At 37.8% G+C, this 144,179-nt stretch overlaps 3 protein-coding genes across 3 annotated transcripts; 2 read left to right on the plus strand and 1 right to left on the minus strand.

The window, feature by feature from the left end:
* Positions 1 to 8,136: 8,136 nt before the first annotated feature.
* Positions 8,137 to 9,796, plus strand: NEUROD1 (neuronal differentiation 1; the record flags this gene model as incomplete). The annotated part of the gene is made up of 2 exons (XM_082763023.1): positions 8,137 to 8,313; positions 8,704 to 9,796. The coding sequence occupies exon 2, from the start codon at positions 8,717 to 8,719 to the stop codon at positions 9,794 to 9,796; it is 1,080 nt and encodes a 359-aa protein (XP_082619149.1). The 5' UTR covers positions 8,137 to 8,313; positions 8,704 to 8,716.
* A 9,146-nt stretch (positions 9,797 to 18,942) lies between these two features.
* CERKL (CERK like autophagy regulator) lies at positions 18,943 to 72,865 on the plus strand (the record flags this gene model as incomplete). Its single annotated transcript, XM_082763223.1, has 13 exons — positions 18,943 to 19,351; positions 42,930 to 43,172; positions 48,942 to 49,073; positions 54,819 to 54,882; positions 58,625 to 58,767; positions 63,840 to 63,914; positions 65,502 to 65,679; positions 65,905 to 65,973; positions 66,362 to 66,390; positions 66,475 to 66,583; positions 69,720 to 69,816; positions 71,079 to 71,254; positions 72,012 to 72,865. 13 exons carry the CDS (start codon positions 18,943 to 18,945, stop codon positions 72,091 to 72,093), a joined length of 1,806 nt encoding a protein of 601 aa, XP_082619349.1. The 3' UTR covers positions 72,094 to 72,865.
* Positions 72,866 to 73,872: 1,007 nt separating this feature from the next.
* Positions 73,873 to 111,677, minus strand: ITGA4 (integrin subunit alpha 4). The gene is made up of 28 exons (XM_082763621.1): positions 110,747 to 111,677; positions 110,541 to 110,662; positions 103,546 to 103,652; positions 103,322 to 103,451; positions 102,024 to 102,091; positions 101,218 to 101,347; positions 98,402 to 98,487; positions 98,024 to 98,083; positions 97,795 to 97,932; positions 97,193 to 97,304; positions 94,926 to 95,020; positions 94,469 to 94,559; positions 93,103 to 93,148; positions 92,583 to 92,737; positions 90,769 to 90,923; positions 87,990 to 88,139; positions 86,739 to 86,815; positions 83,855 to 84,005; positions 83,154 to 83,252; positions 82,643 to 82,722; positions 82,255 to 82,341; positions 81,036 to 81,126; positions 80,230 to 80,337; positions 79,358 to 79,477; positions 77,856 to 77,975; positions 77,256 to 77,354; positions 76,939 to 77,058; positions 73,873 to 76,156 (listed from the first exon to the last, which is right to left on the minus strand). Exons 1-28 carry the CDS (start codon positions 110,935 to 110,937, stop codon positions 76,064 to 76,066), a joined length of 3,081 nt encoding a protein of 1,026 aa, XP_082619747.1. The 5' UTR covers positions 110,938 to 111,677; the 3' UTR covers positions 73,873 to 76,063.
* Between the last annotated feature and the right edge of the window lie 32,502 nt (positions 111,678 to 144,179).

The following is a 144,179-nucleotide window of genomic DNA, read 5'->3' on the forward strand; positions in this document are numbered from 1 at the left end:
TGAAGCAAAATATTTGATCAAATCTATTTTCTCACTTCATCTCGTATTCTAATGCCTATATCTCATTGAAGACTTTTTTCAGTTCCTTGTAAACAATCTCACATCATGGTCAAGAATACTATTTCCAATTTACACCTTTATGCAAAGAAATGAAGGCTTCTTCTCTTGCATTCAACTAGAAACAAAAAAAAATAAAAATAAAAATAATTGAAAAGACATGATTAAGTGTATTGTGCTATATATGAGATTTACCCAGCAATTCTGGACGTTTAAAACAAAGATATTTTCCTTTCTTTATAGAAAGGACTTGCACAAAATACTAATTTTTGTAAGCAAATAAATAATAATATTAAGACTGCTAGAAACAAGCTTCTGATCATAATCAGTTCAGTCAAAACATAAGACAGTTGAAAGTGATCGTACATTGGTCACGCTGGTTGCACCTTGGAAGGAGGAGTTAGCTGCAGAGATGCATAGAAGTCATGTGCCATCAGGGATGGATCCTGAAGACCAGCTTCTCTGAGTCTGACACCAGCTCCTGCATGTTTCTTTCCAAAAAACACTTAGTCAATCCTTTTACAGAAACTTTTCCAACCTGCTGTGAAAAAAACATCTTGGCAGACATTTTCTTCCCCATGGAACTTGCTAGTTTGGTTTCTGACTCAAACAATGCTGCTACCATATGAGTGAGGGCTACCATCTCTTCAAACTAAGAATGTAGCTCTAAGCAGCCTTGTGCCGTCTGTCCTTCAGGCAGGACTAGCAGGCAGTGACACACGAGGGTGAACTTGGAGTCAGAAGGCAACACACTGCAGATGGATGGCACAGTGCATAGGATGAAGTGGGCTTAAGCCACCCAGAGAGAGACTTCAGCCTCACTGAAGCTGTTTCAGAGATCAAAAGTCTGGGAATGGCAAGAGTTACCTTCTGCCACTGACAGGTTTCTGAAAACAAGGATAAAAAGAGAATAATTCTCATACTGGGCCACATCAAAGGTTCATCTAGCTTGCCAATCACACTTCAGCAGGTCCATCCTGGATACTTTAGCAAGAGAATAAAATGGTTCAGTTCCCCAAAACACAATGACTCGATGTAACATCTCATTGCAGCAGAAAAAGCAAGGGGCTCTTTCACCCCTTTCCCCATCTCTTCTTTTCCTTATTCTGCTCCCAGCTTTGCTTCCTACTCCTCGCCTTGCACCTGAAGGTGTCCATCAGGTCTGCCAAGAGCTGTAACTCCTGCAGTGGTGAGGAGTTCTCTTGGCTCAGTCACACCGGCAACCGATCTATCTCACAAGGTGGAGCAGGTTGCTCTGAGAGCAAAGGGAGAAATGGAAGAGGAGGTGTAAGGAATGCGCTCTCCCTCTCTGAGCAGCAGCAAGCTGTTTCATTTGTCTGACTGCACATGAGAAGGCAGCAAAAACTGAGTGCATATCCATTTCAAAAGCTTGGTGAAATACTGCTTTGCTTCTGACTCTGTAAATTTGTGAGCTCAAAGATGTGCAAACAACCACCCTGGTTTTATTAAGATCCCTTGCATGCCTGCCATTAAGCATGCACCTACATTGTCACAGTCAGGCTGGTTTTCTCAGGACAAAGCCTCTCACCGAAGGATGGGAAAGCAGTGGTGCTGCCGATGGATCTGCAGACCTGCTCTGCAGCTCTGACAGAGATCAGAGCTCCTACATGCACTGGCTCACATTAGTTATTGAATGAGCTGTGCCAAACTTCAACAGGTAATTTGAAATCAAGTAGACCCAATAAACTTTTAACTACTTGTGGATAGATATGGCTATAAATTACCCATGGACTTGATTATATAGCTGACACCAACTGAAATTGCAAAGAGACTCTAATTATATCTACATTTTATACATTTCAAGTATAACTTAGAACATAATGGAAATAGAATATAATATCATAGAAATAAAAAATTACTGAGATAGAAAATCTTGCTATTTGAACTTTGAACCTTTGAACCTTCTAGCAGTTAAAGTAATATATATACAAAAACAAAAACAAACAAACAAAAAAAGATGCTTTTTAATTCTAGAGGGAATAATTTCTCTTACATTCTCAAATGAGATTTCTTGCTCTAAATCAAAATCAACATGGACAACTACAAGCTTTAAATTAACTTCAGAAAGAATACACAGTCATTCTATTTACTGATAGCTTTGCAGAGCGCTGGTCTATGTAAAGATGAGATGGATACAGAAGGACTGCAAATGACAGTCTGAACTAGATCTTTAGAAATACATCGTACTGGTAGGCTCTATATTTCTGCTTCCACTACACTTCCAGTCAATTTGAAAAGATGTTACATCTGTTTCTCCATTGCCCTGCTGCTGGTTTTGAGGTTTTCTGTGTCATCAACAAGATTGTAGCAATCATTGTAGCATGAAGTGCCAGGATAAATTTATGGAAATGCAAAAATCATGGATTTGCTCTCCACTGCCTTGTGCTTTGTACAGGCAAACACAGCTCTGCACGCATTCAGAGGAGTTCTCCACTCCCGCTAGAACAGTAGGTTTAACACCGACTTTCAGCAGTGGCTGTGCTCTACAGAACAGAGGAGAGGAAGGTTATTTATGTGTTCTTGTACAAGTGAGCATAAACAAGTGGATGCTCCAGCAAATTGACAATAGACTACTAACAAAGGGCCAGATGCTCTTATCCTCTTACAAGGGTGAAGAGGGACAAAATGAGTAAATATTTATATTACCATAGTGGCATGTAACTGGAGCTCAGTTGTGGAAGAAAGACAGTGATTTACCAGCATGTTCTTCCTCTCTTGGGAATCCACATAAACCAAGCCAAGGCTCAGCAGCAAGAAGAAAATTCTGACAGAAGGACTAAGGCAGACGAGAGTGCTACAGCTTTCTGGGACATGCTTTTCTCTGGCCTCAGAAGATGACTAGCAAAAAGCAGCCCTTTCCTGGGCAGGAGTGACTTCTATGAAAGATCTACCTGGGCACAGGAGAGAAGTGTGTGTGTGCCTGGTGGCATGTGCTTCAGCCCCTGCACCTCTGAAGTCTGCTCTCTCCTGAAGCCTTGGCTGGAGCGCTGCATTCAGGACCTCTCCCTGTGAGATGACTCCCTCCAGAACATCCTTAGCAATTGCTTCCCTGGCATTCACTCATGCCATAACTCTACTAAAGCCAGCCTTCCTGCAAAGGGCACCTGGCACCCTGTGGTGTGTAGATCATTCCTAGTCGCCCTCTTTTTTTTCCCCAGCTTGCCCACCTTTCTCCCACAATTACTTAAAGTCAATGACCCTCAATTCTTATACAGTGAGCACCCGAACAAGGCTTACAAGTCTCAGGTGCTTGGCCCCTTTTATCTTCCTTACTGCAAGATCAGAGGAAGTTAATTTTCCACAAGAATTTACAATAAAATATTTTGTATTTCAGCTTTCTTTTTGATCTTAGAGGAAACTTGCCTTTGAAAGTCCTTGGAGTGTCACTACAGGCTGTTTATGTGCATGTTGTTCTAGGTCACTGTCCTATGGCTTTAATATTTATATAACTTATTTAAATGAATATTAGGATAGATTTAAATGAATATTAGGATGCCATAATGGAGAACATTGCACGAGAACAGGTTGTATTTGCAGTGGACTGTTAAGACAGTTCAAGAATCTTATCAGGGTGGGAAGTTGGAGAAGAGCAGGTTGTTGAAGGCTGACTACCAGATGACTGCATGGAGTTGCTTCTTCAGTTGCAGCCCCCTGTTCTGTGAAAGAGTTTGCACCATGGACAATAGCAACTATAGCATGGACTTGATGGGCTTGTTTGCAGGCTTTTCTAGGAGCAACAATGCAAGCATCACTATTCCCTCTGCACCCCATAGTACATGCCATGCAGTGCTAGCACTGCTGAGGAGCTGTCATATGTGACAACACACTTTCTTGGGAGTATCCTGCACTATTGTGAAATGCTAGTGGCATTTATGTGGCTAACTTCGGGTTGAATACAGGGATGGCTTAGGAAGGCAACCACTCAAAATGCAGCACTGAATGAAATGGAGAATATCCTCATACACACTTACAGTGCTTAGAAAGTGTTTCATTTGACTGGCTTGGTTCTCCAGATGTCGAGGCTGCACTGTGCTGTGATGGGAAAACAATTGATTCTCCATCATGCCCAGCTCACTGTGGAGCACTTAAAGCCCAAACCCAGGTGTGAACTCACTCTGAGAGGTAAAAACAAAGCCGCATTATGTAATAAGATTTAATGATTATTTGAATCTCTTTTTCCATCCCACTGGATCATTGATTTAACCTTCCTTGTTTTGTTGTTGGGATATAGCTAAAATAAGTATCCATGTTCTGAAATTAATCAGGATCATTTTTAGTGTAACGCAGTAAGAGTGTTTTGACTTTTGCTTTTTCTCTTGAAGAAAGGAACACTAAACAAACTGAGATTTTTTGCTAGGAACTGCAAATTTTTGCAAAATGTTCAGCTCACATGGCCATAGGGAATGAATGTGCAAGCTATTATGTGTATAGCCTGCAGTTCAACCATTATTTTCTCTCAGGGGAAAACAAAAGCAGACCCTTTAAAGCCACCACTAAGGAGATTTCTATTTAGAGAATATGCAATAACTCATATTGAGACAAGATTTTAATCTCAGCAAAGCTTTGGATAATCTGCTGGCACCTGTGCGTGCTGCTCTTCCACCCCATCGCACTGGTTAGACTGGGGGCCAAAGGCCAGATCCTGCAGGCTTGTTTGCAGCAGCAGCCCTGCACACAAGTGGGAGGCTGGCAGGAGCAAGGCAAAGGTTTCTTTAGGATCTGCGCCCAAAATTGTCACCTACAAGGAAATAATACCAGCGTCTGCTTCGTTTGTATTCAGTTGGAAGCTCTTATTCTTCTTTCCAAGGGCTGAGCTGGCAGGGGTATTTGTTGTGCTGACTGGCTTGGGAAAAGGTGTGAAGCACAAACAACCCTGTCCGAGGGGAACAGACAGACAGGCACTATTTGGGGTAATTTGGGAAATAATTTGGAAAAAAATTTTTCAGCTGTAGATCTAAGATACCGGCCACATCAGCCTGTGTGTACTCCGCAAAGTCTCACACTGCCTTCACGATGTGGGCAAGTGGGGACGTTTTCAGTTCCGTGTAGATGCCACGACTGATGCTGTGAAGCCTTCTTTCTGCTGAGGCCTCTGTACCCAACAAAAACACCAGCTAAACAGTGTCCTGCTTATAAAAGGTCAGTCTCTGCAACTCAAAGAAGGAGGAGGAACTAGAAAAAAAAAAATGTTATTCTGCATTATAAATCGGGCAACGCAGGGAATGGTGCTGTAAAAGGAGCTCAAATAGCAGGGCAGAGGAAGGAAAAGAAAAAACTCTATATCTGATGCATCTTAAATAGGTTTCATACCCTTAAAAATGAGCATTATTCATGTGAAAGGGTTAAGAATAACATCAGATTTATCTAATTGTTTGATTCTGTGATTCATGATTCACATTTTAAAGTCTACACCCTGTGAAGAATAGTGCATTATTAAGGAAGGGAAAGAGGCTTGCCAGGGACAGAAGGTAATTTCCCGTAGCAGGTGCATACAGCAGGTGGTACACAGTGTACCTGCGACGAAAAGGTAGATTTAGTCTAAGATTTTATTTAATATGGAAAACTTATTGCATCCTGAGCCACTACTGGGGACGTGCCAAAAATCGTGTCTGTGGCATGATTTATTACGTGAAAATACCACCAAACTAATCAGCGGAGTTACTAATTAATACAAATCTGCATTTTTGCATAAGCAATTAGTGCAAAGAGAGTGCAATGAAAGAGGAAGTTTGACTCATTTAATCTCAGTGTCTATTCAAGCGGAAAGACCCACTAGGGCAAGGCACTAGGATCTACATTCGGATTTTTTTTTCCTTTTGATTAGTTAAAGGAACTAAAAGGTCAAATTATCAATATTTAATTCAAATGGAAATGCATTTGTTCAAGAGGAAAGAAAACACTTTATTTAAACAAGGTGGGACTCTGGGGGTAAATGCCTGGATCAAAAATAATTAAATTTTGCAGTTATAACAGCATCTAAATCCCACCTGATAAGAAACCTTTTTCCTAATAACAGAGGTGGTTTGACACCAATAGCGGAGGCTGTTGATGTTATTTAAACTCGAGCTCAAGCAGTAGCTGGCCTACCAATACGATTTAGACATTTGCTTTAATAGTACGTACTTCTCTGATTTGTTTTTGGTTTTTAATCAATTTGAACGATATTTTAAATCTATTGTGATTTCATAATTGTGTGTGCTTGCCTAAAACAGTCATTTAAAAAGCTGATAATTAAACCTTGGTGGCGACGTCTTTTCCATTAACTAAATAGAAGTTCACATTTATAGAATTAAAACAACGACAGCATTTATCTAACGGAAAAAAAAAAAAAAAAAAAAAAAAAAAAAAAAGGCTCAATAACATTAATAAACTGAGTTCTAAAGAAAAAAAAAAAAAAAAAGGCAGAAACGGCACCTCTATCATTTCCCACCGGTTTCCAGCACCGCCGCGCGTCTCCCCGGGAGCAGCTGGCCCGGTGCGGGCGCACCCAGCTCGGCTCCGCGGCCCCGAGCCGCGCACCCCCCGGACACCCCCGGCTCCGGGGCGCCCTCCCTCGCCCCCCTGCCCTCCCTCACGCCCTGCTCTCCCTTCCCTCCCCTCCCTCCGGTCAGCTCCCGGCCGCAGAGGGGCGAGGGGCAGCCCCCCGGGAGGGCAATGCCGCGCTCGCCCTTTCCCAGCGCGGCTCCGAGGTGCGGTGCGGAGCCGGGGTCAGGCGAGGCGGCACTTTTGGGTTGGTTGGGGTTTGCTTTTAGGATCATTCGGGCAGTGCCTGGCTGGGGAGAGAGAGCGCAGAGCGCGGCCCGCCCGCGCCGCCCAGGCAGTAAATCACTCGCTAAATCACAGCGCGGCTTCCCCTCTCCAATAGCTTTGAGCTATTTGGGGACGCATCCTTTCCCCGCACTCTCGCAGGTGCAATATGAATCAATTATCTTAATTAAGATAATGCCGCAAACCCAGGAGATTTCCTCGGGAGCGGCTCCGACGCTCCGGACAGCCGCAAGGCGTTTCCAGGGCTCTTCTTCCCCCCCTGTCCCCCCCCCGGGCCAGGGCCCGGCCCCGGCTGCGCCCCCGGCGAGGGGGGCAGAGCCCTGGGGGCGGCCGGGGGGGCGCAGCTCGGTTGGGACGCGTGCGGCTCGCGTGTCGCGCCGCGGGGGGGCGGGGGAAGAGCGACAGAAAAGGAGAAAGAAAAAGGGGAAAAGAAAAACGGAAAAGAAAATAAAGGAACAGGGAAAAGACAGGAAAAATAGAAATATGAAAGGGAAAGAAAACAGGAAGACAAAGCAAAAGAAGACAAAAAAGAAGTAAAAAAAAAGAGAAATAATAATAATAAAGACAAATAGAGAAATAAAAAAGAAAACAGAAAAAAAAATGGAAACGGGGAAGGGGAAAATTAAAGGAAGTGAAAGGAAACGAAAAAGAGAAAAGGAAAAACGAAAAAGTGAAAAGGTAAAGTAAAAGAAAAGGAAGGAAAAAGAAAGGGAAAGAGAAAAACGGAAAAATAAAAAGGGTGATAAAGTGAAAGGGGAAAAAGAAAAGGGAAAAAGGGAAAAGGGAAAAAGAAAAAGGGAAAAAGATTCGGGAGCAAAACAAGCAGAAGCCAAATGAGAAGCCAGATGGAGAAGGAGGAGTCTGGGTCCGGGGGAGAAAAGGGACGCTTGGAGCGATGCAATCATGAGGCCGGAGCCGGGGAGGGACGGGAAGGTGGGGAACCGGAGCCCCGGAGCCGGGGACGGCCGAGCCGGGGAGGCAGCGCCGGCTGCCGGGGGAACCCCGGCCGGGGGCGCGGGGGGCGCGGCGGGACGGACGGGGCGGGCGCGGCGGGGAACCCCGGAGCCGTCGCGCATCCCCGCGCCCCGGTGCGCGGTGCCACCACCTCGTCCCCTCCCGTCCCCTCCCGTCCCCTCTGGTCCCCTCCCGCAGCCCCGGGGCCACCCGGGGGGGGGCGGAACAATGGCCCCGGTGGCAGATGGCGGCGCCCGGCGGGGCGGGGCGGGGCGGGGCGAGGCGCGGCGGGGGGCGGGGGCGAGCGGCGCGGCCCCGGCCCCCGGCCCCCCCCGCTCCGCTCCCCGCCCGCCGCCACCGCCGCCGCCGCCGCGCAGCGCCGTCCCCGCTATATAACCGGGGCGGCCGGCGCTGCGCCCCGCGGAAACACGCGCGGCGCCCTCGCACGGAGCGGGCGCCGGCAGCGGCGGGGTTATGCGACCGGCGCCGCGCTGCACCGGCTGAGGAGCGGAGGTAACGGGGGGCAGCGCTCCGCGGCGTCGGGGCGGCCGGCCGGGAGGGGGGCTTTGTCGCCGGACCGGGCGCGCGGGTGCCCCGTCCATCCCGCTGCCGCCCCGCATTGTTCCGCCCAAGGAACGGGGAGCGGGGAGCGGGGCCGGCCCCGCACCTGTTACCGCGGGGGAGCCGGTGGCCGGGCAGGGGGAGCCCCGGCGGGAGGCGGCGGGCGCCGTCGGGGCGGGGAGGGAGGGCAGGTACCCGGCGGTGTCACCCCCTAAAGCGTAATCTGCTTAAACCGCCCGGCGCGTTGTGTAACGGTGCCGGGACACACGTCCCCCGGGTGCCTTTCCCGCTGCTGACACGGCGCTTGTGTCCCCCCCGTCCCCATCCCCGTCCCCCCGGCAGGCAGGCGCTCGCCATGACCAAGTCGTACAGCGAGAGCGGGCTGATGGGCGAGCCCCCGGCGCAGGGCCCCCCGGGCTGGGCGGACGAGTGCCTGAGCTCGCAGGACGAGGAGCACGAGGCCGACAAGAAGGAGGAGGACCTGGAGGCGCTGCCCGCCGAGGCCGAGGAGGACCCGCTGCGCAACGGCGAGGAGGAGGACGAGGAGGATGATCTGGACGAGGAGGAGGAAGAGGAGGACGACGACGACGACGACGAGCAGAAGCCCAAGCGGCGGGGCCCCAAGAAGAAGAAGATGACCAAGGCGCGCATGGAGCGCTTCAAGCTGCGGCGCATGAAGGCCAACGCCCGGGAGCGCAACCGCATGCACGGGCTGAACGCGGCCCTGGACAACCTGCGCAAGGTGGTGCCCTGCTACTCCAAGACGCAGAAGCTCTCCAAGATCGAGACGCTGCGCCTGGCCAAGAACTACATCTGGGCGCTCTCCGAGATCCTGCGCTCCGGCAAGAGCCCGGACCTCGTCTCCTTCGTGCAGACCCTGTGCAAGGGCCTGTCGCAGCCCACCACCAACCTGGTGGCCGGCTGCCTGCAGCTCAACCCGCGGACTTTCCTGCCCGAGCAGAGCCCGGACGTGCCGCCGCACATGCCGGCGGCCGGGGCGCCCTTCGCGGCGCCCCCCTACCCGTACCAGTCGCCGGGGCTGCCCAGCCCGCCCTACGGCACCATGGACAGCTCCCACCTCTTCCACCTCAAGCCGCCGCACGCCTACGGCGCCGCGCTCGAGCCTTTCTTCGAGGGCGGCCTCCCCGACGGCGCCAGCCCCGCCTTCGACGGCCCGCTCAGCCCGCCCCTCAGCATCAACGGCAACTTCTCCTTCAAGCACGAGCCCGCCGCCGACTTCGACAAGAGCTACGCCTTCACCATGCACTACCCCGCCGCCTCCCTGGCCGCCGCGCCCGGCCACGCCGCCGCCGTCTTCTCGGGCGCCGCCGCCCGCTGCGAGCTGCCCCTGGACGGCCTGGGGGCGCCCTACGAGGGCCACCCGCCCCACGAGCGGGTCCTGAGCGCCCCGCTCAACGCCATCTTCCACGACTGACCCCCGCCACCCGCCCGGGCCGCCGAAACCGCAAGCAATAATTAGGATCTATGCAATTTTTAACCTAGCGATGGGCCAATTACGAAGTATATAGGAGATCTCTATTTTTCAACCAACGTTTTCCTACTTGTTACCTTTCCCATGCCGAATTATTTTGTTGTGATTTTGTACAGAATTTTTAATGACTTTTTATAACGTGAATTTCCTATTTTAAACCATGCAGCTTCATCGATTTTTATACATACTGGAAAGGTAGAATTATATCTAATTTATACAAAATAATTTAACTAATTTAAACCAGCAGAAAAGTGCTTAGAGAAGTTATGTTGCCTTAGCACTTCTTTCCTTTCGAATAGTTAAAGAAAAACAAAATAAGCGCAATCCGGGCAATTTCTTTCCCATGAAAGTCTTTTTTTCCTTTTTTTGTTTCTTTTCTTTTTTTTTTTTTTTGTTCCTTTTCCCCTGACAATAAGAACCAGATCCCTAGCTCTTGAGAAGATATAAGAACGAGAGACTTATTTTCTATTAAAACATATCAATTCAACACATGACTTGCACAAACTTGTATATAAATATTATGAGCAAATGCCAACACCCTTTTTAAATCAAAAGCTGCTTGACTATCACGTACAATTTGCACTGTTTCTTTTCAGTCTTTGAACCCCTCTGCATTCCGTGGTGTTTTTTTCTTTTTTTTTTCCTTTTTCCTTTTTTTTTTTTTTTTTTTTTTTTTCTGAAGAGAACTTGAAGATGTTAATGTTTCCGGACGATATAAATGCATGATTTTATACATATTCACACGATCCGTGGTTGTCATATATTCATCTTATAAATTGGAACCTAAAACTAATCAGGTTGTTGAAGTTGGGCTATATACCTATTGTAGTCGATTAGTACGGTAGCTTGAAACAAATTCAAACCATTTAATCCGTAATTAGAACAATAGCTATTGCATGTACAATGCAGTCCAGAATAAGTGCTGTTTGAAATGTAATGCTGGTTCAACTGGAATCAATCTGTACTGTAATTTTGTTTGTAATCCTGTATATTATGGTGTAATGCACACTGGGATTTTAGAGAACATCCGTCCTTTTGCAACAACATAGTATTGAACATTTGGTCGAATGTTGCATTTCTCCTTAAATGTGATTTTTTTTTTTTCTTAGTGTAATTCCTATGGGATTATTGTTTTATTGGGATAGCTCATGAAAGGTGCACCACTTATTATTTGTAGAATAAAATTGGCGTTAAAAACAACCGACCAGCACGGGAGCGGGACGCGCGTTCTTCGCCTCCCCCGCGGGGCCGGGGCCAAACGCTCACGGCTGTGGGGAGGAGGAGGAAGAAGAGGGGGGAGGATTTAGGGGACGGGACTGGGGAGGGGGGCCTTGGGGCAGGGGTCGCTGCCGGTTGCGCGGCCGAAGAGCGCGGAGGGGCGGCCGCGCCGTTCCCCGGCGGGCAGCAGCAGCGGCTGCCAACAGGTCGCCGGCACCGGGACCGACTTGCCCGGAGTGGTGGCCCCGGGTCGGGACGCGGCCGCCGGTTTTCAGCCCGTCGGAAGAAGCCGGGCCGGGCTCGGCGGGCCCTTCGGCCCCCGGCCGCCGCCGCTCGGGGATTCTTGCAGTCGGGCAGGGGCCACTGGAGTGCCACCGTCTTTATTCAAAGGCAGGCACAGATGTTCCTTCTGCAGGGGAGGTTTTAATTTATGAAAATGATATTGGTTATGCATGAATGCGCTCCGCACAACACGCACCACTTCCATCTGATGAGAGGAATACCGCAGAACCAGTGCCAATGTCGGGAACATATTCTGCGAATTTAGTCGCTTAAATGTTTAATGAATATTTGGAAGGCATTTCCAAACCACAAGAAACCTTTTCAAGTACCTTTTTCTTTCTTTCTTTTCATTTTTTTTTTTTCCTTTTCTATACTTAATAACGAAATTCAACTCCGCTAGCCAATGCAATTTACTTAAAGGATCTAGCTAGGCTATCTGAGTGTCTGCTATGGCAATACTTTAGAGGAAATAATATTTTAATGTTATGAGCAACCTAATAAGGAAAATTAATTAGGCATTTTGGTAACTGGAGGCTCCACTTTACAAATCACTTGTGAGTTTTGTTGTTTTGTTATTTCAATTAGTTTAGTTTTTTTTTTTTTTTTTTTTTTTTTTTCCCCCCTTATAAAATACTGGAGATCTTTTTTTTTTTTTTTTTTTTTTTTTTTTCCCCCCCCCCCCCCCCCTCTGGTGCTGCTCCTGCTGCCTCCATGATATTTATTTTTTCTTACTGTTAATATCAGGCTAAATCCTGAAATCTCTGCTCATGACTCCCACAGGAAGGTCTATCAAGGTCTCTTTCAAAGGAAAGAATTACTCACACCGTTCTTCTCTTATGAACATATCTCTAATTAACTAAGGCTATAGTGGGATTATCTAACTTCCTCATGCGGAGGAAACCGAGGGGTTGAGTCATCCCCACAAACATGCTGGGTAATCCAGCGGAGGCCTAGAACGCTATTTTTGCAGGTCTTTGAGACAAGTGGCCTTCCCCTTCTTTCTGCCACGCTTCTTGGACAGCAGAAATTGTTCTGCCCCTGGTGCATGCTCGAGAAGGCAGCACCGGGGCCATCTCTGCAGGAGCAGTGTGCACAACACTCACAGCCCATGGTTTCACCCTTCTAGGTTTTCTGAAGCAACAGGCCAGGACTGGGGGCTGCTGGTCCTCGCTGCCTGTGGCACAGCCAAGGCCCCCGACTACGATGGGTCACATCGACAAGTGTGCCAATTCCTACAATTATTGCAGCATTGTAGCTCATCAAAACCGGGTTCACCCTGACCTGAATGGTGGCTTTTGACATATTAAAAATATAATTCATCCTCCTCTTGGAAAGAAAAGGTTATTAACAGTGCAGTGCTCCTTCACAATGAAGAACCTTATCAGATAGTTTTAGAAATTTCAGAGCTACAGTCCACTTGTACTGTGTGTATATACAGCACGTAGAGGAATAATCTCTCAATTCTCACTCATTCCTATTCAGGAAGAACTCACATAAATCAAAATTTGCTTGGTGAACCGTCAGGAAAAACATGCAGAAATTGGTCTTTGCTTCTATTCACCAAGACAGATTGTATAGTAATTATTTCAGAAATTAACAAATGCTCCACACTCATTCCTTAGCTGAAAATCCCAAACTACAAAGTCTTGAAAAACATCATACATGAATACATATTGAACCAGTGATCTGAAGACCTACAAATAGACTGTTCGTTAAATATGTACATAAATGTTTTTTAAATAATTCATATATGTATTTAACAAACTGTCAGAAGCTATGCAATACAAAATTAAAACTGACAATGCTCTCAAAGCGTTCTCTTAAGTATTTAGGTTGCCTACAGGGTATGTAAAACATAGACTTAGAGCTCCGCCTTTCAGTTTCCTAGACTGTAGCAGTTTGCAGCATAATTACTGCATTTTGTATGAAATAAAATAGAAGAAATTACATTATACATTATTTGCTAACATTTTGGTGACAGAACAACAGAAGATTCATATTAAAACTTCATTATCTTAAAAGAAAGCATTATCGACCTTAGTGGAGAGAAAAAAAAAAAAAGTCCACTGGTGAATAAAATCTTGTATTATATTCCTTTCCATTATCAAATTTTCCTCTTTATTTTATTTTTAATTAAGATTGGTTTCATCTCCTGATGCTCTTGGGAATGATTTACACTTCAGACTCCATCCCTGCACAACCTTTTCATTCCTTCCTGTTCTTTTCTTTGCAGACATCTGTCCTAAACTAACTTGTCCATCTCTACAACTTCAGACCTTCTTTTCCTTATCTGATCTTCATTCTCTCTCCCTGCCCCCCCCCCCCTTCCCCCTCCCCCTAATGATTTCCTTCTCCTTTTCAGGCATACAGAATAATATGTAGTAACAGTAATGCTCTCCTCTACAGACTGTTGCTACCATTTTTTCTTCAGAAAAAATAATCTATGACTTCATTGACTGTGTAAAAAGCTTGATATTCTGCTTAATATCTCTTCATTGAAGACAAGGAAAATCAACACAACAGAGATGAACTAATGCTGATAGTTCAAATATATTCCTTCTAGAGGAGCAATGCAAGAAGAAGAGCTAATATTTGGGAATTAAAAACTGAAGTATAACTGACTACACACTAAGCCTTTATTGCACAAACAGACACTGTAGCCAGAAAAACACCTGACAAGGACAGGCTGCCAATTTCAGAATTCAGATTTCTCCAGAACAAACCTCTACTAATAGCTGAAACATGCCAGCTACCAGAAGCATACAGTCAAATTCTCCAGATCAGGCAATGGATATTTCCTCACAGCCTCCTCTTACCCCTTCTTAATTTCCATTCCCTACCTTCAGTATCATACCATCCATGAATCAAAAACTGGCTTTACATTTTCTCACCTATTCACCTCATTGCATTTTTCTACTCGTTGTCTTGAGGGAGAAGATTTATTTCCCAATAGCTTGTTTTACCTGGTTGCTCTCTTGCAGTAACCACTAACCATACTTCCCTCACTTTCTGTTCCTATCTTTCCTCCCTTCACTACATTCTCCTGAAAGAAATTTCTGAGATATCCACTGGTTCTTAGCACAGCAAGAGATGACTTCCTTCATGCAGTGAGGAATGCTGTTAGTTAAGGATCATCTCCCTGTTCTGCTGCTTCTTGTCTGAGCCCAGAGGATGTTCCCCCCTTGTGGTTTAGCTGCATGTCCTCAAGGCCAGCACCCTAACACACAGTGTCCCCTCTAGGTCCAGACTGTGGAGAGCCAGCTTTGAGAAACCACAAAGGCCTCCCCAACCTGACAAACAGACTTCATATCCTGGCTTGACCTTGGACTTGCCTTGTCACTACGGACTCCCCTGGTGGCTGCCGGACCGGTACTGGCTGTGTTTGCTGCCACCAGACTTGCCCCCACTGACTCTGCTTCCCAGCTTGATGTTGGACCTGCCTCGAAGCAATGGATGTGCCCAGCCATCTGGGCTTTTGGCTGAACCTGGCTACACATGGCTCTGCTCTCAGGGACATGGGGCTCCTGCCCGACCTGCGGTCACCCTCAGCTGCCCTTTCTGCTCCTTAGTACTCCTCTGATTTCAGCTTCTAGGGCACTGAGGGCACTCACTAGCCTTGATCACCCTGACCAGCCCCACCTGCAACCTGCCCAAGAGTTATTTAAGCTCAGCTTGGAAGGTTCTCACCCCTTTGCCTCAGACATGTTGTAGGATGCTGGCCTCCAGTTCAGTCACAGCCCTGACTGGTGCCAAGCCCTGCTGGTGCAGAGCCAGGCATGCAGCCTGATGTCCTGCCCTGGCCTCAGCCCTGCCTCTTCACAGCGAGCCTGCCAGTGATCTGTGCTTCAGCTGGTGCTGGCACCCTTGCCTGGGTGGCCTTGCTCAGGTACTGTGTGTTGGCCCCTGCCCAGAACAGCCCCACTGTGCTCACCCTGGGGTCCCCCTGGCTCCCTGTCCCCCAGGAGCAGCTGGCCCTTGCTGTGCCCTGGCAGTGGTCTTGCTTCCCTTCCCGTGGTGCCCTCCTCCTTTCTGCTCTTTCTACTTTTACTTGAGCCATCTGTTTAAAAAAAATATAAATGTGTTAAGTTTCTAAGGCAGCTCTACTGGCTCTAAAGTGAAATAGAGTAAGGTGGCTTCAAACTAAAGCATTCAACAAAACTGTTTCATGGTATATTGTAAAAATGTATATTTTTCTGTAATTATCACTGGAGAAAAAAAAGCTCTGTCATCATCAGAACTGCTGATGAACTAGATGTCCTTGTGTGCTGTGTAATTAGTCACCCTAAAGCTGAAGGATGTACATGAAATTCAAAAATAGTTACTTTGTCTGGAGAACACTAAATATTTGTAAATACTGGAATGCTTTTGAAGGCTGAAGAGCTGCAAAATTAATTTGAAGGACTCTTATGTCAAATGTATGCAAATGTACTCCTTATTAAGAGGTGCATAGGACTTATTGTGTATCTACATTCTTTTATCTATACTATTTGAATCAAAAGGCACATGAGAGAGCAGACAATAACAAAGCTAGCTGCTTTGAGCAACTTCCAATACCTTCTATATCATCCTTATTCCTTATGTGGAATGTGGTACTTCCAGCTGTCCCTTTCATATTGCCATCAGAAGTACCTGTATGCTCTGCTCCCAAATTCTGTCCATGCTCCAAGATGCAGAACAAACCAAGGCCCTACATGTACATTCAGTGGTGTATACTAGACTGGCATTTGCCTGCCTACTATGCAATTACTGCTACAGGTTTACTGTTTGTCTTGTATCTCTTTTAATCTAAAATGGGAACAGCTCCCAGGATGTTACATGGGATCAGCAATATACACAACCCTCTTAACATGAAAGGATAAGAAAGTTCTACATGTGAAAGTTCTAGTAGTAGTTTTGTAAAAATGGTTCAAATATTGCTGGCCTATTCTGTGGTGTTTTGTTGTTGTTTGTCTTTTTCCAAATTCAATATAACAATTTGAAACCTGTAGTGTTCAAAAAGTAAAATCACAGAATCATCCAGGTTAGAGACTTCCAAGATCACCCAGTCCAACCTCTGACCTAACACTAACAAGTCCTCCACTAAACCATATCACTAAGCTCTACATCTAAATGTCTTTTAAAGACCTCCAGGGATGGTGACACAACCACTTCCCTGGGCAGCCCAGTCCAATGCCTAACAATTTTCAGTAAAGAAGTTCTTCATAATATCCAACCTAAACCTACCCTGGTGAAACTTTAGCCCTTCTCCCCTCAGCCTGTCACTAGGCATGTGGGAGAATAGACCAACTCCCACCTTGCTACAGCCTCCTTTAAGGTATCTACAGAGTGCAATAAGGTCACCCTTGAGCCTTCTCTTCTCCAGGCTGAACAATCCCAGCTCCCTCACCTGCTAATCATAAGACTTGTTCTCCGGACCCCTCACCAGCTTTGTTGCCCTTCTCTGGGCTCGCTTAAGCACCTCAGTGTCCTACTTGTAATGATTGGCTGAACACTATATTTGAGGTGCGGCCTCACCAGAGCTGAATACAGGGGGACTTGCATATAATAGTATTGACTATGTATAGTAGTGTATAGTATATATGACTTGCATATAATAGCATTTTCTCCAGGAAAAATGGTCTGCCTCCTACTTAAGGGACTGTAGGGACTGAGGACTTTGTTAGTAAACCAAGAGTGACCAGACTTGCACAGTGACAAATCATGGGAGGAACATGCAATTCTCTCAACTGTACTTGTTTGTTTTAATTTACTACCTTTTATTAAGTTACTAAGTGAAAATGTTTCCATTGCCATTACTTGGAGTTTTAGAACTTTCAAAAACATTAGTTGAAGGATGTTGCAACTCCCTTATGAGCTGTAATGGTCTTCCTCTGAGTAGTTTTTTTATGGCTGTAAGAAAGTTATTAGCTCATCCTTTCCTGTACCTTATGATAAATCTAGTGACAATATATAATACTTGTAGATGGGATAAGCTAGTAAATGGTCCCAGAAACAAATACAAATGACAGTAGAGGTTATAAAGAGCATACTGCCTCAAAGTAGATGCAACTAAATCCATTTTTAAATTGTGCCTCCATTTTAATGGTTTAGCTTTCTTTTTAAATTACATGAATGAAAATGTATTAGAGACTACTGATGTCCAAAACAAGATGCAATTTTAATTGAATCATCTACAGCTCTGCCAGTAATAAACTGGTAAGGCAAGTGTGGTTTTTTTTTTTTTTTTTTTTTTTTTTTTTCCACTTGCTGCTTTTCCTGCCTTGTAACTCAATCACCTTTAGGTGGAAAAAAATATTATGCAAAACTTTTGTGGTTTGCACATTTTAAATTGTTCATACTTTATCTGATCACTCTGCAGTCAAGATATTTGTATTTCAACAAAGGAAATCTAAGGGATAATGACAAAGTTGTAACAAGACAATTGTTAGCAGCTTTAAGCAATCAGAAGCTTTATGTGATGTGACTCAGACAGGCAGGTTTGTCAGGGCTACTTAATTAAAGCTGAATCAATGGCTTGGTGCAAATTCAAAAGCACTTACAGGTTGTGTATTTAGCAAATGTTCAGAGCATGTTTTAAACTCAAAGTAATAGATGGAAATGAGTATCAAAAACCTGTACCACAATTCTTTAAATGGTCTTCTTGGCTACACAATTAGCACTTGGTACAGGTTTTTATGGAACTATTAACAAAGGCAGCTTTATAGTCATGAAATCCGTTACTGGCTCTGGAGACTTTCAGCTGGTTTGACAGCAGACAGATTTGCCTCTCTCTAACAGTATTTCTCTTCTAGACAGACAACCACTACAAAGAACCTTGGATATCCCAACATAGCTTGAGCTGTTTGTATCACTCATGGTCAACAAAAGGCAGTATTTCTATTTTAATGCTCTACTTCTTGGTTTTATCTTGTCCTATGTATTTGTAATAAGATTACTAAGCTGCTTGTTTAAGTGTATTTTCCCAAGCATTAGTAAGCCAGCATGACATTATACAACTCACAACTAAAAAAAAACCTTGCTGTTTTCCACTGAGTTAAGCCCTGGCAGGCTCAGAAGCACCTTAGAAACTGGGGTTGCTAGAGGAGCTCTAATGTGACTGTCATCAGTGGATCTTAGAGCGGCTGTGAGTAAAGCTGTCACACCTGCAGGCAGTAACATCTATCCTTTACTGAGGGGGTGGGAGTAAAGTAGTGTGTCTCCCTTCCCTGCCTTTAAGTGAGGGGGCCGAGGGATGAGCACTGTCCCACGGGAGGTGCTCCAGGGGTGTGTGTGTGTGTGTCCCTGAGGCTTTCACTGAGGCCGACACAGTTCTGCTGTGGTGCTGACCTGATTTATCGAAGCCCCCACAGGCAGCACCTGGGAGGCACCTGACCTCTCGTAGCGGGAGAGGGCTGTTACACGTTCATGTCACTTTTCTAAAGCCAAATGATAGCAATACCGGTGGTAACACAGAAGCAGAAACACTTCTGAGGGGGCTTACATGAACGCGGGCAGCTGGAGCATCTCTGTGGCCCTCCTGAGGGGAGTGAAAGCAGCTGGGCACGAAGAAGCCGGAGGGGGCCGGCTGCGTTAGGGCGCCCGGCAGCCCAATGTCACTCGCTCCGTACCGGAGCGGGACGCGGCCAGGGGCTGCCTCCGACCCGGGACGGCTCCTGACAGGGCCAGGGCCGAGCCTCGTCCCCTGCCGCCCTCCCCTGGGCGGCCGCGGCCCCGCCCGGAGGCGGAGCGGAGCGGGCGCTGCCCTGGCAGCCGGCGGGACGCGGTGGGACGCGGCCGCCATGCTGGGCGCCGCTGGCCCCTTCGTCCGGCCGCAGCGGCGGGCAGGGACCGAGGAGCGGCGGCGCAGGGTGGCCCCGCTGGCGGCGAGCCCCCCGCCGGCCGAGCGGGGAGAGGAGCCGCTCCTCCGGGGCATCTTCGAGATCGGCAAGAGGAGCTGCGACGTGGTGCTGAGTGCCCGGCGGCTGCGCTGGAGCCCCATCGTGCCCGAGAGCCCCGCAGGTGGGACGGGCAGGGGCTGTCGGGCAGGGGCAGGGGGCGAGCCGAGCCGAGCCCGTTGTCGCAGGGCAGGGCATCGGGGCTTCCCGGCACGGGGTTACCGCGAACCGCCGCCTGTAAGGGGGTTCCGAGCTCCTCTTCCCCGTGGGCTTGTCCTGGTGCTTAATAAAAAGAAAGAAATAAAATAGCTCAGAGCGCAACGAGCGGCTTGCACCCGAAGCACCTAATCCTGCAGAGAGCCTGTGCTGCTTAGCGGGTGGTGCAGAAACGCGAGGTGCACGGGGTGTGCCCGTAGCCCCTCCGCAGCCCGGTGAGAGGACTGGGTGCCATCGGCTCGCCCAGGGGTGCCCGGGGGCTTGGGACGCCTTCCCTGGCCCCGACATGTGACGTGCCCTGAGGGTACAGCGTTGTAGGATGTGGTCAAGTGAAACAAAGTTCGTGCCAAAGCTTAGAAGGAAAGGAACGCTCCCCAAACTTACACAGATAGTCTTTATTTATTTATTTATTTATTTATTTTCTACTGGAAACTCTGAAAACATAGTCACTTTCAAAACTGCGCACGTACTCCTAGCAGTGCCTGTGTACCGCAGTGACCTCCCAGTGAAGGATAAGTTGAAGCTGTGTTTCAGCAATGCAGTTTCCAGACAGCACAGCTGTGTGCTGTTATGGCTCAGTTAGCTTCTCCAGGCCTAAAACTCCAGGTTCAGTTTAGCATTACTTCTGAAGGATCTTAAAACTTTGTACGGGTAAGATGTGGCTCCAGAGCTGTGTGGAAGGCAGTTGTTCCCGTGCTACTGCTGCAGTGGAGTACTCAAATACCCAGAGCTGAGGTTACACTTCATTTCACATAGCATGTAGGGACAGCAGAGCTACTCAAACCAAGCCATGTGGTGCCATGCACAGCTGCTGGCTCTTGGCCTCTGAACAGTGTAACCACATTCATGCTGTGTTGTGCAAAGACACAAATATCTGCTTTTCTGCAGGGCTGTTCAGTTTTTAGTCTGTGCTGATGTTTGTACAGACCTTCCTTTTGTGCAGCCAGTGTGGCAGTTTCAGTAACGCACAACTCTGTAGCCTCTCCTCCTCGCTGTTTGGGACTACCTACAGGTCTCTATGTACATGATCTGAAGTGTAATTTGTGAATTATTTAGTTCCATGTGGAACGCTCTAGTTTGATTGCCATTTTATGTGCTAGCTACTTTAATGTAGCTTGAATTGTCATATATCAGGAACTATAAGTCCATGATTGTTTTTAAATTGTTACCAGTGGTGGATTTTAAGGTACAAACAAGAAAAATGAACTTCAGTAAGCTTCATGCTTACAGGGATGGGAATACATTGTTCTTTTTTTGTTTTTCTATGAAAGGTCAATCCCCCTAAACTGCTACTTTGTGTAAGAACTTTTCAGCCTGAGCTTGCTTACACAGACAAGGGGAGATTTTCCTAGTTCCTGTGAAGTAATAAAGTACTCTGTGTATAAAGTCAAACATATTGCAGATGGCAGAACTAAGCAGCATTGACAAGTTGATGTCAATTATACCAGGATTTGGACTTTTAGTGCACATGCATTAAATAGATGCCAATACCTGAGACTCCTTTCCGTGGGCTGGCACAGCTCTGTGCATGCCTGACTGTAGATGAGCTCAGTTGTAGCTGAGGATTTCATTGTGCTGAGCTTGCTGCCCTTGCAGGGATGGATCCAGTGGAGGGCTTGTCTGTTTTGCCTTCTATCTTGGATGCTGGAGGCCAGGATGGTATTTGTTTGGCAATTGCTGAGGTCAAATAGGGATTTTGGAATTTGGATGTTTTTTCTCTCCCACATTCTTGTATCTCAGAAGCAATTACTAGGGGGTGTCGTGAGTGTGGGAGTCGTGCTGGTGCTGCAGGAGCTGCCTGTGACTGCCTCATTCTGTGTGACCACAGTGCAGTGGTGCGGTGCATGGCCTGAGCTGTGAAGGTACAAGAGATGGCTGACGGCTGCCTGAACAGCATGTATCACTCTCAGTGGTCCATTCCCCTGGGATTTGCTTTAAGCATACTTTCTCCAGACCAAAAGCTTCATAATGTAATTTACCTTAGGCTCAAAAACATGCTTTGCCAGGTGGCCTGAATTTGACACTAAATGTCTCCTGCTTAGTCCTGTATGTACCAATTCTTCCTGTTTTAGGACAAGACCTTTCTTCTATGGCAGTCAAGTCAGAGGAGTGCCAGGTAGTCTCTTTCTCCTCTCTTCCCTCCCACCTCAGCAGTTTGCCAAGAGTACTCCTGTCTTGATGAAGTCCTTGTTGGTTATCTGCAGTTCTGTTTCCCATTATAAGGCAGCTTGTTCTGCCTTGGCTCTTTCAGCTCAGAGATGCAGCTTAATGTTCCCGAGTACATGACATCTGCTTTCCCTGGGTTTGTTCATGTAAACCCTGACATGAGCACAGTTCTGCCCCACCGCACTGTTTCTGTGGAGCTTTTGGCCAATGTGATTACCCAGCAAACTCCCTTCTTTACTCTCCCCTTGCTTTCTGCAGCAGCTGTCTCCTAGAGGGTTTTTGTTACCTCTCTGCTCCAATAAGAATGATCCATTGCAAGTTTCCTGCATCCTCTGTGATAGCAAAGCCTAGGGCAGAAGCAAGGTCTGGGCCAGTGCCTGAGCCTGGGGCCTGAGGGTGAGGATGCAGGGGATGGTCGAGGGGGCAGCGTGGTACAGGGCCTGGCTGCCCCACCACGAGGCTGCTGTTTGTGCCCGGGGGTGCTCAGCTCAGCCCCTTCTCGCAGCAGCCTGCTGCTCTCTGACACCTGCCAGGTCACTTGCTTTTAATGATGCATTGGATGCTGGGATGAAAAGCAGAGCTTGCAGGCAGCCGTTACTGGTTTTTACTCATTTCTTTCCACGTGGTTTTCCTATGCCATAAAAGTCATCACTGAAGTTAAGGAAAGGCAAGACCTCTCTCTGCGTTCGTAATCCAGCTCAAACTGTAGGGCTTCTGAGTCTGGATGCTGCTGCAAAGCAACAGCAGAGAAAGCTATCCAACCTAAGTGATTCTATGAAAAACAGATCCAAATATTAGCTGTGATTTTTAGAAATTTCCAGGAGATAATACACTTGACAGAATGACAGAAAAAATAATTATTTGCATTTAAGAAGAGATGCTCAGAGTGCAGTATTTTTTCACTGTGGCTAAAGTTTAAAAGCTAAGAAAATATAGGGGATTAGCTGTGGTGGATGTGGGTATTATATATATTTTGGAACAGGTCAGCTTTCTTTATTCTGTTCTTCCAATATGACTTTTTTTTTTTTCTTTTTTTTCCTGTTGAATGTGAATGAGAACTTTAATCCTGATACTTCCTTAAAGCCTGCAGCATCTTTTTGAAGACTTTTCAACTGTGAAACTCAGTGGCAATTGCAGTTTTTCAGCAGATTTCTATCAGATAGGAAACTAGAGGTTGGACTAGGTGATCTTTGGAGGTCTCTTCCAACCTAGACAATTCTGTGAAATGGAATGAGAACAGCACTGACTCAGTTTTTCACCAGTATGGGAAGCATGGAGGCCTTTGATAATTATGAAAAACCTTTTTATAAGTGTAGCTTGTTGTGTGTGCAGTGTACTTGACTCAAAGGTATATGAATCCATTCTCTCAGACTGACAACATGTAGGCTGGACTGAGTAGTTGGGTAATAAACCTGTCAGATAAAAACTTTTTTTTTTTTTTTTTTTTTAATATGAGTAATTGAATACAATATTCTAAATTAATTGACTGACAAGGAAGTAATATCTCTGGAGCAATCACGAGGTCAGCGTATTATTGACTATATATTTTTATCATGAGTTAAAGATCAATGTGTAGTTTATATATAGTATAATCTTCTTGATATGCATTTAAAATAAGAATTTATAAATATTTTATGTAAGTGCAGCAATAAGGAAAAAATCACTGATGTATTGAAACAGTGAAAGAGTTAGCAATAAAGGACTTAAAATTAATTCCGAGTGCATAGTGGCCTGCTGCCAAGGCTATTTAGGAACAGATGTGGGTGAAATAGATACCAATAGTCTGTTTGGGATCTCTAAAGTAAGACATCTGTCAGTCTATTGGTCAGACAGGAATAATGGAAATGGGAACTGGCTGTTACAAAACGTGAATTACCAAAGTTGTACGTTGGTCAAACTGAAAGCTTTTGATTCTCTGCCTGATGTGTAGAGAACATAATTTCTCTAAGTTGCTTATGTATTGTCCAAGTAGGAAAAGGCATAAAAATGCAAAGTATAACTGAGAGTGTGATGTGTATTTATCACATGGATATATGGTTTTAAGATATAAATTGAAGTAAAAAATCATACAGTCTTAAACAATCCCAAAGTGTCTAAACATGAAAGAGACTCAAATCTTTTTCAGGGAAGTCCATAAAATGTATATCCCTTAGGAAGAATGTTAATTTTTAACTTTTTGAAAAAAAAACAAACAAACAAACTATTTAAGGAAATTGAGTATATTATCAGTCTCGCAAATACATTTGTTATTCGAGGCTACTTCTAGACATAATGTCTTGATTTTCTGTGTGTCTTTTTTTCCTTTATCAGCCAGTCAGTCTGGGAGAGTCCATGGCTAGCTGTTGGTGGAACAATTTACATTGCTTCATGTTTTCTGCTGTTTTTCCTATACTTCACATGTTTATGCACCTCTCTAAACATGTTAAAAGGGATTAACATACCCTGGACATCTAATAGGGGCTTTTGTATGTATTTTGATTCTCTCTATCCAAAAAGAGCAGATATTGAAATCTTTGTTCCAGAAAATAAGTTTCTTTGCTAGGTCTTGCAAATTGCATTGCTGTGTGTTTGGGTTTACATGCATGTTAAACAGCATGTGTTCATGACTTGCTTCACAGTGTGACGTGAGTTTGAGCTAACAGGATCCCAAAGTCATTCAGCTTTCACATAAGTAATAACTCTTTTTCATGGCATTTAAGTTTTAATAGAAATGTATTTCTGTTGCTGATATTGTGGGTTTTGTTATTGTAGAGCTCCGGTAGCCCATAAAATGGAGAGTTTTCGACTTGCCAAAGGTGGTGGGTTTTCTGTTTATTTTTTCATTCTCCCGTTGCTCTAAGGAATGATTAGGTTTTGCTGTGCTGTTACTGTTGGCAAGGCAAAGCTCAGCTTTCGTCCTTGTTTCCTCCTGCCTGGCAAGCTGAGGTGCCACATGGGTGTGGGGGGGGCTTTAGGGGCAATGTAGGGGGGCACCAGGGAATGGAGGGGAAACCACAGCTGTTGGTCAGCTTGCAGGGTCATGCTGTGGGGTGCAGGGCCTGGAAATACGGGGCAGGAAAAGCGGAAAAGTCAGAGGAAGCATAATAAAGTGGTGAGGTAAAACGAGGTAGGATGCAAATTCATATGCTAAAATATTTTTAAAACAAACAAACAAAAAACCAACTTATCAGTTTCCTGTTCAGAGAATAACTGCTAACTCTTTGTGCTTTCTGTGCAAAGGTGTGCATGAGTTAACTGTTTCCTTTGGAAGAATCTGGGCGTATACATTAAAAAAAAAAAAAAAGTTTATATATTCACCAGTCTTTGATATCCATGCTAATTCTGTTTTGATGTCCGTGGTACAGGGTTAAGTGTCCCTTCTTCATTGGTAACTAAAGTTCTTTTCTAACCATTAAAAACAGTTCACAAATTCCTTTCCTAAGCAAAAGTCTTGTACCTCAGTTTCTCAATTGTCCTGTTCTTCAGCCTTCGAGAAATGCTATTTTATCTGCCTTGTTCACATTCTAGATGCTGTTGCAATCTTTTTTTTGGTCATCATTTTTATCATATCATCCCCATTTATCCCTATTTATCATATCATCCCCGTTACCAGCTTATCTTGACTTTCAGGTGTAGCTTACTCACATGGCAGCAGTTCTTTCTGATCAGACCACTCAAGTCTGTCTGGAGCACTAGCCACCCATTCCCAAATGTTTGGACAATGTGTGGTTTCTTTCATGTTGTCCCTCTCATTTAGGAGCAGTGCTCTTTAAATGTCCAAGAAACTACAGAACAATCAGAACTCTGGAAAACATGCCTTAAACTATATATATATTATTATTATTTTTTTTTAAGTAATGTCTGCAGGAAATAAATACAAAATCTTACAAATAGCTTGTCCATTCAGACCCCAAGGCCACCACTTGCTTTCTTTGCCTGCAGCTGTTTCTCTCCTTGGTGTGTGTGGAGTGAGGTTCTGGAGTACCTGCATGGAACAGCAGTGGGGATTGTGCTCCCTGATCACGCTGGAATTCGGGATATGATGTTCTTTTGCAGTTTCTTATTTTGTATTTTGACAAAAGATGTGCTTAGATTAAGGCCTTTCTGCCTTTCTTTTGCAAATATGAAACAGAAATAAAGCAGGGAAGTCTGTCCTTGTAGGAGTCAAAATAAACAAAACTTAGGAAAACAACTTTTGTTTCATCGTAGATGCCTTGTTAACTACATATATTTATTTAAAAATGTATATTTGTTACATAAAACAAGAACAGCAGGTATCTAATGGCTGTTGTCACTTTTATGCCAAAACAAGCAAACAGGCACTGGAGACAAGGAATCTGTTTTTTTTTTTTTTTTTTTTTTTTTTTTTTCTTTCTTGCTGTTTCATTTAGGTATACACAACTATATTAGTATATTAGGCCCTGTTTTTAGAGGCATATTTCTATTTCAGTATGTGTGGTACTCTAAGAAATATTTGTATCCTTCTTAGACAATTTATGACCCTAAATAGCTGCAAATCTGTGAGCATAAACCTGAAGGATTGGATAGTCTTTGTGTACCTTAACATTTGTGGATCATGGATCTAATGTTTTCCTTTCAAGAAAATCAGTGGTCTTGGTTTTTATGACTTATGTTGTAACAGTATGTGCAGACAAAAAGCCATAATGTGTTGAGTATCTGATACATGTATTACCATATTGCCATAAGGAACTGCTATTATGTTAGACACCAACTGATTTCATGATAGTGTTGGATTTCTCTCACATATGCTTATGTTTTTGTACAGATGATCCTTTAGGAACATCTGCTAGTTTTGTGGTGGTATCTGCTGTTTCCTTTCAAAATTTGACCTTTTTGTCATTTACTACTGGGACTCCTATAGAATTGCATTACACTGGGATCTTTTTCTAAATTGATTCCTGTTTCACAGACGTTAACTCTCTATTTTTTGATTTAATTGGGTTTCATCATACTCTGGCATGCTATAGAGTTAAGTGCAGCTGTGAAGGTGATAAATCAACCTTTTAATATAGAATTTCATTATTATTTAACTGTATGTCAACTTGAAGTAGATTACTAGAACTTCCCCTTTCCCACTTTTTAGGTGGTCTCAAAAATACTTGTGTGTGCAGACAGTGTGCAAGGACAGCATTTCTCAAACTATTTCAATAGGGAAGAAGTTCTGGAAATCCTTTCTCACAGTTTGGGGACCCTTCCCCTGTTCAGTTAAGCACAGTGATAACAGCTTAGGATCACATCTGCAAGTGAAGCTGAATGAGCGAAGCAGCAAATACAGCTGAAGCTCAGCTGTGGTGTGCCGCTGCAACTGGCAGTGTAGTCATGATCCTGTAAAGGCAGCCCAAACGGGTTCTTAGCCTGTTGGAAGCTCATCCTCTTGGGTGAATAGGCATGCTGTATAATGATCTTTCACATGTAGATGGGTCTGGGTAACTGGATTTTATATAGGTTATGATAAAGAGTTGAAGACAATGTTATTTTCTGTTTACATGGGACTCCAGCTTTTATTATCAAACAGTTTTGCTGTGGCCCTCTGCAGGAAAAAAAAAAAAAAAAGAAAAAGAAAAAGAAAAAAAAAGTGTGTTGAACTTGTGTTATTTGGATAAGTGGCTGATTATTTTGCTTCCAATGTATGATGTATGTTTGTATGAGGATAGCATTCACTTTCACATGACACTGTTCATGGTTTTAAAAATTAAATACATGTATGAGACTTAGTATTCTGAAAGATAATTAGTCTTCTTGTATTTCTTTGGCTTTGTGTATTGACATGCATTCTCACCTTGTTACACCTTTTCATTCAGAAGTGTATTAATTCCAAAAGTGATTATGAAGCTAGAAGTAATTTACTTCATATTTTTCAATGACAAATTTACCAGAGGAAAAATAAAGTCAACTCATTTAACATGCAGTTGTCTTTCTTGGTTGAACCTAAAAACCTAATGTATTTTCTTATTATTAAACTATGAAGATTAAAAATGCACTGCTTCTACTGAATGAGAACCTTTTGCTCCTTGTAATATCTCAACATTGCTGTTTTGCTATTTGTGCGTCCTTGTGGAGTGATTAAAAATGAGAGGAAAAAAAAATCCAAAAGTCCAGTGGAGAAACAAGAAATGTCCCCCCAACCTGGAATTTTTATGGTGCTAGAATTGCCAACAGTGCCATTTCTTCTTTGGAGAAGAATCCATGCTGTGTTCTCTGCAACATACAAATCCCCATTTTTTAGTTAGCTTTCAGGAGTTGCTCATGTCTGATATAGAAAAGTAGTCTATAGGTTTATCTTTTGGGAATGAGTTTGGTGCCTGGAGACGAACACATTTGTTTAAACTCTTGAGCTGTATGTGTATCTTTATCATGCTTGTAAGTGGGAGTGTTTTGAAATGTTTATGTAGGGATTGAGGGTGGGCTTCTGAATTGATTCCTTCCCCATGTTTTCCTAGTGTGTGTCTTTTTAGGATTGAAGAATATCCTGTTTGTTTTTTTCATAGGTGGGTATTTGTTTTATGATTTTTTTTTTCCTTGTGATTTGTATTTGTCATCCTAGCTGAATGTTAACAAGTATTTCTGTGTAGTGTGTATGGTAAATTCCAAATATTGAACAGTATATTATGAATGCTAGAGATTAAAGAAAACAAAATCAAAACACAGAACTTATATCTATGTATGATGATGTAGTTCTTAGAAACTTTGGGATTGATACATAAAATATGTAAGTCCTTAAGTGGCAAAAACCAAGAAGAGGCTTCAAGCCATACTAATTTGAAGGTTTTGTAATGTGATTGCAAGCCAGAGCTTGTAGAATATTGTAAACCACAGTGTTTCATTTTATGTAAAATGGGAGCTCAAAATCCAGAGTGTATTAAAAGTTATTCACATGACCCCAAGATAACTTGTAGAGGTATTAAAAATTATTTTCCAGGCCCACCATTTGCTTTCCTTACATTATAAGGAATTGTTAGTTTTCATTAGTAGTAGCACGGGAGCTCTCTCAAGACAAATATGTTTGCTTGAAAAAGAAAATGCATTTAAAAAATTGTAGGTATGAATTTTCATGTGAGCCTTGCATTATAATAGCCTTTCTCTAAGGATTTGATGGAATAAAATTCTATTTATGTTTAAGGTCTGGTGGCAATTCCTCCCACCTCAGCTTCTCATTCAGTTGTAGATGTAAGAACATATAAAATCTGACATAAGCGTATGGTAACTGGGTTTACCCTGCAGTTCTCTCATCTAGCTTGTGGCTGTTTCCTCACTGTGTGTTGCAATTCTAAACAAATGGTCAGTTCATGAACAGAATTCAGTGCTGAACTCTGAATTTCCCAGCTTTTGTCTGTTCAGGCAGGCTATGTAAGATGGTAGTTACTTAGAGGCTTTTTAGTTTGGAGTAGTTGTCGTAGCTGTCGGTTTGTTTGAACTGTGACCATATATCTCTTCTGTCAGCTCATACACTCAAGTGAGTATAGGAAAGTATGCTTTGCAAAGCTCAGAAAATGCAAAGCAACAGATGTTGTGTGCTGCACTATTATACGTATCCTGGAAACAGAGCTTTACACAGTGCAGACAGTCTTGGAAAAACAAAATTTCACATACAAATGATCATGCTAAGGGTAACAGTAATAAATACTGATGACTAAATATAATGCTGTTTTGCAGATACTGAGTTTGAGTAGTTAAATGCTCATCATTACATTAAAAACACTTATTTGACAGATGTTTAAAAATTGTCTTTATATTTTTTCTGTATTGCTTAGTATAGCAGAAGCAGAATAAGTGAAATATTCTCACTTAAAGTAACATATGAAAATGGCTTTAAAATAAAAGTCAATTGTATTTTGACTTAGATGACAACTCATGTGAATAAAGTAGAAGGAAAATGGAAAAAAAAAATTAGATGAGTGGCTTGGATTTTATGTGAAAATAACACGTTTCCTTGGCTGGTCTGTTGAGTGTATTGAATATGGTTCACCAAGAAATTGTTCCTTCCCAGCTCTTCTCGCTGGTGCACTGCTCATCGCAGCCCTGCCAGGGAGGGCAGTGAAAGGATCCAGACCTGAGTAGTTCTGGACTTCTCGAGGGCCTGCTCTGCTGCCTCTACAAGGTGAATGTACCCGGGGAAGAGGTAATTAGCAAGGGATCAAAATTGTCATGGCACTAGTCAATAGTACACAGACAGATAGGTGGCTGTAGCTGGTGGTAACTCATGGACTTCAGACTTTGAACTGATCTGTGGTGCTGTGTAGCAATTTCTGCAGTTAGTATGTTCTGGGGTAAGCCCACAAAACCATCAACATGTTCCGATAATCAGGAAAAGATTTTACATAGATATGTATTTTTAACATGGTACTGATTTTTTTGAAGGAAAAAGAATGCTTATGAATATTTCACAAGAAATGCAATGATTCTTGGTCACTTAACAGCAATGTGTTTATTAAATGAGGCTGTGATTAAACTGGGAAGATGCTCCAGGTCCTTTTCTGTTCATACATCTTTTGTGATGGAGGAATAGTAACAACTAAGGGTGTGGGATTTTTTTTTTTTTTAATGTTTATTTCTTACAGAAGAACAAACAAAACAGCATTTTCTTTGCACTTACATTTGTTGGAGAGTTAATTATTTAAAATATGATGGAAACAAGCAGGTGGTCTTTTTGAAGTTTCATCCTTAGGTTTCATTTTATGGAAACTGCTTGTGGAATGTACCCATAAATTCAGTACTGAGCCAAGAGTATGATTTATACATACACACTTGTTCGTTTTGCTTAAAGCAGATACTGCTTTTTTTTTGCATTTGCAAGTTTAACAATACTAGTTTGTGCGCAGAAGCAGACTAATGAAATGAACTTACAGTAAAAAGAAAGCTGTCTTTAAATACGTTTCTATTTGTTTTATGTTTCTGGTGTTTGTTTTCTTTCTCTAATGCATGGAGTGAAGGCTGCCTGAAAAGTTCATAGTACCTTTGGTATTAACAGTGTGGTTGGAAAAGGGTATGGAAGGGAAAAAGCTGTCATGGGACAAACACAGAGAAGCAGAAACATTGAGTTTGTATGTTTGTGGACTGTTAAAATAGAAATGGAAAAGCATTTAGATATTGTTGGTCCTGTCCTACAGCACAACTTCAGAGGCATGTCCATTTTACAGATGTGACAGTGAATCAAGAGTTGATACAATTAACAGTAATTACAATACTGTAATGTGTTCATCTCTTATTTAACATCATCCTGATTAAGATCAGGAACTGTTGTTAGACTGCTCCTAGTGTATATAATCAGAAGTTTATTCTGAAGAAAATACCATCTATCACTTAAACTGTTGTATGTATTATTATGTTAAGGATTATTTCTTTTTGGTCTGACAGAGAGGCAGTTGAGATAGGGTGTGGGGGGAGCAGATGGCAATAGCTTTCTACCTTCCAATATAATAAGTCAGGTGTATCAAATAAGAAGAAGCAGGCTCAAAACAAAAGGATGCAGTGAGTACAACAGAACTGTGAAACATAGTGCCAAAGGATATTGGTGATGCTAAAAGATTTTGTGGATTCAGCCGGAGACTGAAGGCCTCATTTGAGAGCTGTTAAATACCTAGAAACCACAGTCAGTTCTGGGTATCCCAAATGAAAACAGGTGGGGAGTAGAAGAGTATTAGAGAGACATGGAAAAAATGCTTGCTCGATTCCTTCTCTTCTCTTACCATCTGCTTATGGCTATGGTTTGACACAGGATACCGGGACAGATGGACTCTTGCTCTGAGCTGATATTGCTGGTCTTATGTACCAGAAAACAGCTAAGTTATATTTAAACTATATTTTATGTAAAAGAACACACATCGCTCGTCTGCAACTCTACCTGTATTTGCACTATTAAGCAAGCTTTCTTGGTAGAATTTGTATGTCAGTGTTTGCCTAGCCTCCATCTGCAAGGTACTTATGTTCATAATGAAGTCTTTTGTTCTCTGTCAGCCATTTTAGACTCCGAACTTTTCCATCCTTATTGATAACTACATGGTCTATTTTAGAAGAGGGAGATGAGTAAGTGGTGCTGAGAATTTTTCTGAACACTGCTGGAAGTCTTCACCAGGTTTTGGAGTTTTCCAATTCTGAATTACTCTTTTTTTTTTTTTCTTTTTTTTTTTTTTTTCTTTCTGATCTGTTGTAGATGATTTGTTCCCCTCTTGATATGCCTCTTCCTAAGCTGCAGCTACTTAAAGAAATTTACAACAAACTTTTATTTTTATTTTTCCCGTAGAAAGAGCTGTAAAGACTCTAAGATAATCATCATTTGGCTTTGTTGGTTGTGAAAGTAGGCTTTCTGCAAAGAGGGCAGATGTGAGTCATATTTATTGTAATCTATAGCATAAGATCCTGTCAAAGACATCATTACTTGAGTTTTCTTAGTCTCAGGTTTTTTTTGCAAAGGCTGTAGAGTAGCTTGATTTTAGTGATAGGGGTAGCTAGCTGACGTGTTTCTGAAGTAACGGTGTGGATTAACTAAGCTGTTGCTGAATCCAGTTTGAAGATGCATCTGTTAGTGGCTGCATGGGTACTTTGAATGTGAATCTCTCTCTGATCCTGCAACCATATGCAGGATCTTTATGCTAAGAGTAAAATTTTCAGGATCTCCAAGTGAGATACTTACTTAAACCTTGCAGTGATAGTAGTCCCTGTAGATGTGTGACCATTTGGTATGGTGTTAACATTTCACATTTTGGAGGAGTAAAAATTCATGTTTTTTAATAGAGGTTTGAAAAGTATTTTTGTCATCTGACATGCATGTTTCTCCAACAGCAAGAGCTCATCAGAAATTGAGTATTTTAAGTTCATTAGTGGTATTTCCATTTGATCCTGGTAATTCTTGGTACTCTTTCATGCTGCATTCTTGTGATTCTTTGTGTGATTATTACTTATCTCCCCAAATATATTCAAAAGACTATGAAAATGTCCTTAGGTTTCCATGCTTTGGTACAAATCACCTTTAGTGACTATGATTAGGAATACATATGTAAATGTGGTATGTAGCTACAGTTACAATACCAAAGTTAAGAGTAATAGGTTGAAATGACAAGGAATTTGCCAATTTGCCTAAAAACCATGGGAGATGACTTATTTGAGGTTACCAGCCATGCAAAGATGTGAAGCATAAGTCATGGACTGTTGTGGGGTGTTTTTTGCTTCATTTATTTATTTATTTATTTAGAATTTTTTATTAGTGTCTTTTTTTTTTTTTTTTTTATTAGTGTCAGTTGATATGCCTGCCTGAAAATGCATGCATTTCCGTGTGTAACTTAGTATATTAATGCAGTTTGACGTAAAAGTGAAAGTTATTTTTATGCTGGTTGTTAATTTTGAATTTCATGGTACTTAATGCTAAAATATTATTCATAAAGCATTTTCTGGATCCCGCTTGTTATTTAAAAATGAATTATCTTATTCAAATTTATGCAGTGCTTATTACACAAATCTAAAGAAAGATGGAGATCTTTAGATTTTTGAGAATCTCGTGATAATTTCAAATAATATTTTAAATAACTTGTTACCAATATTCTTACAGTTCCTGAACAGTGTAACAACATAAAATATTAAAACAACTCAAAGTACCAGCTTCCCCCCCCATAATTTTTTAGTGTATCTTGATTTCCAAAATAACATTGTATATGATTTTCTTACAGTCCAATCAGTTATTCCCCACAATTCATTTTTTTCATTAAAATATTTTATAGAGCTGTTCATATACTTTGCCAGTGTCTTGAGCACATGGTTTGAAATTTAATGAGCATACATTTATTATTTACAATTTTAGTTTAATTTCAACATACGTGTATTATTACGGTGTATATTCAACAGTTCTGCTGCTAAATGAAGTAAGCATATACTTAGCTTGCTGCACAGTTACATGGGCACAGGTGGACATCTTGGTAGTGTGCACCATGCAGTGAAACACATGGCACTACACAACGTGGGGCAAAGAGCACGCAGTTTGAATTAGAAGTCATTTTATGGATACCTTGTAAATTTGTGCTTGTTCATACATGGGCTGTAATTTCTGAAATGGGTGCGCATGTTTTAATGTTGAACATTTGTAATATATGCATCACTCTAATGTAGCTGCCCTCTGTGGAAAGAGGCAGTATTGTATAAGCCTGTTTATGTCAATATTTTAATAATTTATCTTTATAACTACATTTTGTCTATATTTATAGTAGCATTGGCACCCTGTGTACAGAAGATAAAATCAGTGCTGAAAGGAAACTTGCATCCATCTGGAAGCAATAAACTTTTCTAAAAGACTGCACAGTGTTACTTAATCCTGTGATTTCTTACTGTGAGTGAAATTAAGGTTTGGTTCAGTTGTGTCACATCATATTGGTATCAAATCTTTTGTGAGAGCTTTGTCATCATGTTAAGCTACAAACAAAATCTTAGAATTGATGAAGTCTGAGAATGTAATTTCCTCAGTCACAGGATTATGCATCACTGTAAATGTAGCAAATTCCCTGTACTAACAATGACAGTAATACCAGAAAGATTCTAGAGTGTTGTATTTTGAAAGCTTTCTTCTTTGTACAAAGGACTCATTTGTATACTGAAAACTTGACTAAGTATACCTTAAATTTTGTATTGTGTTCTAAGCAATTATTTTTCGTACTAAACATATATCATGTTGTATAAAATATATTTTTAATATGCCAAAAATGTTTTGCAAGGTTAATTAGAGTAATATGAACATTTTCACTAAGAGCAAAGGGAAAAATATAAAGATATCTAACTTTATTTTTTTTCTTTGCATTTCTTTTAAGTCTGTTAAGTCTGGTCTACATGAACAAAATGGGATTCATTCATCCCTTCAGGCAAAGTGGTATAGTCTTACATTCTTCCTATTCCTATGTGGCAAGTGAGCTGAAGTGAACTGGGGGCGAGAGAGGGGTTTTATGGTTGCCAGAGGATTTTGGTGGTGCTGCTGCCATCTCCTATCCTTGGGCGAGTGTGGAAGGTGCAGGCAGTATGATACAAAGGATGGCTGAGTTTATGAAGAAATCTCCTAGAAAAACAAACTAAAGATCAATGAGCATAAAACCGAACGTGTAGCTGTTAATCAATGAGAGGTTCATGGATGAGTTTATCTAGCAGCTGATAGCTGTGCTTCAGTACCTAAAAGCATGAATTGCTAATATGCATTAATTACCAATAGCTTATGGAAGGGAATTGTCTGGTGTTTAGAATGGGATGTATCTGTTCTTTTTTTTTTTTTTTTTTTTTTTTTTTGTTTCTTAAAAAAATGTTAACTTAAAAATCTTTTCAGAAAAGATGAAAATTCAGATATTTGAGGCATGCTGAATTTCCTGAATGTCACTGGTATTTAGCAGTATTGGATGGTTTGTAAATTTGTATTTGAGGCTGAAGCAAATACCTTGCCAGTAAGAGTGCAAGTAGAATTAATTATTAACTTGCAATTGATCAAACCTGGTGATGTCATATGGGCATAAGAGGTGATTTCAATTTTTCATCATTATTTTCTGAAATGGCAGAAGTAATTGTCATGATTATGACACAAATTAGGAGGTACAAAATGGTGTGTATATGTGAGATCTTTCAACAGAGTGTGAAATGAAGCTCATGTTTCCTCTTTGGGGTTTCTTTAGTACCTTTCAGCTCTGCTAGCCTGTTGTATTAAATCCCATGTCGTTAGATCCCAGTCTTCTGTTTTATTTCACAGATCTCTCTCTTTTAATTAATTCCATTATATGATAGTGGTGCTAGTGGTCTTTGTAAAACTATCCATTTTATCTGATGCCTGTGTCTGCAGAGGCTTTACGAAAGGATGCAAACTGCATGGACGTTTGTCACACAACTCCTTCCACTTCTTACAGTAAACACCACAGAGTTTCAGGCACTTTGTGAAAGGTTTGCTGCTACTTTTCCAATTGTATTATGAAATTAGGCAGTATGTGGGCCATACTCTTAATGTAAAACGTAGAGCTTTCTATAGTAAATTTATTTTCAGTGACCTCTTTCTTAATGTGATGTTAATGAGAAAATGTAACTATTAAAAAGCAAAGACTTCGCATGTCCCCTCTCAAGTGCATTAGTTTCAGAATGTCTCTCTGCCTCCCTTCCTTTCAGCTACCCCTGTTCTCTACAGCATCATTCCCAGCAGATCTTCTTTGGAGATTATTTTTTCATTTCATAATCTCTTTTAAATCCTTTGTTGGAGAATGATGGGGAAACTTTTCCTTAAGGCGGAGCTTCTTGTCTGAAAAAATGCTAGGTCTTGTGCTAAGTTTTAATCACATAATGGTGGAGCTGTTTTTCGGCTCAGGTCTTTATTCAAGAAACTATTGGGCTTCCTTTCAAACTATGAATTTTGGTGTATTTGCTGTCAAAGTTTTACTGTTACCTTGTAGTTTGAGAGGAAGGTGTTTTGCTGCTCATGGAACATGTTGTGAGTGAAAGCTTTGGGGACTGATGTGTACTGAGCCTCATGCAAGAAGGAAGGCCTTAGGATATTTGGAAAGACAAGGATGATTAGTTTTTAAAAGATGTGGTGGAGGGCAGGGATCAGAATCAACTGGTGAAGGAGTCCTGTGGAAAGAGAGGTTTGGAACATGGAGAGAGATGGAAAAGGAGGGGAGAAGGCTGGAGGAAGCAACCAACTGAAGTCATGAGTCAAGGATTCTTGCCTCTGCTTCTTGGACTGCTTTATATTAAACTAGTTGTGCTAAAATACCATGGGAGGGACTTATGGAAGTAGGGACTTTTGAGGTGACTATCCTAATGCATTATGAAAGTATTCTGTCATAACCTTTTTATTTTTAGGAACATTATGCCTGTATGAATATACAGGAATGTACTCCTGGATATACACAGAAATAAAGCATTGTATAGAGAAGAGTGACCTGCTGGCTGGTAATTTCAGCCATGCTTCCTTCTTTGGGGTAACTTTGCTGAACATGAATAGTAAACAATTATCATGATGCCTTTTGCTGCTGTATTAAAATAATGTGTAATTTTTTGCCCAACACACTGTGTCATTATAGACTTAGAGTTTTATTCTGAGTATTATATATATTTTTAATAACACGTAAATAGAGTTCTAAAAAATCAGTGTGCATCTTTCCCAGTTCTTCCTGACTCTTGTTGATGATCTTTGAGGAATTAGCAATTAGAAGTTAACGCGCACAGCATGTTGGCCCAAGCCACACTGACTTCATGCTGATGAAAAGAGACAGTTCCAGTCTTTCCTCCTTCCCTGCTATGTGTATTCTTATGACTTTGAGCCATTTCTGGTTGCAGGACTCGTGTTGAAATGACTGCATTAACTAACTTGTCAGAAGACTAAGCCAGCAAAAAAATAAAATAAAATGGACAATCTATGCTACTTTAGAGAGTTGAATTGACTCAACTTGGTTTTGTCAAGTGCCAGACACGAAACAAAGGCTGGACTACACAGTTGTGGTAGGTGCCTATATTGGAAGGGGGATTAATGGCACGGTGTTGCATTGGCTTGGCAAAATACATCACTTCACCCTGAGATTCTCTAAAGGAGAATGAAAATCGGTTGTTTTCCTGTCAGATGCTTTTAAGCTCAATTTTCTGCCCTGAAGGGTTACAGCTGTTGCTGCAAGTAAATAGGTGGCATTAAAAGATGAAGGTAGTAGCTGCACCCTGCTTTTACTCTCGAGCTCTGGAGGAACTACAATGCATCTCTTCAGTACTTTGTAATACTTCCTGAGCTCCCTAGGAGGTCATTACACAATCTGGAAAATATTCTTCTAAACTATGGTCTTGGCTGTGTTATGTATCTCTTTATAACACCATTTAAAAGGACTTGAGTAGCACAAAGGTGATCTTAAAAACAAACAAAAAGAAACGGGTCTTCCCCAGCCTGGCCCATGCTTTACCACCTTCTCCCCAGCTCACTGTTCAATATTCTGGCCAAGCAGTAAGTGAAGTTTTGCTTTCTCTGGTTATGAAGGAGAGTAGGAGGCATAATATCGTGTTTTTTTTTTGTTCCCCCCACCCCTTCCAAGGTGTTGCATGACTGATCTTTTTTGAAATAGATTGAAAATTCAGATGTTTTGAAAGTAGCTTTTCTGTTTTATGTTTTGTGTATTTAAATTAATATTGAATAGTCTGACGTGAGCTATACAGTGATTCTTAGCTCTTTTGGCAAAAAATGATCATACTTTCACCTTTATAGTTCGCATTGCTAGTCCTTCATAAGTAGTAGCTGAAAACTCTGGAGTGGTTTCATGAGTCAGTTGCATGGCCCTTACTGCACTGATGGGAAGAATGGGCTCAAGTTAGTACTTGGTGTTTTATACAGAATTTATTTAAAATTATTTATTTAATAATTAATTATTAAATTATTTCAAATTATATTTTTAAAATAAATATTGCTAAGCATAAGTTTGTGAACATATTGTCAAAACTGTTTTCACTTTTCATTCTATTTCCTTTTAAAAAATATATTAATACGACTATATTTTATTGTATATTTGGAATAATAGTGTTGAAAACAGTGTTTATGCTGTGTAAGAAGAACTGCAATAACTACTGTATTTTCTTTGGTATAATCTTGATGGTTTTATTTCTGTTTATCTATTATGTTACACTGTACTCAGGTATAGCAATGAACTATCAATGAAGTAAGCTTGAGAGCCTAATAGGACAAAATGTGTAGTAGTTTTATCTGTAGAATCAAGTGGGACTAGGTGAGTTGCCAAAGGTCATACAAAGAATTCATGACCAGGGGAGTAGAACCTTATGTTCCTTATTTCCAAATCTTGTAGTTGAACTATACAGACACCTGACATACGTATTTCTCAGATATTTGTTACAGAAATTAAGTCCTCAGATACCACTCCTAGATGTTGGCCCTCTATTGTCAGATAACAGTCTGATAAACGATACGTTGTTGAAGTGTTGGCGCTTGTATTTTAATGACACATTTCTGCAAATTGTTCTGTTTTCTATAGTGCTGTTTTTTTCTTCTGTATGTTTTGATCAATTTTGTTTTAAACATGAGATACTCTATTTGTTTAAAACTTAGTTTAACACTTAATTTTTTATTAAATAAGAGATTAGATTACTGTAAATAGGAAAAAAATGTAGGATAGTCTTTTTTTTTTTTTTTTTTTTTTTTTTTTTTTTTTTTTTTTTGAAAACAGAGAAACAGAGATGGGATAAATTGAGGCATAAAACTTCCTAGAAATTCGTATATCAGGCAGGCCTTTTTTCATGCTGTATTTGGGGAGGAAAAAAAAGTGGACATGTGCAGAAACTGTGAGTACAATTAGCGTCAAGCAGATAAATCCAACTCTAATCCTGTTTACGCTCTACATCAGACAGATGTGCTGAGATTGATTTAGACAAGCTCTTGGCTTATAGTAATTTTTTTTTAAGTGCCATATATTCTGTTTTTGTTAGGTCTTTTTTAAATGTTAAGTGCTGTTAGTTTTACTCTTCCTAACGCCTGTAACCTACTTTATACAGGTTCCCTCTCAGCTCTCATGATGACAGGGCAGCCTGGTAGAAGAGATTATCTTTATTCCTTGTAATTAAATTGACTTTTTTTTTTTTTCAGAGGATACAACAATGGGAAGTGGGTACTGAATTAAATAAATAGCATGATATCTAATAGATGTATACTTAAATCTCTTGCAAGAACAGATGGTACCCAATATCTTTCTAAGTAATGTGAGAGGACAGTTAATGTCCTGAAACAGCTAGCAATAACCAATATGATACTAACAAACTGATTGTGTTGTGTTTTTTTTTTTTTTTTTTAAGTTTAAAGAAGTGTCTAATGCATTATGTACTTTATTTTTAAAGTAAACTTGGTTGTTACTACCTGTTAGAGATATTTCATAATAACATATGCAATATATTTATAAATATACTTATATTTACATATTCATAAATATATAAAATATATACATATAACTCATGGCTTAAATTTTCATCTGAGTTCTTTTTAAAATAAAATTTTACTGTATTTGTGATGATCTTCTTTTCAGTAAAAATGGAAGATAAAAAATTGTACAGTAGGCCTAAGGCCTTGCATGAAAACTTTTCAACTGTAGTAAAAATTGCCTGTCCTGATCATATTAACACATTCAATATTTCCTTTACAATGTAAAACTTGAGGATGATGCTTTTGTATGATTCGGTATTCCTATAGAATCACAGAATCACATAATTGTCTAGGTTGGAAGAGACCTCAAGATCATCTAGTCCAACCTCTGACCTAACACTAACAATCCTCCACTAAACCATATCGTTAAGTTCAACATCTAAACATCTTTTAAAGACCTCCAAGGATGGTGACTCCACCACTTCCCTGGGCAGCCCATTCCAATGCCTAACAACTTTCAGTAAAGAAGTTCTTTGTAACATCCAACCTAAAACACCCCTGGCGCAACTTTAGCCCATTCCCCCTTGTCCTGTCACCAGGCACGTGGGAGAACAGACCAACCCCCACCTCTCTACAGCCTCCTTTAATGTACTCATAAAGAGCAATAAGGTCGCCCCTGAGCCTCCTTTACTCCACGCTGAACAAGCCCAGCTCCCTCAGCCGCTCCTTGTAGGACTTGTTCTCCAGACCCCTCACCAGCTTCGTTGCCCTTCTCTGGACTCTTTCGAGCACCTCTATATCCTTCTTCTTTATAGTTTATATACTTCTCCAAGCTGTATTTGAAAATGTGTTCCAGTAGAACAGCTGGAATAAAAATACTATTTTTGAAAATGTAATGCTGCCTAGTAAGAATGGATTATTTTAATTTTCAAAATTTTTATGTGCATCTAAGCAACGCAAGACTTTGACAAATGTAGAGGAAGAGGAAGGTTTAAAAGCAAATAAATATCTGGCTGAAGTAGTAGCATGAAGAGACAAGATGAAATGGGCCTTAGCTGACTGACAACTTAGGTTATATTATGGAAATTGCTAGCAGAAAGAGAGTATTGGAGCAGGCCTTCATTTTGTAGTTTCATGCAGGACAAATAGACTAATGTTTGTAATCTATTTACGGTTTGTATGCATAATATTAGCACAACAAAATTAGTGATGCTCTCAGCAAAGCTAATATTCCAAAATGTTATTTAATTTAAAACATTTAAAAAGCAAACCCATTTAGCTTATTTGTACTGGTCTTGGTGAATAACTGCTGGGCAGCTGCTATTATACTTCATATGTCTGCTTACCCAAGTTCCTAAAACACTGTGTGTGTGCTGGAATGTCCAGTGGTCTGTGTGTCTGACAAGTGTTTCTGGAAAAAGATGAGTAGACCTCCCCTTTGAAAATGCTGTTTTTATAGTCAAGATGGGTCTTAAATGGGTCTGTATCTGTAGTTCTAGAAACTACATTTGTGGACTCAAATGAGGGCGTAAAGGCCTTGCAGAGGGATCTGGACAGGTTGGAGAGCTGGGCGATCACCAACCGCATGAAGTTCAATAAGAGCAAGTGCCGGGTCCTGCACCTGGGACGGGGAAACCCTGGCTGCATGTACAGACTGGGCGATGAGACGCTGGAGAGCAGCCTAGAAGAGAGGGATCTGGGGGTCGTGGTAGACAGCAAGCTGAATATGAGCCAGCAGTGTGCCCTGGCAGCCAGGAGGGCCAATCGTGTCCTGGGGTGCATCAAGCACGGCATCGCTAGTAGGTCAAGGGAGGTGATTGTCCCGCTCTACTCTGCGCTGGTGCGGCCTCACCTCGAGTACTGTGTGCAGTTCTGGGCACCACAGTATAAAAAGGACATGAAACTGTTGGAAAGTGTCCAGAGGAGGGCTACGAAGATGGTGAAAGGCCTTGAGGGGAAGACATACGAGGAACGGCTGAGGTCACTGGGCCTGTTCAGCCTGGAGAAGAGGAGGCTGAGGGGAGACCTCATCACAGTCTACAACTTCCTCGTAAGGGGGTGTCGAGAGGCAGGAGACCTTTTCTCCATTAACACTAGTGACAGGACCCGCGGGAACGGGGTTAAGCTGAGGCAGGGGAAATTTAGGCTGGACGTCAGGAGGGGGTTCTTCACAGAGAGGGTGGTTGCACACTGGAACAGGCTCCCCAGGGAAGTGGTCACTGCACTGAGCCTGTCTGAATTTAAGAAGAGATTGGACTGTGAACTTAGGCATATGGTCTGAACTTTTGGGTAGACCTGTGCAGTGTCAAGAGTTGGACTTGATGATCCTTAAGGGTCCCTTCCAACTCAGGATATTCTATGATTCTATGATTCTATGAAAAGTGATTGAGGATGTTGTGAAGTCTTTCATTTAAGGTCTACAAAGACTCCCCAGGTGTTTTAGAGGAGTGATGTAGAGTTGGTAAGAATCCAGCTGTCTGGTTTGGTGCCTTGGGCTGCAAGGGGCTCTTTATTGGTCTCTATATCACATTGCATCTGCTGTAAACACATAGCAAAGAAAGTTTGCTTTTCCTGTTCAGAATATCTGACTCCTATAAGAATGTTGACTTTTTTCCTTCAGTGTGTGTATTTGAATGGGTTTGGTTTTGAGGAATTGGGTGTTTTACAGCTTAAGAGAGCAGAAAAGGAACAGAATAAGCCTATACCACAGTGGCTTAATTATTGCACCTCCAAAAGGCATTTGCAACTAGTGCATGACATCGTCAGCAACCCAGGGATCTGTGTGTATGTCAACCCCAATACAAGAAAGCCTTCATTTCATGTTCCAGCCTGACATAACTCTCTCTGGGGCTGAGAGTTTTGAACTGTCACAAGCACTTTTGAAACTGTTTTTCTTGTCTTCTAAATTAAAATCAAACGTGTAACTTGAAAATGAAAGACGAAATGGGTGATGTGCGTTTGGTGTATTTTTCTGGTTTTGCACAGCCGTTTTCTGATCTCTTTCTAGTCTAAACCCAAAGGGCAGCTGTAGTATCAATTGGAAAAATAAATTAAATATATATATAATTAGCTATATTTGTATAGTCAGCTTGGGTCCTATTGCACTTTCTGATTTCTGAGAGAGGTGATTCTGAAGAAGAGAATGAAAAATTTGCCTTGTGACTTCAATAGCAACACAAAAGTTGGGGAGGTGTCACTTTTTTAGAGCCTCAAATTTGTTTTAGTTGTTTGAATCAAAAAGGGATACTATAGCCACTTTGAGATTGTGCTATTTGTATAGCAGGGTACCTAAATAATAGAGTTGGTAAAATATGAGATCAGAGATTGACGCGTGTGATATGCAATAAGTTTCAGTATAGGCATGAGCAGATGCAACAAGTGAAACTAGAGGTGAGGCCATAACAGTATTGTTTTTTGTTTGCTTATTTTGATTAGATATTACTCTTAGTTGGTAACTTTTTTTTCCTCCTTACAGGTGATTCCAGTACGGTTCTACAGGATGAAGAGGAGATTATTGAGATGAAGGATGTATTTTCAGTCAAACTAAAACGCCGTCGTTTTGTGGGACAGAAAAAAGGTGGTACTTTATTGGGTATCACTATTTTTAAATGCTTGCATAAAGAAGAAAATAAACTAACGGACTGTGCTGTCCATTTAAACAACTTAAGTGAAGATCACTGTAATTCATGGTTTAGACATCTAAAGGAAATTTTGAATGGTAAGCACTTAATCGGGGTTGTTATTATTTCAGACTTTTTTCTATTGGTGATGCATAAGGTTGAATGATTCTTAGAAAAAATATTTTGCCTGTAGAAATTAAAACACAAACGTATGAATAATGTTGTTGGAAAATGCTGTACACTACCAAAGTTTGACATGGTGAAGTATAAAATTTAACAAAGTGACAATGACTAAAGCATGTTTAAAAAAATAAGCTGATGCTATATTTTGGAAGTGTTCAAACACTGAAAATAAGTAGCCGATTGCTTTCTGACTGAAGAGTCTTTTGAGAAATCTGTTTCTTAAACAAAATACAATGTTGGTGCTTTCACTTGGAATTGCTGCACATGTAATGGTACTGGAGTTGTTGCAGCACAGGAGACTCTTCAGAGACTGCCCAGAACCTGTTTAGGAACTCCCGCTTGAGACCCACAGACTCGTAGAGGCTAATGGGAGAGGCTTCCTCCTCATAATATCACAGGTGAAAGGGCTCTTAAGGCTCTGTAGAACTCTTACTGTATAATTTGATACTAGTGTATTGATACTAGTTAGTGATGAGAGGCAGTTCTTTATTTAAAAATATTTTTCTGTATGCTATAATAATTTCAGGATGCTTTCTTAACCCATTAAAGTTGTATTTTTCATGTAAGTTGCACCAAATTTAAGAAATTAATATTGACTTTTTAGGGTGTGTGTGTAGGGGGGAAACAGCAACCCAAAACAAAAACAAGCCAAAGCCTTTCACTGTAATTTAATGCTATGAATTTTGGGAAGACACAGAATATAGTACACTTGTGATTTAAAACAAAAAACAACAACAAAACACAAACCAAACTCTCTGATTTATCTCAAAATTGTGTCTGTTTATTGACTATAGCAAATGAGTTTCCTCATTAGAGAAGAAAAACAATCCTTCTTATAACAGATTATTAAAACTTCAGCCGAATTGTTAATACTGAGCCTGATTACAGAATTCAAATTTTACACATCTGTACTGTTTGTAACAGCACTTCCAGTAGAGATTTATAGCGTTCTTCTATTAAAGTTAAGCAGAAATAGAGAAAACAAAATAATGTTCATTAAGTGTGCATACATACACTACTTCCAATATGCTTTGGATTTTCCAAACAAAATTGTATATTAAAAAGTGTCCCCCCTTGCCCCTCTTGAAAGGCTTTATCAGTAAATATCTAAATCTGCAGAAGTGCCAAGATTCTTGCAGATCTCTAGCTACCCATAAAGGCAAGGACATTTGCATACGGAGCAAATGTCTGTTTTGTTCCCAGATTACCCTCCATCCATCAGGAGCAGTGATACCATATGTTCACAGAAAAAAAGAGGCAGTATCTCTTGCTCAGGTTGCCTTGACTTCGAGGTGCAGTCTCTGTTTTATAGCTTTGTAATTGCAAGCCACCTGAACCTGAAAAAAGCATTCTGTGCCATGTTGCTCTTTCTGGTTCTTCCTTCAGCTTTCATCTTTCTTCAGAAGTCAAACCTTGTGCCGCTTTTTCTGGATGTCTACTCAGTACATTTTTCTCCTTTACTTTTACTTCAGGAATAATCAGGACTCAGAGTGTGTTGGGAAAAATATCCAAATGCAAACCCCACAATACTGTTTACTAAAGTGTACATTGTTCTGAGTTCTGCAACTGTAGTAAAAGTAGTTTTTCACACTATTAGATTTTGAAGACTGAGTAGGTATTCAAACTGCCTTTCTGCCTTTTTCAGAAAATCAGCAAATTGACAGCAACATTTCTACACTGAGTGTGGCAGAGAGACATTATCATTAATTCAAACAGTGTTGATATACTAACAATATAATTCAGGGAAAATTTTTTATTCTAATTTAAAATGTGCCAAACATTGGCAGGAAGGCCCCAGTAGCATACAACAGATCAAGTTCTGTTCTTTCTTCAGTAATTAAAGTCTCAAAAGGTGCATTGCATTGATATATCTCTGCTTATAGATAAGCTCTGCTATATAATCCTGCTATATCCTTATATTTAAGGATATATCCTTACAGACTGCAACACAAAATTAAAAGTCCATCCTTCTAAAATAGTCAAAATTGAACTGTATTTCTTTTTCCTAATGTGTCTTGTCAGAAAGTAAGTTTTCATTAACTGCTGAACTATTTACCTGAAGGATTTTTATTGCCTCTAGGATGGAGCAAATTAAAAGCAGGTGATCTACCGAAGTAGAGTGTCTGTATGCTTAGGTACAGCTGTCAGTAAATACGTATTTTCATTTGTCAGAATGGCTAAATGTTACTAAAAGGCGCATCTCTGACAACTGAAAATAAATACAATTTCTATTTGATTACCTTCTTTTATTATTTTTTTTAAGCATTCATCATTTCTGTGTATGTGTGTAACAGGGTAAAAAGCGTGCTACTGTCTTCCCACTTCTAAAAAAAATTTCTTATTTTCTACATATAAGTGCTGTTGTCTAGACGCACGCCTGTGAGATATTAAGAGCTTGCTCAATGATATGATGTTCAAGAAAACTTTGACCCGTTTTTTGATCATTGCTTATTTGTTAAACTGATGTAAAATGACTGCTTCTACCTTTAGGCATGCACCTTTGGAGCCCAGATTCTGCATTGGCTCCTGGAAAGCCCCAAATGGCAGCTTAGACATTTGTTTCTAGTCTGGTGTTGTATGTCAGACCTATTGTGCACCTGACTCACAGTGATTTCCATTTATACATTGCATCTTTCTGTGCTGGGCTTATGGGCATGTGCTGTAGACATACTGTGTAAGTAGAATTCACTGCTTGATTTGGAATCCTCTCTGCATGCAAATGCCCAGGGCTACTTAAAGGGTTAAGACACCCCTGGAAATGGGAGAAAAGGGACAATTAGCAATGCTTACCTATTCTTTTTTGTTTGTTTGTTTTTGTTTTTAATTTCTTTAGCTGTGTTGAGTCTTATTCTTGTTAACAGTGTTGATTTGAAAGAGTTTCACTTAAAATCTCTGTAAGTTAACAGAAGACAATACTGTTAAGAATAAATGATGAAGTAAGTAAAAGTACATGAAGTACATTTTATTTTTATGTACCATTCTGTAGTATCTCTCTTGTTCTGGGATTTGATACGAATGTCTGAAACTTCATGCATGAAGTTTTAATTAAACCATTAATGTTAAACATTAACTTTGCTTAGTTAATATTAACAGTGGTGTGTCCATAGTTACATTAACAAATGTTTCATATTATTAGTTTTCCTCATGTATAATATTGCTACTGCTGTATAAAGTATTTATAAATGCATGTAATAACAATGTGATTCCAAGCTCTTAACTTTTGTAACATAAACCCATTTTCATAAAACTAAGAACTGAAAGCAGCACAGATGTATGTCTGAGCATAGCGTCTCTGCTGCCCTCCGAGCCTTTGTTTTCAGAACACCCTGATTGACCCACCACCCTTCATGGTTCACTGATTCACTTGATAGATCAAGTTTAAACTAGTGCATATTAGCACATTTGTTAGTACTAGAGGAACAGTTGGCCTTCCTGCTTTAGGCTGCAGGTTCATTTCAAATGGAGCAGCTACAGAAAACAATAACAGAATACCAGTTAGGACAGCACCAAAAGGCTGACAGACTGAAATCAGTTGCAGGCTCTAGTAAATAAGATCAATTCATTCACAGTGTTGTTTAAAGAAAGTTAAAAGATGATTATTATTTAAAAATACTTAAGAGCTTTCACTATATATTATGTGTTTCATACTATATTGTGTGAAAATCTTGTCTTTGATTAGGGTTGGATTTTCTTTCATTACATCCAGTTGTTTGTTACATGATCATTGCACTCTGTGAATGATAACTAATAATTTTTGTCAAGATTATCCATTCATGTCTGTTGGCAATCGTTTGGCATGAAACCACATGAGTAGTATGCCATCTCTCTGCTCAAATGCCACTGGTGAAATGAAAAAGAAATGAGTACAGATTTGGTCTTCCATCAAGAGCCTTTGGAATGCACCTTTGCTTGTGTCCTTTCATGATCGTATTTGTCACCTTTGTATGATGCTTCTTTGCTTTTTTGGCGATACAAGATACTGCTTCATATACTCAAAATGGTTTTTTATAAAAACTTACCAGCAGGCATTGAAAAATGAAACTTTTTCATCTTAGAATTTTTTCAAGTTAGCAGTGGTGGTACATCAGAGAGAACTCATCAGCATACCATTTATAGGGGAAAAGTGTTGTTGCCTTACTCTTAAACAGTCTGTGTGTCTTCTGCTAATATCACTTAAATATGAGAGGGAGGGAAATTCTGTAACTAAAAAGATTGAGAAGTTACTGCCTTGTCTTGTTCTTTATCATCAATTTTGTACTTCTTGGAGAGAAACAAAGCAGCCAGTGATTTTGAACTGAAAATCAGTGATGGTTAGCAACAAACTAATAGTGTTGAAAGTGTTTAATATATTATGTGGTTTGGCATAAATGGGGAACCTATCTCTACTTAAGTGGTGTTTTATTTCATGTGCACAATATGGCATGTTTCCTGAGGATGTACTTCTTTGTGTAGGTACTCAGGCCTCCTGCTGAAGACATTCAGGATTCATCAGGCATTAACAATGCATTGGGAGTACATTGCCACATTAAATTTCTTTCAGTATCTTTAAGAAATCGTCTAAAATTTACTAGCACAAATTGGATAAAGTGCTAATTTTCATTTGCAGATTCTTTGATGTGTTTAAATGAGTGAAAGAATAATTTATGGGACTCTTATAATCATTATATTTTGATCTTAAGGAGTACTTTTCCCTTGATGCTAAAAACAGTATTTAGTTATAATTTCTCAGAAGATTTACTCCTGTTCAATTTTTGAGGTACAGGAAGTGGGGAAACAACTTCAGGAAGTCCCAGCCAACACTTCTAAGGTTTGTGTGGCCGTATAGTTTGAAGTAATACTCTATATGGGGCAGGAAAAATTTTTCACTCTTGGTTCCTTTTGGAGTTGAGGCCTATTGCTAATTTTCTTCCTGAATGTTGAAAGCAGTATACTTTATCAGACCTAGCTTTCATTTGGCTAAACAAGTGGTAATCTAACCTAAAACTAAAAGTAAATTGAGAATTTATAAATGAATTAATTGAATATAAAATTGTTCAATCATTTATTGTAAGTAACTAGCAAAACTCAGGTAGTATTTTGCACCATCATTTGCTTTTTGTGGTAAACCATCCTCACTCAGTAACAGCAACCACAGGAATTCTAGAAATGGGAACCAGAAAAGTAGTGTTTATATAAAAATGTTTACAAATCCCTACCCCCCCCCCCCCCCCCCCAAAAAAAAATAAAATAAAATAAAATAAAATGAACAATAATTACTAGATTTCCAAATGGTATTGCCAAGTAATCTGTTTCTTTGCATTTCTTCTCACCTCTTTCAAGATGAGGAAATTTCCTTTCTGTTGCTTGATTTGTAATCCCAGAAAACAAAAGTAGTGAATTGTGCTGTCAGTTCTGTTGGATGTTACTGTCATTATGCCTGCTGGCAATGTTTCACCTTAAATTCCAAAGACAACATGTTTTGATATTTTTTGCCACTTGTCTTTTAGCTTCTCCACATTCAACATGCTCCTGTTTCAGGGTTTCACTAGGTTATGACATATACTTTTTTTTTTTTTTTCTGGTTCATTTTAATACTCTAATTCACATATCCTGTTTAAGTATTATACTGGTTCTAATATTAAAAATGCAGTTAAGCTGTATGAATAGCTGTGTGCAATATGAAATGTTTTGTGTTTTCTTTTTAGGCTTTCAAAATAGACCAAAATCCTTAAAAGTATTTGTTAATCCAAGCAGCCACAAACGAGAAGCCACTCATGTTTATTATGAAAAAGTTGCACCACTTTTTAAGCTTGCTGACGTCAAAACTGATGTCACAGGTAAGTTGCTTCAAAAGCATAGTTTAATCTCGTGTGAAACAAGTACTTAAGCATGAAAGATAATTTGAATCTTTATTAACTTTGTCTGCAAGTATTGAATTTATATTTATAATTTATTTAATGTAGTTGTACAATGCAATGTATTTTTTCATGAAAAAAATGTTTTAGTAATTCTGTTCTTCATTGAATAGCTTTCCTCCCCTATAGCCATCAATACCAGTAATATATCTTTCATACTTTTAAACCAAACATTGAATAAAAGGAAACAAGCATTTAATGTCTAATGGTCTTGCCTACGTTTGCTGAGATTTTTTCCTGCATTCTGACAGACACGTCTTAAAATATTACCTCTCTTCCTAGAAGATCTATTGGTCATGGGAGTGGGGCTGATTGGAAGAACATGCTATTTCTAGGGTCTGACTCAGTTTCAGGGATAACCTGTAAGCCTAAGTGATTAATGGGATGGCAAGGGTCGTTCTCACCAGGCTGGCGGGCATGACTTGCTGTCTGGAGAACATGAAGGTACAAGTTTAATGTTGTAGTGATGCTACCTTCTGCTCACTAATAGGTTCTTGATATCAGGCTTGGATTTAAAGCTCAAAATTCTGCCAGACTTCTGCTTTATGTCCTTCTGGCTTTCATTGAATTTGCCCTTTGGCTATTTTATTTCATTGGCTTTCTGTAAGAAACTGAGCAGGCAAACAACAGATTTCTTAGTGCAGTAAAATAGTAATGATCTTGTTATTATTTCTGCCCCGTTCTGTGAAATGACTGAAAGTTACTTAAGTTGCATCAAATGTCGTCTCCCCAAATTTCCAAGCATACAGAGAAGTGGTATTAGTATTTCCTGTTCCAAATAATTTTATATTAATAGCATTATAATTCCCTTTAATACACTGCTGTTCTTTGGTTACACATTTCATATCCATGTGAAGTGTAAACTCTCTTGCAAGACATTTTAATATCAAAATGTATTTTTCCTGTGTCTGTTGTACTTAGTTTGCAAAAATAATTGGTTCCAGATTAAAGAGATGGGGTTTGTCTTGTAGTTATTGTCTAAACTTCTTGTGAAATCATGACTAGTTTAGGCTACATGCCAGAAAGCACTCTGAGAAAATCTGATTTAGGTATAAGAATATAATAACGCGATACGTGTTTGTATGAGATTTGTCTTGCTAATTTTATTACCTGTTTCTATATATTTTTAAATTATTTAGCCCACAATTTAAAGTAAAATCAAATGAAGATTAAAGACACAAAAAGTGTGAAAAAGAATTCAATCTGTTAGAATTATGTAGTGATTTTTTCTTAACTTCTCTTAACTGAGAAAGGAATATTAAAAGCTTTATGTGAGTTTTAATTCTCACAGATGCATTTTTCACCTGCAAGACAAAGTAGCATAAACAAATTATTAATAATGCTGTCTTCTTAGAAATTGAGCATAATGTTGCTTGGTCACAATTTAAAAATAAATAAATAAATATATTATCATGCAGATTTTAGTAAGAGATAACTATGTCATGTTTTAAATTAACTATTACTTAGCTGTTTTAAACAACTATTTAAATAAAATTACCCTTTAAAAAAATTCCTTACTACTGGTTAGTGTTTCTTTTATTTTTGCTGTGAACATAACCTTGTTTGTAAAACTCAGCTAAAGGCAGATTTATCATTAACTTGTGTAAGATTACATTTTTAGCTATGTAATGTCATCTGAAATCCTAAAGTGTAATATATCAAATATGTACCAGCAGTTTTAAAGATTAATTCATAGAATTTAGCTATGATTATCGCTGTTAGTGAATTTTAAAAGCTTTTTCCTATTTGAAGAAAAACAATTTAAAGTTTATTTTGGATTATTTTTCTTTTAAATTCTGAAAAGAAGCTTCTGTTTTTAGCTAGATAAATGTTTAATTGCTTATCTTTAAAAATAACGTTATTTTGCTAATATCCAAATACTGAAGTGCTTATTAGTTGCCTAACACTCCTCCTACAGGCAAAATGAGAAAACTACATTAGGGTTTTAAATGCTAGTGGAGAACTAAATAATTAAGAGATATGCATTAAAAAAATAACAAAAAATAAAAATAAAAAAACAAAAATAAAAAACAGGGGGACCGCTTGAAAGTCTTGTTCACTGGTGACATCTAATAAAACTCTTAAGTGCTTCATTTCGAGTAAATATATCAGATTTCTTCCTCCAATAATTGTTATGGCTTTTATTTGTGATGTTGAAGTGTGCATCTCACTATTACTGCTTTTCTGAAACATGACCATTTACTTCCATAGCAGTGTACAAAGGTGTATTATGTACTACAAATTAAAGGCTTCTCTACAGTTTTTATATTGTAGATAGTTTACTTCTAGTCTTTACACATATACTTCTTCAAAGCTTAAAATTCATACACAAAAATCTTAAAGCAAATTTGAATCTCTGAAGTGATTTTGAGTGCATATACAAGGCAAGACTTTAAATATAATTAAAAACAACAACTACAACAACAAAAAATATGAAACTTGGACAATGAAGTGATGAAAGACAGAACTCTGCTCATCCCATCTCATGTTTTGGTAGCTGGCTATTGGTGTTACTGTGTAGTGATTTTGGCTTTTACATGATCAACCTTCTCATGACTTAATTTTCACTGTTAATTCTATTGGAATAATCTTTCTAATTTTTATTTTTTTTTTTCCATATTACGTTGCACACTAAAAATACATTGATTTTACTGAGATTGACCACAGGTCTTAAAGGGTAATGTATTTTTATACAGTCTTATACAGTCTTTTAAGAGTTTAACAGTGCTGCTGTTGGGGTATGACATTTAGAAGAACGGTGACTCTTCTAAAAGTCCAGTTCAACAAAATCTTCCCCCAAATCTGGGACACCTACAAGTACTGGCAAATACTGATGATTGGCTTTATTATTTTAGAAACATGTTGCAAAATCCTACACAAACTTAAAAAAAAAAAAAAAAAAAAAAAAAACAAAGGTAAACCCAACAGGCTCCTAGTTTGTCTTCTCTTTCTAGCTTTGAGTCTTCTGCTTCCATTTATGCACAGTTACAAGCTGGATGTTTTGGCAAAAACAGTAGCCTCCTCCCCTTCACCCCCATCATTTTTAAGGCAGAATCACAAAGGAAAAGAGAATGATTGAGAACTGGGCAAATAACATTGGTTTAAACTTGCAGTGTGCTAAATAACATTAATATTATTTTTTTTCCTCCAATGTTAACACCAGTTAATCTGTTGTTCTTATTAGCAGTTTTAATCCTATTGGCACTAGTCTGTGACATGAGTTCCAGCGTTTAGGCATGTCATGTGGAAGTGTCCGACATTTTGGAGTATTGAACCAATTATATATCACTTTTTTCTTTATGTGAGGACTGAAGCCTTAGTTTCTTATTTTGCTACATGAGATATGGTGTTACAATGTTTTGGATTATATGATTCTGTTCAACTCGAAATCACTCAATTGCCTTCTTTTCCCTACCGTAATTTAGAGCTTTGGAACAAAATGTCTTGAAAAAGGAAAACATTTTCAATTAAATTCTGTGTTAGAAATCACTGAAAAAAAGCCAACGCTATCTATGCCAATTATGTTACATGAATCCTTAAACTGTGAAAGATGTTCTTTGTTCCTCTTAACAAAATTTGGTTTTCCTCCTGAATTACAAGCACCAAAATTTTCAAACATCTATCTTTTTTTCCAAGTATCAGAATGACTTTTACATGTGCATCTGTAGGTTGTCTAGCCTGCAGAGAACTTTTAGACGTGGTCTTTTTATGCCTGTGTTGATTTTTTTTAATTTTTATACTTGATAGGTATTCTATAAGTTGTCATCAAGTTTTTTATTGGAAATCTCATATATTTTTTAATTATTGTTTTTGTCACAGTGCTTCAAAACAGATACTATGTTCCTCTGCCATTTGCTCATCAAATTTTAAATTTATTGGAATCATCCCAAGACTTATGCCTAGCAGTAGTCCGCCTTTGTAATTTCCAAATTTCAGCTATTAGAAGCAAAGAGGATGGAGTTCCCATCAATCTGTGACTGTCTTTTTAACTTCCTTTACTGATTTCTCTGTAGACTTGTGCCTTCTTTATTTTCATGTCCTTGTTCTTTGAGCGAATTAATATTGTAATAATAAACGTAACTTATATCGTTACATTAGGAAACTACTGAGCATACTTTCCTTTACAATATAAAATCTTATTTGCCATACCATTTTAATTAGATTGTACGCAGAACTTTCTAAATGTCATTACCTTCATTTAAAAAGCAGGCATTTAACCTGGTAACCAACTGTGTGTTTTCACAGGAAGATTTTATTTTCTCATTGAAGTAGTGGTAAGGTATTTGAGTCTTTCTGCATCATTTTTGCATGGTGCACACAATTTTATTGGTTTTTATTTTTCACAAGCTCCACATACTGCTAGACATGGAGTTACCATCTTTAAAAACAACACTGAGTACAGTGATAGCTTAAATACTGTGCTCTGATCTTCCAGAATAGGTCCTGCATGAAAGAAATTCTGTAAGCAATACCTGAAAGTTATTTTATTAATATGCATTTATGTAGCAAAATATTTCTCTATCTTTCATATCAAAATAATTCTAAGTTTTCATTAAGAGTTTCCAAAACACCAAGTACTAGAACTTTGCAAAATTTGAAGTTATGTGCTGATAGACAATTTTTAGTGCATAATGTAGAGATTTTATCACTTTCATTTTGATTTTTCTTTTTCAAAGAAATTAGATACTCACTATTGTATATGTGTGTTTGGAGAGATAAGCATTTTCTATTTTTGTAAGCAGCATTTGAGTAGTCTGTAGAAATACTATGTTATAGCAGGTACAGATACAGAGTGATTGTTTTAGACACCACGACTAATAATTTTAACAATATTTAGAAACACTGGAGAAAAGCCTCGAACTATGCTAGCACCAGGGACAGACAAGCATGAAAGATTAATGTAATTTTGCATATAATCATGCACATTCTTACACAAAAAATCCATCTGCAAGTGTCATGTCAGTCAGCAAAAATCTTTGATGGGTGGATGCAGCTGGGCTGTCTCTTCTGGCAAAGCTGGCCTAGAAAATGCTAAATGTAGTTATGATGCTTTGTGCCATCTGTAGTATGCCAGTTTATCCTGTCTTCGCTGGCATTTACGGTACTATGTAGGGTATCAGCAAACACAGAGACATCAATGTAGAGTGACAGATTCATTTCCTCCAGAGGCTATGAACTCTGGTGTATACTTGTGCCACCTTCCTCTGTGTGTTATATTCTGTTGTCACTGGTATTTGGCTTGATTTCATACTTCTGTGTTTAACTCATATTTTTGACTTGGCAATTTGCATATCCTAACACAAAGGCAATTAAATGTGATTGATACTGAAATAATTCAGTCTTAACTGAGGATACGCTTACATTTTCCTGAACTTTACCAACTGTGTCAGTGCTAAAACTTCCATTTTGATGCAACAAACATCTTCTCTAGTTTTCTGGATTTAAATGTGTCTCTAAATGTGCCCTGTGTCTCATACCAGCTGAGTTTTGATATCTTATCTTTTAGCTAGTCTAACTGTACAACTTACCTTTTCAAATGCATTTACTGATCCAAAAATATATTCTGAACCAAATTACGGTGTGTTCCTTATGCTAGAAGGAAAAAAAAAAAAAAAGAAATCTTATTTTATCTAATATTTTGATAACAAATAATGTCATTTTCCACAGTAACTGAATATGAAGGACATGCTCTCTCAGTACTGAAAGAATGTGAACTCCAGGCATTTGATGGGTAAGTTGATTAGTGGCAATGAATGTTAGTAAGCCTCATAACATTAGTTTTTATTTGTATTCCATCCAAAGCTATGCCAGTAGGTATTTCATGAGTTACTCCATTTCAAATATATTGTCAGATGGAAAAAAATCAATTCTAATTAGGTGCTTCATTTTTTTGTTATTACTTACTGAAAAAAATATATATTTTAGACTGATAAATAATGGCAAATAAACATAAAGCTTTCTTAAATACATTTCATGAAAACTTCATTCTGTATTTGCAGGAATGAAGCAAGTGCTTTGTACTTCACTCTATCCATTCAAATGCCTCTTAAGGAGAACGTTTTATCTAAAAGTTACCTGATTTTTTTTGTTGTTCCCATTAAAAATTCTAAAAATAAATCATTCAAGCTTATTTCAAGTTGAGAATGAAATTTTTGTTCAATCATTTTTAAAAACCTTGCAGCTATGTGGATTAATACTGCAATCTTAGTTATTTTTACATTTATGGGAGCATATTCAGTAATAAATTGGAATAGGTTTGTGCGCTGTGGAAGTCTAACTGCATTTCTCAGAGCTGTTATAAGCATATGCTGTGAGCTACACAACAAGGCTTAAGTGTTTTGTAGACTGATTCAATTTTTAGTAGTTCTAGAAACTCACATAGATACATTAGAAAATTTATCAGAAGGTGTATTTTAGGTATTTCAAATTTTGAGGATAATTTATTTCAATTCCATAACTGTCTTTTGGGGTGATGGTTGGGGAACCAGTTTGTCCTGGGAAGCAGATATGAAGGCAAAAAGGAAAAGCCGATCATGTATTCTCTTGCACAACCCCATTCTGCTCTGAGCCACATTTTATTGTTTTGTCTGTGATCGTTGGGTGCAGTTACTGGAGTACTTGTGTGAGGCATCTTTCTAGTAGCCAGATACAAAGGGAAGTAGGAACAGAAGAAGCTGGAAGAAAATACCATGGTGACTGGATGTCTGAGGTGAAAAGATCCCCATCCTTTCTAAGTTGGTTGTTCAAGTGTTTGTTTTTTGTTTGTAAATTTCTGAAGTGTTTGAAAAAAGTTTTATAACTTCCCCAAAAGCCTGGTTTCCATCCATGTACTTGTTCACTAAAGCACAATAAGAACATCCTATTCAATATCTAACTTGGGATGCTTTTTTGATGCGAGGTTGTAGGGAAAATGAATTGCAAGGGTAATTTTTTCCACTGATGTAGCTGGAGGTGTCTTGATGGGTTATTCAAGAAAACACTTTGGTGTTTCCCAAATAAAATTTTAATTATAATTCTAGTTTATTTAAAATTAAACCAGAAAATGTATGGGATCTGTTTTGAATTGAAAATTAACTCCATAGCCATGAAATCATACTGCAGATGAAAATCCACCCTTTTAGCAATTCAAGTAGCCACCTGACATGGTGTCACTTCACTATTTCCAGTGAGTCTTGAGAAGTTTTACTCATATACTGTGCAGTGTTGTTTGTGACTTGGCAGATTCCAGTCCTTCTCAGTTGTGCCCTGGCTTCCTGTCCAGTTTTGTTCAAGTCAGCTACTGTATCTGTCCCTTAGTTCCCTGTTTACAATGTAAACAGGATAACAGTGCTTTCCTGCCTCCAAGACAGAACAGGATTTTATTCATTACAGTAGGTAAGAAGTACAGTAAAATACAACTTCTGATCTTGAATTTCTTTCCAAAAGAGTTATGTTCCCTGCATGTTAAAACAGTATATGAAGTAAATCAGAAGCTTTCAACTTGCAGTAGGGTGTTGGAAGTTCTTTGTATTTGTATCTCGGTGCTTTCTGTAAGCAATACTGCTGTGTTTTAATTCTTTGTCAAAGCTGTTTTTGTCTGGCTTCTATGTCATTTATTTTCTCTGATTTCTCCAGCTCCCATTATGTTTTGCAAGATCATAGACATATGTCATGCATCTTGCATATTTCAACTCTTTTGCTCTCCCCCCTTTTTTTTTGTACTGAAATTACCCATGTTGGCAATGTGCTTTTTCCCTGCCTTGGGGCCAAGCTGTGGTGAGAAATAAAGTGCATTTGTGATGCCTCTGAGTTGCATTCTCTTGTTTGTACAGTTACAGAAATATGCAAGGTATATACAGGTATTTCTTCCCTAATTAGGGGCCTACGCTACTATGGATTTTGTTTAGAGTAGCTTGGGTTAGTCAGACTTTAGGGAACAGTTGATTAAGAAACTTGTGTCTGATGGCTAGACAGATGTTTTTTCCTCTAAGAAGGCTTCTTCATGGTCTTAGTGAAATCTGTTTGCTCAAGGCTTTCTACTCCTTATGCATAGCAGGTTCTTGCTGATTAGGTCTGGAATCCCTGGTGCCTGATGGTATCTCTTGTTTCTGGCCAAAAAAGCAACTCTTGATGATTTATGTTAAATTAATTTAAACACACACACACACACACACACACACACACACACAAAGTTTGCATATTTTTGTTATTGTAATTTTGTGGATTCTTCATCTGTGTATAACAACAACAAACACAGCCCCCCAAAATTAGAAGAATATTTATCTGTTTTAAAAAGTATTAATATCCAGCATCCACATTTAAGTCCCTCTAGGTGTACAGTTTATCATGTTTTTGTTGCTGTGGCAGGGATATTTAAGCCTAGGTATAAAACAAGAACTAAACCAAAAATGAGATAAAAGAAGATGACTCCTGATTACAAGCAGGAAGAGAATGGGCTCCAAATTTTCTTTCTTTCTTTCTTCCTTCCTTTTTTTTTATTCCCTTTGAGCAGTGTTTAGATAGAAGGAAGTGGAAATATTCCTGAGAATTTAAATTAAAAAATAGAATCTGTGATAGTTGAATTTAAACATTTAGAAACTTTTTTTTTTTTTTTTTTTTAATTTAAAGCTTACTGTTTTGTTTGTTTGTTTTGTGGTTGAACTATCAGACAATTTCACAACTGCATTCATATAGATGTATGAAAGAAATACTTTAAGTGCCTCCTAAAGTAAACCTGACTTATGTATATTTTAAAGGTTTGGAGTATATTATTTTTAATGTGTACCTTAATAACCTCTAACTTTCAATCATACAGATTTGGAGAATCAAATTCTAAGTTACTTAAATAAAACTAAAAATAACAACAACAAAAAAAGACACTTGCTGTAACTGAGCTTTTACAGACAAATGCATTCCTCTCTATAGCCACAGCAGGTGGGAGTTTAATTACATGCTCCAGAAGCAGTGATTAAGTACCTTCATGCAAAGGATTGCTGGTACTAGGGTTTTATACCTTGCTAAATCCCTCAACTGCCTGCATAGTATCCAGGATTAACTGTTTTCAAGTATTTTTAGTTTTATTGTAATATTTGGTGAGTTGTTATTATAATGGTAATTAAAAAGCAGCAGAGTGCTTGTGTGGGTCAGTACTGAAAGGTTTGAAGAACTTCTCCATTGAAGCACTTGAGCACGTGCTTAATTCCTGTGCCTGTTCAGTTCTGTGGCTCCAGTGCGCTCACATAACTTGTGATAAGGTGAGTTGTAATTTATGAATTGTTAAACACACTTCTTACTACTTGGATAGAAAGAAGCAGAAATAAGGATTCTTATATCTTAGTTAATATTCACTGATCTGGCAGTAAAACGCTAACAAGTCTTTAAGAAAGAATGGTTTTTAGCTACTTGCAATGCTGTTATGTAGACGAGGTGTGGTAGCTGTACTGTCCTTGTTTGCTCAGTTACGAAACAGCTTTTGCATTTTTGTTTTGTAATAGGGTAGTCTGTGTTGGTGGAGATGGATCTGTCAGTGAAGTTGCTCATGGTCTGCTACTTAAAGCCCAGATAGATGCTGGAAAAGGTACAGACTATATACCAGCGCCTGTCAGAGCGTCAGTTCCTCTTGGAGTAATACCAGCAGGTGAGGCTAAACAGTACTGTTACATTTTGTCAGTCATCTGTTTTAAATCCCTCTGGCATGTTTTATAGTTTTGGCTACTGAAGGCAGTTCTTGGTGCTAAAGCTTCAGTCACTTAAGGGAACTATTGGATAAATGACCTAAATTAGTGATTTAGATTGATTACAAATGACTAGATTTTAAATCATTATGATAATTTATAGTAATGGCACAGATGAGCTCTTTGCCTAAAGGAAGTAGCTCTGGGAGAATAAAACTAAAATCATCTTCAGTTGATCCATGAGAAGATCACATTTTGCCCTTATTTGCCAACAGAAACGATACCAAATGTAAACTTTATTTTCTAGAATGTCTTTAACATAAGCCATGGTGATTTTGCTTCTCACTCTAGTTTTCTTGGCAGATTCTCATTTGGATTCATGCTTACAGTCTATTTTTAAATGGTGTGTTATGAATACATTTTTCAGATGATATTAAAAAAATACTGTGCACTCAAACCTGCTTATCTCTTCTTTATTTGTATAGATCTGAAAATACATAAAATAAATGCTTTTTTTTTTTTTTTTTTTTTTTTTTGAAAAATACTCTTATTCCTTTCTTTACTTGTACTTAAATCTTGTGTGTTTGATTTATTTTTTTCCCTTCTCCACCAACATTTCCAATTTTCCCTTTTCAGTATTACTTGGACCAGCTAGAATTAGTGGAGGCAAGGCTGATACTGCATTGGTATCTTCCATTTGAAAGGGGAGCAGTATTTTTGCATGGAAAGTACCCCGTGGTGTGGCTGTTGATGTGACTGCTTGTTGTAATTTCTCAGACATTTTTAACTAGTAAGGAAAAAAGCCCTGCAGCCAGGTGAACAGTAAATTGTTCTTTTCTGCTTTTTACTAAAAAGGGAGCAAGTCACTGCCAGACAGAGCAAGCATGTTTTAAGTGCTTTACGTTGCACTTCTGAAAGCAGCATTAAAACCAGCATCTAAAATGGTGGCTTCTAAAAATGCAAGATTTTACAAGCTTTTTTTCAAGTAAAAAAAACCAAACAAACAAACTTGAAATTGTCTTGGGAAAAGATGCAATGATCTCAGAAATGAAGCAAATGAATTTTATATCAGCAATTTGACCATCACTTATCAATTTAGGTGCTGTGAATGTCTTGATGGTGGTGAGATGGAATCTCTCTAGCTCTTTGCTCCATGCACTCTGGCTGTACTCAGGTCACTGTGCATCATCACTAGTGCTTATTGTCTTCAGTTTGTCAACAGATGAGTGCCGTAATCAAAAGGGGTATGTAGACCCAAAAGAATGGCACGTTGACTTCCTTGGAATAGACTTTCTTGAAAGAGCCTGAGACCAATTTGTATAATGATAGTGTGAGAAACTTCTTAGTAGTTTCTTAAAAATGTTCTGAAGCTTACTTTATTTCAATACTGTTGACGTTTCAAAAAGTAGTTAGGAAATAGGTAAGTGTGATACTTGTGTTCATGAAGATGATGTACCTTAATGGTCATTTAATCTTTCCATCCCCATAAATCCATTGAACCAAATCATGAGGATTTTATGTCTAAGAATAGAAGCCATGTTATGGGATTGTATGCCTCAAATGGATTAAAATCTGGGTTTGGCCACTACTATTAGTAGTTAGAGCAGAATTTTGAAGTTTCAGAACAGTTGATGGGGAGGAACTGCTTTTGAAACTCTCACCTCCTGGACAGAAAGGTCTGAAGGGCACATTTTTACTAAAATCCTCCACTGAGGTAGCAGACTGAGCTGCCTTATTCTGGTCAAAATCAAATGGATGAGATGTGGGGAAGCCTGCAGAGGTACGGCTGGCCATAGCAAGAGTGTTTGTTGCTATGGGAACTACTGCTAAGGAACTGTATGGAGGGGGAATCAGAGGCAGGGGAGGGGGAACTGGAAGGGCATTAAAAAAGCGATCCAGTTGTTATAGAACAAGAGACAATCTGTATCTGATGACTGCGAGCCTTTTAGTCCTAAATGGTTCATTTAAATAAATTCATGATTTCCAATTAATTCGGGAAATAAAATATTACTGAGGGACTGTTAATTTCTGTGATATTTCAGGCAAAGAACCAAAATGTTGGTGCAGTTTTCATCAGAATTTTAGCTATGCTTGACTAGGAAGTCATTACATCACATTTATCTGTTTGGATGGGGGAGACATTAACAGCCTTATGAATATTCATGTTGTCTGGTTAATTAAGTTAATTGTACTGCAGAAGTGCTTGCACTTCCAAGGACAATTTTTTTCCCTACAATTTCTGTTTGCTACCTTCATCAGTCATGCTTTACGTGACCTGCAGACACTTTGTCCTTACTGTGACACTTTTGTGCATTTCGTAGGAAGAGTGTTGTAGGAAGTTGTAATGTCAGGAAACTGGGTGAGTATTTTGAGCAGAATTGTGGTTTTGGAATAATAAAATCTTGTTTCTGTGTAAAAATAAATAAATAAATAAAAAGCTGGTGACTGAGATGCTGGAGTTGTACAGTTGAAACCTCTTTTACAGTAAATTGCGTAGTTGGGATGAGATCTAAAAATGTGACCCTCTCTAATTTGTGAGGAGTGCAAAGCCCATACATGAGCATCAAAGAAGGCTATTAGTCTTTGTAGTGTAATACAACAGGGGTCAGGGGAACCATCTTGTTATTGCTAAATAATATTCCAAGTTTACCTAGGGCAGGAAAGGTTGGAAAAGGATGGTTGACTTGGAAAGATGAATGATGGTATTAAAGTCATGATTTCACCATTTAAGTCAGCAAAGCTTGAAAGCTTGTATTCTCTCTTTTTTTTTTTTTTTTTTTTTTTTTTTTTTGAATGATAACTTTTATTGTTATGGCCTTGTTTATAAGCTTTCTTTGTGGCATTCTGTTTGTACAGGACATAGGTAATGAGATGCATAATTCAGTTGTCATTGAGGTCAAGATGCTGTTAGGTGTCTATTAAGAGTTTTTTTCTGAAGTAGGTGGTAGTGCTTGCTACTGCAATATTACTGTGCTGGTCCTGGATCTGAAACTTGTGGAAGGGCTCATATGGATGCAGCACTTACATTTCTGAACACAGGCATGACTTTTTTCTTGGGAGTCGGGAAAGGGCAGGGTTTTGTCTTGTTTACTTCTGCAAATGTTAATGAGCTCCACAGATTTAAGAGAAGGGTGCAATTACTTGTGCTATTGTGGTAAGTAGGAATGTGATCTAGCTCTAATTAGTCAGCATGAAGATTGGTATTGATTTCAGCCCTGACCATTTGTTATCTTGCTGCCATCTATATTGATGAATTATTTTTCCTTAAATGAGGAATTCCAGGTTTAAGAGATACCAAGTCTAATCTTTACTATCCTGATCTTCAGTAACATACAAATACATAATAAACTGCATTTCCTGCTAGTGTATTTAGAGAAATTTTCTTTTGGACTAAAAAAGTGAAGATTCGTGTTTAGCTTTTGGAGTTTATCCATCTTTCAAAGTACTTCATAAGCCAAATTTGCTGGGTTTATTTAAATTCTTTTTTTTTTTTTTTTAGATTAGGAAAAGGGGAAGTAAATGTAATGGTATAGTCACCTGTAAAATTCAGAGAAATACGTAAATTAAATTGCATTTCCGTTTGAATTGTTCAAAGAATCAAACTGCATGTAATCTGATTTCTTCCGTGTACCACTGAAGATGTAAATTTCAAAGAATGTTTTATGTCTATTATCCTGAGAGATGTACCTCGCTTATTTCCTTTACATAACAGGAGCCTGGAGGCACTCAGTCAGAGCTTCTCTCTCTGAGGTTGTGAAGGCTTTCCATGAGTCTCCGAATTGCTTTCAGAGACTCAGGTGACCTGAGGGAAGTAACAGGTACCCTGTGAGATACTGAGATAAAATTCATAGTTATTTTACAAATCACTGGAAAAGAAATCAAAGCATGTAGTGCTGCATAACAAAAACAAGATGCCTTTACAGCTATGTAACTGCATACATCAATGTTTCCATATTTACTGTTGTTTTCTACCACTAATGGGACATCAAAGATGTTTTGAGACATAGATTTTCAGTCTGGTACATAATACTTTTAAAGTGCTGATTTAAATATTGACAGCCTCTTGTTTGAAATGTAATGGTCTCTTCCCTTTCCTTGATTTTCTCTCCTCATCCCCCCTACTTTTGACAAAGTTTAAATGCATCCATAACATTTAAGGCAAATTTATCATCCAGAATTGTCTACTGCTGCTGTAACATATTAAATTATTCAAGCAACAAGAAAACGATTTGAAAATCTGCGTAAGTGAACTCAATCCTTTATGGAATGTTAGGTTCTAAATTGTTCATTTGTAATTTTTGTAGTTTTAATTAATGTGTTATCAAATTATTCATGCTTTACTCAGTACTCTATCCTGTCTGCTTGGCGGCAGGCCCTGGTGTTCTGTTTGTGCAAAAGTGGATCCTGTGGCTCTGCTACTTGGCCAAGTTAAAGCTGTTTTTCAATCATTAGTGTTGTTCTCATATGTAAAATTGACACGCTATAATCAACCATATTCACGGGTGCCCCTAAGAGCCTAAGAGGTAGCCTGCAAGGGGAGAAACATCTAGCTATCTTTGACTAGATCTTGTAGATTTTATTTATTTATTGTTTCTGGGAAACTTGTTGTTTTACACTGGCAGGGCATTCTATTCTTCTTCCAACTTGGGAAAACATTCTGCAAATGCATCCTGTTAGATAATCTGCTTTCTATTATACTTCCTCAGTATTGCACTTCGGTATAAAATGAGACATTTTTAAAGGGGGATTGGTTAAAATTTAAAAAAGCAATATTTACTAAACTCTTTCCCTCCCCTCCCTTGTTTTTTTTATGGCACTTATTAAAGAATTTTCAGAGCAGATTTTATAGACCTCTGGAAATTTTTATACTTTTAATTTGTACTATTTATCATTTTTGCTGTTACCAAGACTAAATAATTGGGAGTTTGTTTGTTTGTTTTTTTTTTTTCTTTTTTAATGCATTTATAATATATGCTTCTTGTCATCCTCAATATATCTTTCTTATTTTTACAATAGTTTGTGTTTACATTTACAGGTACTACTAATATTTTGGCCCATACTCTCTATGGAATTAAACATGCAGTGACTGCAACGCTGCACATTGTAATGGGTAAATATTTTTACATACATTTTATCAGGTTTTAAATAAGAAAGCAGCATTTAGAAGTTTGCCTTAACTAGGTATTTAATAAGCACATGGTGTTATACTATAGCGCTGTAAACTCTATTGTAAGAATTTTAAACCCAAATGACTTTATCCTAATTTACAGGGTATTAGAAAGTACCTGTATACCTATGTGGAAAGTTTTCTGCATATAGCTCAGTAACAATGGTTCTGGACCTCATCTTCTGATAACAAAGATCTGCCATGGAATAATGTCTGATTTTGGCATTTGTGTCCTATTGCTGATGTTCTTTTAATGCAAAAAGTAACATTTTCCAGACTTGATTGTGTGAACTGTGTTACTCTGTATGTTATGCAATGATTGGTTGCATATTCATCTGCTAACTTTAATTTAATGTACCTGCTGCTGACAATAGGAAGCTATGCAATACTTTCTGCTTGACAAAGTGATTAGGATTGGACTTTTCAGGGAAGTATTGTCATATTTCTGAGAAATTATCATTTAGCTCTGTGTGCATTTCTTTTAAAAATGAATAGTTTCCATAAGAGAGCTTTATTAAGTAGAAAAACTGTCTTACTTGCCATTCAGTCTGCACAACAAATAGGTTTTCAAACGTAAAAATGCAATTATGCTAAAAGGAAAAACTAAGTTGCCAGTGGAAACCTTGTTTTCAGGACTTAGAAAGTATGAAATGCTTAGTTGAGCGATGATAATATTCTTCCTAAAGCATTTTTTCTTTAGGGCACTTTTTTTTTTTTTTTTTTTTTTTTTTTAAATGAAAAACAGAGAACAATGGGGAAGGAAGTTTCAGCCTGAATGTTTTCCATACTTTTGCAGGCAGCAGTGGAACTCTTTGCTATGTTGTTTAGATAGCAATACATGAATTTGCATGCAAAATCTGAACCTGTCTCTTAAAATCAGATACTCAGTCTAATGGAAACCACACAGGTTCTACTGCAGAAAAAAAACTATGTACCCCGTCTTGAACGGAATTAGATATCTAAAATCTCTAACTTTAAAAACAATTCATAGAATCATAGAATGGTTCGGGTTGGAAAGGACCTTAAAGATCATCTAATTCCAACCTCCCTGCCATGGGCAGGGACACCTTCCACTACACCAGAATGCTCAAGGCCCTGTCCAACATTTGCAGCCTTTTCACAAAATATTTGTAATGATTAAACATTGTACTAGAGGAGTTTCAGGAACTCTTAAATATAAGTTTCAAATGTGTTTATGTAGCAACATTGCATTTCCTCTGATAATGATTTTTGAAAAGTTGTAGAGTAATTGAAAGCCAGACCATGTTCAGCCTGATGAATTGGCTGGACTTTTGCAATAACAATTTTAACGTTTTGAAACATCAGAACATTGTTCTCTGAATTGCGTACTTTTCCAGTTTTGATAATATCTAAATTGATTTCAGTTTTCATTAGTAAAACTTGACTTCCTAAGGAGATAAGAGTCTAGAGTTCTTTCAGTTAAATTAGCTGGATAGGAAATGGTAAGTTGTATTCAGTTAAAATACAGATGTTATTTGTAATTTCTGATCTTTGTCTGTGAAATCTTAGGTCATATTCAACCAGTAGATGTCTGTACTTTCAGTACTCCAAGCAAGCTTTTGCGTTTTGGGTTCTCAGCTATGTTTGGTTTTGGTGCAAGGACTCTAGCTTTGGCTGAAAAGCACCGTTGGATGCCCTCCAATCAGCGGAAGGATTTTGCTTTTATCAAAACACTGGCAGATCTCAAGTATACCATAAGTTGTTATATTTTTCTAATATTTCTAATTTTCTTGAGGAAAATCCAATAATTAATGTGGTAAAATATAGAGAACAGTAGTTTAGCTATCTTATTATCTATTAGAGATGCTAAATTCATTATATTCAACATCTTAAAATCATTTTAACTGAATAAAAGTTTGTGTAGCAGTCAGAACATTGGATTACCCAACAATAAATGTCACTATTTTACTAGGCCAGAGGAATGTGAATTATCATTTCTACCTCTACAAATTCCACAGGAAGACTGTCATGAAAATGACAGGTAAGTAAAACTGAGTCATACAATATGAAATGTACAAAAACGTGCATCTTTGAAGATTAAAAAAAGTACAAATCCTCATTTTTGTTCAAATTTGTATATCAGGTAAAACAATATCTTAAAATAAAAAAGATCTATTTTGACAACCGTGTGCTTTCATACTTTGTGAAATGGTCCCTGTTTGTGAGACTACAGAGGATTTATTGCCAAGCAGTCTTTCACTAAATATTCCTCTGTTATTCAGTTCCATTAATACTTTCCTCTATTGAGATCTGTTACTTTTTTTTGTTTTGTTTTTGTTTTTTTTTTTTTTTTCTGAAACTAATATTGTTTATATATATGTTCTGAATTTACTTTAAATTATTTTACCTACATGTTTTCACTCTTTTAGGAAGAAGAAAGAGAAAAACAGAAAAAAAGGTGAGCCTTATCTTTTATTATTATGTAAAAATGAACTGTGGCTGGTTAAACTAAATTAATATAGAATTACTCTCTTATACTTAGGTAGCAAGGATCAATGGCACAAAATTCAGGGTCACTTCCTGAATGTGAGCATTATGGCAATCCCTTGTCTGTGTTCAATGGCACCAAGAGGCTTGGCACCTAATACGAGGTCAGTAGAGGTTTAGAGAATTAGTCATGTCTATAAATTCTGACATCTTACCTTAAGACCTTGGCTTTTCTGAGAATACAAGCGTGTGTTTAGGTAGTCTAGACCCTCTGGAATGGGGGAGGGAGCATGGACTGCAGCAGACTTGATAATCCCAGAAATTGTAATCAGTTTTTGGATCAGGCAAATAAGGTCAAGTAGTCTAACTAGAATAATGAGTGGATAATTGCTGTGATTAAATTAGTTGGCAAGTCCGACTTAAGCAGTAGTCAGTCATCTGTCATAGGTTCTGGCTATATGTAGAAACTTCATTCTTGGATTTTATTTTACTTTTTCCAATATAAAGGTGCCATTAATTTTTTGCTTTACAGCCAGGAAAAAATGAAGTATGAGTCTTTCTGCTGTCAAGAAGAACTGAAATTCACACTTGTATTCTGCCTTAATTTTGCCAAACTTGGGAAATGCAGCTTTACATGTAGGGTTTTGGAAAACAAATGAGTATGTAATCTGGTTGTTGACATTGATTCATTTTGCCTTCAGCTCATTGTTGAGAGCATGCTTTGTGGTGATCAAACAGCTATCAGGTGATAAATCTTTGCAGCTGATGTTTTCAGTGGATTGTAAGCAGAATAGCAAGTTTGAACTTCATAAACATGAAATACATATACATGAAATGCAACACACTCCCTCATATTAGAATTCAGAATCTTTTCTTATACATTATATATTCAGAAACTTCATATGTAGAACCATGCATAAAAGACTATGAAATGATTGTGGTTTGTTTACATTTGATTATCTTAAGCGAAAATACACATGCCTTGGAACTGATCAGGTATTTCTCTTCGAAATGACTTGCTGATCTGGTCGGATTTGATTTGTTGAAAACAATGCAGAAACAGGTTGTTTTGATGAAGTTCTTGTTGGGAAGGTTTCTGTGCTACAGGAGTCCTACAGAAGTGCATATACTTCAGGATAGTGCTGTGTTGTTATCCCCTCTTAGGAACTTTGTTCAGCATTTACTGTTACAGTCAGTAGAAAAATTTTGAGAAGAATTCATAGAATCATAGAATATCTGAATTGGAAGGGACCCACAAGAATCATGAAGTCCAACTCCTAGGTCCCCAAAGGACCACCCAAAAATCAGACCATGTGTCTGAGAGCCTTGTCCAAATGCTTCTTGAACTCCAGCAGGCTAAGTGACATGACCATTTCCCTGTTCCAGTGCCCGACCACCCTCTTGGTGAAAATCCTTTTCCTGAATAGGTTTGAACAGTCTTGAATTGAATAGTCTTTTTAAGCTTTGCTTTCTCTTTCCATCTGTTCTGGCACCTTCTTCTCAGTGATGGGGAATTTTATGATGAGTCCATGCAATTATTGCAGGTTTGAATGAGTCTTTCTCCTACAGTTGTTCAGTGGATCCCTCTATTTTTATATATAAGGAAGTCCTTTTTTACACTCTTAAAAATAATCTTAGGAGTGCAGGCAGCTGGTAGGGTAGAAGGAGTTGATGCTTCAGACAGGTAAATTATTCGTCATAGTGAATAATATTTTGACTGGAAAGCTTTCCAACACAGGAGACAAATGTTGCACAAATTATTGGAGATGCAAGACCTGTTATGGCAGCATCAGCTAAACTCAGCTAGATTTCTTTACTCTGTCTTATTTTTTCCCTGAGAGCTTTTTGCCATGTGAAGACGTTTGAAGGCTTTTACTACTGCATGGAACTCTACTTATACTACCTTAAATTTGCAGAAATATAAATAACTGTCTAAACTATATGAGCCATGTAGGATGTTTGTGTCTCACAGTGTGTTATGCCTCACTGCAGTTTGGACTTTCAAAAGAATTAATGAGAATTCTTAGTCATCTCAGGAAACACAAGTTCATAAAGGGGAATGCATTGCCTAGTAACCTGCTATGTCTCTTCTGGTAACAAATATGTTAAGGAGATGACTTTTTCAATTCCACCATTGCTGTTTGCTAAGTCAGTAAACTAGTGCTATGCAGAGTGGCTTGATGAATGGTTATATAAAAATTATCTTTCTAGGTGGAGCTGTGTTGCAGTCTGAAAACATTCCGGTTGTAGTTGTCAAGGTGTCAGGGGCCTGTCAGTGGGGAGATATGAAGTAGTAGGCTGGAAATACTTTTTTCTGGAAACGTTCTTAGCCTTTTTACCAAGTGTACCAGCTGAATAAATAAATATATATATTCAGAAGATATAAAATACATAATTGTTATATGAAGTATTGTCTCAGCAGTGATTGGCATGTTCATCGGATAGGCTTGTTAAAAGTTGGTTTGTTTCCGTAACTTCAGTGAGACTTAGGAATGGTTGTGTGGTGAGGTTCAGGTTGTTAGCTTCTGTGACAAGGTACAGTTGCATTGCAGAGTCTGTGAAATAATAGTAGCTCATTGATTCAGATTCTCAAAGGTGCTAAATATCAATGCAGTTGGATACCTCGTACCATTGAGTAAGAGACCACTGTCATTACAGTCTCTTCTTGATTAACCTCTAGTGTACAACAACTGTTTTCCACAAAATTCCTTCCAGTTTTTTAATTCTGTTCAATGTGAAACATGTAAATAGAACTTTTCAGAGAATTTCTAAGAGATCCTAGTCAGAGAACAGCGTCTTGCTTAGGGCAGCCTGAGTGCTAACGGTGGAGGTGAGTGAGTCCATCTGCACTGGGTCATAAAACAGGAATGTGCTTGCATGTGTCAAGGGAACAGCTACTTGGCATATCTCTGCCTCACAACATTTGTGGTGATTGTTGTTATTTGTTTGAGTGAAAAATGTAAAGATAAATGTGTGATTTTTAAGAATTCCACTTTTAAGTAGGAAAGCATTTTTTTTAAATAATATGCATTATGTTCAATAAATTGTACATATTGATAAGGAAATACAATTTTATTACTACAGTGTGTGTTATAAATATAGAGATGCTAAATAACCTCAGTTACAACATTTTAATTGATCTAGAGTGGTATGTTTTTTGTTTTGTTTTGGAAAAAAAAAAGTATTTATTTTTAATTATGACTATTCTATGAAATTGCTCTTGCTCCTAGGCTTTTGAAGAGGCTATTAAACTTCCAGTAATTAATTTATTTCTGGAAACTAAGTCTGTCTGCTTTTCAGGTTGAACAATGGAAGCATGGCTCTTATTGTAGTACAAAATACTTCTCGAACTGAGTTTATAAAACACCTGAAAAGATATGCCAGTGTAAAAAACCAGGTACTGTTGATTTCTCTTTGGTGATTATAAAAGAAACAGTTAATCGTGAAGATAGACATGCTGTAAGAGTTAATGTTAGCATCCTCATAAGGAGACTTAGCTTCCTGTCAGAATACATTAGCCCCCTTTTTGTCTGATTTTTTTTCTTTCTTAAATCACTAGACTAATACCGATTAGCCTATTTCAGCCCATCTGTTGTGGTTTAAATTGTATTTTTGTTGTACCCGTTGTTTTATGGCTGTAAAGCAATTCCAGAACAATAGAGGAAATACATGCTGTGTTTATATCTTGTGTAGTACAGGCATCAAGAATGCAGACTGGGAGGGCATCATGCAACTCTGTAAGAAATAGGTGAAGTCCTTAATTTCTGCGTGTCACTGAATGTTATGCTGGCAGCATCAAGTTATGAACATGAATTTTAGCAGAGATGCGTTCCATGTAGTTATGCATGTTTGTAGAACTGTACTTCAAAGTTGTGGTCATCCTATTTTGGAAGAAAAAATGAAGCATTGAAATACAGTGCCTTACTGTAGTCATAAATATCCTGTGTATAGTCTAAATATCCTGTAGTCACTCAAAAGTTTCAGGATTACATGAACTCGCTTTTACAGGTAGGTTTGGATTAGATAGCTATCCAGCAGTCAGAGAGTTTGGCGGAGAGTTGGCAGTAGTTCCATGTGACAGCACTAACAGATGCCTTTAGGAAATAGATTATGTTTTCCAGTTATGCCATAGCTACAGTCTTTGGGGAAGGTGGCTTTGCTTTTCTTTGCTTTTATGGTTAAAAATTATAGTTAGAAATTAGAGATTATAGTTAGAAATTAGAGATTAGATCTTTAAAGATCACCATTTACTGGAATTCTGACTGGCCTCAGTGGCCACTGGGTTTACTGGCAACGATGAACAGATGATAGGAAAAAATCTCCTTTTGCTTTCATGTACTCTGAAAGCATATGCCATTTTGGCATGTGAAAAATATACCACCTCACCTGTAAATTGAGCAAGTATGATAGAGGAATGGAACTTTTTTTTTTTTTTTTTTTTTTTCCCGAGGCATTATTTAGGATAAAAATAGTACTTTAATCCATAAATGTTAGCCAGAATATATAATGCCTCGTGGTCAAAGCTAGAGCTGTGTTCTCATATACTTAAGTGCACACCCCCAAAAAATAAATCTTTTTAATTTCAAGTAATCCAGTTTGTTGCTAAACCGTCAGCTACAGGTTTCATCTTTGTTTGACATATATTTGTGTTTGATTTAGTTCAATTTTCCATTTGTTGAGACCTACACAGTTCAAGAAGTAAAACTGCAACCAAGACGTAAAAGTGGGCTTGATGCCAAAGAAAATACGTATTTGAATGCCACTTCTGCAGAAGGAAATTACCCTTGGAATATAGATGGGGATTTAATGGAAGAAGCATCAGAAGTTCATGTTCGGTAAGGTGAAGTATTATGCTATGGACAGTATACCTATAATAGATCAGTACTGTAATCTTACTTAAATGTATATTAAATACAAATGACACCAAAATGGGGTATTGTAAATACTGTAAGAGTAGTATTAACGCTGTGCTGAACCTCTGCCGTGTTGCTTTGTGCCTATCTCTGGAAAGGTTTGTTATGCCCTCGAGACCTCTCCTTTCTGGTGGTTCAGCACCTTTCAGCTCCTCTCCTCCCCTTTCTGCAAGTTGCTTTACCCTTCTGTTTCTTTGAGGGGAACAGATGTAGGTAAAGGTTGGTGAGTCCTGGGAGGAGCTTGTTTGGGTGTGAGGATTGCTGCTTGGCAAGCCCTGTTTGCAACCTCAATGCAAACATGTAGTTGTTCAACTGTGGGAAACATAGTGCTGCTTGAGAATAGTGTCCCTATGTAGGATCAAAAAAAGAATATTAATACATGGGGAAATAGGACTATCGGTAGAAATAAACAACAGGCGCCTCATTTTTCTGCAGTGTACAAAGGATCAGTTGAAGGATCAGTTGAGGTAACGTTTTGTAAAATAAAAGGCTGATCATATTATAGGATGACTGAGAAAATAATATACACTTTTAGAGATTACCTTGTAGGAACTCTCAAAATGTAATTCACCTGATTTTATTCCATATCGCAATTCAGGCATACTTGTTTTCCAAAAAGAAAAAAAAAAGCCATTGCAAGAGCTGATGAAATTGATAGTTTGATTTCTTCACTTCACAGGGTGCATCCTCAACTTATTAATCTCTATGGAGTGAACACTGATGACCTGGAGAGTTCCAAAGCAACATGCAATTGCATATAGAAGGGACACACTGCACATTCTGTATTAGAACCCTTTTCTTATCCATATGAATGTCTTTCTAAAGTCTCAGTTTTGAACTCATTGAACTCAGTTGTAGCAAAAGTTTATAGTATTTCTGGCTTTAAATTTTTATCAATTAATATATATATATTTTTATCAAAATATATTTAAAGAAGCATTATTAGACTTAACAAGAAAAAACGAAAAGTAATTATATGGGTCTCTTTTATAAATTTGGGGCTCTAAAAATGTCCATCAAAATAGATGAAAACTGTGATTTTTCTCTTTAAAATTGTTCAAGCTTCTACAATAAATATAATATGAGGTATTTTTAAGGCTGCTGTTATTCATGTTATCAGGTTACTCAGTTCAAATAGAACTAGTGAGTGGAAATACAGAAATGCAGTCAAAATGTGGATTTTTGATCAGGGATAGGTATCGCTTTTAATGTTGCTTTAATATGTTTGCTTTCAAGTTTTTTTCTAGTCAAACAAAGGAAAAAATGATATGCTGCTGAGTTACACAGCTTTTCTTTGGTGAAAGTTATTTTAAGGACTACTCTTTGTACAAGATAAATATCTAACAATGTTTAATGTATACTGAAGGGAGATATTGGAGAACTGGAGGGATATTAAGCATAGTTTTTTTTGTTGCTGAGAATAAAGTTATGATAAATAACTGAGTTATTTGGATAACTTTTTTTATAATATTTTTATAAGTGATTTTTAGGTAACTTTACTACAACTGTTTGAGATGAATGCAAATTAAGACTGTTTCTGGAAACTGTTTTCCTTTGAGATGATGAAAAGTAGCAGCCTGTTGAGCTTGTCTGTCTGCAGGGCCACAGGGGTAATGCATGTAGTTATTTATTTCAATTATTTATTATTATTATTTATTATTTTGGTTATTTATTTTAAATTATTATTATAGTTAAATATTCACAAGCAAGTGTTCACTTGTATGTGAATTGTTAAGAAAAAGGCTGATGCGTAATGGTGTGAAAGCTGTGCTATCTCATGTCTGTAACAAGTTGCTTGAAGTTCTTTGGAAAGAAGTTAAGCATAAGTGAAATCCAGTTTTTTAAGATTTTGTTAAATCAGGGTGTAAGCCTTTACAGGGGATCTGTATTTTACTTGATTTTAAGTCCTGTGAAAAATTTTTACTGGTGATAAGCTTGATGAACATGTGGTGTTCCTGAAGTATTGCAGATGGTTACTTGTGTTGTAAGAACAAGCTGTTACTTGTTGGAAATCTCATACAGTTCCTGTGGACAAACGTGTCTGGCAGTAAAGTCTGCAATCGGACAATAAAATGCTTGCTTCATAAGCAATTGTTACAGGAACCTCGCTGCTACAGTTTTATTCTCTGCACTGGAGTTAGTGACTACAGAGCAGGGTCACAGCATCCTTCAGATTGAATGAGACCTCATCAGGGCTCTAGCCCAACTTCCTGCTCCAAGTGGTCCAGCTATGAGATAGACCTGGTTATTCAGGGCTTTCATCTAGTCTGGTCTCAAAACCTCCAAGGGTGGTGATGATGACACAATCTTTTTGAGCCCCTGCTCCAAAGCCAAGCTGTCCTCATGGGGAAGAAGACATTCATGACATCCAGGTGGAGCCTCCCATTTCAGTTGATACCCGTTCTCCAAGTCACAGTGAGTAGTCTCCAATTATGCTCCTATAATTGATACTATATTGCATCAAATATTTTAATATTTGTGTCAATTCAAACTAAACTTCATAAAGCTGAGAAAAATATTCCAACTACATGCAGTAGATTTAACTGCTTTTATTACATAATTGAAAATTAACAAAATTTTTGAAAAAAAACAACAGCCGCATTCATGTGCTTAACTTGTTGGGATTCTCTTTATTCAAGTGAAACTGAGTGATACTTTATAATCTTGCCTTCCTCACGACAGTGTACATTCATTTTTTGTCAATCTTGTTTATAACAGCTAATTGATTTTTTTGCTTTATAGGCTAAAAATAGGCATCCAACATTTCCACATTAATAATCAAATCTGAATAGAAAACATTCCAAGGCAACATTATCCCGTTTACTGACTTACGTAAACTATTTCAAAGACAGATGCTTTAGTTTTGTTTCTTTGCATTGTTTGTACTAAAAAGAATTTTAATGCTTTTTCCAGTATTTGAGGTATATTTATATGCTGTAATATCAAACAAATTTCTCTTCAAAGATATTTTGGTTAAAGTGCAAAAATTCACTAAAGCCATTCGGAGGATAAACATTTTGTATATGTTTCATAGACTTGCAAGAAAATACTTAATTCTTCACACTTTATTTTGATTTTCTTTTTAAATACATAAACATTCATTTGTCCTTAATGTGCCGAAGGTTTTAAAGAGAAAAGTTACTTTAGCATACTTTAGAACCACAAGTTTGGCACCAAATCAAGTGAAAGGAAAGTCCAAAATGGTCCCCAATACCTTCAGAATCTGTGGACAATCTGGCTTTTATGGCACCAAATACACTCCATTAGAAAAATTGCTTGTTGAAGGCACAAAGTATTGCTTTTGAGTTAGAGGCTATTTTCCATATGGTGGTGCAGCTTCAAAGTGTTCGTACACGTTACGTTTGTTTCTCCTTGCAGTTCAGAAACTCATCAAGACAAGGCAAGAAAGGCCATATTGCATACTGCTGTTGCAATAGATCCAGCTATTGATGACATTGTACATTGTCCAGTTGAACTGGGAGCAGTCACTTTTTTTTTTTCCTGGATTATACTATTTATTTCACCAAAGCTAGGTGGCAGTGCAAACTTATCCAGCTGAAGAAACTTTCTGTAGTAGCAGAGCAGTGATTTGAACCATGTTTCTATTCCATCATTTGCCTTTCCAATGCGTGGCTTCTGAGGATGCTGGTTTGGATGGTATTTATCTGTAAACTTCACAAGAACCTAAACTAGCTCTCCAAATGACTTACTAAATGCTTTCAGGTGGAGGATTGAAAGATAACATTTGGCCCAGTACAGTTGGCATTTGGAGTGTTTTGGGTACATATGTTTCTCTACCATGTGAAGTCTTTCTTTCAGATACTGGAAGAATAACAGTACTAAACACTACTATGCTAAGTATTATAGAAAATCTTCAAATAAATAAAAATAAATATTTGCTTATAAAAAACAAACCTCAGATAGAACTATTTCACTGCAGAAGTCCAAAACATCATGGTGCTGATAATTAAGGAAAGGACAACTAATTCTGTCATTTTTGTAAGTACCTCATTGAAAATGGCTACAAATTATGATGTCCAATACATTATTCTTTCTACAGCTGAGAGGATTGTGTACTGTAACCATACAAAATTCCCTGCTCTAAATCCACCTTTGACTTGCCTGGCTGTCTAAGTCTCTGCAATACTGTAGCTGTGTCTGTGAAGTCAAGCTTATGAGGGGTTACTTTTAGAAGCCCAAGAGAGCTTCTGATAGCTGTTTTCTACATCTGTGCACTCTACTTACTTATGGTCCTTCTATTGGTTTAAGCTACCTTACCCTTGTAAAATTGTCAAAGCAAGATGAGGGGGGATTTCTTCTTGAATGTCTAAACAAAATACTATTGAAACTTAAAAATGAATAGAATAATTCATGCTATTATGATTGAGATCCAATTTTCTAAGATTGGTCAAACTTTACTTTATAAGAACTCTTCGTTTTGGTAACTAATTATTCTTTCCTTTATCTTTAGTGTTCTGATGTTTGAAACCAGAGATGATATATATGGTATTTCAGATATTATTAAGACTTCAAAACTGAAACTGTTTTATCATTTTCATATTAGAAAAATAACTGTACATTAAGGTGTAGTCTTCCATACAGATCAAGAAAATAAAGTGTATTTTGTAAGAGCAAGTGAGCTCATGACCTGTTTTCATTTCATTGGTGTTTCTTCTGTGACTTAACCTGAAAATTAATTCTTCATTTCAAAATGAGCTTTTATTTGCCCTCTTAGTTGTCTTTGTTCCCACTTGTAAAACTCCAGCTGTCTCTTTCGTTCTTGTCCTGAGGGACCGGTTTGTATTGCCTTTTGAAGAAGCCAATCTGAAATACATAATTTTGGAATCTGTTAGTGTATGTCAGCAGATCTTTGTTATCAAATATAAACAGTATAACATGAACTAAAATAAAAAGCATATTGTGCTTTCAAATGGATGGTATATGCCATTGTTTTGTCATTACCAAGTAATCAATTGTTATTCATCAATTAAAAAGGAGTTGTTTTTAATTTTAACATTCAGGGATGGGTTATACTCTCCTGCTGTGAGGAGTAAGAAAAAGTGGACTGTGAACTGTCCATATAATTTTATTTTACGTTTTTTTTAATGTGAAATGGTAAAAAGGTGTTCCAGTTTAATTTGCTTCATTTCTATACTTCCCAGGAAAAACAATGAATGAAGAAAGTCTGCATGTAAGTAAAGGCAGCAAGCTCTTAATTATTTGCTAGAGAAGCTGCTTCCTTCATAGTTTTCTTTGTTTACTAGCATAGGATATTTTACTATTTATGCATCAGTTTAAAACATTTTGCTCTGGCAAGAAACTATTTTGTTGATGATTTTGGATCATGTGTCAAGGAGCACCACCCCACAAAAACTAATCATTTGATATTAAATTATATGAATCATTTACAAACAATAGATATCACCTCTTCCTGTTTTTTTTTGTGCTAAAATGAAGGAAAATGAGGGAGTATTTAGGTTTTTATAGAAAGGACAGATCATACTAAAATACTGTTTTATCTTTTAAAGCTGCATTAACAGATCTACAGATCCATCAACAGTTTGAATTCCTTACTCGAGAGCAACTGAGAAATACTGAAAACCTACCTTCCATAATATAAATGAAAGAAGCAAAAACAAGGTAACGCCAGCTATTAAGCCTATTCCAATAATTAGCACAGTAACGTGGTATTTTGGCTTTTGGTGGTGCACTCCTTCTAAATAGACCTGTAAAGTGGAAAATAAGTTTAGTATTATTTTTTTCTTTCTAAATGATGCTAAAACAAACTAGAAAAATGAATTAAATTCTCAAATAATTAATGGTGTGTTCATTCTCTGTATATAGATATGTACAGAATTCCACCATTGCTGTTTTTTTTTCTAGTTTAACAATTTTATCATGGATTCAGTAAGAAATTTCTTACATATGCTACTTGCTTGTCCTTGTGTAGTTCAATAACTTTCGCATTTTTTTCTGGTGAGGCTGTTGCTCTGACTTCGAACTTCAGTGCTGATACATCATCCTGATTTTAAACAACAACAACAAAAATCACACATCTTTTCAACACATTAATTCTTACCCAGCAAAAATGGTAACACAGCTGCTCTCAGAAACAGAATCTCACACAAGCACACATGGCTTCATGCCTTTTTCTGATCACAAAACAAATTAGTACCAGAACCTGGAAAAAAGCCCAGTTGGGTTTTGCTTAATACCACATCCATGCTGCTTTTCTTAGAAAATTGTAATTATGAGTTGGAATTAAATCCCAATCCTACATAACCCAGCCAGAATAGGCAAAGTAATATATACTATAAAATTAAGTGATAATCTAAAATACATCTTTTTTGGTGGTTTGCACTTTCATATAACACTTCTAAATTTAGCATTGAAAAAGATAAAATATGTACTACCTATCATTATTCTAATGCTACTGTTTGACAAAAGAAAAAAAAAATAATTTATGCAGACAATACAAATACGCCTTGAAACATGCCTTGTAAGTATGAAAAATTCACATTACCATTTCTAAAAGTGAAGGAGTAGCCTCCAGCTGCAACTGAATGGTTGCTTCTTTTCCACTTTCCATGTTTCCAAGCTTGCAAAGTATTTGTAAGCAAAGACTGTCATTTTTCATGCAGTACTGTAGAGGGGAGGGAAAGATTACAATTGAAGTTTATCAATTTTATCTTTGTTAAGATTAAAGACACTCAGGAACTGATTAAATCAAAAGCTTTATGTTTGTTCTTTAAAGGTCACAGTGTAGCTCTTTACTGTCATCCCATTTGCAACCCATGAACTGTTACATCCTAGGTGCTAAAGAAACAGTACAAGGTGCCAAGCTAATTGTTATTGAACATAACAGGTCATTTTTTCTTAAAAAGGGATGAAAAATGGTGATTGTAATAATTTGTTTATATGTTTCTACAGTTATTTCAAATTAGCTTATACTAAGAATGATGTATGACAGTGACTATGATACACAGCAGAAGTAGCATAATTGATTATTTCTTAAATACTGCAGTGTGAGACGGCATTCATATACTGACAGCTAGCACTATTTCACACACTTTTGAAGGAAAAAAACAACCAACAACACATGCCTTTACATGATTATATTCTTTGTCCAAGACTGCAAAGCCTAAAGTTCTCATTTGAAAGAAACACTTTTGATACTTTAGGGCAGGATCACCCTCAAGCAGTGTTTGATGTTCCTGTAGTATGCTTACCTGAAGCCCCACATTAAAGTATTTTTAAAATGTCTAGCTTCTTTTAAGATTTAAGTATTAAAGCTGTACTTTATTATCAAGTTCTAGGACATTGAAAATTCCATGAGAACAAACCCTTGGAAATGTACCACTTGAACAGTTCTTCTTGTTTGGTCTACATAGTCAAGTATCTGATCACCAAGCAAGGATAAACTCAAACAGGCCAGGTATGTATGATACTGTCTCAGCCTCCCAATTATTTTTAATAGGAGCTTTCTGAGCCAAAAAATGATTTCTATATATTCTGTAATACTCAATGACTGTCAGTCCTGTTAACTTGTATGTTCTCCCTTGAAATTCACTTTTATTTTTAGCATTCACAACATCCTTTAGTAAGAAGTTCTACCATGAGTACTGCTTGCCTTTCATGATACTTTTTTGATGTTGAAAAGGCAATGAATGTTTGATCTGCATCATCTGCACAGTAAAGACTTTCCATATACATAACTTTCCATTTGTCATTGAATTTCATCTGCTGTTCTCTTTGCCCACTCATTTGGTTACATAACACTTCTGCAGTTCTTTCTAGGTGCCTGTCATCCATACCCATTTCAGTGACATGGCATTAATCAACTTCCTCTCCTCAGTTCTCACCTCTTCCACTAAGTCACTTATGACTATGCTGAACATATCACAGGTCCCAGCACAAATCCTTGGAAGACTGCTCTGGTGACTTCATTATACAAGATATACCAGTACCTTTAGGCTCATTCATACAATCATTCAGTTGCTACTTATGCTAAAAGATAGACCTTACCATGTGTCTCTTAGCAGCCTTTGAAAAGAAGGTGACAACATCCTTTAATATGTTTCTAGCTTTTTCTGTTGCATTACAGTTTCTGGGATATTTATTGTAGGAACATTGTCCACCTGTTGTCTGGAAACAAAAATATCACAATCACTGCTTGCTTTTAAACATCATGTAATAAACAGAAGACAAGTTTCTGAAAAGCAAGAGCTTAAAAAGAAGGCAACATTTACTTTCAGAATTCTAAAATACATGGGCTGAAGATTGTCCTAATCTTGTTCACTCTGCTTCACCATAGCTAACATACTTCTACATTTCCCTGTTGCACAGAATGTTTTGGGAAGGAAATATAATAAGCTAGAAAGGGTCTTGAGGTTTTTTGTGCTCATTTGAGTCAACTACTGTTGGCATATATAGACATAAGGCATCTGTTGTACCCTATTTTAGCTGATTCTTATGAATATATTAATGTTATACAAAGGAAGGACTGTGTACTGTATGTTCTGCATAACAATAAGTGTCTGTTTTAATACGAAATAACTAAGGGTGATGAACTAATCTTTAAAGAATTATCCAATGCAGAAATACCTTGACTTTATTTTCATTTTTTATTTTTATTTTTTTAAATACACTATACTCTGGTACTTATTTGCAGGAACAAACTGGCAAACACAAACCACAGATGCATGCCAAAGACCAAGCTTTGCACAGATGGATCCACTGAATTCAGTGGCACTCTACTACGAACCTAAGCTACTAGGTAGGTTTGAAAGAAAGTAATAGAAATAGAAATTTAATACGCACTTTGTAGCTAGTCCTGTTATGCTATGTTTTCATAGAACTTTATAGAGATAATAAAATACTAAATAACCTGTGCTTACCTTGATATCCAATATGTTGAATAATTTGAAGTCATTGGGTGGAAAAGCATTAGGTATCATTATTTCTAAGTTTATATTTGGAGCCATACTTGGTCCTGCACTGATAACCTTGTGAGGAAGAAAGTTAAACAATTTAGATTTAATTCACGGTAGCTATTCAACTAACAAATATATTTATATAAAATGTATGAACTTTACAGAAGTGGGTAGCACCTGCATTGTTAAGCTGACGTGAAACTGAATTCTGCTAGGAGCTGTTTAAAAAGATGAGTTGCTTGATTTATTCTACAGACTTACTGAATACTTCACTTCTCTGAACCAAATGAGTGGTGTGTACTTTTGATGACTGCCCTGAGGTCATACAGACTGCCTTCCGGGAAAACGTGCAAAAAGAACTAAGAGATTAATGCCTATCTCCTGCTTTTAATCCATTGGAGACAAATCTGATACCTATAGATCCTCTTATAAGTAGCTCCTAGTTTCTTTTGCTTACTCTAACATAATTCCTTTTAAAACGTTTCCTAATGGAAACAGGGGCAAGTCAGAACTGCTCTACCACTTTCAATTTTGCATGTGTATTTCCTTTTCTGACCATTCAGTGGAAGAGTGTCCAGGCCAAACAAAAGGATTCTAAGAGGGATTAACAGCCACTTTCCATCATTAATGCCTAAAAATTGCTTTTTGCCCTTGTACTTCTAAAAACGTATTGACCTTACTGACTATGCAGACTGTTTTTATATACACTGAAAATCTAAGCATTAATCTTCAAAATGAGGATAATAAGGTTTACAAAGAAAAGCTCTTACATGGAAAGTGAAGTTGATATTCTCCTCCATACAAGTAAGCGGTGACTCTTTCTCATTTGTTCCATAAACAAACGAAGCTGGTGTCACAAATCTAAAACAGTTCAGAAATTATGTAGTAGATTTGATATACAGCATTAACATAACTTTCTGCTCCATACTATCTCCAGTAAGGTTAATTCTAAGAAAAGAATTACCTGAGTTTGCAGTTACGTAAAGCCTGGAACAGAGTAGAAGGCCTCTATTTTTGTACAGTTTATTTTAAAAAGGCAGATTAACCAAAAGTTACAAACCAAAAACTAATATCCATGAACATACCACAACAAACCCAGAATATGGTTCATGGTAAGCAAGGCATGCGATGTAACAGTCTAATTTCACATTGAGAAAAGCATCTCTGGAGCAGAAGGAGCAATGTTTTGAGAAAGTTGCTCTTCTCTTCAACATCTAACCGAGGTATCTCTTGTTTCCTTACTGGCTTTCAGTTCTATATTCATCTCCATCTTAAGTTTTCAAAATTAATTTGCATTTTTCAGGACTGTTTGTTCCAGAGGAACAATAAAAGGCATCTAGAGAAAGTTGCTATAAAAGTCTGATATATCTTTGTTTTCTTCCTGAGATATTTAATTGGATAGTCAAGTAAAATACAGCTGCAAAACTCACTGTGTTAGAATTAGTAACTGATGCCATCTGTTACTGGAGTAATTGACAGAATATCTATTTTAGTTCTTAGATTAGCATTCATTTATCATACTCAGTGTGTAAGACCCTATTTATGCATTTTTTCAAAATTCTTTTGTGGCTTTGTGTGTGCGTGTGATTAAGTCCTTCAGTGAGGTTTCTCACACATTTTTTTTGTAAGAAACTGATGTAAACATCCTGCCCAGCTCTTCAGTTTTGAAAAAAACATTTGTTTAAAGAAAACCAAATGAATTAGTACTGCTATGCTGTTATTAAAGAAATGCCTACTTCTATTTAAAATATTCCAGTTCTCAAAAAATACTAGACAGAGACAAATCCAAAGCACCACTGATACTATTGGTCTCATCCCACAATACTGGAAACAAAACCTTAGAAGTGGATGGGGCAGACTGCAGAATAGCTGTGCCATCTCACTCCCAGGATTTTTCAGCTACTCTATGCCTCTGCTTAAGAGCTTTGGGAATTCAGAATAGTAAGAAAACAAGTTTTATGGACATAAGTATCACAATCGTTGACTTACCCATGAGCATTTAATTCAATCTCGTACTTCAGAGGTACAGCTAAGGTTAGTGTGTTATCCAGTAACATGTTTCCATCTTCATTTTTGCTATAAAAACGGTGAGAGAAATATTAATATAAAATGCATTATCGTATGCTATGCACTATTTCTATCAACGAATTCCAAATTTATCTTCAAGCTTATTAAAACAAAACCATTTTATCATTAACAACGTATTAAAATACATTAAAAGATTTTATACAAGCAGAAACCTAATTTTTGTTTCGTAATTTCCCTTTCTCTACAGATTTTGGAATGGATGTTCTTTCTTGCAGTCTTTCCAGTGTTCTCTATTCTGTTTTCCAAAGCTGCAAGTATTTTTCAATGAGCATTTCTTATTATACATTACCAGCTAGCATTAATGATGATATTGAGGTCGTCATCTGCTCTGGTAAATGAGCTGGCATCCAAGAGGAAACTTAAATCCAGCTGCAGAGCCAAAAAAAATAAAAATGTTTATATTAAATAATAGTGTGTCTTAACACAGTTTTAATCAAAATATTTTCTTAAATTCATTTAGAATTTCTCGCTCTTTCTAAAAAAAATCCAGATTAAGAAAATACTTGCTTTTTGCATCTTCCAGTCCTTTTCTATTACCTTTACACATTTGTTCATAGTGTTAGGTCAACTTGTTTAGAACGCCAACCACAATCACGTGACACACAATACAAAGAACATTGTCCCTTAATTAATTCAGAAATGTTCACGTAACTAATTTTAAAAGGAACAGGGAGATTCAGATACCAACACAATAACAGATATCAGTTGGGAATGAGGGAGATTTTGCAAGACTTTTTTTTTGTGAAATCATAGTAACATACTTAAGGTGTTTTAAAGCAGGAACTTCATGCATACCTTACCTTTGATTTTTGATCAACATACAAATAGCCAACGCTGCACTCAAGTTTCACTACATTAATTTCTTTGTCTACTACTTCACAATGTATCTGTTTTTCTTCCTAAAACGATGGAAAATTACTAGTGATTAAAATTACTTCTTTCAGACATTTCCAGTTACATGCACAGACTAAAATTGGTTGTTTTTTTTTGTCTAAAATAGGCGTTTCACTAATGACATATAGAGAATATCTGTAATATTCATGACTACTTTAACATATCTTTACATTGACTAATGCATCCCTTTAATTCCAACGTCTGAAAGGTGTGGGTGATGGACATTCTACACAGAGCACTGTGGGATCATTTAAAAAGACGGAAAGTGAGAACAATTCGATCTGTGACTTTTTCATAAGACTGTATGTGAAAAAGGTCAGATTAAACAAGATCTTTGTGATCACTGGAAACACATCTGGAAAACAATTTTTTCTTGTATTTTTTACCATTATATCTTGATACTGATTAAATGGCACCTATTCTGTGGTTTACGTAGCTAAGCATCTAAGAACATTAAAAGTGGTTTTGTCAGCCATTTTAGGGTATGTGAGGGGTTAATTCTCAGTATCTAAGGAAACTCAACAATCCATTATGATATTTAGAAAATGTCTGGTTGAGAAATAAAAATATCAAAGGATTACTCTTTGACAGATTTTCTTGTACTTACCAATTCTAAAACTCGAATGAAATAAAGGCCTTTAGGGACTTGAATGTGGAGGACAGTTTCATATGCATCATCTCCGACATTGTGCAGAGAAACATTCAGCAACAACGTCTTCGTACTTCCAACAGCAAGATAGGTCTTCTTATCATGAGGTCTATAAAAATAAAGATCATAATATCAGTGAAAAATTATTCTCTATACAGAATATAAGAAAAAAAAAATCTCCTGTTCCTTTAGTTAATATCATCTGGTTCTGAAAATGCTGAGCTGGAAATCACTAAGAAAGCATTTATTCACTCCTCTTAACTGAAGTTATGATAACAGATGATTGGTCAACTGCTGCACTGTGCCTTTCAAGGCCTGAGGTTATTAATGTGAACAGTGTTATCAGACCTATCATGCTTCTGGCTTTCACAGCATAGGGCCTTTCCTTTACAGAAGAGAATAGCAATATGCTACTGCTGCAGTATTTTCAGATATTATTTCAAAATCTGTTCAAATTAATACGTCACAGGCCACAAGAAGGGTAAATGATCGTGCCTATCTTGTGATCTATGTAATGTTCTGTAATCATGTTACAAGTCCAGACACCCTGTGAGGGTCTAAAAGTAAACTTCAGCTTGACATTAAAGTTTAATTAAGACTTGTAGAAGGGTTGCCTAGAAATAGACATTTATCAGATACTCTGGCTCGAAACCAAAGCATTAGTCACTGAACACCTTTGGGAAAGAAGCTGGCACTTAGACAAGCAACAGAAGGTAAAAGCACTGCATAAGCAGATAGGTTCCAAGACAAAAGCGAATTAAAGAGAAACACAATGTTAACATTTCAGTAGCTTGATTAAATTTAGGTTACATTTTAAAGTTATTTTACTACTTATATGCTTAGCATTCAGTCCTCTTATACGCATTAAAGCCAAGCTCATTAACAAGACACCATCATAAAGATGCCTCCCAGCTTAACACACAAGTACACAAAAGCACCAGGTGCACATCTGGGACTAAACAAAGCTGAACCAGAGCTTTACCCTGGTAATCATATTTCATTCTTCATTAAAAAATGCATGATGAAGACTAGAAATTTACAGAGCAGGCCAAAATCTGAGCTATTTAAACAGAACATGATAGTGTATACATGAAGACTCATAACTCAGTAAGTAAAGCATTACATTGACACTGCTATTTGATTTCATTCTTTTAAGACTGAAAGTGTTTGCTTTGCTGTTCAAGGATAATGAATGCATTCTGTCTAGACAAAATAAATTAATGCTTCACAGCTAACTAGTTTTTAATCAAGATACCAGGGGCACAATGTAATTTAAGGTGATACTTCACACTTTATCAAGATATTTAGCCTATTTATTAAGGCTGAAAAGCTGCTACCAATACCTAATGCCAAGCAGGTATGTTATAATCTATTTTCCTTTCTTAGAGCTTTGAAGTAGTTACAAAATTGCATTGCTAACATCACAAATGGAAATGCTGCACAATCTTTCTTTCTGAAAAGTTTATGGAAAGTGTAAGAAAATGAAAGGGCTTAAGGTTCATGCTGTAGGCTATGCCTTAAAGTAGACAGGAAGATGCTCATCTTCTGAAATCTATGAAGATGAAAAAGCTTATGCTCAGGATCACTCAGGTGTGATTAATCAGCATTGTGTGTTTGCTATCATCTTTTGGTGTCGTTTTAGGTTGTGCCTCATATGAGATAAACCCAGTATCTCGATTAAAGTAGAATCAACTTAAAATTACATAGGAAAATCCAGGCCTCACATAAAGCACCAAACTAGCTGAGATACACAAGAGGTACAACTTTTCTGTCTTTGCACACCAATAGCCCACGGTTCTTGCTTCAAAGTATAATATTGAATAAAGAAAAAGGTTGTGATGATAAAATGTAATTTATAATCAAATCATTAAAACGTATGCTGAAATGTTGGTACATGGCTTAAAACTTTCTAAATATGATGCCAAATGGAAGTATCTCTCAAAAAACATTGCTTAGTGTAGTAGAGATTCTTCAAGACAGTAATAATTGTAATACTTTTAAAGTGCCTTAATGATCTTATATAATAAAAGCATTTAAACACAAAACCTAATTGGAAGGAATGGAAAAAAATGAAACACCCTAAAAGGGATCTTGAAAAGTGTTGGGCTGTAAATGAAAAAAAGCTACCAAAAATATTTTTTGAAAAACGCAAGCTAATTCATGTAGGAAAAAGAGTCACAACCTTGCATAATAACTATCTGGTGTCTCAATCAGCAGTATAAAAATGAAGATGTAATATTTTTTAAGTAAATGAAGAAAAGGAACCACTTAATTATTTATTTTATTATTTAAATTTTTATTTATTTATTTTAATTTATTTTTTATTATTTAATTTAATTAATAATTAATTAATTTATTATTTAATTATTTATAATTGAAAGGATAAACATAGCAATGTCTTAGTAGAAAACTTAAGTATCTTCTTTGTACAGTGCAAGTATAGTACCTTCATAAAAGCAGCAGAAATAATTGAGTTGTCAAAATATTGGCAGTTACAAGGTCTACCTATTGAGTGTGCATTGTACTCCATATCTTAGCACATTAACGTATGAACCACAGAACACAAGTTTACCCTTTTGTCAAGCTGGTAGTACTTTCTGAGCTGTAAAGTCTTCTAATTATGCAAGAACATATGTACAAATATTTACATTTCTTATACATTTCCTGAAACATTTATAATTTACAAACCATTCTTCAACTAAACAGGTTTTTCTTCCTCATACGTTTCTGGGAGTCCATTGTCTACTTTTGCAAATTCATTTTATATTTGAAAGATTAAGTAACAATTTAAATAAAATCTTATTGAACTTCTTTCTGCAAATGAAAGCCAGACCATACTTACTTTGGAAAAGCCACTTTTCCAGAAACTCTCAAGTCAGCAGAACAATTCTCTTGGGAGCAAAATCTTGCAAAAACAAACTATAAAAGACCAAAGGGAAAAAAAAAAAAAAAAAAAAAAAAAAGCACTTTAGTATACTATGCATATTATGAAACGAACATATCACCTTGTTACCAAGTATCTGGAATTAGCTAATAACTAATAGTCCTAGGAACAATTGCTTTTAATCATTTGCATACACATTCTGAGAAAAACTACAGAGAGGCCCTCCATGCTGGAGCTTAATCTGTCAGACTTGTGGGTGTATGTTCAGTTAATTTTAAAACGAGTACAAAAAAAGGGCAGAGCATTTTAGAGGATCCAGAACTGAGGTCCCTGCAGTATCAATACAATATGACAATAAAATACGACAGTAACTTTTGAAAGGGAGTTCTATTACACAAATTTTACCTAGCAAACTGTAGGTATCATGAGATACCATGTGTCTATGCCTTGATTATCAGTATGCCATAGAGCACATTGATATCACTTGTCACTATATCCAGCAATGGTCTCTCTGTGGTTCCTAAAACAAAATTTTGGAAGATGAAAAGGAAAACATTGACATTTAAAAGGAGCTTTCAAATATCTCAGAGTTCTGACAGTCAACTGTATCTGAATTACATAAAGCTTACTGTTTGTGAAAAGTCATAATATTTTTATGAACATATGGTAGTTAATAACTCAAATTATCCTCACTATTTCTTAAGTCAATAATCTTTTTTTTTTTTTTTTTTTAAATTAAAATGGTAGATTTCATATTCGTTTAAGGATACAGCATACACCATTTTTCCCCCCGACTTTCCATTGAGAATTAGGAATACCTTCACAGAAAGAATATGTCAGCAACGTTGTTGAAACAGTTCAAGATTAATAGCAGCATAATAGTGTGTACTTAACATAGAATTCCTTTTAAAGGACAGTTTTATCTTGGAAAGTAACTCCTGCAGTCAAAAAAGAATGAATATTTCTACAAGTGAGGTTCATACTGAAATTTGATATTGTTCTGAGGTATATTACCAGTGCTACAATTAATTTTAGTGAAAATTTACCCATGTTTTTAGCATGCTGGTTTATTAAGATCAAAAGATTAGGTGATGTTTTAGAAAATGCATTCCTTCATAAGCTATTGTTGTGGGAAGCTTTTTTTTGAAACTAAAGATTCAAATGTGAATACTTACTTACTACATTTGAAAGAAGAAATCATACACTAACCTTGCTTTTTATAACATCTTTTTCTTTCCTCCTTTGAAGAACTGGTTGAAGTGGAGAAAATTCTTGAGTGTTTCTTTTCTGTAGAATATGTTGCCCCAGATGATAACTTGCTTCAACATGTATAGGAGTCAAGATATCCCTTACATCTTTCTATGAAAATTGGAAACCTAATGAGTTAATCATATAAGACAAGACATGTATGCATATGTCTTAAAAATTACGAGGAGCCCTAGAACTATGTTAAACAGAAACTTTTTTTTTTAATATAAAATAATTTCCTATGCCATATGGTTCATATATTTTTCCAGACATCTTTGTTACTGAAAGAGGTAATCAGAAATGCAGAAAATCGTAATACATTTAGTGACAACATCAGGAATTTTGTAACAAATTCTTTTATTAAAAATGTTTGATTGGATAGTGATCTATATTACTTCCATCCAAAATACTGCCCTAACATGCCTATGAAATGTTGTACTGCCCAATTACAAAAATAGGCAAAAGTAGGCTAAAAGGGTAAAAAGTTGAACAGTGGGATAATTCCAGACAAAAACAATGGGTTTTTCCCTATATCAAATTAAAAGGAGTTTTCACACAGTACTACTAAATCTTTCCATGATGGCATTTTACTCTTCTGCCTTTGAGTACTTCTAATTCTGTATTAAGATTAAATTCAATAAGTGACCATTTTGATATGAAACCTTGACTTGTGTGGGAGCTCAAAGCCCAAACTATTTGTTTGTGAAATCTGAACAGCTTGAAGCACTGCGCACTAACAATAGCAAACCTGACTGAATTATTCCCTAAGAATGTACGACAGATTCACTGTACAATTCACTGATTGTCCCTCCACGTGGCCACTGTTTTAATTCTTATCTGCAAGCTTGCTTTGACCAAATCACGTGTAATGTAATTCATAATTTTCCACAAGGTCTTCTCTGCATCTGCTTTATATTATTTTCACTATACTAATTAGCCATTAATTACTATTTACTTAAAATACATAAAACGTACATGCTTTTTTTTCGTAAGGATTGTATTCAACATTTACACTTAGCTTTAGGAGCTTCATACAAGCTTTCATACAGAAACCTCAGTGGGTTGAAGAAGATGCTTATACTGTTGTTAATTAACAATTACAAATAAAATTGAGCTATATGGAAGTAAAAATAGTAATGATAGACTATAGGAGGTGATGTGCCAAATCATATCTTTCCTCTTACACAAATGCATGCTGATGCTGCTATGGCAATCTGTACAAGGTCAGCTGTCAGTCAGACCTCTCTTAGCTTACACAACTCTTGTAAAGAAGTGGGCAATTTGCCATTGCTCCTTTAAGTAACATTCACTTAGGTGCAACTACCAATTGAGATGCATTTGGGCAATTTTCCAGGAGGTAACACAGGCTTTCCATTCTAGCCCAAAGCTTTATCTTGAAGAATTGGCTTCTGATGATGTCATAAGCAAAACAGAAGTAAAGGAAAGGAAGAAAATACATGGAAGACTTCTTCCCTGCTGTTTCTTTCTAGCTGTAGAAGATTACATCTATTTCCCAGCCTCTGCTCAGGATCAATTGCACCAGTTATCCTAATAGATGTTTGTTCTAAAAAGTCACAGAATTGCTACTTGAAGATTTTTAAAAAAGGGACAGGCAAGCTAACACATTGTTTTATTACCCTCTTTTCTACTTCATATTCCCTGTCCTTAGAATTTCTTTAAAGAATTCTTTTCCTCCTTAGATAATGCCTTACAGGAGATAAATCTATTTTTTTTTCCTGAGTTTAATAAAAGGTGATTCTTCTCTGTCCGCTAGGTTTCATTCGATTGTATTTTAGGACTTCAAGTTCTTCTAATTTATTCTCCTTTTTTTTTTTTTTTTTTTTTTGTGGAATAGGGTTTCTAAGATGTTTGATATATTAAATCACTTTATTCTTTCTTGTTCAGTAAACGGTCTTATTATCTCTGTCCAGACAGCATCTATTTTTATGTTCAAGACAAGTCCTTCATTCATCCTTTAGAGGGATACAACAAGCATGAATACTGCATTTCACTTGCTCTAGGTGACTTAAAGGCTACTATTGGAGTTAGGATCTCACTGACTACATTTTTACTAACCTATTTCCAAGTCAGAACCATCCTTAAATTCAAAGGATGGCTGCTGTTGGATCAAACTCTACTTCTGGGAAACCAACAGCTGACTTCCTGATGCAGAGTGGCTGGCGTCATCTCTACTACTGATGTTGGTACATGTCTCCCTGCCTGGCTGACAGCTCACAGGTCTCCAATAACCTGCTGCTGAACACCCGCTTCTGCTGGCAGCACCGCTACCTCTGTGCCATCTCCTGCAAAGCAATTCTACCACGAAGTTGTTGTGGAAAAAAAAAATTCCACAACAAAGTTGTTTCTGTACCTTCACGGACAGAATGGAAACTACATTCACTACTTATCTGGTCCAGGATTAAGCTTCAGTCTATGATGTCATCCATAACAAAGTGAAAAAAGAAGTCAAAATATGCTCATGTCCTACTTTATCACTGTGATTATTATTGTTATGCACATTTTCTCTGACAGAAGAGATGGCAGGCCCACCGACTTCCCCAGAGAAAGCTAAATTGGCATCAGAACTACAAGGTATTAATTGTAGAAGTTATGAACACAAATATTTTACTTCAGAAATTATGTGATGCAACTGTAAACAAAACAAGTTATTTTGCAGCAGGTGTGCTTTCAAAGGAGAACAATGGATTTACAGAGCAATACATGTTGAAAATTACATTACCCTCATAAATGCTGGATGGTCATTGCAGGCAATGCTCTTGCTGTTAATCTTAATATTTCCAGAGGTTGTGTCAGATGTTCCATTGACAGAAAAGTAAAATCTTGCTGGCATATCCATTTTTCTATTCACATCGACACTAAGATTATAAAACAATACTGCAAAATAAAAACCAAGGAAAATGAGTTATAAAAAGTATAATAATTTTCATGAATTAATGATAGAAATCCTATCTATCTTTTGACTCATTCCCTTAATTATGTTCCATAATATCAGTCTCAAAATGCTCCACTTAAAAAGTCTCTGGTACAAGTCCATACCTGAAAAGCTTCTAGACCTCTGAAAATAATTGCATAGTGACTGATCCCTGATACATGCTTTTACATCAGTGATAGTTTTGTCAAGTTACAGTTTTCTACCAGAATCTGTTTACAGAAAATCTTCTTCAGTTCCTCATTGGGCTGACATTAAATTTCAAGAAACAATGAAGTCACCAGACATTGACAAATACAGCTTCACTTCAGTGTTTTTTTTTTTTTTAATTATTTTTTATGTAAGTTGGAAAGCATGAACTGCTATGATAACAAATTGCAAAAACATCTCAAAGCATTACCGACCTATTACTTTCCTTCCTCATTTCTTCCAAAAGTTAGAATACCTAGAATTTCCTCTACTCTCTTCTATCTAAGTTGACAAGTAATATGTCCAAATTCAGCAAGGGTAGTCCAATTTGACTGCTCATCTTTCATTTCAAATATGAATTTCGGAAGATCTGAACTTGGAACATTAGTTTTCCATTTACATGTGTTCTCGGTAATGTGTTCCTAAAGGACAGCATATATTCACATAGAAAATATTTAAACAATTTACTTTTATAATATAGTCAGTAAATTATTTTGAATATATTCCCTCCCATAGATATTCCTTCAAGCAAAGTAAGTTTTTGCCAAAAGCAAAATATTCATTATGTACAAGATAGCTACAAGATGTATTTTTCAGTATTTTTTATGGGACTCCTTCTCTTTCACATAATGGTATAGTGTTACAATCAGGTACTTGAGCAACTTTATAAAAGAAACATCTTTTTTATTGTGAAGTGGAAGACTTCAGGCTAAAGCAGTCTTCGTCTAGGAGGATTGCTTTTAGAAGACATCTGAATATCATGCTGAATAATCTGTTTGATTCTACATTAAGAAAAGACATTCATCCATCATTAATTCCCTCTCTATTTGCAAAGCAACAGCTCAGACATATTTGCATGTGGAAAGTTCAGACAAACTTGACAGACAATCCTCTGCAAAACTGAATATAATCTTTGGGGGAAATAAAGAAAAAAGAAAGTGTTCATAGAATAAGTGCACTGTATTTTTTGTGATCCCTTGTGACATACTATCTAATTAAAAATGTATTAAAATTATATATTAAGTTATTATGATGCTATGAAAGGGACCATCTGAAGCTATGAGTGAATTTTATGACGCTACTATTATCTAAACTAATTCAGGTACTGGAAATAGCGAATCTACAAGGGTGCCATCCTAACCACAATGCCTTTTCACCTGTTTAACATCACTACCTTTTGCATGACATATAACTCACTTAGTCCTAGCTGGGATGTGCATTTATTCTAAATTAAATAGAAGTGTAATGGCTCAATGTTGCAGGAGCTCAAAAAAAAGGTATCCGTATGTCTTAATTTTTTATTTTATACTAAACTCATTTTCATTTTGGTGAACTCAACTACTTGTTAAACACCAATAGCTTTATTTTGCAAATGTGTGCATTTCAAATGAATACATATAATGGAAGTAGCTTACCAATATAATCAGGTACCTCTCGTCCTGTATAGGTAAAGCATATCTTCAAATTCATACAGATGGCAGGCTGGTCATTTTCCATGCAGTTTAAATTAGTTCGATTTATTGAATTAGGATGTTTTAAAGAAGCTTCAACAATTATTACTGGTTTTGTTCTAAGAATATAAAAGAGTCAGTGTTCACAAAGTGATTCAGAAATAACTTACAGAATCTCTAACAATCTATTTTTATATTAGTATTATCATTCTTAGGTTATCTGCATTTTCAAGAATCCAAGTAGTTCAATGCAATATTTTTGTTGCCTCAAAAAATTTCAGAAGGGTATTTTCTTTTTCTTCAAGGTATTTACTTAAATGTTTCAGGTGTAGAGCATTCTGGAAACAAGTGAGTGAAAGCTCAAAACACCCAAGAAGATTATCATGAGGTTAAAGTACACTTTTTTTTTTTTTTTTTAATTACATTTTTAAAAGTACAGTTAAACTGGATGGTCTTTAAAAGTACTGAAATGTAGCAACCTCACCTCAGCACCACAGCAGAATCAGACAGAAATGCACCAATTGCTACATCTGTATGAAAAAAACAGATCAATACGCATAATTTGTCAACAGGAATTACTTCAGGTACAAGCATTTTGCAACATATTCACCTTTTGGCATCATTAAACCACTACATGCCCTTTATTTGTTAAAAGGTATATGTTAATATTCAGAGGTGCACTTCTCCATACAGATGATTCCTTAAATTGTTGTCCCCTGTCCATTAATACCACACACTAATTTGCTAGATTTGCAGATATTAGTAACGTGATGATCTGATTTCCGTTACAAGTTTAAGCAAAGGACACTGAAATACAATTCAGCTAAATGGAGGGTACAGGCATTCTTTTAAACCCAGATATTTGATTTTGCTCTGCTATGCACACAAATGTATGTGTATATAAAAAACAATTATATGTATTACATGTATCACATTATACATAGAGACAGGAAGAAACAGACAGAAAAAATGTTTTATTCCAAATTATCTGAAAACTACTGATGCAGTAAGGAAAGAAATGTACCCCTCAAATGAGGTAGCAAAAGTAAATCTGTCAGATAAGTCTCAATGGTATAATGGTCAGAGGATGCGACTCCCTAAACAGTAAAGAGCAGGTGACCGAAGAGCAGACTACCTATACACTATCTCTTAACCCAGCCTAATGGGTTCAACCCAGATGAGATTTCTATGGACACAGCCAGAGCCTACAACATGAAGTTAATGGTAACGTTATGCTTTAACACAAGTATGATCTGACATAATCCTTTTCTGTACAACAGCAAAACATTTGAGTATGTTTTTAGAACCAGCTAAGCCACTTTACAACAAATGAGCACTTCTCTGCCATGCCCAAAAGCACTCCACAAGAGTCTTAATCCACTTTCATGAGCTGTGAGGCAGGTTAACATACCATTCACACAGACCGTGAGGGCTGCTGAGCTCACTGACTCCTCGCAAGATCCAGACTTACATGAAGACCTGTGAGATTTTTAGCTTAGCATACTAGTCTGGACAGTAAGCATGCTTTAAATGCCCAAATAAGCTCACTGTGACACTACCAAATGAGATGGCCACCACAAAAAAAAAAAAAAAAAAAAAGTACATTTTTCTTCCACTTCAGCACTATAATCTTGCTATTACATCTCTCTGAGTCCTTCAGTAATAGGTACATGACTGTAAAAAAAAAATGCTCACCTGAACTTTACCTTTTTTTCCTTCCCAAACTGCAAGACACATCATCTTAATAACAGATTTTATTCCATTAAGAGTAATAAGTAGCACCATGACATTGTTCCCTGTGAATTTATACTCCTCTAAAAATTAAAAATAATCACAATTGTTTAATTCACCTTGATAACCATTGTTATCTGCGTCAATGCCACTTGCTATGGATTGTCCAAACATGCTTAAAGAATTACTGACTTGATGTCCTTGTATTCTCTACGGAGGAAAAAGAAGATAAAATTATTCTTGTAAAGTTAATCTTTCAGCTACAATATCCAATGAAAAATGGTAGTGTAAACATCCTGCTTCTGCAGGCAATCACATGCCTACCTGTGAAAGTATACCTCTGAAAGTAATATTCCTCCAGAATTTTAAACACTATATCCCAGAAGCCCTGTCTGAGGCCTCTAAAACATTTTATTTTTCTATTAAAGATTATATTAGGACTGAAATCACAGACTGTGTAAAAATTTCTGAAGTCTTTTAAAATCCAATGGTCTGAATGCTAAATTAAGGGAAAACCCTCTTCAATCTAAACTTAAGGTTTTTCTGAATTGGTTGTTTTCCACTGAAAAAGCATACCTGTGAAAATGTTGGGGTTATTCCATCTTTCCTACCATTGTATATATAAATAACTCCTTTTAGATTATCTTCTTGTGGAGCCCCAATTGCTACATCTGTGGAAAAAAACAATTTTACAGTAAACAGTTGAACAAGGTGCAGTTAAAGAAATCCAAATCACAATGCACACCATACCAGACCAAACTCATTTGACTGAATTCAAAAGCAAGTGCTAAACATTAAGGAAATCTAAAACAATACAGATCAACTAAATAATTTGACTGCCTGGAGTACTATGTTTCTGGAGAGTAAGTGCTAACTGATCCTGTGCCACTAATTTTCTGCAATAAAAAGTCTGTTCCTATAAATTCTGAATATGACCCTTAAGAGGCTATCATGGAGAGTAGCTAAAACAACTGTGGTCTTGAAAAACAATTGCCTTTTATTCTTGAAACTATGATGATTTTCCTGCATTCTGCTATTCCCAAATGGACTAAACACTGAAGTTTAGAAGAATAGAAGTGCTCTTATTACATTAACTAAAATGAACCATTTATTTTTCTCTGAAATGTCCTTAACAGCTGATAACAGGCTTGAACGGGCATTTAACATGGAAATGAAGGTGGTCCATTTGTACAAAGGAGTATGTTTTATGCTTAGATGATCTAATACCTGCAGAGTGTGTCAACATACAAATATGCAAAAAAGTGCTTGTAATAGTCCTTGCGAAAACTTCAAAAAGCTTCAGGTTTCAAATAGCCATAGTACGTTCACCAGAAAGCAGGGGGAAATGCGTTATTACATCTTAAAATTCACCCATATGAATCAGTAATTGTGAAGTTTCATTTACAAATAAAACAGAACTATCTACAAATAAATACTCCATACAGAGCACCAAACCAAAATCACGAGAAAAGCAAAGCTCTGATGATTTGGTTTAGCTGAACAGCTCTCTGATTGAATCCACATTGACTGATTCCACAACTTGGGTGACTAAAACACACAAAATATGTCTCTCCGCTGGTGAGATGAAAATAGGACAGCCAAGTTGTGCTGTCTAATTAAAACTAAACATATGTTCTTGGGGGTGGTCAGATTCTACACCAACATGCATGCCATTATCTTCACAGGGCTGATACAAAAGGCTTACATCACTGAAGCTCTGCTGTGCTTTTCTATTACTTTCTATAGACAAATGGTTTCTAGCACCCGATTTCTCTTTATGTTTTGCTTCCAGCTGTTTTTCTTACATGGAAATTTCTTTTCCTACTGCCACTCTCAATATTGCTTCCACTTATTCTTTTCAATGTTTAGCTTTCTTCAAAAGCTAATCCACTTGCTTCGACTGCCCCTGCAGTTTTACGATGCCCCTTTTACATTATATTCTCTCATACATCTACTTTGTTATATGCTGCTATTAATTTGATTTTACTTCTCTGTTCCCCAGTCATACTGTTGGCTACTACTTTCCTTTACAGTTTGTAAATATTTGGGGGGGGCAAATCCCAAAACTTGTGTGTAAAACTGTCAAGATAACTGTAAAACAGGAGATAGGGATTCTAGCAAGAGATAAAGAAACAGATTCTAAAGGAGAAAGTGGACTCTGTTAGAGAAAAGGAGACCAGATAAGAAGAAAATGACTGTTACAAGCTTTGCAGATTCCAGAGTGGGATCAAGAACACAAGACAAAGTGAAGAGTGAAAGAAGAACCCTGGATGATAACTGAAAATATAAAGGGTTATTCATAAATGTGAAGAAAGATGTGAACTTGGTAAAGACACAGCCCTGTAAAAGCTGACAGTTTTTGCACACAGGATAATAGCTCCCTGCATCCAGTCCAATTTTTGATGGAAAAAATGAAACCATTTATGAATTTCTGAACAGCAGACAATGCCGGCTGTATTTTTATCTTGTCCCTGCACAGCCTTTTTGTGCCTGCACCTCTGCTGGAGGGGAATACATGCTGCATTTCCAAACAAACTGACCGTTTCTTATTTGTATGAAACCATGACAAAATGGATAAAAACATTGGGCCTGATCCTGCACTAGGGATTCTACTAGTACCCAAATTTGTAGAATAAATTATCACCTATACTAAAGAGACAAAAGCTAATCTTTTGTTATTACACATCAATGACTGTTACCCAACTGTATTTCAAGTCAGTGGCCTAGAAAGGAATGGTCAAGTCAGCAATTCAGTCTTTTTAGCCTTCAATAATCCACTTGTTTATAGTGACGGTCCACATCTCAGCAAGAATTAAAACCAAGTGTTTAATTTTTATATTTACCTTCAAAACCATCATTATCAATGTCTCCTAGATTGGCTATGGACTCTCCAAACCTGGCTGCATATGAGTCACTCCCACTGAGCTCTATGTCCAGTTCTACCATCTTTGCCTCCTGAAGGAAAACAGAGTCAATGGCAAATTAACAGAGGCTCTTCCAGGTGACCTGCAACACTGCTCAAAATGTTAGAACTATCTTGAATGCTAGCGTGTATTCCTAATCAACACTGTAGCGAAGAAGTCAGCATTATCAAAGATTTCTAACAATATTTAGCCTAAGAACAAGAAAGAATAAGGAAATTGTTCTTTGAGAATGAGAATAGCAACGTGTTCCCATAGCAAACAGCTACAAACAGCAGCAGGCCTATATCAGAGTAGAAGGGCTTACTGCTCTGAGAAACCTGTGTGCACTGAGGTTCATTGAGCTACCCTTTGCAGCTGCGCTACACAGTCCTGCTGAGATTGTCACTGTGGTTCTAACGTTTTTGCTTTATTCTGAAATACTGTATAAGAGAGAAGAAATCTCTTCTTTTAGCTTGTTACACTATAATAACTGTGTTATTATGATTTTATTTCTTTTTTATTTTTTAAGAGAAAATACTTACAGAACCTGAATTGATATAGACATAAACTCGTCCTTCCTCTCTGATGGTACTTAGCATTGGAGCACCAACTAACAAGTCTGAGAGGCCATCTGCATTCAGGTCCACAGCACAAACTGCAGCTCCAAAGTAAGAACCAAGCTGTGTGCAAACAAGAAATCCTGTTATTTCAGACTTTGGGGAAGACATGCTAGAAGTTCTAAGGTGCAGAAAAGTAGCAAGAAAGACTTACTTTTTTACCCCTTAGTTCAAATAGAATATTTAGGTCCTTCTCAATGCTAAAAATGTATGCCTAAAATGAAAAGAAAACAAAAGCTTCCTTCAGCAAACAGTAACATGAAATACAGTCCTGTGCTTTCTCTACAGTATGTGCTACAGAATCAGCTATCACAAGGTACCACTACTTGCTTTTCCCATCTGTTCCCATTCTTTAACACCATAGTTCACAGCAGTGTTATCTAGACTATATTCCCTCCTTCCTTTCTTCGACTTTTCTCCCTGGGAGAAAACCACATTACCTGACACTTGCCTTTATTATGCTAATTTAGATTGAAAAAACATGTGTAAGTATATGGAAGAATGTTGAACAACACTATAAACAATCTCTTACTTTACCAGTCTGCTCCTGTTGGGGAGCCCCTCCAATTACTTCTGTACTGTCTGATGTCAGAAAATGTCCAGCACCAACAGAGTATCCTGTAAATTACAAATGCACCATTCAATACTGTCAATACCATACAAAGAAAAAAATGGGAACATGACGTATAAAAGCTGTCAACACCACAAATTATTGCAAGTCTGACATTCAGAACTCATGCAAGTTAGCAATGAAAACAGAAAGGAACGTTTTTAAATATAAACAAAAGGTCAATACAAACAGTAAGTTCCAGCAAGCAGAAACAAGTGTCAGAAACACTTATTTCTTCCCAGGATCTAAATTATCTGCTATACTTTAAAAGTCTCCAAAATAAATTGCAAACATCTTTTGTTAATTCATATTCTACAATCATTCGGTGATTATTCATACTGCAATACAAATAAAAACTATCACATGTCCATACAGTGCAATAGGGATGCACTTTATTCAATTGTCACTCAATTATTCTTATAACCGGACTGCAAGGAGGTGAAATGCGGGGGTACTTATGTGTCCACATATACATACACCTGTATGTGTATGTGTATATGTATATATATACAAACACAGCTTATTGTCTTTATTCACATATTAATATGTCTCCAGCAAAGTCTAATTATGTAATAAGAAAACATTGCATCAGCTTTTTTAACTGGATCCACATAAAGTATTTGTCTGCGTAGAGACAGCGCTTGACAACCGGGACCATATTTTGGTTCAGTTGTCCAGCCACAGAATTGCAAACTGAAGGCTGACGCCTTAATCTGTAGCCACACCAGTCATTGTTACTCTTCCCAAAATGTGTTAAGGCTAATTTGAAACAGAAAAGACAGTTAACATATTCTGCTACTCTCGCATTTACTGAATTTCTGTTGATTTTCACAGCACACAGAGAAAATGGATAAATCATATCAGATCAGATAAGAACGGGCCTTAAATCCTTCATCTGTGAAGACAGCTGTCTAGAATTCAAGCTTTCTTAAGGCCAGCTTTTTATTTTCATATTTTAAGCTAAAATATGCAAACAAGACAATTTATCATTTAGAGGTCAATACCTAGTTTTTACATACTCAACCAAAAAATTAAGCTTGACTAGATGAACCTTCGTTTACCTCCTCTGATCTTTATTTTATAGTTATTTTGGTTTTACTGAAGTGTAAATATTTATAATTGTTATTGATAAATGAACTTTTAAAAAAATAAAGTCACCAAAAGAAACTGTCGTCATCAGAGCACACAGATTTCTATTGTGGCATTCAAATGTTAGGGGGAGGAGGGGAAATCACGTAATTGACCCTTTAAATTTAAAGGCATAATCCAACAAGATTTTATTTCCAACCCCAGTATTATCTCCTCTTCTGCATTACTAAAGATTGGCTTACTACCTTAAAATCCTCTGGCTTTTCATTGCCTCCCTTTTTAATGATAGATATTATATTGACTTCTCAGTTTTCTCAGATTCCTAAAAGAAACTATCAATTATTTTGTGATTTCTTTACAGGATTTTGTTAAGTATCTCAGGTTACTCTTACATCAGGCCCAGCTGATTTGTAAAACCAACTTATCTAATCCTCTCCCCACTTGCTCCCCAGAAAAGTTCTTATACAAGCTTTTAACCACTTGCCTATATTTGGTTTTTGGCTGTCAAAGAGTTTATTCATTCATTACAGAGATTCTCACCCTTATATTTGCAGGAGAGAAATCTGGATAAGCTTTTTCCCAGACAGGTGCAATATTTTGCCACTAAATGTTAGTGGTAGGCACCCTCTAAAATTTTTAATTTGTCCTATGAAAGGTTAGAAACATTACTGATTAACTTTATTGATCTGGGTATCTAATCACCTTTTACACCCAGCATCTTTTGCTTGAGTTTTCCTCAGAGCCCAGCTGCAGCTTTTGCAAGGCTCAGTACTGACTTCTAAAATGTTAGACATTTTATATTTCCCAATATTTATTTCATAACTTATGCCTGCTTCCTATTGCCAAAAGACTAAAAAAAAGGAATGTTTATCCACATGAACTAGATCTATGAACGGGAAAACGCAAAAAAAAAAAAAAAAAAGAAAAAAAAGAAAAAAGGCCACAGGCAAAAGCAGTCTTCCTTAACAGTTCAAGAAGGACAGATAGTCTTAGCGTGTAGTGTGAAAACTAAAGTTGTTGATGGTTCTGGCATACAACCCTACAAATTCTAGCACTAAATCCAGCTAACCACTGGGTTAAAGGAACATGTATAGGAGCTGTGTGGCCTTCATTGTAGATGTTTGTATGTGAGGTTTGCATTCCCATGTATCCAGACCAAGATATGGCAGGAATAAAAAAATAAATTATGATTGGAGGCAAGTCAGTCTCTTAAGATCATAGCATGCTTCCCCCTTATTGAAAATATAATTAGGTCTTGTTTCCTTTCAGCCTTCACTGTAATAAACTTTTTACATTTCTGTTACATGTGAAAGCACATCTTTTGCTATAAAAACATTTAAGTATTTCAGACTTAAGAGCCAAGTGCAAACTGCTACTAATCAGAAGCATCTCTCCCCCTTCTATAGCAAGAAATGATGGAAAGTCAGTGCAGAGATGATAGAGACAGAAACAATGTTTGAAAAGCTTCCATGTGAAAATAACAGAAGAAGCCTTACAATATTTAACAAAAATCAGAGCATGTCTATAGAAATGTCACTCCTGGGATTAACATAGCAAATACTGAGAAATACTGTGCACTGACTTCAAGATCAACTATTTAGCTTAGACTTTGATTTATATATTTATAAAGTATTAAATGTTTGAAGTACCTAGATAACTGCCAAATTTCACTTGGTTATTTGAATCTGTATAAGCATGGATTGTATTTGCAGTTGTATTGTATACAAAAACAGAACCAGTCCAATAAAATGATCCAGGGGCTCCCATTATAATTAAGTCCTAAAAGAAAAATAAAACATAGCTATGTTATTCACGTTTAAGTATTCATGAAGATAGCAAAACAAGTCAAATGCTTCTCTTTAGATCTCCTGTGAACTCAGTGAAACGATACTGGAGATGTATATAGCTCAGTGCTCCAAGATTACCACCAGATCACAGACACCATTTTTCAGACTTTCTAAAAATATGCTTCTTGAAAAACGTTGATCTGGGAACATTTTGAAAGAGAGCATCAAACTGTACAGTTTCATCTCAAAATGATTTATTTTTTTTTTTTAGAAATCATAAACTTAGAGTGCTTAGAGTGCAGCATTGATTAAATACAGAATATTACTTTGCAAAGCAAGAAGGTAAGCCTTATTAGCATTACTGTTATATGAAATAGATTAAAGAGAACAATAAAACTTCATACTCTGTTATATGCATGCTTTTTACCCCTGAAAGGTAATTTTGACTTTTAATTCCAGAATAAAAGTAATTTTGAATATAAAAGTATTCTTGGTTAGTTTGGGAATTATCATGCAAGTATTATTAAGATTCCATTAAAAAGAAATGAGATGAATCTTATTTCTTCAACAACAACAAAGGCAGTGCTAATGTTTGTGTTCACATACAACTTTAACATATGTGTATATTTACATACATCTGTGAGAAATTTTGTATCTTCAATACACACCCCAATGTAAAAACTAGATATTCCAGCCTGGCATGACCCATGGTTTTCTCCAAACTTTCGCACATGATCTGGGTATGGGCAAGAAATATTAAAGAGGATGAGAAACATGCAGTTTCAGAATTTAGTACTAAGTCTTAAAGAGAAGTTGAGACAAGTTTAACCAAACTCAACCAAAAAAAAAAAAAAAAAAAAAACAAAACCCCAAAAAATCAGTTTTCAGTTCTGTAATAAAAGTAAAAATACTGTTTTCCCTGGTATAGCCTTTAGCTTCAATACCCTATTGTAACAAATGCAAAGCACCATGTATCACTTGATCACAGCTGCCTTTGAAATCTTGTGAAAGATTATAGTTTTCTTTTTAAATGATTCCAAGTAAGTAATACACCAAGTGAAACAGTATAAATTGAGCAGCACAGATGGATAAACTCAACTCCTCTCTTCCACTCAGTGTATAATCCAGGCAATCTGATTGACAGGCTTACGTGTCTTGATGGAAATTGCCCCAGTGCTCCATTAAGATTTTGAAGGGCTTGTAATATGGATATCTTAGAAACATTGGCACCTAATATCCTCAGTAGCTGTTTTTACATCCAACATGCCCAGCTCTGTTTTCCTTCTTCTCCTTGCTAACTGCCTCCATCAGGATTCCCTTTGTCTCATCCCTAGATCTGTTCACCTGAGCACTGCTGAAGAGAAAAGCATGATTTCACCAACATGCCGAGCAGTCCACAAAGCCAGCAGCGGGATGTCTGATGGCATTACTCTACTGGTCTGCATGAAGAAGGCAGATTGTCAGCTCTCTCTTGCCTTGGCAAGGGACAGGGTCACAAGACTGTTCTCCTGGATGGGAGGGATGCATGCAAGGGAAGGCAGGGATGGCCTTGTTTGAAAGTTTATGGTCTTGACTTTTATTCTGCTCCTGCGGTCCTCTGAGGAAGGACTGCCGAAGGTCTTGTGCCATGGCAGTAGCCTTGGCAGGAGGAGATGTAGGAACAGGGATGCACAGTGTTGGACACGGGACACGGTGTTGTGCTGAGGAACCACAAGCATTCATCAGCAAGTATTCTGATGCTTGATTTAAACTATTTGTTTTGCCTGTTGAAAGCAATTTTTCCTAAAAGTGATAAACATCTTACTATCAAAGTTATATCACAGGTTGGGTTTATAACATCAGTACACTGTCTTCAAGCCTTTGGCTGCAGAAATGCTGCCCAGAGTAACACAGGCTTCTCACAAATCTGCACCTCTTAATTTTGTATCTTTTCCTTCCCTAGAATGGACCCAAGCATTCTGCTTACCTATATAGCACGGGCATATTCTTCTGCTCAGTTCAGTTCGAAAATCAGAAGAGATAGCAAAACAAATACCGTACGGCAGTTTGTGTTCATTTTTTATGTAAAAGATATTTTTCCATCTGTGTCCACAAGCCTATGGATAAAAAACATGACGTTTGACACACAAGCATAACAGTTATGAAGGTGGTCTGACAAATGGACTCGCAGCTCCAACGGTTAATACATACAACAATAGATCCGTTCTCTTTTGGCTGCCTTGATAAGCTGACGCCCAGCCACTGATTATCGCGCTCTTCCACACAGGTCTTCCCACAGCGCTCTCCGTTGGGGTTGCCTACGACACAAAGACCAATGTGCTGAACAGAGGATGAGCTGAAAGGCCACGTGGTGGCTAACAGGAGAGCTCTATGGGGAGACTCAGGCAGTCCCAGTTTGGTGGACCTGACCCCATCTCTGTCTTGCATTGGTTGCATATACTTTTCACATGCTTGAGCAAAGGTAGGGTTGCATGAAGCCAAAGGGAGCGTGCTGGTTCTGAACAGGGCAGGTTAGGCAGTGAGGACTGGCTTCTCTGTCATTATTGAAACGAAGATAGAAAATGATGTTACACTCAATCTGATTAAGATTTTTTTTTTTCTTACGTAGCCTCTCTTTCATAAATTATATCATAATGAAATATTCATTATGTAATAATGAGACTATCCTAGGGTTGTTTTCTCAAGTGTTCTTCAGCCTAAAGGTTTCTTATAAACAGAAGTAGTACCCCTGAGTACCCCTAAAAACTAGCCTAAAACAAACATTTCTTCAACTTCTTTCTAAACTATGTATCAATTGGTAGCAGATCTTAAAATTATCTCTACCGCAAATGGCTATCAAGTAAAGTGCTGTAATACCACTGCAGTCTTTACAGGGGATATAAAATCACTGTGTCTACTTGCCCTGTGTACACCTTGCACTGCTGCATTTATTTAGCAGTAGCTCTTTCTTTTGTATTTTTAGTAGTTTTTTATTGCTAGTTTTATAGTTTTTTTTTTTTTCTTCTTAAGGAGAGTTAATTTTTAAAACCCTAGAGAACATAGTGAAATTTCTTCGAACTCCCCCAAAAGATTACAGTACTACCAAGCTAGTAAATATTTGCTTCCTCCTAGAATGCATCAGGACTACCTATGGTAAGACAAAGCTACACATGTAAAAGTATTTTCTGTTATATAAAGAAAGCTTTTCATTCTTAGTAGTACCTACTACATGCTCAGGAGAATAAACACACTGAACTGGTATTTTTTATGCATCTCCATGACACAGCTTATGAAAAAAATGCTTATAAAATAAGGAAACACATAATGTCATTTGAACAAGTTGTTCTGTACAACTTTTAAGACTTTCCTAGACTCACAGCTAGTGATGAACCGTAACTTTTGAAGTTTTTGTTGCAGTTACCCAGAAGATGGCGCCAATACAGATCAGAGGACCAATGCTACAGGTGACATTGAGAGGGGAAAAAAATCCACCTCCATCCCCCAAACTGCACTGCCATCAGAGCTGAAATTTATTATTGTCATTTGACAGTTTAAATAAATGCAGTCCTAATTTAGTGGATTTGTTGAAATTCTTTTGGAGGAGACACAACTGCCAATATTGAGTAAGTATGGAAACAGAACAAAGCATCTATCTAGTCTATTCAGTGACCAGTGGACAGATGAATGACTTTGCTGTACACATCCTTAAAATTAACACTGTTTTAAATAATTTTGTACCAGGATGTCGCAGAGTGTGTTTGTGTGTTTTTTTTTTTGTTTTGTTTTTTTAAAACCAAAAATACCCCATTCATGGTATCAAGACAATTCTTTATCACAGTAAAAAATAAATAAATACAAAAACAAAACAAAACACTCAGGAGAGAAGCAGCTGCAGGAATAAAAGCCAACAGTCATCCTTCTCTCGGAGCTTGTTCCCTACAGTTTTGTGACAGGCCTAGCATTGAACAGCTGTGTGAAGAAACTGTTGCAAGGAGTTTTTCTTCTTCCATGCTACTTCTACTCTACTTCATTTTCCAAATACTGTTTTTTCACCCTGTTTTGGTGGAAAGACCAAAGCAGAGCAGTCAGAAATCTTGCATCACACCGCAGTGAGGACGATGCACACTGACCAACACAACTGTGCTCTACCTTCTTCCTAAAACACTTCCCTTCACGGGATGAAGAGGCACCTGACCCTTCTTCATCTCCTCTTTACCACTTCCTCCTCCCCCATGTGCTTTTCCCCACAACACCGAGGATATACATATGTGAAGTCCCTGTAAATAGGAACCAAGCTCAGCACTTACAATGACATCACATTCAATTGTCTTTGGGCCAAGAGAACTTACGTTGCTGGACTTCAATGAATATCTGTAGGTCACCTGAGCAATGGTAACTAACATGTGGGCTCTTACTCAAAACAAGCATGAAGTAAAATGCCTTACTTTAAGCATCTACTACAAAGAAGTTGATTTTTCCGCAGGCCATCAGTTACTGAGGTTTGAGTGATAAGCTTCTGAATTCTCCCACACTGCTAACATCAGGGACATGAATTTCCATATACTGAATACATCTCTACCCTCCCATCCTGCAGCAATTTTGAGACAATTTTGGAATTTAGTTTGGGAATTTAATTTTGGTATTGTCATTTAGAATACTTCACTTCCTAAGGGAGGTGACTTCCATAGTTTCCATGAATTACAAAGCATGTTAATCTAAATGAAGTCTCCTCAGAAAACAAAATTCCATTACATTCCCACATGCAGGAATTAATATACCCTTAAATCAGAAAAGCCCCTTCTGGCAACTCCCTTTCCAGCAATACGTTCTGTCCTCTTATGACAAGGACTTACTTGGGATTTGTTTTATAGTGTATTTGAGTTTGCAGGAAATGAAAAAGGAAAGCAGACCAGTGTCATAAGTTTAGATCTCTGGAGGGTTTATGAGCCTTCTTGTCAGAAAGTCAAGCAAAACCAGCTAACGTAGAAGACAGAAGGAAGCTTTGCTTGATCCAGTGTCCGATGCATTCCCATATGCATTTCAGAGGCCCGTAACAAAAAAAGCACCACCATTCACTCTTGCTCATTGGGTTATATTCCCTTTTCCCTGGGCTCCACCACATGTTCTTGATGCAGGTTCCCTTTGGACCTCAGCTGATCTGCTGCCTTATGTTTCCTCTCTTCCTCTGCCTGGCAAGTATTCAAACACCTTAAAAATGTTAGGCCTTTATGGGCAAGAGAAGGGTGAGCCTGGCATCTTCAACATGGTGATGAGCCCCTGCTCCGTGTAGGACATTGCAAAAGCTTTATCTAATGAGAAGAGAAAACACTGCATTCTGCACAAGCAACAGAGCAGCACTGCATAAGCTCAGAAGGACACAGCAGCTTGATCGCCTCAGGGAAAAGGAGCACGCGTTGTCATAAAGTCACTGAGAGATAAGTAATTGCCCAGTCTGTGTACATTACACAGCTGGAAGATACACTTCTGCTATAATCCCTGCTGCACGCATCCACAGAAACAGCATAATCGCATACAAATAAGGTCAGAACTTGAAAAGCCACTTCTAGCTCTGGCCTCAAGGACTCTAATACAGATGTCTGCAATGTCATCTGAGAAACCAGGTTTATATAACTCGCTCCAGTGCCTTCCATGCCAAACAGCCTCCCATGATCCTTTTTATCCTCCCAGAACTCCTTTAATGCTAACTGATTAAACTACAAAGTCTACTGCAAAGATGACAGGCCTCCTGATGTCCTGCTCCTAGGTGTCAGGGCCTCACCAGACTCTTTTCATTTGCCCAAGGCAATCTTCTCTCTTTTCAGCGATTTGCTAAGTCTTATTCTTCCAATGCCCCCAGAACCACTTCCACCAAAACACACCAGCTACATGAGAACTGCTTCTATTACTCTGTAACAGGCTGAGACCCAGAATGTCCTGTCCTCCTTCCACAGTAAGGACATTTCCAAGTAGATCACTGGCAGAGTATAATCGATGCAAGTGAGATCAAAAAGCCAAAGTATCAAAGGCAAAACTTACTGAAATCAAAGCTGAAGAAACACAGGTCTGCCTTTTGGAGAAAGCCATTAACTGCTCACTTTTCCATTGTAACGATTCAGCTGGGGGAGCTAGAGGGCAATTTGTTCATAGGTTAATTGCAGCTGGGACTTCTTGGAAGGGTGGAAGGCTGATACTGTGGGCAGAGCTTGCTGGCCTGATTTTAAAAAAACATGCACTGCGTTTACTGTATGTATTTGTAGTTGAAACTTTTTGTTTTGTTTTGTTTACGCTTGATGGCAATTTTTGTAACTAGTTTGCTGTCCAGTTAATCATTCTCAGTTACAAATACGAGAGCAATTTTCTTGAAGAATTTCTGTAACATTTTGCAAGTCCAAAATGTAACAGGTCAAAACATCTGAAGAACATTGCGCAAGTCCCCTTGCAGTAATGTATTACTACCCCCAAACTGACCTGGACAAGGCCTTGAAATTGAAACACAAGCTAGCAGACTGATGGTGTTCTGAGTAACATACCTGAGGCATTCTATGTTGTATTTGTGCCTACAGATGGATTACAAGCCTCTGCATCTAACATAAGCCATCACCGAAAAATACTCCAATTATGAATAAATCAGTAGACTTGAATATTTGAAACCACTGACAGAAGTACTAGAACTAGAAAAGCAACTGAAAACTTCGCTCCACTGTTCAACCATCACAGTGAGATTTAAAAGTTTCAATGAGGGTCTGTGAAGACAAACATTTACTAGTGTATCTCATGACTCCCCTTGGTTCTTAAACCAGCCCACATCCCTGTGACACTCTGAACAACAGTAAAATTCTCTAAAGTATGCCTAGATGAGTTATTTTCGGATGCTTGGATGACTGTAGCATAACACTGTTCCAACCAAGTCTTTCTCTGTTGAGCAATCACATAGAAACGTGTGACATAGAAAACACAATAACAGTTTTATGTGATCAGAGGCTTCTTAATTGTGCATGAATCCTTCATTAATTAGTTAAGCCAGTTTCAAGGCTACTTTAGTGAAAAATGGCAACAAAGTGTTTTAACATGTTTATGTCTAAGTACTTCAAATCTGTTTATTACAGAGTTCTGACATTCAGAAGAAGGAAAAAAACAAATAAGACTTCTGTTGCCTGTTGTCACCTCTATATTTCTATGACACAGGATCAGAAACTTATTACCTCAGAGATTCTTTTACTGAAAGAAATGTGAATCCAGGTATTTAAGAGAAAGATAAAAATGGCTATTTCTCAGTTTGCCTGTCCCAGCAGTGTAATATATCCCTGCACATTTTTCACAGAAAAATATCCTTTTCTACGAGCTCAGAATCCAAACTTGGCAAGAATCCAAGCAGAAAAAAGAACAAGGAGGTCACTGACAGAAAGACATGGTGTTGATAAAACCATTATGTCCCAAAGTTGCTGACAGCCTGAATGAGTTAGACAGGAGATAATTAAGTTCAGCTTTGCAATTGCAAATTCCCTTGTGTATTTCTGTGACCGCTCAGCAGGATGACAGAAACTTAACGAAGCTCAGATACTAATCTACTTCATTTACATCTCATGCACCACAGTATGGTTTGGCTTCTTTATTGACCTTACTTCTTGTTTTAGTGGAACACTTCTTTGAAGTACCTATGCAACTTCAGAAATACTTTTGAAGGACCCATGTGATTTCAGAAATACTGTTGATGTACCTTAGTGTTATAAAGATGTCACCTATCACTAATGAAAACAAACATTTTGAAAAAACGTCTTGTGGTATTACTGTTTTTAGAAGTGCAGGACAAGAGAGTAAACATTGTTGCGCAACCTACAACCTCTAAATCCAGGGACGGAAGTGGTGTTAAACTAAGCCCTTGGTACCACATAAACATTTTCGTTCACCTGTTGCACCGTTTCATTTAGAAATCCCTAAGCTACTGAAGAAAAGCCTACCAATTTCCTTTGTTAGAGGCTTTTGTCTCTCCACTGGCTAAATGAATAAGTCAAGTACTGCAGAGGTATTGCAGCTTTCAAAGAAGTTAAAACCTTACTACCCTTTGCCTCATCACAGTGAGGGGCTGTTTTAGCCTCCAATCCAGTAGGGCCTTAATGCCTTTTTAGCATATACTCTTTTACCCATTTAGTTATCTCTTTGGCTTTTCCAAGCCTCTTAAACAAGCAATTGGAGAAGAAAGCTCTTTCTTATATATTATTTTTCCAATAGATCTGATGTTGGAATGAAATCACTCAGGAAAAAAAAAAAAAAAAAAAAAAAAAGAGGTTTGGGCTGGAATAACTTTAATTGCAGTTTCCACGAGCAACTGCTTGTATCTTAGTTTTCTGTAGTTCAGTTACAAAATATAACTCTTGCTTCCGTCTGTAGAAAAAAAGTTGATAGAACCCACCAATTCTAATTTTCTAGAGAAATTACTGTTGTAACTTTTTTTTTTTTTTGTAACAGAATCCTGCATTCTGTCCTCAAAGCACATCAGTTCATGGTGCGTTATCATTTCCACTGGTTTCAAATATTTTGAAAACTCTTTCCCGCGCTTCTTATCCTCACTGGGCGGCGAGTTCATGGTTTTAACGGCTTAGATAGTTTTGGTTACAGCGGGAGAGAAAGTTCAGGAAACTTTTAACATGCAGCGTGGAGGTAGAGTGAAGGTACCATATGCAAGGAGGACAAGAACAGACCCCAAGGCAATTCAGGCATATTCACGGTAACCCATCGCAAAGCGTGCTCATTTTGAGCAAGTACCAGAAAAACGCATCCAGTTACACCTTCTGGGACTGTGGCAGCAGAGAGCAGTTGGGTTAACACAGGAGCTGGAAAAACTGCCTGGGTCACGAGTAGTTTTGGTGCCCAGAAAGAGGATTTACCCAGCGGGTTGCGCCCACCCGGGCTCCCACAGGGCGGCTTCGCGCAGGGATGGCCGGGCACATGGTGCCAGCCCCAGCCCCCTCTGCCAGCTGCGGCCGCTTAACGCAGAGCCGTGAGGGGAGGCACCGACTCCTCAGCGAGGCTCTGGGAGGTGCGGGACTCCCCTACGGTCCGGCCCGATGGGGCAGCCGCACCGGGCTCGCCTTTGGTCCCAAGGTGGTCGCCGGTTGCTCTCAGAGCGGCAGCGGAGGCACAGACAGACAGACCGACAGACCGCCCGCCGCCCACTCCCTCCCTTCCTCCCTCCATCCCTCACTCACCCAGCTGGAGCTGCTCGCACTGCCCGTGAGGGTTGCTCCCGATCCGGCACCGGAAAATGGCCCCGGGGCTGTCCACCGAGCTGTTGGCCGGCCAGCTGGCCCGCGGGGCGCCCGCCACCAGCCTGCGGGGCACAGACGGCGGCGTGAGGGGCCGCGGGGGGGCTGCAGGCTCCGGCTCCCCCCCGGCAGCCCCGTCCGAGACTCACCATCGCTCCTCGCCGTGGCTGTGCAGCAGCACCGAGTACCCGAAGAAGGTGCCGGTGCCCCCGCGGAACAGCAGCGGGTACCGGGTGTCCAGGTTGTAGGGCCGCGCCGTCGGCAGGCGCTGCCCCAGCAGCAGCAGCAGCGGCAGCAGCAACGGGGCGGCGCGGCCCGCAGCCCTCCCGCAACTCCGCATGGCTCCTGCCGGCCGCAGGCACCCGGCCGCCCGCCTCCCCGCTCCGCTCCGCTCTGCTCGGCGAGGGGCAGCGCCGCCCCCGCCCTGCCCTGCCTTGCCCTGCCCTGCCCTGCCCCGGCACCGGGCAGCCCGCGCCCTGCTCCCCGCCGGGCCGAGCCGAGCCGGGCCGGGCGGCTCCCTCCCTCAGTCCCCGCAGCCGTGCGGGGTGTCCCCTGCGGAGGGGAGGGGGGGGGACCGCTCGGCCGTGCCGCCGCCTCCTCCCGTGCCGCGGCAGCCCCTCGCCCTCCTCAGGCGGCGGAGATCGGGTTTCTCCCCGCCCCGCCCGCGCACAGGGGTGCTGCAGGACGGGGCACGGCCTCCGAGCCTCCCCCTCGGGCCTCCCCGCGGCCCCCGGGAGCCCCTTGCCCGGTGTTCGGGTTGGGGGGGGAGGGGTTGGGAGATGGAGGGAGGCTGTTCCCAAAATGTCCTCGCCGGCTTCCTCGCCCTGGCGCGTTGGATTTCCCGCTCCCCTGAGCGCGTCTGCCCCGAGTCCCGGCGTGGAAATCCAGCCAAGCCCGGGTCCGTCCTCAGGGAGGGAAACTGCGGTCAGATGTGTGCCTTCCTTTTGGAAGTTGAAAAAGTCCTCGTGTCTGTGCTGCTAGCCTTCCTGGCCCTCGGCCGTTGCACTGGGGGGTACTCCCGGGCCCCCCTCTCGGTGGGGAGGTACCAGAGGTACCAGAGCCCCCAAAACAGCGTCCTAACGGCCGAGGACAGTCCTGAGCCCCATCCTGCCCGTGTTGCACAGGACCACTCCCTGCCGATGACTTCCTTCCCTGTGGGATGGAATCAGAACAACCCCTGGCACTTTTTTCACATTTGAAAATGAAATTTCACATTCCTGTTCAGTTTTGCATTCCAGCTGAGTAGCTGGTAAAGTTACCATCCGGTCTGCTGGACTGCACAGGAATAAAGAAAAACTTGAACATCATGCAGGAGACCTGATGCTTAGCAGGCCCTGTAAAAGGCTCCCTTGATCTTAGTAAGGAGCTTGGTTCTGTGTGTTTCCAGAGTCAGTCACTGAGTCTCGGTTTAGCTCACATTGGGTTGGGTGTGTGTTGAAATCAAGGCTGTTACTCCACAGATAAACCTTGCCTTGCTGAAGTCCCTTGAATAGCAGGGCTTCCCCACTGCTGCAGTACTACAGTAGCACAGCTACGCGCTATGGTAGTTTCAGTTACAGGTACAAGAGCATAAGCAGTTCTTCAAAGAGGAAAAATTAGTTGCAAAGACTATTTACTGTAGCTGGGAGACATCCACTGTCATTTCAACTGCTGAATATTACACGCATTAGAAATAACTGTGAGATGGTAGAGTACCAACCCCAAATAGAAATTCAGAACATGGCATTTTAAGCTTCTTGGAATAAAAAAACCCTCTCATTTCCAGTCAGTTAATCAAAGTGTGGAAAAAATAACACTTCTGCTAAATGCAGAGCAACTACCAGAGTGGGACACTGAGTGATACATCTTGTCCTTCTAAGCGCATTCAGGTGTATAATGCCTGTAATGGGATTAGTGCATTGCAAGGTCTGACAGGCGGTCAGTCAGTCAGCACCGTGTCTTTTTTTGAAGTACTCATGTCTAGAACCATCAGAGGGCTTCCCTGGATAGCACAGGTGTGGAGCAGTGACTGTTTCATGTAAAGGAGCTAAACAGCCCCTCAGCAGCCCTTCATCTTCCTTCCAACTACTGACATCAAAGGAGTTATGACAATCAACAGCAGCTGTGAATCTGCATTTCTACTAGGCAGGTTTTCACTGTCATTCTGAAAGCAGCAGAACAGGCATGATTCAAATCTGAAAAGCTAAATTGTGGTTTAATTGAACCACCATTTCACCACTATGCTGACCACTTAGCCTGGTTTTGGGGACTTCCAGGCATTTCTCCAAGAAATCATTACAATTCTTGGGTTTGTTTCTTGTTCACAAAAAAGGACACAAAGCTCTATCCCTTGAAAATCAGAGAGGGGAAGAGCCATCTCTCAGCCTCCTTTACCCTGGCAATTTTATGGTCTAGGAATTTCTGTCCTTTCTGCTCTCTCTCATGACCAATTTTATGTCTATCATTTTGAATATAGCTGATGCAGAAAACATGAATGCAACCAAGCAATCTCTTTGCAGCTGTGTTTCTAAACATTTGGGGGGACCCCACCCTAACCCTTGAATATGTGACTTGTTCCTCACACTAGGTATTGCGGCTTATCAACCCGTGTCATAGAAAAGGGATAAATGTACACAAGCTGTTTGTGGTAACCAGAGACAAGTTAGTCTCTTGAGACTGGTGTGGCTGAGAGTTTAGGGAAAGAGAGATGGGCAACTGAAAGTTACAGTGACTTTGTAGAACCTCCAGTCTAGTGGCTGCTAAAGAGAAAGAGGGCATGGAACTGGCAGCACAGTTGCTACATGACAAGAAGAGGTGGATCCTAAAGCCATGGGATTCAGCTGTTAGTACATAAACAGCTGTGTACTTGGTGCAGATGAGAAACTTACTGTACCTTGCTTGTCAGAAAGAGATATCTGTTTTTTCCTAGACTGTGTTAGAGTAGATGCAGTCAGGATTCACCAAATATCAAGGAAGTCTGTGGAAGGTAAATCTCCTGGACTGTGAGAAAACAGTAATTTGAGAAATACTTGAGGTTTTCAGTATCGGTCAGGTGCAGGGCCAGGCAGAAGCAATAAAACATCAATGCAAAACTAACAAAATGGTGTAAGAGAGAATTTGAGTTTCAAGGATTCAGAAAACTTGCAGAAAAGGTGCAACTAACACTGGAAGCCAAGTATTGGTATTTACAAAGAAAATACACATTTGTATTTACTTCACAAATATGGATACTGAAACTATCCTGAAATAATGAAAATAAATCCTTCCCAAAATAATCTTGCCACTATGCTATCTGGACAAGCTATCTCCCATAGTTCTCTGTGAGTTAATAACGCTAAAGCAAAATATCACGGTGACTTGCTTTTCTGCTTGATGTTGGTTCACCATCTAAGGCAATTTCAAAGAAGCTGTTGGGATGGTTTGTTACGTGAGAAAGTATATTAGGCCAGAGCTTGGCAAGCATGTTTTATGGCAGATGCATGCACTTCATCTGATTGTCCTCATCTCTCACTGCTCATGGTTGAATCATACTGCTGTCTCTTACACTGGTACTGTTATGTGACTGAGCAGTGAACCTGATGAGAGAAGTGATCTGGGTTAAAAATAACCCAGCCACCCCCACAGATCTAGATCAGTGCATGTATTATGTGGCTGCCCAGTTGGGTGAGTTGTATTAGTAGGGTAGTTTCGGCCAGTGCTGCAGCTGTAAGGGCTTTTTAAGACTACAGCCTTAAGAAGGAAGTGGCAAGAATCTGAAAGGTTAAAGCCTACATATGTACTTTAAAATGGAAATAGAAGTCCACTTCCCCAGCATTGACCTCCTGCTGGAGCTCGGGTATCTTGGCCCAAACACTCTTCTGCCTATGCCCTGAGGCATCCAGCTTAAAAGAAGTTATATTAGAATAAATCTGATTTACTGATGCCATAAATGTCAACATACAACATCACGTGATCACAGTAACCATCAGTTTCTAAATAAGATTATATATGGTTCTTCAAGATTTAATATTCCTAATGCAATTATGAACACTGGATATTTATGGAGAAGTTTGTCGGGGCAGAGTGAGAAGAATGTAAGCATAACCAGAAGAAGCCATATAACCTTGGCAACAACTTCTGGCACTCTGCTTCTAGGCTTTAAACCCCTAATGCCAAGGAGACCTCTGGTGTACCTTTGGAAAACAAATTTGGGAATTATGTTCATAATCCAACTGGACAATAAAAAATACAACTTTTAATGGAAAATATGTGTATTATGTAATCTTAGAACCTCTTCATTCCCCAGCCCCCCAGGTTCCACAGGCTGTAAATAATTAGCCTGACTTTCAACGTATAATGCATTTTCTCTCTCCTCTACAGTAAGAGCTCTTCTAATCCACAGGTACCAGCTATCTTTCTCCCTGATGATTTCCTGCTCATTAAACTGCAGTTTTCCTCATCTTGAATTTACTTTTGAAATTCCATTCCAGTCCTGAAGAAAGCCTGTATTACTGAAATCCTATCTGCTTTTTCCAGGTGTACTAAGTCTACAAAATGTAATTTCTCTGTCTTGCAAGCCTTGTTCTCACAAGGTGCTATGAGTATCAGGGCTATACTGTGACTATAATAGTCTATTAACAGGCTCAAAATCGTGATACAGACAGCTAAAGGCATAGTAGACTAAAGTACATTAAGGCATAAATGCCTAAATCTGTAAAAAGAAAGTCTTTTTGATAAGAACATGCATAAATAGCAGCATATAAGAAATCATATGCTAGAGGCAGCGCTTGTGACAAGTCTCCATGATGTTAACTGTCTAATTACCAACATGTCTCAGCTGCTTGTGTCTCTCCAGAAGGTATTGTGTAACATAGCATTAGTCACTAGTATTTCTTCTCTTTCCTCCATCAGTCTATGAATGTGGTATTTTGGCTTGTCTTTGCAAGAGAACTTATTAAAAATCTATTACAAAGACTTGTGTTTCACCGGCATAGCTCAGAACCCTCATGTCTATTAATATAATAAATTACAGATTGGGCTACAAGTCCCATGATTCTACTTTTACTGTTTTTCTGATGCTGTTTTAAATTTCTTTCATCGTTTTTCTTCTTTAAATGTTTACTCTCTGACTTAATACCCAATTGCATCATGTATTAAAAATGTAGAGCTTTTTTGACAGAGTAATTTCTAAAGCTTAAATATATTTAATCTTTATACCTGTGGTATAATTGTCTCTCCTACAGAAATATGAGGACACATGGTAGTTTCAGTGCCTAACAAATGACACAGACAGTGCCTGATGGCACATTAATAGCTAATTTAGTAATGTAGGAAAAATATATCTATGTGTTAAAACATGGAAAATTTTCCATAATTGAACTAGCTGGATAGCTTCAGCATCAGCCAAAAGTAGGAACTCAGTTCATATGAATACCATGATTTTCTTTAGTCCCACCAAGTCTCCAGTAAACTTTTAGCAGCCAGGAAATGGTCACAGAATCATAGAATTATCCAGGTTGGAAAAGACTCTTATAATCAAGTCCAACCATCCACCTGGCTTACTGAGTCCCATCACTAAACCATGTCCCTTACATCAACACGTCTCTGGAACCCCTTCAGGGATGGGGATTCCACCACTTCCCTGGGCAGCCCATTCCAGTGTTTGACCACCCTCTCCATGAACAAATTCTTTCTAATGTCAAATTTAAACCTCCCCTGGCATAACTTGAGGCCGTTTCACTACACATTGCTAGTTTTGAACTTCGCAGTTACATTTGTACTGTCCATGGCAGGCAAATACCCATCTTAACAAAGAATTTATGTTATAGGAGATGTCTAGAAGGTCTGTTAAGTTGCCGAGGATTATATGGGGCATTTTACATCCTGATAACTATCCAAGACAAGGCTAATACTGCCTGACAATTAGGTTTTGTGACCTGTTTAAAGAGATACTGATCTGAATCCAGTTTCAAATGGATAGATAGTTTTCAAATGGATTTTTGACCAAGCCTTTAGGATTAGGTGGTCATGCTGGTCATCCAGGGAGGAGAGAGAGAGACATTGCAGCTTACAGAAATTTCCATTTTCAATACTCTTTTAGCATGTATGAATTTAGAGTGGTTTAGATACAGAAATACTGAAGTACATCTCTTTGAATTATTTTTTTTTTTTTCACATGTATAATGAAAAATTCAATTTCCTTACAATGATCTGCCTTCTTAACACTATAATGATTTTTGGAGAACTTTGGAAACTTGAAAGTTGTTCCACAGAGTAGCTGTTGTGGGTTTTGAAGCCTGAACCATAGGAAATCAGCAGATAAGACTTCACACAATCAGCACCCTGCATATTTTTTGGCTGTGTGTGCCGGGGAGAGAACTGAGAAACCTCCAGTAGGAAATGTCTGCCAACATGTGAGTATCTTTCATCAGAAAATATGGAGATGATTTCATTTTTCCAGATGCATATATCCTAATTTCATGAGTTGTTAGAGGAAACAAGCAATGAGAAGACTTGGGGTCTATATCAGGAGAAGAGTATTGAGATAGTATTGCAAAGATTTTCATCTCTTACTTCATTGCATTTTGAAGGGGTTTGAAAGGAGGTCACTGAAAAAAATAAATAAATCTTGTCTTCCCCTAAGCTGTTCAATTTGAGAAAAGCAATGATATTTTGTGTCTTTAATCATTCTGTCAACATTGCTTTTGTGTAATGCATCCCACTGCTAGTGAGAAGAGAGAAAAATGCTGTAGGAAGAACATATTCATTCTGAAAGTCTGTCATTAGCTTTCTTTTGTGTAACCTGTACTACTCACTTTTTGATTCCCTAACTTGGAAGGCATTTGGTTTAAATTAAGTCCCACGTATGGGCTGAACTTGGATAACTGGTCACATGAATTTTTTCACTGTGTTGCAAATACAGTGGAAAGCACACATTCCTAAAAATCTTCATGAATATGCCTGCTTCCAGCTGTGTCTGTAGCTGCTCTCCTGTTTCATGTGAACCTGACTCTGCCCATGGAGGAGTGTCACCAGATCAAATCTCAATTAGAAATAAAAATGATTAACATTTTATTTCCTCTTCCAAACTAGAAAAGTTTGATAGTTTCAGTTTGAAAATGTCAAAGTATTTAAACATTGGTATTTCACATTGAAATTTTCTAAACCTTTATAATTCACTGAAACTAGGAAAAGTTAGGGTTTTGGTCAGATCAGAAATGTATCTTGTTTTTCTATATTTAACTTTTTTTTTTTTTTTTTTTTTTTTTTAACAATTGCATTGGACCAAAAAAATCAATTATTCATATGCTGTCACTTGAGAAATTATAGAAGGCAAATATACTGTTACACTTACCACTAAGATTCTCATCAAGAAACTTCATCTTTCTTCTGCAGAAAGTTATATCTGAGCTTGCACAAATAGAATATATTGTCCACTGACAAGCAGAATTAAGCACAGATGTCTGAGGTAACAAAAAAAATTAATATTAGCAAGGGTCTTAATTTTTATCATCCTTTTGTTCTCTCTAGAGAATTTCATTTAGAATCAATTAAAGAAGAAACTTTTCACTTAATTGACAAATAGTGTTTTCAAGCTCATATTATGTCTTTTCAGTGAATATTTCAAAGAAGTTTTTTCATGAACAGTTGTGTTGGTGAAGTATAAGACAAGTTTTCTAAATGATCTTTCCAATATTTAAGCTTATAATGGTGTAATACAGGTAATGTCTGTGGCATCCTGACTACAAGAAACAAACAATCATGGAATCATAGAATCATAGAACAGCATAGGTTGGAAGAGACCTTAAAAATCATCTAGTTCCAACCCCCTGCCATAGGCAGGGATGCCACCCTCTAGATCAGGTTGCCCAGGGCCTTGTCCAACCTGGCCTTGACCACCTCCAGGGATGGGGCATCCACAACCTCTCTGGACAACTTGTTCCAGTGCTTCCCCATCCTCTGAGTGAAGAATTTCCTACCCACATCTAATCTAAATCTCCACTCTTTCAGTTTAAAACCATCCCCCCTTTTATTATCATTATCTGTTCAAGCAAAAAGTTGCTCTTCATCTTTTTTATTAGCCCCCTTTAGATTTTGAAAAGCTGCAATGAGGTCTCGTCCGGGGCCTTCTCTTCTCCAGGCTGAACATTCCCAACTCTCTCAGCCTTTCTTCATAGGAGAATAGGTCATTATAATAGATAATCAAAATAAAATATACAAATTATATAATAATAGAAAATATATTGGTATATTTTAAATATATTATTGTATAGTTATATAAAAGAATATTTTAATATATTTTTATATATAATCAGAATAATCAAATAATAGATCATTATAACCAGAATCAGGTAGGACTGACTACATTCTGATTTACAGTGATAAGATACATAAGATTGGAAAATAATAATATATATGTGTGTGATAAATGCATTGTATATCAAATTTCTTCCTTAATATTTTTTCTAAGACTTCTGAGTTGCAAAATCAGGGCCAAGCATAAGTAATTACTTTTGAGTAGAGCTGGGCAGTAACCCCTTTTCCCATCCTAGAGGAACTGCTGAGCTTTTGAAACTTTCCTATCCCAAATTCAAACAAAGAGCATTTTCATGTACTACCTCTGTGTTTTCCATTGCAAAAGTGTGGGTCATCACAGCTGTAGCATTTTTCATTATTTTCACATTTTAAAGCAAGTATTTTAGGTTTGACACTGTTATTTTGGCATGAAAAGTAAATATTTTTGTTCACGGATTTTCAATGTGAAGTATTATTTAGTTTTCATTCTTTTTCAAAATGAATAATTTCTTTAATTCAACTCTTTCATGCAAATTAATTTCCATTTCCATTCCAATCTCTCAACAGAAAAATTCCCAACCATCTCTTGATATTGCAGACTTCTGTTTTTCACTTGTTTCTTTTCTTATGCAGTGTCTGATGACAAAATTGTGTGCAATGTGAAAGGACTGAATTCAAAAGAACTTTGCTGGCTGCAATGCAGCTTTAAGTTAAATAACAGTCTGTTTCTTCTGTGGGGCAAGAAAAACCAGTGAACACAAAAAGCATAAGCTTTGGGTATTTAGCCAAATGAGATATTAGTTTTGCTGGCAGGAAATATCAATTCTGTATTACAGATGCTCAGATATGAATTTATGCAACATTTATCATCACTAGACCAAAATGACTTGGATACATCAAAGATTCCAATTGTATCAGCTTTTGAATACATGCATATGTCAGTACAGTAAGACTGTCATATTACACAAGACCACTGTAATAGTTGCTGTTTTCCAAAGGTGTCTATTCAAGGACACGCAAATGACTAAAGATTTTGTGGAGAGTGGAGGTGTCTTTTGGTCTCTCCCTGCCTCCCTCCCTCCCTCTTATTTGTGACAAAAAAATAGGCATGATAAATGATTGGCAACAGCTGGACAATTAATAGTTCTGAGTCTGTAGGTCAAATAATGCTGAGGCTGAAAGCCTTTGGCTTCACAGGAAATGTGAGCACAAGAAAACAGCCCCCAGATTATGAAGGTTTTGGTTGTGTGTCTGCTGTCAATTGGAGCGTGTTCTTTTAGCAGTGACAACGGCTGTGTTTCAGATAGGAAACGAACTCATAAGACCCCCTTCTTTCTAAAACAAAATAAATCAGTTGTTGGAAGAGAGCTGTTGAAGGAAAACATCTGGAGGAAATGCCACTCCAATTTCAGTCTTGTCTTCAGAATACCATAACTTACATCTTCCAGGATCTGATACCGTGCTTCATCAGACAACATGACAATGAGATCATACCTCTGAATATGGACTCCAGGTCACCTTTATGAAGCATGGTAATTGTTATGTCTGTTTCTGCTTCCTGACTGAGTAAATCAGGAATATTTTTCATCCATTCATGAGAAATTGTATCATTATTTTGATGCTAGAATGGAATCCTAGATACACACAAAAATGATTACTTCACAAACTCTGAACTTATGTGAGGGTGGGACCAGACATCTGTAACCAGAACCAGCTCTGAGATGTCAGCAGAGTTGCAAAGACAAGCCACAGCTAAATCCAGGACAGAATTAAGATAAGAAAGAATTACGGTAGAAGGCAGTGAAAATTCTGTGATTTGGTACAGCTATGTGCAATCTGAGACTTTTGGACTTTTTCAGAGGAGAGAAAGAAATAAGATTGTTCTACCTTTTTATGTACCTATTAATATTATTCTAGTGCTCCCTCCATGTATGCTCTTAGCATGAATAGAAAAAACATACATTCCTCACAATATATCTTCATGGATTTATTAGCCTTTTTAAAAAAAATGGGAAAATAAAAACTTTCTTGCAGTCTCTCAGAGCTCTTATTGTTAAAATATTGACTTAAAATGTCATTGGTACTGACATAACCTCTGTAATTAGTTATTTTCTACCTGTATATCTATGATTTCAAAGCAATCAGGTCCAATAAAATCTGAGACCCTCTGATTTTAAATTTAAAGAACTTTAGAAATATAGACGTAGAGCTTGCAAAAACATGTCCAGTTTGAGTCTCATTATCATGTAGTCTGGAAGAGAGGTTTTTAAAGTTACAGCTATACAAGGAATATTCAAACTAGACAGAAAACAGAATAAATTGAGAATATACTACTAAGAATTCATCCACTTAAAGGTAAACATATCACATATCTGTCCTTGTTCCTGGGTTTTGCTGAAGTAGTCTTTTTTTCTTCTGCTGAAGTAGGTCTTTTTCTGTGTAGTGATCTACATAATATGCACCATAAGCAATTAGTTGCAACTTGTTTCTATAAGAACTTTGATTTTGATGTGTTGTAATTCTCTCTCTCTCTCTTTTTTTTTTTTTTTTTTTTTTCTTAAATGGTGTAATCATAGCTTGATGTACTTGAGATGTATGTAAACTCTTGGGCAATTGGAAATTCTACAGACTCAACACCCAATATACACATATGAACTATGTATTAACATATTTTAATCCCATATTCACATAGGTATGTCTTCTGTTGCATAATGGGCACAGATATTGCATAGCATACTGTTATACTTTTTCATTAACTTATTGAAAAATTTACACAGCCTGTATATGTAGGAATAGTGTATGAAAAAGTTCTTTTTCATTGAGCACTTATCGTACATGAGCAGGTGCCTGACAGTACAGCCTGTACTGAGAAAATACTGACTCCAGTACTCCTGCTGTTATCAAAGAATATTGATATTCAACTATTTGTTACTATAATATATAATTTGCAAAGCCATTGAGTGTTACAATACCAGAAACAGGATGCTTTAACAAAGGAAAGATTCTCCAAAGTGTCTTCTTATACAAACAGTGGTATATTATAGTAGTAAAACATCAGCACTTTAATAAGAAAGGAATAGCATCTACCTTTATTTTATTTTATTTTTCCCTTTTTAATGAGACAGTACTTCCAAAAGTCAAGGAAAGGCCATGTGTCTGTCTCCACATATTTGTGGTTTGCCTCCAACTAAACAAGCTAATCTTTTTCTTTGTGGGAGAGGACTGTAAAGACACATGTATCAGTTATCTTATGCAAAATGCATAAATATTTATATAAGAGCAGAATGGACAGTGTAAATGATTATTTAATAACCCCCTTAACACAAAGGATTCAGAAAGTTACTTGTGTCCCAAAAGTCCATGGAAGCATGTGTTCAGATTCAGCAAAGCCTTGAATTTTAGTGAACTTAAAATTAGTTCATAACTGAATATATCGATCAGAGACTCACTGGCTAAGTTGGTATTGGTTAGAGAATTTCACAGAAAACACTGGGAGTATTGGCTAATTTATGAACTGAAATGTATTCCTTTTAAATTTCTAACAAACAAACAAAAAATACACAACAAAACAGGGTGGCTTCTCAGGGGCAACCCTGTGCTAGGCTCAGCCACTTCCAGCCATTTCCAGATGGTTCCAGATGGTTCTAACGGACCCCCAGCACGGCGGGCCAATCAGCGCAGCTCACGGTGCCTCGTTGTAGACATCTAACAAAGGGGAAATGCTGCACAGGCAGTGACGGAAAAAAGAGTGAGGGGCAGCACTGTGAGCACAACAGCCAGAGGAGGAAAGGTGAAGGTGCCCCAGGAACTGGAGCAGATATCTCTGCAGACACCATGGAGAAGATGCAGCTTTTGAGAGGAAAAGCTTCTCTGCAGCTTTTGGAGAGGAAAATGGTAGAGCAGATATCCACACTGGCACACACAGAAAGCCAATGAAAGACCAGAACCAGTTAAAGGTCAGGAAGAACACATACTGAAGCAGGTTCTCCTGAGAGGAACTTTTGGCTTTGGAGAAGCCCCAGTTGAACAGGCTTTTCCTGACAGAAGTTGCAGCCATGGAAAGCCGAGGCTGGATCAGACATTTCCTGACAGGAACTTTGGCTTTGGAGAAGCCCCAGTTGAGCAGGCTTTTCCTGACAGAAAGTGCAGCCATGGAAAGCCATGGAAAGCCGAGGCTTGAGCAGACATTTCCTGACAGACACTTTTGGCTTTGGAGGGTCCTTAGGAGAACAGACTTCTCCTGACAGAAAGTGCAGCCATGGAAAGCCGAGGCTGGATCAGACATTTCCTGACAGGAATTTTTGGCTTTGGAGAAGCCCCGGTTGAACAGGCTTTTCCAGACAGAAGGTGCAGCCATGGAAAGCCAAGGCTGGATCAGACATTCCCTGACAGGAACTTTTGGCTTTGGAGAAGCCCCAGTTGAACAGGCTTTTCCTGACAGAAGTTGCAGCCATGGAAAGCCGAGGCTGGATCAGACATTTCCTGACAGGAACTTTGGCTTTGGAGAAGCCCCAGTTGAGCAGGCTTTTCCTGACAGAAAGTGCAGCCATGGAAAGCCATGGAAAGCCGAGGCTTGAGCAGACATTTCCTGACAGACACTTTTGGCTTTGGAGGGTCCTTAGGAGAACAGACTTCTCCTGACAGAAAGTGCAGCCATGGAAAGCCGAGGCTGGATCAGACATTTCCTGACAGGAATTTTTGGCTTTGGAGAAGCCCCGGTTGAACAGGCTTTTCCAGACAGAAGGTGCAGCCATGGAAAGCCAAGGCTGGATCAGACATTCCCTGACAGGAACTTTTGGCTTTGGAGAAGCCCTGGTTGAACAGGAGTTTCCTGACAGAATGTGCAGCCATGGAAAGCTGAGGCTGGATCAGACATTTCTGTGGCCCATGGAGAGCCCACATCAGTTCAAGTTCTCCTGACAGAAACTGTGGCCATGGAGTGGACCCACAATGTCATAGATTCCTCTTACAGGAACCTTGGCCCTGAAGAACATATGCCAGAACAGAATTTTCCTAATATGAACCGTGGCCCATGGATATCCTATGCTGGTGTCAGTTCTCCTGAGAGTAAATGCAGCCCTGGACAATTGGAGCAGTTTTTTTCCTGACAGGAGCTGTGGATGAAGAAGATCCATACTGTGGCATTATCTCTTTTGATTAAACTGAGACCTGTTGAGTGTCCACAGTGGAGTAGGTTCTCCTAACAGGGACTGTGGCCCTGAAGGGCCCAAACAAGATCAAACAAATTCTCTTGACAGGAACTGTGGCATGAAGAGTTCATGCTAGATCAGATTTTTATTGATGTGGCTGTGGTCTGTGGAGAACCTACACTGGCGCATGTTTTCCTGACAATAACTGTAGACCATGGACAACTCTTGCTGGAGCACATCTTTCTTGGAATACTCCAGCCCATGAAAAGGACCCACACTGGAGCAGGAGAAAAATGTGAGTAGGAAGGAGAGGCAGAGAGGAACTTACATACACCCACTGTAACCCTCCATTCTCCCTTGCACTACATGGGCATGGGGGGGTGGGGTGGGGGGGGGAAGGGGTGAAGAGGAGAAGGAAGTGGAGGGAGATAGAGGAGCTGGGTATGAAGGGATGAGTTAAGCCTGGGAAAAAGACATTGGTGGTGGTGAAGGTGGTGTTTTAATTTGTCTGTCACTTACTCCAAATCTATTTTAACTGGCAATATGGCAATAAATTATTTTTCCTCATCAAGTCTGTTTTGCCCAAGATGATAACTAGTAATTGATCCCCCAGTTTTTATCTTGACCTACAAGCTCTTTCATCTTATTTTACCCCTGTTCTACTTCAGGAGGGAGAGTGAGAGAGCAGCTGAATGGGCGTCTAGAAGCCTGCCAAGGTTAACCCACTGCTAAGGTTTAGACATTTTCCAATGTCACCGTACCATTTGTGGTGTAAGGGGATACGGGCTGTAAAATTCAAGGTATAGTCAATATTCAGGGCAATATTCAAGGTATAAGTGAATCATGGGTTTAGATAATATCATTAAATTGTTCTCTCTTTATCTCTTCCTGTTTCCTAAAACTTGATTTCTCTCTTTTTTTTTTTTTTTTCTTAAGAACTATGAGGAAAGGAGGCTTAATCAACATCTAGTACCTGCAGAAGAGTCAAGTTCTTCATAACAATGGGGTAAGAAACTACACATTATTTACTTTTTCCAGGCTTAAAAGTGAGTTGGAATTTCTCATACTGTATGTAAGGGGCACAATTCTTGCTTACACAAGTATCTCCCTACATCCCTAGGGTTTACATCTATTAAAAAATCAACATTATAGTTTGTGATCTTTCCTCTGATAACCCTTTCCTACCCCATGAGAATCCTTCCTGGGCTGGACAGAGGACTTCTGTATGATTGAAGAATTCATAAAGGGATCTCGTCCTAAATATTTTAATTTGCATCTGTATTAGATAAAGTGAATGAAGAATCTACTGACTTACCAGAAACACAAAACAGTATTTATTACATAATGAGTAGAGAAATAAAAATGAATAACAATTTTAAGAACAAAAGGATTGCATTATTTTGGGCAGAGTACAATTTTCTTTTTATGGTCTGTTATAACTTTAGAGTAAGAGAAAAGATATACTAATAGAAAAAAACAAACAAACAAACAAACACACAAAACACGTATATTTAAGTATCATTATAAGCCATATGTGATAGCACTTAAAATTATATATAAAGTGATATTGGTTTTAACTAACTACATAAGATGAGAACAAAAATAACTGAGCTATTTTCTTTCTTGTGACACATCTATCTGAACCACAGTTTTCTCTTTATTCTCACTGTCAAGACTATTTCATGTACACAAACGGCCCACAAATGAGCATGCAGTTTACATCATAGACATGCCTGTGGGATAATAAGACATAATATCTGTTTTGCAAAATGGTTATGTTGCTTATCTATTTTTTTTAATTATTTTTTTTTTTTGTGTGTGTGTGCTTACTGAGATCACAGAAGGCAGCTCAGAGAAAACTAAAACAGAATTTAAGTGTCATCACAGATGGGTAGAAGTAAGATGCTGAATATGTATTTTGTGTAGCTAAGACAAAATTTTATGTTTCTTAGAAAATTAAGTTCTGATCCAGAGCTACTAAATTCTAAACATCTTCAGCAATGGGCCACGTCTCTGTAACATTCAACGTTCATGAAAGCTGTTTGGCATTTCACTTCATAAAGTGGAGAGAATTGCTTATACTATTAGAGATTTAAGGCTAAATTCAGTTTGAAATTCTAGCTCTTTTAATAGTTAATGGAATTTTTCCATTGTTTTCATCTGGGCCATAATCTTTCAGTCATTGCCCATCTGTGTATTTGTCTGGGACTGCATGGAGGCTGAAGTGTAATCATTACGTTGAATCAGAATAATGTGCTTTGCAGTGGACATTCTTCAGTTTTTCTGGGTAATGAAAACTGATCTTCTAATTAAAACCCATACAAGTATTCTGATATATTTACTTAAAATACTATTACATAAAAACTTGGCAAAATATATGAAAAATAGATTATCTATTTAATTGACTTTGCCCAAGATCTTTCTATTCTGAAGTAATATAGTGTGTCAGGATGTCTTTACTTTATCAGATCACTATTATCAACCTCCTGTTTTGTAAACAGAATTTGCATTTTTTCATTTTGTTAATTACTTAGAATTAAGTAATTAACTTAGAATTAAGTACAATATTGTATTTTTTTTTTTTCTGAGTATTTCTTTTTTCTGCCATATATGTACAACAATTACCATGAGGAACAAGTCAGTAAACAGCTCCCCTCCTGTCCCAGTGATTAATAGCCATGTGTTGACAGCAAAACTTTCAAAGTCAAGAGTAAATGTTTTTAAAAGCATAAAATGTATGAAAATACAGAGTTAAAAAGTTAAAATATAGAGTTAAAAATGTTTTCAAAAATAAGATAAAGGATGGATTTGCTTGTGTAATTTTATCTGTTCAAGACCATTTTGAGCATTTTGCCACTTAACCATTTTCAGTTATAGCTTACTTGGAACTGTAAATAAGGCTTACATAAGCAAACCTGGCAATCAATCAGATTTTTATGCATCAGAAAGCTTACGAATAGGGTATATCTCTGCATGAATAAAGTTTGAGTATTCCATCTTTCTTATTTACATCTTCTTCTTCTTGTCTAGATCCAGTTTTATATTTACTTGTAGTTCTCAAGGCCAGTAACATCTACTTTTGAAATCATATACCCCAAACCTAGACCTGTGTCATCTAATTTTTCAAAATTTTTTTGAATATTCACATTGTGTTGCCTGTTCGTTCATCTTTCACATTTAAGGTCTTGAAAATGTCATTAGATGCAATTTATGAAGACTGAGATCAAATAGTTCTGGTTTTATGTATTGCCAAGGGGCCTGTGCGTGTATATATATATATAAATATTTTTATATTTTTTATGTTTTGAAATTTAGGAAGCTATTTCAGACCAGTAGTAGAGTTCCTTTTCAAAAAAGATACTTAGGTCCAATGTTTGTGGTCATTCTCATTGATATGTCCATAAAATGCCAAATATATATATTTTTTGAGAAATCTTCATGAGACTTTTCCACAGATAAGTTGATCCATTGCTTCTGAAATCATTAGGAGACTGCAATGATTGTTAGACTTAAAACTTTTGGTAGATGAGTAGAAAAGAACGGAACAATCCCAAAAGTTAGCAGTAGTAGAAAGCTGACTTCCACAAGGGAAAAGAATTGTAGCTTTTGAAGTGTTTTCATGTTTAAAGGAACAAGTTGACTGATGGAAAACCCTGTGCAAAAGCTAGTGTTCCACAAAACTTGCCTTATTGGTTTACTCTTCTAAATATTGCTTTCTGAACTTTTTTTTTTTTTTCCCTATTAATATTAGTTTATGCCTGCTAGCTGTTCAGTATATGCAAGAGGTGATTATTCACAAGGGATATTGTTTTTCCCTCAGTTTTTATGTTAATTTGTACATAAGATGAGTCAAAGCAAAGTGCATTAAAATTTTAGAGCAATAAAATTGATGACATCTAGAAACAAAAGCAAAAAAGCATTTACAAACATTAATTCTTTGTGATCTGTTACTGTAATCACTGTTTTAAATACAGGAAGACAGATGTTGATGTAAATATAGATGTAGCTATAGATACAGATATATACACAACCTTCCACCCCACCCTGAGAGAGAAAATACAGACCTTTCAAAGGTGCCTATACATCTTTTAAAATCTATGACACAATAAAACTGTGTATTTCAAGTAGCAGTTAATCCCTGAAAAGATGGAATGCAGGAAAACACTGCACTATTTAGGAGTGGGAAAAGGCCTGTTTAAGTCTGGGTTGATATCTGAAGGACAGATTCATGAGTACAAGGGAAGTGTAGTGCATAGTTCCTGCACTTGGATAAAAACTGCAGCTCTGTATCTAATCAGCTGAGTACAGGATCTGACTTCAATAGATGCTTGTGTAGGCATAAGTAACTGTTTACCATCTTAGGTTGTAACTGACAATAGAACTTCCAATGAGCTGTGACTTGTAGAGAAAAATATAATAGCAAATCATGCAGATGATATATTAAAAGCTCTAAGATGTAGCAATGCAGGTTTTTTAGGGAGATTGTAGATTCTTATTCCATGTCTGAAAGCTGAATAGTATATACCTGAGGGATGATGGGGAATGAGAGGTCAGTAGAATTACACTGATTTATGCTAGTTGAGAATCTGGTGGGGTGAATTGTTTCCAATCGCTCCTTGAGCAGTAGATAGGTATTTTTATCTTTCTAAAATATTTTCCTCTCCTCTTGCCTCTGTTCAGCAGTGGGTGCTGACATTAGATATTTTACAGCAATTTTGCCACAAGTAAGGCCAGTTTCATTGACAGCTGAAGTTTTCCCATAAATTTGTGTGGATTATGGAATTTAAATGGACATAATTCAATTTTAGCTGCCTATCAGCTATGTGATCATAATCACAGTTACTTTATAGAGAGTATTTTTATAGTCTTTGTACATATGATCTCTACAACTGAGAGTGTTTGCATACCACGCAGCATCTGGCTCAGTTTTTACAGGGTCTTAACAGATGCATTCAGGAACAATGTACAACTCCCTAAAGTCTAAAAATAATTGTATTTCAGTAATCACTTTGCTATAATCACTATCCCATACAAATGTAATAATCATATAGCATTGGAAAGGATAGTGAAAAATCAGAGGAAATGCCCACAGCATGCAGCTGAATCTTTTATCTTGCAAAGAAGAAACATTAGAGAGAGAGGATACTTAAAGAAATATATCAAAATCTAAAGATTTCAATCAGAATACTTCTAATATAAATCATGTTGGAAAGATTGTGAATATCACATCAACTCTATGTATAAGGTTGTAAAAGATTTAAATGACGTAGTCATTTAAGTACTAGGGTTTGGCCTGCATTATTTTATATTAAGGAACTTTACAAAGTGACTTCTATTTTCTTCATAATAAGAAGAAAGAAAACTGTGTTTCTTTTACATCTGCAGTATAGATACACCATTGTAACATACTGGAAGAAAGTCTAATTTCATCAAACCACATGTTGGGCTCATACTTTTAGTTCTTCCACAAAAGTATCATTGACTCAAGTAAGTATTTTGCATGAACTGATGGAAGTTGAACAGAGCAGGACAAAATGCCTAATGAAACAGACTGCTTACAGTAATTTTAAAATAAATATAATGTCCAACAGCTGTGAGGAACTCCAAGGGAAAATCCTATGTAACCCTTTCAGATCTGTGTAGCAGCTCCAAAATAAAACCCCATCCTCAAGGTGATAGCTGAAAACAGGAAATAGTCACTGAAAAGTCTTCAGCCATTCATCACTAAAACCAAGCTTGGGGATATTATTTTGTTATAGAGAGAATCTTAAAGCTGAATCTTACCTAGGTTTTCCCTTTCTTTTGTCCTGATGTTTTCACTGGCAGCAAAAGAGATTGATATCTACTGTCTGGTATTCCCAAGGATCCAGCAGGACTCTGGGCCTCAGCCATTGGAAAATCCTAGACTAGTAAAAACCAGATACATTTTTTATATTTCTTCTTCTTCTTCTTCTTCTTCTTAAATATTTAATATCTAAATAACACGTGACTTGAATGATCTATCACTTATCATTATAAGCAAATAATAACCTTCCATAATTGATAGGCAGTAATTTGGACAAGTGTCACTGAACAGTGATGAATAATAACAAAGTTCTGCAAGATCAGTGGTTTGTGGTTCAGTTCTAACAAGGAAAATGACATGTAGCAAACAGTGCTAATATTGAATGGTTCATCCAATTCTATTGAAAGGCTTCTCGAGGAAAAAATGATAAGATTTCTATTCTCATTTTCAGCAATTCATTTATATATTGTGAATAACTCATGGGTAACAAGTCAGGAATGTGCTCCACGCAACTCTAGCTGCGTGTACAATAAAGCATTCTTTGATGATGTTATTATGAAAAACAAAAACCAAACCAAAACAAAAAAGATGGATGCATAATATTTTACTGTTTGCTTTTCTTGTAAGTTCCACTATGGTTCCACTCTTCATCTCCCAAAAGTTTCTGTTTTCATGAGTAAGGTAAACTGGAGAACACTCCAAAATGTCTCATTCTTTAAGCAGCGTCTCCTGAGATTTAAGAAATTCAGAATTAATACACTTTTCTATCCCAGTTCTGACCATTTTTTTTTTTTTATATATACTGATTTTTATAATCTAGTGCACCTGATACAAATTTTTAGTGGAACAAATTTAAGAAAGTTCCTTTGAAAGCTAAAAGCACCGCTTCAGATACTGAGTGTTTTCTGTTAAACCATTGATCTATACTAAAACAGTCCTCAGTTTTGTGATCTTTTTTCAATGCAGGAAATTCTTGATCTTAAAGTACAGTATGAAACAGAAAACAAAGCAGTTTTCCTCTTTATTACATTTATGAGATACATTCTTTGCTGCAAATGTTCTTTTTTCCCTGATAACAGAATTGTATCATAATTGCACTCAATACCATACAGCATAAAACAGCAACACCAGGTAGGTAAGGCATTTTGGAATTTTCATAAGCTAGCTACAACAATAAATAAATCTTATGCATATGGGAAATATAAAAGGATTTATTATCTTAGCTCGGGCTTCAGCAGTTCGATGGCTCAGAATAAGGAAAGATGAGCTTGTATCTTCTGTTTGGTACATGCAATATTTTTCTCAAAAATTATTAAACAAAGTAGATTTAAAACAACAGAACCAAAACAAGGAATTTACTGAATTAAGTTATATTTGTAAATTTCAGCAAAATTTGCATATAGGAGCATAGCAATATTTATACAATAGGAGTATTGCTGTTTTCAAACAATACAACATCATTTTCATTTTCCATCTTTTTCAAAATGTCTTTGTTAAAAAAAAAAAAAGTTATATTTCCAGTTTTATAGTCATTTTCAAAGGGAAAGGAGTAGAAGCGATGGTATGTCCTTTTGCAGATCAATTTTACTAGTTCTTCACCTTTCTTATTAGCAACTCTTTGTTCCTACCATCTTCTCACTTACCTTAAACTATGACCTGAGATAGTCTAAACTGTGCTGTGCCATAGTGTGCATAGCTGAGTTCTTCTTGAGAAAATCCAGGGAAAAAATATCATTTCACTGTTCCATGATGCCTGGGAGATTTGGAGGATTGAGATTGGTAGCATTCTCATTCCTATACACCTCAAGAGTGGGATAAAATTTCCTGAAGGCAAGGCACCTGAATGTAACTGAGAACTCTAGAGGTTTTGGTTGTATGAAATTGCAATAAATCTGGGTGGCTTGTTAGGAAATAAATATTTTTACCAGATTTTAATTTTATTTTGATATTCTCTGGAACATAAACTCCAAATGGGCCTAGGAGAGCTAAGATGAGTAGAAATTTAGTTGCATATCTTATTTTAGTTGAATTTTTTCATTGAATTCACAAGAATATTTCAGTATAAAATCTAGTCCATGTAAGTAGATAAATTCAAGGTATGTTTCTTTCTCCTTTGGTTGTTTCTCTTTATATTTTATATTAGTATCAGTTTAATGCAATTGCAGAGTTCTCTTTCACAACCCAACAGCAGTGCTTTGCGCAAAACTGTTCCATTGAGATTCTGTTAACCAGAAGATGTAAACAAAACCCAAAAGGGGAAGAGCTTTGTGACGGTCTTCATTTAAATACTTTGTTGGATTCTGACAGACAAAGAAAGGCTGTTGGAAAAGGTTAGAGCATTTCAGGAAGACAATTAAGTTCTATTACTTATATTTATTTAATTTTGTATAACAGGAAGAATTCTGCTATCTTATATCGTGTTCCAACTCATAAGGACAATTACTTTCTAGTTACACACTTAGGGTAAAATTTCCTAACTTGTTTTACACCACTTCAGGTCTTGTGAGCTTTTTAGAGATACAGCCTAGTTTCCCTTGAGTGGTTTTGAAAATCTTGTGTTTAATATACTCTTTGCTGTATCTATAGTGTAATTTACATGTTAAGAAAACTTTATAATAGCACACAAACATATGTTTTGGAAAATTTTACTAGAAGTTTCTGAAGGATTATTCTCTTATCACACAGAAAGAAAAAAGAAATGTAACCACTACGCTGTTTATTGGTCTTGGATAAGAACATAAAAGTATTGAGGATATATCTTAATTGGTACAAAAATTATTTCCTGCTGAGCATGGGGAAAAGCAGGCTTACAATCTTTTAGATAGTACTAAGCAGGAATAATAGTTATAAATGAAAATTATATGCAAAGTCATATATGTGAAGAACAAAGAGACTATTATATATAAATGTTAAAGCAGGCTGATCTCTGAAGGACAGAGTACACAATAAGTGGGAGAATGAGGTAGAAATTCGGAATCTCTGGTATATAATGTCTTTTTCTGGTGTTTTCAGAGGTTATGTTAAAGTTGATATTTGATATGATTATGGATGCTATCAACAGAAATAAGTATGAACAAGGCTATAAATTACATGGTCTAAAAAAGTCAGGAATGATTTTCTAACCCAAAGGTCTGGTCATGTCACATACCGCCATGTTAGAAATGGAACAAGGTGAAATTAGCCTGATTAGCCTTCAGTACTAGCAGCCCTCCAAAATGCATGGAGTTATCAATATGTATGAGTACGAAATTTAAAGCTATTGCAGATCGTTTTGGTTTTGAACTAGAATAAAAGAATGCAGCTTATTTATCCAGGAGATATTACCAATTATGAAAATTACCATTTTGTCTCTGAAGTCAATTCATTATATAAGCAATAATTTGAGGTATGTGCATTATTACACATAATTGGGCTTATCTACATGATAACCTTCTCCCTTACATGAAAAATGTCCAGATGACATCTGCTGTAAATATGACTCTAGTACTGAGTTGAACGCAGACAAAGAAAAAGGTCAGAAAATATTGAGGTTGATCCACTATTTCCTTTAATTATTTTTTGCAGGTTTTTTTCTTCCTGGAAGTACTACACAGTAGCATTAGGTTGAAAAATGAATAAAGGTTTCACAGGAAAGTGTTTTATCCACAAACAAATTACTATCTAGGAGGTAATATGTGGTTTACTCTCAGAAGATACTTGTAATAAAATATGTTTAATTTCTTGCTTATTATAACAACAATTGTTTTGTTATGTTCATTAACAGTTTTGTAATGATGAAACATTCATGAGAACAAACAGTGTGAACAGTTTTGTGAAGTTAAGTTTTTAAATATTTATAAAAATACACAAACTGGATAGCTACTGTATTAAATTAAATTACCACCATTTGTGGTAAATAGGACATATATTATATAGTAGTAAGATTTGAATTGTTTAAAAAATCCACGTACATAGTGATGGTAAGACTGGAGTTTTCCCATTCAAAAGAGACTAGTCTATAACTGAAAAAGCTTAATTTAGAAAATCTGTATCCATGACAGGCATGTGGAGAAGAATGTAATATGAAACTAATGCTGTTGTGAGAGTAATTTTACTGTGATATAAGGAAGAACTTAATAAAAAAAGGAATTCAGAAGTCACATGGAAAAGCTAGAAAGAAAAACTGTCCTAGTAACAAACAGAAATTTCTGGATCTGATCAGAAATTTTCCATCAGAATCCTTTTCTGCTAAAAAGTAAAATTTAATTCAGTCAAGTGGAATACAATTTTTAGCATTCATGATTATTTTCACCGTGGAGATCAAAATCAAAGATACAGTTCCTTGAACTTGTGAATCTTTGCTTGTGATCACTCTGTGGAGCTGGTGTAGGGCAAGGGCTGCCCTAGCGACATGCACCTCAGCCCTTATGGAAGCTTATCCCCTCCACATCATGAAGACTTCCATGACTTTCAATTATTTTATTTTCCTGTTCAAAGTTTCAAACAATTCCACCAAAAAATATGTATTATTCAGTACTACCATGGATAACTTTTTGTGCTTAATAAAAGAGAATTAAACAATAGATCAGTATTAAAATATTAAAAAAATGTATAAAGCATGGGCAACACAGGAAAGGAGTGTCCCCTGACATTATCGGTGCATAAATTCTGAGCCAGAATTTTGCAACTGTGCTACCCATCTCTAATCTTCATTGTTGTCTTTTTTGTTTTGTGTTGTTTTCTCTTATAATATATGAGCAGAAACAGATGTTTTCCACTACCAACATCTGATCTGTGTATGAAGAATTAAGGGCATTATATGTTGTCAAAGCAATGAATGATACTTAACCACACAGACTTCTGTTAACCCCAGACAGAACTGCAGTGGTAAGCCTCTGCAGATTGTCTTTAAACTTAAGAGTAACCAAATATGACACTCAAGTCTCTATAAACAATATATGTATTTTTAAAGAATCAGCTTGGTTAATTTAGTAATTCCAAACAAGGTTTAGTTCCCAGCAGAGTTAGCTGTGCCATGGAAAAGTTTTGGTTTGCATGATTCAAAACAATTTCAGATATCAGTTACATATTTTAAACAGATAAGCTCAAAGTCTTGTCTTAACTAATACAACACGTTCTGCTTCTTTCGGTTCTGCAGGCTAGCATCAGTGTAGGCTTAAATTACCATTTCTGCTTAAGGGGATCATTGTCTGATGCAGCATTTTTGTTGTTCCAGCGTTTCCTTTCTTGACCTGAACCCAAGTGCTGTTGGAAAGTCAAGAAGTCAGCATTTTTGTTTAAATTTCTTCATCCACCCAGGCTGCAATGCCTGAGGAAAAAAAGCATTTAGCAATGATAGTTGTGTTATTACTGCCACAGTGCTGATGTTCTTGGCCATCAAGTTTGAATAAATTGTCACATAGATAGAGCCTGTGTAAATCAGCCTTGAGGTAAAGAAAGAGCAAAGTTGTCCTCTTACTCAACCTCAAGGATGTTTTATTTGTAGTTCCCCTGGATCTAGCATATTTAATAAATATGAAATCTGATGCCATTACTTACAATCACAAAGTGTCAATAGCTTGTTTTATACGGCCTTTGTGAAACCTCACTTTTGTATATCCAAGAATTTGCTCCAAGTTCCCTGTAGCTCATACAGTCAAGACTAGTACTAACAAGGAAATTCCCAGGAGCAGCCAAGCTGCTTGAATTGAAGGACATGCTAGAAATGACTTTTCTAAACCAGTATTTTCCAAAGCCTTTGCCATAAATCTGCCAAATACATTCCAGACTGATATTTTATGATGGAGTATTCCCCTTGTTATACTCAATGGGAAAGACTGTAATCCATGCTTTCCTTGCATTAACCAAAGAACCATACTGAAGGACGTTAATTTAGAAAAGATGAACATGATGTAACATTCCAGAGTAATTTGCAACTTGAATGGTACTCATATAACAAAACAATAATAAAAGGCCAGATGAATCAGTGAGGTCACTCCTGTTAGCAAATGTAAGACTGTAACTATAGAATTTGTTATCAAAAGGTGCATGTCAGTCAGTGGACTATATTAATTCACTCTACGTATTAATTAAGCAGTGTTCTGCTACAAATGCTATAGCCTGATTTTTTAGGAGAAATGTATCTATTGTATTTGATAAAAGGTAAGAAAGCTCAAAAACTGTAACTTCTTGGGAAAAAAAATAAAATGTAACTTTTTGGAAAATGTGTGGCTGGGAAGAAGAAAGATTTTGTGACAGATTCTCCAGAATTGCCTGGATTGTGCTCTCAGGTGATTCCCTGAGCAGTCACATCAAAGGCAGAAATGGTGCCCTCTTAGCTCCAGCCATGTAAATCTGTGATGTGCCTAAGCTATAGATACAGGATCCATGCTTTTCAAGTTGGACAGGCTTTGCTCATGTCTTCATTAGTCTTATGATCTACTGAAACTCTTTTAACTTCAAAAAATCAGGCCACATTCTGCTGTTAGAAGTAATAGGAGGAGTGAGAAGAATAGTAGAAGTATAATAATAATCAAGGGCTAGGGAATACATTATTTTATCCTTTGCTTCCTAAAGTGAAATTAAACAATCCAGACATGCTAAAAGTTGAAGTAGGACTTTGCTGTGTGTCCTCGTTATGAAGTTTAGAGGCAGTGATCTCTTAAGAACATGAGGCTCTTGTGTCTACGGGTGATCCTGGACTCTGTCCCTACCCCTGCCACTCAACACATGCAAGCTGGGATAGGTGTGTCATCTTTATAGAAGAAGAAAAGAAGCTATGGGCCAGATAATGTATTTATTTGATCCTTGGCTTCCAGCAAAGAAAACGTGACTACTTGCCCTTTTTGAGCTTATGGCAATGCCAACAACTAGGCACTGTTCTCCAAAGAGACTTGGATAAATTCCTGTGATTGGAATATATTATTAAAAAAAATAATGTTTAGCAATATGGAGAACAGGGAGTGAGGTGATATTATTTTACAGAGCTCTTATCTATTATTTCCTAGATGATGCCACTGATAATGACAAGAGGCAGATTTAAACACTCTTGATCCACAGGGAGTGGGGCTGCCTGTTCTTGTCTCCCTGGGGCTGGGCCCCTGGGGATGGTGCCCTGTTTCTTCAATATGTCACAGAAGGGACATTAGGCTAATGGCTTTCATTGTTTTTCCTGGAAGAGAAACAAGTTACATGTTGAGAGTAAGCTTTCTCTCATCAAGGGACAATGGTGTGAAATCTCCTTTAGGGTAGACTGTTCATCATTATTCTTCCACTTTTGGAGTTATTTCGATGCTTTTTCTGCAGCAGAGGACAGGCAAGACTCTAACAGTCAGTCAGTTATAAATTCCTTTGCCTTGAGTAAATGTGTTTTTTCCTATATGCTAAAAAAATTAATGACATCACCTCTTAATCATAGTTAATCGCTCACCCTATTATAATTCAGCTGTGGTTGGACATTAAAGAAAAATCTGTCAGACATATTTTACCATTTTTTTGCTGCCAAAATTCTTTTCCACAGCTCATTTCCCTATGAAGTTAGCTTCAGTCATTTTGAATTAATTTAGAAGGAATGGCTTCTCTCAGCCTTCTACCCACCCACAGATGCATACAAAAAATAGAAAAGCTTAGTATATGATGTACTAGGAGACTATGAACAGCAGGCTACATTCCTTCTTGTGATGCAGGGGAACAATAGTTGGGGATCTGTAGTAACTCGGATGTTAATGAGTACCTTCCCAAGGTCCTGATTTGTGAGTGTAAATATGGTTTACAGACTATCAGTAATTCTTTTTCAGTCTTTCCCGAGTTGGCTTTAGTGATAACTCACTTGTGATTATTAATTAGCTCTGATGTAAATCTGAATAAGTGAGTTTGGCATGGTCAACTGAGTTTCCATGAGACAGTTTCAAATACAGTGTAATATCATGGCACTGGTTATTGCTGCATCATCTCTATCATCAATTCCACAGTCCTTTAAATGTACTGCTTCAGCCAGCTCTCTAATACTTCACATTTGCTGTAACCCTAGTATGAGTTCTTAAATGTGGCATTAGATTAAACTCAAAAGAAACCCATGAATTGGTCTGCAGTTAAGCAGAGTCACACATAAATCCCTGAGCAACATATAAATTAGAGTCCCTCCTTTTTACATTTCATGCTTTCTTTAACATTTAATGCTCCAATTATTTTTTTCTCTGTACTAATCTGCATGTCCTTTTGGATTTCTTTGGATTATATTTTCTGGATTTATCCTTTCTTGAGTGATTTTTTTTAATCCCTGAAGAACAAGATTTTCCTTAGTTCCACAGGATTGTAGTTGTTGCAGTAATTTCATTCCCATGAAGCCAGAAAAACAAACCAGACCAAAACAAATTTTTGCCATTAAACACCTAGAATGCTTAGTGCATTATTTTTCTAACGTTTATTTATCTATTTGCTTTGTAGAAGTGTATAACAAAAATTCATCTTGTATAAAAATTGGTTGAACACCTTTAGCAATGTACAGCGCACACTGACTAGTGTAATTCCATCTCATAATCTTTCTTTTTACACTCTTGCCACGGACAAAAAATATCTTTCTGTTCAAATTCATTTATTAAATGATAGTGAATAATAGATGCACAATGACTCTTTCTAGTTCAGGGCCAAATACTAGTGTTCTGTTTTCAAGATGGTATTTACCCCGTGACTTCCTAAACTGTGATCTATTTAAACCAAGTTGACGGTATTTTAAAATAGTTTGCCAAGTTCATTAACTTTTTGTTTTAAAATAAAGGACACAAAGAAACCTCTCTATTTCTGAAAGCATGCAATTCTTGATGCAATAGAATTCATGGTCTTTGAACAATGTTTCCAGTAGGTTTCATCAGTTTAATGATGCAAGGATCTGTCTTATGATAAGTTTTGCATTGCACATACAATGTACAATAAAGGCTTAAAGACAGAGAAATAATATGAAAGAGTTTAATTCTCAAATGTTGTAGGGACTCTTAAAACTTCATGTCCTTTTTTTTTTTTTTTTTGTGGTTTTGTGTTACTAGAAGCAATTTGAAGAAATTCACCAGCAAATTGACCCTAGTGTAAACAGAAGATAATTAGTATACCTGATACGTTTAGCAAATGGATTTAAAAAACAAAACAAAATGAAAAAAACAACCTTTTTTTGCTTAAAAATAAGATGAAAGATTCTTGTTATAATTTTCCAATCAGCAATCAGATCTTAAAAAGAGTTTCATTATAAAAATGAAAGAGGCAAAAAATCAAGTAGTATGAACTTGTATAGGGTATAGATAATGAAGCAAGGATTTGGTGGAGAATAAGAGGTATACAAAAAATTCTTGCTGATAGTATATGAAGTCTTTCCATATTACCCTAGTGTGTAATAAATGAAAATCCTGTGCATTGGACAAAACAAAGGTGAGCAGAAGGAAAACGTATCCTAGGAGAGTGCAAGCAAGCCCAAACCTAGAGGCTATTCCAGATCTGTCAGCACAACTGCCTTCAGACCTTGCCGTGCAGCCAGATGTTGCTGCTAGAGCCTTCCCAAGGTTGGCATCTGGGTCCTGGCACACCCCAGGAACAGCCCGGGGTGCTATCCCCATCATCGGGGTAGGTGCACACACAGAAAGAATTGCTTCTTGTTTCAGCTGAAAGATCTAATTTGCTTCAGACTGCAGATCCTGTAGACTGCAAATGTGAAATGGTTGAGCAGAAGCACCACAGTGTAAATATTTCTCACAAAATATAAAGTTGTATAGATACATTAAATACAATTTTCATTTACTCTATTGATAGAAGCTCTTCCAGGATTTCAGGCTCTGTTTAGTAGTACATTTTTGCATTTTCTAGCAATTGGTAGTAGTATTTATAAGGTACAAAAACTGTGTAAGTTTTCAGATAATCTTATGAGGTGTGTGTAGCCTTTGTACCTAAGATATTCATTGCTGGATGCATTATTATGTCCTAGACAGATAGGATGTCTCCCACACAATAGGGATACTGAACAGTAACTGTAAGCCAGATCTTCAGCTGGCACAAACCTCACTATGCTTAATCAACTTCAGTGTGAAGCTATGCCAGTTTATACCAGCTGGGCATCTAGCCCTTTGTCTGCCCCCACATAAAAACTGTGTTTATCTGCTTTTAGTGAAGCTTTACATTTTCAACGTGAGCATAAGTAACATTTTCAGTTTAGAGCCAAAACTGACTTTTTATTTCATTTCCCATTTCTGCTCCATTTCCATCCATCTTGAGAATTAAATGCACACAAGGGAGGGTAAGTAAATCACTTAGGAACATCTGGGATGCATAGAGACTCTGCTTCAGTCTCCAGAGAGAGCAACTCGTTTGCACGGTACCTCTGATGAACATATAGCTATTACTGGAAGCAGTGGCTACTTCACAGGCTTAATGGGATGTCTGAATCTTGCTGTGTTCCCTTCCCTTTAACTGCAGGCCACCTTCAGTAGCTGCTATCAGAGCCAAAATAGGCTTGGTGATGGACAGATGCTGTATGAGAGACAAAGGACTTGATCTTTGTGGCAAAATCCAGAAATGGCTGTGTCTGCAAGTTTCTATGTCTCCCTGCTTTGATCTGGAAGAGACTGCCACAAATTCAAGTCTGCTTGTGCAAGCCCGAATACATGAGCAGTCATGTATCCACCAGTCCTATTGATTTCAACTTCAGTGTCTAAGTGCTCACCACATGAGTAAGGCTTGAACATAATAGCCTTCTGATGGTGTTCCAAGTTTGGGGGGGGATATATGAAGGTTAATTGAAGCTACGGACTTGGCAACTTGCCTCAAATGGCTGTGTGCCATGGTGTTTAGGGATTTTAGCTGTTATATGTGTAAGTAATTGCTCTTTACCAAATGCTTTAGGGAGAAAAAAATCACCAAATCTAACAATTTAACATATAAAATCCTCCATGAAAAAAACTAAGTGAAACCAAACCTTCAATACATCATATGTATGCCTCTTACCTGGTGCTGAAATCTAGTATCAAACAGCATGTTCCTGCTTCTGAATGCATTTGTCAGCAATTTGTTGACTTAGTAGATTTAATCTTTCTGCACCATAGTGGCATTTCTAAGAGGCAAGCCCATTTTGCATGCCTGGAGACTGAGCATACAAAAAGGCAGCAGGCAGGCTAAACCTTTTAGGACAGTATTTCTTCTACTATCTGTCTTTCCATGGTGCTGGTGGTGACCAGACCCATCAGCAAACCAAAAACACGGTCATGCACCAGCCGTTCTAGAAGAGGGTTTGGTATTCTAAGACTCAGCAGGCCAGAGACACTGGCTTTAGCAGTTAATTCAAGCTACTATTGTGAATTGTGAATTGTGAACTGAAGAAGATGGGAAATGTTTACTTCTCCCACCACTGCTATGCAGTCTGCAACCTCCAGCAAAGGGGTGAGGTGGACAGCCAGAGCAATAATGTTTTAGTGGCTAATACTAAATCCAACAGAGAACATCTGTTAGAATCCTTAGTCACTACTGCCAAAGAAGATAAGTTTGTGTTCCTATGATAGACTTTATGCTGAAGTAGCTAAGGCAGTAGGTCTTTTCTACTGCCCAGAACTGGACAGTGTATTGGAGCAGAAAGGAAGAGTAAAATTATTTTCTAGATTGTCATTATTCACATTTTAACAGATTAAAAACCTTCAATCAAAATCCGATCATCTGAAAATATGTAACAATAATGTATTTAGAAAAAGATGCTCATGTTACTGTTGCTAAAGGGAAATTATTTGAATCTACTCTTTGGAGTAGATACTAATGCAATATATTCCCAGGATCTAGAAATGTCCTTTGGACTCTGGCATCAGGAGAATGCTATAAAATCAACTTCTGTCTCTTTCTGAGGATGGCAGCATTAGCTCAGCTGTGCCAGTCTGACTGCAGCAGTCAGCAGAAGCTGTGTATGCAGCCATATAACTACAACAGAATCTGATCATCATCCTGATGAAATTACACTGATCTAATTTGCACGCTGTGAAGACATTTGGCACTGGCTGGATCTGAGCCGTGACATCTTCATTGGAACTAAAAGTACACTAAGAAGTGACATTACATTTCATACTCTTTTGTGCCAGACTGTGGCATTTCTTCCTCTTTAAAAGCATTATTTCAAGAACATTTAATTTGGCTTTGATATGTCTGCCATTTTGCTATGCAGGAATGTACTGAGCCAGAAAAGCTCAGCTGTAATAAAGTTTGGCACCATCAGCCCACCATATACCTGCACCATCCTGTGCAATTTAATTGGCATTCAGTGGGTTGATAAATGGATTGGCTTAATGAGACAATATACTTGACATATGCAGGACTCTCCTGAGGAATAAGATTCATTTTTGCACTTCACACATCAACATGCTACAGATACCAACACAGTCACCTCCAGCAGCTGTGCTATAACCAATGACATGCCTTCCACTGTGTTGACCAATAACACCTCTATCTCTCAATCTAGCTGTATATCATTTTCCATATGAGCATTTTCTTCTCTTCATTTCTTTCATTATATTTCCAATCACAAAAATAAAGTAAGGTACTATAACTGCCTTTGAAAGTTTCTGTAAATCATAATGTCCATGTTTTTTCCTGGTATAAACCAACAACTTATCTTCATTGCTTCCTGAGAATTTGCTCTTATATTCAGAAAAAAAAATGAAGAAATAATAATAAAAAAAATCAACCTCTAATTACAGTTTGAATATAGTTTAAATAACTAACAAAATTCAGTAAATACACATAAAAGCAAAGATCTATATTATATACTTTAAAGTGTCTATCAGTAAGCAGAAGGATGTCATGACCTATTCTCCTCAAAGACTCTCTTGCATGGATGAATTAGATGTTGGAGCCGTCTCTATGGATCAAGTGTGAAGATGAAGATCTCTAGGAAGTTGTACAGTAGCTGGCACAGGGGAGTGTTTCAGTGCTATGGCATTACAAACAATTACTGATTACAGTGAATGTTTATTCAGCCTTTTTTTAAACAAAGACAATATTGCCTTAGCCAAGACTGAACAAAAGGGGATCAGTAACATCAAGGATCTGTTCCAGTGTTCAAACAGAACCAAAACCAAAAACGACAACAAAAAAGTAGTTTTGCAGTAGATCTTGGAAATATGCTTCTTGGTTGTAATTGTGAATGTAGTCATGCCTTTTGATGGTTTTCAGAGGCATGCTTGTTGGGGTTATAGGTCATTTAAGAGCTTTAATTAGACAACAATCCAGAGAGCTAACTTACCATGCATAGACAAGAGATATATGCATCCAGCTTTCTGGTATTTTACACAGGCTTGGAAAACAGTTCAAAGATGGAAAACATCAGCCCACTTGAAAACACACATACAGACTGACTTAGTTCCTTAGCAGACATTGAAAATGTACACGTATAGCCTTCATTTAACAACAACAACAACAACAAATCAATTATTACAAAGTCCTTGATCATCAGAATGCCATCAGAATAATGAAGATAAAAGTCAAATCATTATCTATCTATCTATCTATCTATCTATTTATTTATTTATTTATTTATTTATTTATTTATTTTACTGGTCATTCTGCTCTTGTGTGATTCTGAAGGCCAGATTCAGATGTTTTAAGAGAACCAGCTGTTTGTTGAGCTATGGAAAGAAGTCACTACTAAAGAGCTGGAAAGATGTGTCAAAGCCATGTGGGCAATTGTCTGCATACATGAGAAAAGTTGAAGAATAAACTGAGAACGAGAGCATTTTTCCTGTCTTGTTCCTGAGAAACTGTGCAAGGATTTTCAAAGGAACTGAAAGAATGAGGAACCAAACTCCCACTGAGCACACATGCAGGTTAATATGCCTAAATCCTTCTATCTATTGTAAATGAAAGATAGACTGCCTATCCAAGTGTGTACAGACTCACACCACAGGAACGGCCACTGCTTCAACCTGGAAAGGAAAATTTGGCACAGGCAGAGAGGTAAGTGAGGCTGCAGCTGGCTTCTGCTGAGCTGTGCTCTGGGCCATCACAGTACCTGCCGCTGGCTTCTTGTCCATTAGGTGGAAGAAGCCCACGTGTCACTGCCTCAGATTTCAACTGGGTGCCAGTTTGATGCTTACAATTCTGCTCTAAGGAAAGCCTCATACATGCAAATAAGCCCAAGGAAACTAAAAAATGAAACGGTGTGTGACAGTTTCTAATTACTGCGTAAAAACAACATATGGAAACTTCATTGTCCATTTCATCCCTCAACATGTACTATCAAGTTAGATTTCTTTTGCTCAATCATTCTCTCTAGAGCATTTGGAGCTGTTTCACTTGTATTATATGAAGAAAAACAGCACTTGATATGAGCATTGTGATGCTTTTACTTTCTCTGTCCAAGCTCATTAATCTCATGGAGTGTTTAAAAAAATGCTACCAGTT

This window comes from Aythya marila (assembly GCF_965140915.1).
Source record: "Aythya marila genome assembly, chromosome: 6".
Taxonomy (NCBI): Eukaryota; Metazoa; Chordata; class Aves; order Anseriformes; family Anatidae; genus Aythya; species Aythya marila.

Coding starts and splice junctions, on each gene's coding strand:
- ITGA4 (XM_082763621.1), bottom strand. CDS start 110,937: ATGCGGAGTTGCGGGAGGGCTGCGGGCCGCGCCGCCCCGTTGCTGCTG. Junction 98,084..98,401: donor AACAGGAGCAGACTGGTAAA/GTAAGAGATTGT, acceptor TTTTCATTTTAG/GCATACATTTTTAGCATTGA. Junction 95,021..97,192: donor TGATAATGATGGTTTTGAAG/GTAAATATAAAA, acceptor TTTTTTCCACAG/ATGTAGCAATTGGGGCTCCA.